General features: G+C 50.1%; 2 protein-coding genes and 2 pseudogenes across 8 annotated transcripts; 2 read left to right on the top strand and 2 right to left on the bottom strand.

Annotated features, from left to right (window-relative positions):
- Positions 1-4,858: 4,858 nt before the first annotated feature.
- Positions 4,859-5,104, bottom strand: LOC307097583 (mitochondrial import inner membrane translocase subunit Tim9-like; annotated as a pseudogene). The gene has a single exon. The product of its transcript is annotated as a mitochondrial import inner membrane translocase subunit Tim9-like (transcript).
- A 39,139-nt stretch (positions 5,105-44,243) lies between these two features.
- UBL7 (ubiquitin like 7) lies at positions 44,244-61,267 on the top strand. Of its 4 annotated transcripts, none has more exons than XM_079768865.1 (11): positions 44,244-44,353; positions 45,658-45,870; positions 47,162-47,281; positions 53,187-53,269; positions 54,280-54,364; positions 54,900-54,957; positions 55,694-55,827; positions 56,085-56,134; positions 56,348-56,515; positions 57,057-57,179; positions 61,025-61,267. In XM_079768865.1, the coding sequence occupies exons 2-11, from the start codon at positions 45,687-45,689 to the stop codon at positions 61,160-61,162; spliced, it is 1,143 nt and encodes a 380-aa protein (XP_079624991.1). In that variant the 5' UTR covers positions 44,244-44,353; positions 45,658-45,686; the 3' UTR covers positions 61,163-61,267. The 4 variants fall into 4 exon arrangements, with proteins under 4 accessions (XP_079624991.1, XP_079624992.1, XP_079624993.1 ...); XM_079768866.1 differs by having other exon boundaries at positions 44,341-44,479; XM_079768867.1 differs by lacking the exon at positions 44,244-44,353 and adding an exon at positions 44,360-44,491.
- Positions 61,268-67,362: 6,095 nt separating this feature from the next.
- Positions 67,363-94,783, top strand: SEMA7A (semaphorin 7A (JohnMiltonHagen blood group)). Of its 2 annotated transcripts, XM_079767663.1 has the most exons (15): positions 67,363-70,954; positions 71,055-71,248; positions 85,219-85,370; positions 85,873-85,914; positions 86,268-86,360; positions 86,559-86,643; positions 86,753-86,863; positions 87,500-87,639; positions 88,219-88,403; positions 89,268-89,376; positions 89,460-89,658; positions 92,810-92,937; positions 93,130-93,284; positions 93,468-93,529; positions 93,797-94,783. In XM_079767663.1, the coding sequence occupies exons 2-15, from the start codon at positions 71,077-71,079 to the stop codon at positions 94,156-94,158; spliced, it is 1,995 nt and encodes a 664-aa protein (XP_079623789.1). In that variant the 5' UTR covers positions 67,363-70,954; positions 71,055-71,076; the 3' UTR covers positions 94,159-94,783. The 2 variants fall into 2 exon arrangements, with proteins under 2 accessions (XP_079623789.1, XP_079623788.1); XM_079767662.1 differs by lacking the exon at positions 67,363-70,954 and having other exon boundaries at positions 71,019-71,248.
- Positions 94,367-127,346, bottom strand: LOC307097582 (large ribosomal subunit protein uL22-like; annotated as a pseudogene). Its single transcript has 2 exons — positions 126,821-127,346; positions 94,367-94,474 (listed from the first exon to the last, which is right to left on the bottom strand). The product of its transcript is annotated as a large ribosomal subunit protein uL22-like (transcript).
- Between the last annotated feature and the right edge of the window lie 13,201 nt (positions 127,347-140,547).

Here is a 140,547-nt window from a genome sequence, read left to right as displayed (position 1 = left end):
AAGATATGGTAGATTAAACAGAATAGCCACAGTACAGCAAGTCCTTGAATAACATTTCATTATAATGTTGTTGAGGTGCTGTGGGAACTTAACTCTTGTTTATATCAATTAGCTTATGGTAAAATTAGTTTAGTTATATATTGTTTTGCTTAAAGTCACAGAACCTATTAACAACATTAAGTGTGGACTTACTATATTTTTCAGTTTTTCCATCAAGAGGTTGAGTCTATTTCTCCATTCTCTGAATCTAGGCTTGGCCATGTTACTTGGCTTGTTCTATGGGACATTAGCAAATCTGATATGAGGAAAGTCTTAAAAAGTGCTTGCTCTCTTTATGACTTGCTCTCTCATGCTGGGAACTCTTACACCACCTTGTGAAAAACTTCTGCTAACCTGATGGATGATGAGACACATGTGGTCATCGTCCCATCTGACTAACCAACCGCCAGATGAGTGTGGCCCCTTTGATCAACTAGCCTGCCAACCACCAGGTATGTGAACCAGGCCACTGTAGATCATCTAGGCTCAGCTAGGCTGGCCCAGAACAATAGAAACCCCCCAGAGAACCCACAAAACAGTGAAAATAATGTTTATTGTTTTAAAGTTAAACCAATAAGTTTTGAGATGATTTGTTTTGAAATCAAAGATAACTAATACTCAAGACATTTCTTTGCATCTATTGGGCTGGTTTTCTTTGGGTGTACTTCTTGGAGCCACTGAGTACCTAAAGAAGAGAACTGCAATGCATCATCATCATCATATAATTGGCATATGTTACCTTAAGTTCCCCCATCAGATTTATCATACATAGTTTTTCTTATTTATAACAAGGATAATCATACACATTGTGTCTGTTGAAATGAAACACATTTCAACTTGTTCAGTAAAAGTAATATTTGCAGGTCTTAAAAATGGCAGTGGAGTAAGTAGAAGCTACACTGACATACTCCCAGGACCAAACTGGAATTACAACTAAAATATAAAAAAAAAAAAAAAAAACCTGAAAAAATCAACTGAAGACTAGCTGGAGAGAACATTGAAAACCAAGGATGGAAAGTTGAGACTGCATAGAGACTGGTAGGAAGTCTTAGCTGTGGGGCGTTCCCGCTGAGAACCCTGGGGTCTAAATCCCAAGCTGGGCTCCCCAGCCCACAGAACTGAAACTGAGAAAGGTGGCCACAGAACACATGGCTGTAAAAAGCAGCACTGTTGCTATCTGCCAGCTAGAGATGGCTGGAAATGCAGGCACTATCTTAAAGGGCCAACATGCAAAATTTTGTGTGCAGCCATTCACCTTGGGCTCTGGCAGAGGGAGGGCAGAGTGGACTGGTGCTGTGTGAGGAGAGTCTAGGGCTGGGGCTCTGGGGTTGGAGCTTGGAGGGCAAGCACCTCAGAGTCCTGTGCTAAGTCATTCCCTCACACTGTGGAGGACATCTTTCTCCACAGACCTTTGCTATTCAGGCACTTTTTGCTTGGGGAGAAGGCAGTTGCACCACCCTGTTGGAAGACCTCTTGCCCCATCCTGTGATCAATAGTCTGAGGCTAATCAAGCCTGGATAAAATCAGACTGAATGCAGAGGTGGATCTCTGGAGGCTTTGAGTCTTTGCCTGATCTCCTTACAGGCCTGGGGCTAGGAAAAGCAGATCCTAGTGCACATCTTGGTTCTTCCCAAAGACACTCAGCCCCAGCAGAGGGAGTCACAAGCTGTGGATTGCTGATAGCTTCAAACAGGGTACTCGGGGCCAATCAGAAAAAGAATCTGACATTGTCTTACAGTAGAGATGGGGAGTCATAGCAGATCTACCAAATACATAGACACAAACCCAAACAGGCAACCAAAATGGGGAGACAAAAAAAGAAAAAGAAAGAAAGAAGAGATTTCTCTAGAAGAAGAGATAAACAAAATGGAGATAAGAAATTTATCTGGTACAGAGTTCAGAATAATGATGGTAAAGATGTTCAACAGCATGAGAAAAGATATAGTAACTATGAAATAAAGAATGACATAGAACTAATAAAGAACACAATGGGGGTGGGGGAGAAGACATTGGAAGGAGTACACAACAGATTAGGGGAAGCCAAAGATCAGATCAGTGAATTAGAAGACAGGGTAGAAAAAAAAATTAATCAGAGAACCAAAAAGAAAAAAACAATTACAAAACAGGAGGACAGTTTAAGGGAGCTGTGGGACAACATGAAATATAACAATATTCACATAATAAGAGTGCCAGAAGGAGAAAAAAGTGAGTAAAGAATAGAGAACTGTTTGAAGAAAAAATGGCAGAAAACTCCCCTAACCTGGTGAAGGAAAAAGTCACACAAGTCCAGGAGGCACAGAGAGTCGCAACATAAGAACCAAAACAGACCCATGCCCAGACACATCATACTTAAAATGCCAAAAATTAAAGACAGAGAGAGAATCTTAAAGGCAGCAAGAGAAAAGCAATTTGTTACCTACAATGGAGCTCTCATAAGACTGTCAGCTGATTTCACATTAGAAACTCTATAGGCCAGAAGAAATGGCATGAAGTATTCAAGGGAATAAAAAGCAAGGATCTGAAACCAAGATTACTATATCCAGCAAGGCTATCATTCAAAATAGATGGTGAAATAAAGAGCTTTCCAGACAAACAAAAAAACTAAAGGGATTTATCAGCACCAAACCAGCATTGCAAGAAATGCTAAAGGGACTGCTGTAATGAGAAGAAGAAATGAAGAGTGAAATGGAGGCATACAGAATAAAAATGGCAATAATTTTAAATGTAAATGGATTAAATGCATCAATCAAAAGACATATAGGGTAGCTGAATGGATAAGAAATCATGACCCATATATATGCTGTCTACAAGAGACCTGCCTCAGGACAAAAGACTCACACAGGATGAGAGTGAAGAGATTGAAAAAAAGTTTCCATGAAAATGGAAACAAAATTAAAAAGCTGGGGTAGCAATATTGATATCTGACAAAATGGACTTCAAAATGAAGGCCATCACAAGAGACCATCAAGGTCACTATATGCCCTAGATGGTTTGGCTCAGTGGATAGAGCATTGGCCTGTGGACTAAAGGGTCCCAGGTTCAATTCTGGTCAAGGGCACATGCCTTTGGGGGTGGCGGGCTCAATCCCCAGTGTGGGGCATGCAGGAGGCAGCCAATCAATGATTCTCTCTCATCATTGATGTTTCTAGCTCTCTCTCTCCCTTCCTCTCTGAAGTAAATAAAAATATATTTTTAAAAAAGGTCACTATATAACACTAAAGGGATCAATCCATCAAGAGGATATAACCCTGTAAACATATTTGCACCCAATATAGGAGCACCTAAATATATTTTAAAAATTCTAGAGGACATTAAGGGAGAGATCGACAACAATACAGTCATAGTAGGAGACTTTAACAACCCTCTGACTTCACTGCATTGATCTTCCAGACAAAAAATTGATAAGGAAAAGTGACCCTAAAGGACACACTGGGTCAGATGGATTTAATTGGCATTTATAGAACATTTCACACCAAAGATGCAGAATACACATTCTTCTCTGATGCACATGGGTCGTGCATAAAGATAGACCACATGTTAGGACACAAAACAAGTCCCTACAAGTTCAAGAAGATTGAAATCATATCAAGAACTTTCTCAGATCACAGTGGAATGAAATTAGAAATCAACTACAGTAAAAACATCCAAACACATGGAGGCTAAATAGCATGTTATTAAACAATGAATACATTACCAATGAGATCAACAAAGAAATCAGAAAATTCCTGGAAACAAATGACACAAAAAACCCAAATCTCTGGGACACAGCAAAAGCAGTCCTGAGAGGGGAGTTCATAGCACTATAGACCTACCTCAAAAAAAAAAGAAAGAAAGAAAGAAAGAAAGAAAGAAAGAAAGAAAGAAAGAAAGAAAGAGAAAAAGAAAAAAAATAAAAATAAAAATTAATAATAAACTATTTAACCCTACAACTTAAAGAATTAGAAAGAGAACAACAAAGAAAGCCCAGAGTAAGTTGAAGGAAGGAAATAATAAAGATTAGAGCAGAAATAAATGAAATAGAGACTAAAAAAAAAAAAAATCAATGAAACCAAGAGCTGGTTCTTTGAAAAGGTAAACAACATTGATGAACCTTAAGCCAGACTCCTCAAGAAACAGAGAGAGGACACAAATAAATAGAATCAGAAATGAAAACGGTAATGTAACATCTGACACCACAGAAATACAAAGGATTGTAGAAAAAAAATACTATGAAAAACTATATGCCAACAAGCTGGACGATATGAATGAAATGGACAAATTCCTAAAAAAATACACTCTACCAAAACTGAATCAGGAAGGATCAGAAAACCTGAATAGGCAAATAATAACTGATGAAATAGAAGCAGAAATTAAAAAACAAAACAAAACTCCCAGCAAACAAAAACCCTGATCCAGATGGCTTCATAGGGGAATTTTTCCTTGTTTGTTTGCTTGCACAGTGATATTTCCATTTATTTAACTTTTAGAAATAAAATTTTTCTAGGTCATTCATGATTGAACACATATTATGCTTTAAAATTAACAGTCACAATTGAAGAAACAATGGTTTATTTTTCTAATTAAGTGACTAAGCTCCTGAATCATAATGCCTCAACAAATGTTGCATCTTACTATTTTCATTGGACAATAAGACCTTCTATTTTGATTATCCCTGGTAAATAGCAATTTTGTTTCTCCAGTGGTTTCCATTTGCCAAACAGTCATGACAGATGGTAAACATGGTGGCTACTGCTTTCAGGGGATTCTATCAGATGAATCCTCACTTCCAGTGCAAAGCCATTGGCAACCTTTCAGGGAAAGTCCACCCATCAGGATGTCTCTATTGTGGCTGGCCAAGGAGTCCTGCTTTGGCTGCCAGGGCTTCATTCTGTTGAATATGATTTTCCTTTGCATCATTTTTAAATATTTCTGTTAGCAATGTTCTAAACAGGCGGTCTCTTCAGGTTTTACTTCTTTTGTTGTGAAGTCTTTAACACAGTCCAAAAAGCAGGTTTCTGTAAGTTTATTGTAGACTCCAAGAAATTCTTTAAACTGTTTTATCAGATTCTGGAATTTGTGCAGCCATATTCTTTTGGTACCTTTATTAGTTACCTTTTCTGATGGATGAGTTTCCTTTCTGTTCTGGAAAAGTAGTCCAACTTTTGCTTGAATGTCTCCAGTGAGGCCTTATTTCTCATTTAAGCACAGGTTCCCACTTCCGACAACAGTAAGAAGCTGGGGGGACTGCGCTGCCAGTCTTGTCTGGGTGCGAAGGGTCAGGGTCTTGGCGGGTGCCCCCGCTGCTGGATCTTCATAGGAGAGTTTACCAAACATTCAAAGAGGAACTAACACTGATACTCCTCAAGCTATTCCAAAAATTCCAAGAGGAAAGAAACTTCCAAGTGCTTTTTATGAGGCCAGCATTATTCTAATTCCAAAACCAGAAAAAGACACCACAATGAAAGAGAATTACAGGCCAATATCCCTGATGAACATAGATGCCAAAATCCTCAACAAAATATTAGCAAATTATATCCAACAATATACTAAAAAGATCATACACCATGACCAAGTGGGATTTATTCCAGGGATGCAAGGCTGGTACAATATTCGCGAATCAATAAACATGATACATCACATAAACAAACTGAAAGACAAAACTCACATGATCATATCAACAGATGCAGAAAAAGCATTCAACAAAATCCAACACCCATTTTTGATAAAAATTCTCAACAAAGTGGGTATAAAAGGATCATACCTCAACATAATAAAGGTCATATATGCCAAACCTTCAGCAAACATCATGCTCAATAGGCAAAAACTAAAATCATTTCCCCTAAGAACATGAGCAAGACAGGGTTGTCTGCTTTCACCACTCTTATTCAACATAGCACTGGAAGTCCTAGCCACAGCTATCAGACAAGAAGAAGAAATTACAGCCATCCAAATTGGAAAAGAGGAAGTAAAACTCTCATTATGCACAGATGACATGATATTGTACATAGAAAACCCTAAGGACTCCACCAAAAAACTACTAGATTTAATAAATGAATTCGGCAGCGTATCAGGATACAAAATCAACACCCAAATATCTATGGCTTTTTATACACCAGTAATGAATTCTCAGAAAGAGAAACTAAACACACAGTCCCATTTACCATTGCAACAAAAAAAATTAAGATACATAGGAATAAACTAAGCAAGGAGGTAAAACACTTGTACTCAGAAAACTACAGGACATTGAAAAAGGAGATAGAAGAAGATATAAACAAGTGAAAGCATATACCATGTTCATGGATTGGTAGAATTGACATCATTAAAATGTGCATACTACCCTATGTGATCTATAGATTCAATGCAATCTCTATTAAAATACCAACAACATTTTTCACAGATCTAGAACAAATACTCCAAAAATTTATATGGAACCAAAAAAGACCCTGAATAGCTGCAGCAATCTTGAGAAAGAACAAAGTTGGAGGGTTCACAATATTAGATATCAAATTATACTACAAAGCCACTGTACTCAAAACAGCCTGGTACTGGCACAAGAACAGGCATATAGATCAATGGAACAGAACAGAGACCCCAGAAATTGACTCAAGCCATTACACTCAATTAATATTTGACAAAGGAGGCAAGAACATTCAATGGAGTCAAGACAGTCTCTTCAATAAATGGTGTTGAGAAAATTGGAGAAATACATGCAAAAAAATAAAACTAGGCCACCAACTTACACCATACCCAAGATTAAACTCAAAATGGATAAAAGACTTAAATGTAAGTCATGAAACTATAAGAATCCTAGAAGAAACCATAGACAGAAAAATCTCAGACACCTCTTATATCAATATGTTTACGGATACATCTCCTAGGACCTAGGGCGAAGGAAACTAAGGAGAAAATAAACAAATGGGACTACATTAAAATAAAAAGCTTCTAGATTGCCAAAGAAACCATCAACAAAACGAAAAGGCAGCCCACTGTATGGGAGAACATATTTGGGAATAATACATGTGATAAAGGGTTAATATCCAAAAAAAATATAAGGAACTCATGCAACTCAACAAAAGGAAGACAAACAGTCCAATTAAAAAATGGGCAGCCCTGAGAGAAACCAAGATGGCGGCATAGGTAAGCACCTAAACTGCTGCCTTGCACAACAATTTCAAAACTACAAATAAGACAGAACGGACATCATCCAGAACCACAAGAAAGCTGGCTGAGTGGAAATTCTACAACTAGAAGGAAAGAGAGAAGCTCATGGAGAATCAGAGGAGCTGCAAAGGGCTGAGGTACGGAGACACACACTCAGAGAGGAAGGGCGGCTGAGTGCCTGGCTGGCTTTCTCTGGCAGGAGGGAGAAGGAAGCTCCCGACTGCACTGAACCGCAGTTCCAACTTCACTGAACCCCAGTTCTGACTGCACTGAACCCCAGTTCCGGGCAAAACCCTGTGGACCCAGGCTCATACGGGGGTAGTCTGGACTATCAGGTAAAGAGAAAGGCACGCAGAGACTCAGAGACTCGGGGGAGCTGCAGCCGGCAGGGGTGTAGAGGTGCGCCTGCGCGCGCACGCAAGTGCACAAAGAGAAGACGGACTGCTGAGGTTGCCACTGGCTTTCCGTAGTGGGAGGGAGTCGGAAGCTCCCTACTGCACTGAACCCCAGTTACGACTGCACTGAACCCCTGTTCCGGGCAAGCCCCTGGGGACCCACGCTCTTACAGGGGAATCTGGACTGTCAGGTGGAAACTCAGGGGAGCCGCGAAAGGCAGAGGTCTGGAGGCATGCACGCAAGGGCAGGGCTGACGGGAAGCCAAGACTATCTGCTCAACCCTGAGACTCCACCCCATCCAAGCTAAGCACAGAGGCTTTTGCAATTTTGCAAGTCTGGTCCCAAAAGGCTGTCTCCAGCACAGAAGTTCAGCCAATTGGCCTGGAGATCAATTCCTCCCAGTGATACCAACAACAATCAAGACTTACTACAATAAGGCTGTACACACAGTCCACAAAGGGATGCACCAAGAGTGTCCACCTCAGGTAACTGGGAAGGCCAACCCACTGGGCCATATAGGACACCTAGCACACAAAGCCACTCTATCAACTCAGGGAAGCAGTCAAAATGCGGAGACAAAGAAACAGATCACAAACGAAAGCAGTGGAGGAAAACAAATGACTGGATATAGAGTTCAAAACCACGGTTATAAGGTTTTTCAAGAATTTCCTAGAAAAGGCCAATAAATTTAGCGAGACCCTCGAGGATATGAAAAAGGACCAACTAGAAATTAAACATACACTGACTGAAATAAAAAATATTATACAGAGACCCAACAGCAGACTAGAGGAACGCAAGAATCAAGTCAAAGATTTGAAAGACAAAGAAGCAAAAAACACTCAACTGGAAAAGCAAAAAGAAAAAAAGAATACAAAAATTTGAAGATAGTGTAAGAAGCCTCTGGGACAACTTCAAGTGTACCAGCATCAGAATTATGGGGGTGCCAGAAGAAAAGAGAGAGCAAGATACTGAAAACCTATTTGAAGAAATAATGACTGAAAACTTCTCCCACCTGGTGAAAGAAATAGACTTACAAGTCCAGGAAGCACACAGAACCCCAAACAAAAGGAATCCAAAGAGGACCACACCAAGACACATCATAATTAAAATGCCAAGAGCAAACGACAAAGAGAGAATATTAAAAGCAGCAAGAGAAAAAACAGTTAATTACCTACAAGGGAGCATGTCGGAGACCTGCTCAGACAGAGAACAGGGTAATCCTGAAAGTAGGAGACGGTGACGAAGAAAAAGAAAGAAGCAAAAGCGGGGATCAGGAGGAAGCAAAAGCGGGGATCAGGAGGTCCAACAGCAGGGCTGCTGCTGAAGGCAAGTTTATTCACAGAGAGCAGTACATTTATATCCCAAATTTTGGCTCCCCTCCCGAACTCCTGGGTGTCGTGCCATAAGTCTGGGTAGCGAGCCACACGCACCTCCTTGTGGAGACAAAGCAATCCTTGAGTCATGGACTCTCAATCCAATCTTCCTTGAGCAAAGTCTACTCCAAGAACACTTAACCTCTATATCTGTTACTATTACAGATTGCTTATATAACATTCATGTGACCCCTTTCCAAGGACAGGCAATCACGCAGCTGCCTTGGAATAAGAACACCAGTTAGAGACAGACCCTTTTCAAGGCCCGTCTATCCAGTGCCCTTATAGGGAGGCCCCATGAATTTTCCCACAGGAGCACCCATACGATTGTCAGCTGATTTCTCAACAGAAACTATGCAGGCCAGACGGGAGTGGCAAGAAATATTCAAAGTCATGAATAGCAAGAACCTACAACCAAGATTACTCTACCCAGCAAAGTTATCATTCAGAATTGAAGGTCAGATAAAGAGTTTCACAGATAAGAAAAAGCTAAAGGTGTTCATCACCGCTAAACCAGTATTATATGAAATGTTGAAAGGTATTCTTTAAGAAGAGGAAGAAGAACGAAAAGGTAAAGATAAAAACTATGAACAACAAATACATATCTATCAACAAGTGAACCTAAAAATCAAGTGAATTAAAAATCTGATGAACAGAATATACTAGTGAATATAATAGAATCAGGGGCATAGAAAGGGTGTGGGCTGATAATTCTCAGGGGGAAAGGGGTATGGGGGTGTGCAGGAAGAGACTGGACAAAAATCATACACCTATGGATGAGGACAGTGTGGGGGGGGGAGGTAAGGGCAGAGGTGGGGTGGGAACCGGGTGGAGGGGAGCTATGGGGGGGGGGGGAAGAGAAACAATTGTAATAATCTGAACAATAAAGATTTATTAAATTTTAAAAAATGGGCAGACCTAGCAGGTTTTGCTCAGTGGATAGAGCACCAACCTTGTGGACTGAAGGGTCCCAGGTTTGATTCCGGTCAAGGGCACATGCCCGGGCTGTGGCTCAATCCCCAGTGTGTTTCTATCTCTCTCTTCCTTTCCTTTCCTCTCTGAAATCAATTAAAAAATAGTTTTTAAAAATGTGCAGAGGACATAGACATTTTCCCAAAGCGGATATACAGAAGGACAAGAGACATATGAAAAAATGCTGAAAGTCACTGATCATCAGAGAGATGCAAATTAAAATGACCATGAGGTATCATCTCACACCTGTCACAATGGCTACCACCAACAAATCAGCAAATGACAAGTGTTGGAGAGGATGTGGAGAAAAGGGAACCCTCAGTACACTGCTGGTGGGAATGCAGACAGGTGCACCCATTATGGAAAACAGTATGAAGTTTCCTTAAATAATTAAAACTGAAATTGCCATTTGACCCAGTGATCCCATTCTAGGAATATATCCTAAGAAACCTGGAGCACCAATCAGAAAGAATGTATGCATTCCCTATCTTCATAGCAACACAATTTACAATAGCTAAGATCTGGAAACAGCCCAAGTGCCCATCAGTAGACGATTGGATAAAAATGTTGTGGTACACACCCCGGGGTCTGGGTGAGGCCACGCGCCCCTAGGTCCGGGTGAAGCTGGATCCCGGGTCCGGGTGAGGCCGTGCACCCCTGGATCCGGGTGAGGCTGGGTCCTGGGTCCGGGTGAGGCCGCGCACACCTGGGTCCGGGTGAGGCCACGTGCCCCGGGGCCCGGGGGATGCTGGGTCCCGGGTGATGCTGGGTCCCAGGTCCGGGTGAAGCCGCGCACCCCTGAGTCCGGGTGAAGCCGCGCCCCTGCGTCCAGGCGTGACCAAACCAGAGGGAGTCAGACCTGCATTACCACCATTTGTCCACCATCCAGAGCTGAAAAGTCAGTGCCGACATATACACATAAGGAACTGGTGGACATTGAAATTGCATCTCAAAAGAACTGTTGGTCCAGAAAGAAACTCACTACAGACTGATTCATTTGCCTGTCAGCATAACTATTATTGCTCGTCTCACATTCGGTTCTTATAAGTATATTTCTAGTAACACATGATCTCACTCATCTAGGGGAAATGATGAACAACATAGACTGATAAACAAGAACAGACCCAGAAACAAGGAGGCATCGATCGGACTGTTGGGCCTCAGAGGAAGGGTAGGGGAGGGTGGGGGTAGGGGGGAGAGATAAACCAAAGGACTTGTGTGCATGCATAGAAGCCTAACCAATGGTTAAGGACAACAGGGGGGTGGGGGCATCCGTGGGGAGGGGTGGGGGATGGGAATGGGAGGATGAGGACAAATATGTGACACCTTAATCAATAAAGAAATTTAAAAAATGTTGTGGTACATTTATACCATGGAATACTATGCATCAATAATAAAGAATAATCTCTTACCCTTTCAGACAGCATGGAGGGACCTGGAGACTATTATGCTAAGTGAAATAAGCCTGCCAGAGAAAGACAAGTATCACATGATCTCACTCATATGTGGAATCTAATGAACAAAATAAACTGATGAATGGAGTGGATCCAGATACATAGAACCAAGGAACAGACTATGGAATCTCAGAGGGACGGCAGGGGAGGGTGGGTGTGTGGGAAGAGATCAACCAAGAACTTGTATGCATATATGCAAAGTCTATGGACATAGACAATGGGGTGGTGAAGGCCTGGGGTGGGGGATTCTAGAAGGGGTCAATGGGGGGAAAAGGGACATATGTAATAGTTTCAACAATAAATAACTAAACAAATAATATGTGCTTGGTTTTCATTGATTTTATTTTTAAAATATATTTTTATTAATTTCAGAGAAGAAGGGAGAGGGAGGGAGAGATAATCTGTGAATGAAGAAAGAGAATCATTGATTGGCTGCCTCCTGCATTCCCCTACTGGGGGTCAAGCCCCCAACCCGGGTATGTGCATTTCACTGGAATTGAACCCAGGACCCTTGAGTCCACAGGCCGATGCTCTATCCACAGAGCCAAACCAGCTAGGGAATTGGATTTTTTTAAAAAAATAAATGTTGAATTATATAAATATTGGGTATCATTTGTATGTGTATTCTTATAAATTTAGTCTTTAATGTGTACATAAAAACTAAGAAACAACATGTAAATGGCCATATTATCCTATATAATAAAAGGCCAGAGGCATCACGACCAAAATGACCAGAGACCAGACCACCACAACCCCTCATGGGCTGGCCCCGCCACCAAGCAAGCGGTTAGGGGGAATCAGGCAGGAAGGCAGAGTGGTTAGGGGTGATCATGTAGGCAGACCAGTGGTTAGGGGTGATCAGTAGGCAGGCAAATGGTTAGGGACAATCAGGTAGGCAGGCCAGCGGTTAGGGGAGATCAGGTAGGCAGACGGCCCCTCTTGCAGGGCTGCCCCTCCCCCCAGCAAAGAAAGAGGGAGGCCCAGGCCAGCCAAGCCATCGCACCCCAGTCTGTCGCCTGCAGAGGGAAGCCACCAGTGGCAGGGGTGGGGGGCAGCGCTGCACAGATGGCAAGCAGTGGCAGTGGCGGGGGTGGGGCCAGCTGCCTGCAGCCCGGGGAAGGAAAGCCCCGATAGGCCCTAATCTCAGGCCAGGCCTAGGGACCCTACCCGAGGGTGCAGGCTGGGCTGAGGGACCGCCCCCCCCCTGCTGCGTCCGCCCCCGAGTGCCCAAATTTTCATGCACCGGGCCTCTGGTTGAATAATAATATTAGTCATAACTAGTGAAGGGAAAATGCCCTTAGTTTGTGTTTATGATAGCCAATGTTAATTATTGATGTAATTGTGCCCATCTTAATCATATTTAGTGTTTTAGCATGAAAGGGTATCAATTTTGGAACTCAGGGAACATATAAAATGTTTTTCAGTTGAAATGAACGATGATTACATTTTCAACTTGCATTGGCCCCACAAGATCTTTTTTAGAATTGATTACCCTGAGTACTGTCCTAGAGTTACTTATGTTTTACTGTCATGGAAAATTAAAATGTAGCCTGATAAGTAAGGTTTCTTCTTGTCCATAGATTAATGTATAGCCTCAGGGAGCCTCAATTAGCTTGTGTAACTGTGCTGACCAAATGGTATTAGCAGGGTAAAGAGAAAATATGACAAACCAAAGGGGAGCCTGAAAGGGGGTGTACCAAGTCCACACATTCCTGAGAGGACCTCTTTCAGTGTCCCAGGTGTTTTCCTAGAGGGTGGGGAAAGTGTGAGAAATGCTCACCTGTCGGAATTCAAATAATGGACTCGGAGACAGAAGAATGGCAAAAATGGGACTTTTAATACATTCTCTGGAGTGGGTGTCTGTCCAATTGTACCGGCACACCTGGGGTAGCGAACACAGCCGATTTATTCAGTCCCTCCTCCGGTTCCTCATTGGTTGAGTACTATAGGGTAATCTGTTTCCCCATACTTCACCTAGGTCTTACTGTTTCCCATTGGGCCATTTAAAAAATTGGGCTGAGGGCTTTTCTAGTTGAATCCACCTCCCCTGTCTAGTTGACGCAGGTGCTTGCGGGGGGAGGGGTTGGTTTCCACCCTGATGCTGGCCCATGTCCACAGTTCCTTGCTCTTACCTCCTCTTCCTTCCTCCCTACATTCTGTTTGCTCTGGGGGAATTCAGCAACAGTTTCCATCAAAAGCGGATCACAGAGGCCCACTTCCTACAGGGAGGAGGGGAGATACGCCCATAAGACTAACTCCTGGGTCCTTTCTTTCATATTTTGAATCAGGCAATTGGTATTTGTTGTCTGATGTCTTGAGTTACATGATGTGTCAGCCTCCACAAGCCCGTCAATCCTGGGGCCTCCTGGCAGTAGGCAGCCAACATTCCCCTGCAGGTAGCTGCTCTCACTGCAAAGGTCCTTTCCAATTCCATGACTCTGAGATTTGCTAACATTCTGAGAACTACCATGACTATATTACTCTTTCCCTTACCTGGGAATATAAGAGGTCAGACCTCTAAGGCAAGTAAAAAGGCCAATCCCGCCAAAACCGGTTTGGCTCGGTGGATAGAGCTTCGGCCTGCGGACTGAAAGGTCCCAGGTTCGATTCCGGTCAAGGGCATGTACCTTGGTTGTGGGCACATCCCCAGTGGGGGGTGTGCAGGAGGCGGCTGATCGATGTTTCTCTCTCATCGATGTTTCTAACTCTCTAGCTCTCTCCCTTCCTCTCTGTAAAAAATCAATAAAAATATATTTTTTTAAAAAAAGGCCAATCCCAAAGTGGCTCATCTTTGAAAACATTGGATCATTCCACTGTCCTTGATATTTAATTGAAAGCTGTCTTTGCAAAGCTCCACCCAGATTTCTATGGTGGACCCAGGACTCAGCTCTCCTACAGACCGCCAGGACAAAAGGCAGCAGGAGGCAGTGGAAGCCTTTTGTCCCAGAGCAAGACATCTGCACAGGTCTGTGCTCTAGTTGGGGCTCTTTGGGAGCCATCTGGCCCATCTGACAGAGCTGTTATAAACCAGACTTATAACAAGTGCTGGTGAGACTAAGGAGAGGGTGCCTGAGCAGTAAGCTTGGTAGCTGGAAGAATCATGGGGACACATTGCTACAAATGTTTCCACAAACACCTCACATGCCCAGGGGCTTCTCATCCCTCAAAAACTGTTACTTCCAAAACACCAATCAGAAAAGGACATATGCACCCCTATATTCATAGCACAATTTATAATAGCTAAGATTTGGAAACAGCCTAAGTGCCCATCAGCAGATGAGTGGATCAAAAAACTGTGGTACATCTACACAATGGAATACTATGCTGCTATAAGAAAAAAGGAACTTTTACCATTTACAGGACTGGATGGACCTGGAGAGCATTATGCTAAGTGAAATAAGCCAGTAGGAGAAAGATAAATATCACATGATCTCACTCATTTGTGGAAGATAATGAGCATCATAAACTGATGAACAAAAAATAGATCCAGGGATGGAGAAACACCAAATAGGGAAGGCAGGAGAGGGCAAGGTGGTGTGTAAGAGAGCAACCAAAGGACTTGTATGATAGCATAACCAATGGTCAGGACACTGGGGCTGTGGGGGCTTGTCCTGGGGGGTGGGAGTGGCTGGGGAGGGGTCAATGGGGGAAAAAGGAGACATATGTAATACTTTAAACAATAATTAACAACAAAAACAAAAAACCTGTTACTTTCACGCACCAACTCTGAATGTTGAGTTAACAAGGACAGTAATATGCAAAAACTTTGTCTTCTCTGAGTTAAAAAAACACACAACCACACACGCAAAACAACAAAACACAAAACAACGTCAATTTTAAGAGAAAAGCATAGAGAAGTTATGGAGATACCAGGCAAGTATTTGAAAATATGAGCTCAGGGGATGCAAGGTGTCCTGGGAGAACTTAAGTGGGAAAAAATTTCTTAAATACAGGGTGGGAGCACTTGCTTCTGTTAGGTTTGAGGCGGTTCGGTCCCTGGCTCATAGTGTCTTTATTGCCCCCACATAGCACATGCCACACAGCTATGTTCCTATTGAAGCTTAATGCTATTTTATCCCTGATTCTTAACTAAAGGAAACTGAATATGTATATCCTATCTAATAAAAGAGTAATATGCAAATTAACCATCACTCTGCTACACAAGCCACGCCCACCAGTCAAACCCACCAGCCAATCAGAACAAGTATGCAAATTAACTCCAACCAAGATGGCTGTGGTCACAGAGAACAGGAGGGAAGCTTGGGTTTCCCTGGCAATGGAGGAAGCCAAGCTTTCCACACACCCTGGCGGGCCCAGGCCTCCACTCAAGGCTACAAAGTTTCAATTATAGAAGGTAAATAAATTCCAACAGAAATGGCTGCCGCCACTGAGCGAGAAGGCTTGCCTCCGCTCCAGGCTACAAAGTTTCAATTGTAGACGATAAAAAAAATTCCAGATACCAGGGCCTCCACTTTGGTCGCCGGGGGGCATGGCTGGCCTGCAAACCACCACAGGCCCCTCGCTCAGGGCGTCCCACGCCCCAAGGGAACCCCCACCCTGATCCGGGACACCCTTCAGGGCAAACCAGCTGGCCCCCACCCATGCACCAGGCCTTTATCCAATCTAATAAAAGAGTAATATGCAGATTGACCATCACCCCAACACACAAGATGGCTGCCCCCATGTGGTCAAAGATCCTGCCCTCATGTGAACACAAGATGGCCACCACAAGATGGCCAGCAGGGGAAGGCAGTTGGGAGGGGCCAGGCCTGCAAGGGAGGGCAGTTGGGGGCGATCAACCCTGCAGGGGAGGGCAGTTAGGGGTGACCAGGCCAGCAGAAGAGGGACGTTGGGGGCAAACAGACTGGCAGGGGAGCAGTTAGACATCAGTCATGCTGGCATGGAGTGGTTAGGGGCAATCAGGAAGGCAGGCAGGCGAGCAGTTTGGAGGCAGCAGTCCTGGAGTCCTGGATTGTGAGAGGGATCCCAGATTGGAGAGGGTGCAGGCTGGGCTGAGGGACACCCCCCCCCATGCACGAATTTTGTGCACCGGGCCTCTAATATATATATATATATATATATATATATATATATATATATATATATATATATATATATATATAATGGGAGTTCCTGATATTTTATTAAGGTGAAATATATTCAATGCCAGAGAGGTTGAAAAGGTTGTTTATACCCCAGGCCCTCATTTACTACTTTATAGCAAGGGCACATGTTGAATGCTTTGATTGATTCAAACCAATCTTAACACATGTTTTTAACCCTGCTGCAATTTCAGGAATTAATATATAACCTCATTTGGGAATCTGAGTCAGAAATGTCATTGTTAAAACTAAGATGGGTGTTTTCAGTCTCTCCAATTAAGGTGAAAATTTGATTTTAGAGTGCTTATAACTGCCCTGAGATTATGTTGGAAGAGAATAGAGTGAATATAAAACTAACTGATCTATAATAATATCTTCCTGACAAATTCCCTTCCATGCTTCTCCTTACCCCCATCCCCATCCATTGCCCAGCCCACTGTTGGGGGTGGGGAGGAGGGCAAAATACTTAGTTTAACACTGTGGTCATCAAAAAATCAGTTATTTCCTAATATGGACAGTTCAGCCCTCCAGTTTCACTTCTGGAATTCAAGTGTTAGGAGAATGGCATTTACATTTGTGTGTTTTCTACAACCTCTTCCCTCCTACTCTCTAAGGCCAATGAAGCCTCTGTGTTTGCTTTAACATTGATTATGGCATGTGCAATGAGTGAATTTCCTGCATCTACAATATAGGATCAGCCCTGACCCGATACTAACCCCAATAGTTTGATACAAAATTAAAATGGTCCTAGCCGGTTTGACTCAGTGGATAGAGTGTCAGCCTGTGGACCAAAGGGTTCTGGATTTGATTCTGGTTAAGGGCACATACCTTGGTTGTAGAAGGCAACCAATAGATGTGTTTCTCTCACACTGATGTTTCGCTCTGTCTTTCCCTCTTCCACTCTACCAAAAAAAAAAAAAAAAAAAGGAAAAATATACTCTGGTGAAGATTAACAACAACAACAACAAAAAAAACAACAACAAGGAAACAAAAAAATTAAAATAAATTATCACAAAATTTGAGGGCTCTCTTTTTAAATAAATGAAAAAAAAAGGAATGATTTAATCTTTTGAAAAACATTTTCCCATCTTGACAATAAAGATAGTTATAATACATATCCTAAACATAGACTCAAATTTAATTTTTGCTTTATTTGATAACTAGAAAAAGATATATAGTAAAGAAAAATCTAGGAGGAGAAACCAAGATGGCGGCATAGGTAAACACCTAAACTGCTGCCTTGCACAACAATTTCAAAACTACAACTAAAAGATAAAACGGACATCATCCAGAACCACAGGAAGGCTGGCTGAGTGGAAATTCTACAACTAGAAGGAAAGAGAAAAGCACACTGAGACTCAGAGAAACTGCGGAAGGCAGAGGTACAGAGGCGCACACGCGGGTACATGGCTGGCTTTCTCAATCAGGAGGGAGACAAAAGCTCCCGACTGCTCTGAACTCCAGTTCTGGACGAGATTCTGGGGACCCAGACTCATTCGGGGAGAAACTGGACTGTCAGGAAAGAGAAAAGCACGCCGAGACTCAGAGGAACTGCAGGAGGCAGAGGTACCGAGGCGCACACGGAGAGAGCTGGCAACTGAGTACGCGGCTGGCTTTCTCATTCAGGAGGGAGACAAAAGCTCCCGACTGCTCTGAAATCCAGTTCTGGGCAAGACTCTGGGGACCCAGACTCATTAGGGGAGAAAATGGACTGTCTGGGAGCGGGTGAAACTCGAGGGTGGCTTTCCCTCAGAGGTGCTTGCAGCGATTACCACGGGACACTGAGACCCAGGGTCCTCTTAGGGCAGGGCTGATGGGAAGCCATTCCTGTCTGTTCTACCCTGAGACTCCGCCCCATCCAAGCTGAGCACAGAGGCTTTTGCAAGTCTTGTCTCATAAGGGTATCTCCAGCAGAGAAGTTGTCCCAGCATAGACACCGCTGAGCCTCACAGCCAATTGGCCTGGAGGTCAATTCCTCCCAGTGATACCAACAACAATCAAGGCTTAACTACAACAAGACTGTGCACACAGCCCACAAAGGGGTGCACCAAGAGTGTCCACCTCAGGTAACTGGGGAGGCTGAGCCACTGGGCCCTATAGGACATGTAGCACACAAAGCCACTCTATCAACTCAGGGAAGCAGCCAAAATGCGGAGACAAAGAAACAGGTCACAAATGAAAGAAATGGAGGAAAGCAAATGACTGGATATAGCGTTCAAAACCACGGTTATAAGGTTTTTCAAGAATTTTCTAGAAAAGGCCGATAAATTTAGTGAGACCCTAGAGGATATGAAAAAGGACCATCTAGAAATTAAGCATACACTGACTGAAATAAAGAATAATATACAGAGATCCAAAAGCAGACTAGAGGATCGCAAGAATCAAGTCAAAGATTTGAAATACAAAGAAGCAAAAAACACCCAATTGGAAAAGAAAAAAGAAAAAAGAATCCAAAAATATGAAGATATTGTAAGAAGCCTCTGGGACATCTTCAAGCGTACCAACATCAGAATTATGGGGGTGCCAGAAGAAGAGAGAGAGCAAGATACTGAAAACCTATTTGAAGAAATAATGACTGAAAACTTCTCCCACCTGGTGAAAGAAATAGACTTACAAGTCCAGGAAGCGCACAGAACCCCAAACCAAAGGAATCCAAAGAGGACCACACCAAGACACATCATAATTAAAATGCCAAGAGCAAAAGACAAAGAGAGAATATTAAAAGCAGCAGGAGAAAAACAGTTAGTTACCTACAAGGGAGCACCCATACGATTGTCAGCTGATTTCTCAACAGAAACTATGCAGGCCAGACAAGAGTGGCAAGAAACATTCAAAGTGATGAATAGCAAGAACCTACAACCAAGATTACTCTACCCAGCAAAGCTATCATTCAGAATTGAAGGTCAGATCAAGAGCTTCACAGATAAGAAAAAGCTAAAGGAGCTCATCACTGCCAAACCAGTATTATATGAAATGCTGAAAGGTATTCTTTAAGAAGAGGAAGAAGAACGAAAAGGTAAAGATAAAAACTATGAACAACAAATACATGTCTATCAACAAGTGAATCTAAAAATCAAGTGAATAAAAAATCTGATTAACAGAATAAACTGGTGAATATAATAGAATCAGGGGCATAGAAAGGGAGTGGACTGACAATTCTCGGGGGGAAAGGGTGTTGGAGGTGCAGGAAGAGACTGGACAAAAATCGTACACCTATAGATGAGGACAGTGGGGGTCGGGGGTAAAGGCAGAGGGTGGGGTGGGAACCGGGTGGAGGGAAGCTATGGGGAGGAAAAAAAGAACAATTGTAATAATCTGAACAATAAAGATTTATAAAAAAAACAAAAGAAAGAAAAATCTAGGGGATTGGGATTGGCCAGGGAGAGGTCAATGGGGGGAAATGGAGACATAGTAATACTTTAAATAATAAAGAATTTAAATTAAAAAAATCTATAGTACTTATTAGCTGGTAGTTATCATGCACTAAGCACTTCACTTAAATTTTTATTATTTAATCATCACAACATCCCCATTTTACAGGTGAGAAAACTAATACAGGAGTTAAGTAATTTGCCCAAGATTAAGTTATATGTTATAGGTAGCAGAGTTGAGATTTCAACCCAGGGCTATCTGACTGCAATTCATGCTTTTAACCACCATGTTATATTTCTCCTATCAATGTAAATATTTTAATTGTAACCATTTGAGTTTATTTTTCAATATACACTTTACAATAGTGGGCCACAGAGAATGGATATGGTTGCATATTAGCTTTGTGGCTGAAAGAAGCTATATGAAGTCCTACACTGAGTGGCCAGATTTTTATGATCTCTGAACACATAATAATCTGCCCACTCAATGTATATCCTCTATAATAAAAGGCTAATATGCAAATTTCCCCCTTGACCAGCAGTTCGACCAGCAGTTTGACCAGGCAGGCCGGCCAACCGCCCATGTCCCCTCCCCTTGGCCAGGCTCTCCAGACCCCACCCATGCACGAATTCATGCACCAGGCCTCTAATACACACACACACACTGAGTGGCCAGATTATTATGCGTTCAGAGATCTTAATAATCTGGCCACTCAGTGTAAATTAGAGAGTAAAACCAGATCATGCTGGACATAAAGCTGACCTGTACCTTGCATTTGCAGAGTACCAACTGAAAGAACTGGAACACAGGACACTAGCAAAAAATTAGGAACATCCGGATTATTCCCATCGAGGGCATGCTTCCCACTTCATTATAGCCAAGGAGAACAATGGCTGAGAAAGGACCTGCCCGAGGGCAGAGCCAAGGAATAAAGAGAACAATGACAAGATAATTTTTCCTAAAGAGCAAAATTGGATTTAATCTAGGAACTTTCCAGGAAAGGAAGTCTTCATAATGTACATCTACCAGGATTCCATAATTGCTCTGGACATGACTTGTCGTGTTTCCCATTCTCCCCTCTCCATTTCTTTCTCTTTTTTAATGTTTTTTTTAAAATTGATTTTAGGGAGAGAGGAAGGGAGAGGGAAAGAGAGAGAAACATCAATCAGCTGCCTCCTGCACGTCCCCTACTTGGAACTGAGCCCACAACCCGCAACCAGGGCATGTGCCCTGACTAGGAATCTACCTGGCGACGTCTCAGTGCACAGGAGGACACTCAACCAACTGAGTTACACAGGCCAGGGCTTTCATTTATTTCTTTATTTCTTTACTCCATGCCTGCCTCTCTCTTTCAACTTGGTGGAAGTGACAGTGAAGCCACATGAAAGCCTTTAAACTGCTCTTTGCAATAGTGCGGGATTCCTCTGTTTAACGGAAATATCTTAGTGTATCTTTGTTTCTCAAAGCCTTCTCAGTCTTTTTTCCTGCTGTGGTGGTTCTGTGTCTTCTCCAGTCTTTCAAGGCCCCACTTCTGGACTCCTATTCCTTTTCATTTCTGCTTGCAAACCAGTATGTTCTTGCCTGAGCGTATCTCTGACAGTATCTTGTTAAACACAGTAAGGAACAACCCACACACTCTAACATTCTGACTCGTAGTCCATAATTTCAGAATATCATGGAAAGAAAGAGCTGTGTGTGTTTTTAACCTTCTCAAGTATCCCTATTAAAAATGGACACCAAATAAATGAGTTTCCTGATATCGTGGAAATTGCTGTCATTAAGTAGAGGTTCATATTAAAAAGAATTAGAGGAAACACTGTAGCAGAATATTATGCTAACAAGCTGCTGTCTGAAATCTTTAAACAGTGACTTCTTTTATTTGTTTGAAAATTTTTTAAAAAGAAGTTTAAGCCAGGCTGCCGGTGTGTCTCAGTGGTTGAGCGTTGACCCATAACAAGCCCTGGTTTCAGGCTCAATTCCCAGTAGAGGGTGTGCAGGAGGCAGCCAATTGATTGATGATGTTTCTCTCTCAATGTTTCTATCTCTCTATCCCTCTCCCTTCCTTTCTTTCTAAAAAATCAATTTAAAAAAAGGTAAAAATAAAAGATGTTTTCTTATATAACCACAATGCAAATACATCAAAATCAGGAAATTGACCTTGATAACACACTGTTATTCAGCCAACAGACTACTCAGATTTCACCCATTGTCCTACTTGTCCTCTGCAATAAATATTGTTCAGGTCCAGGATCCAATCCAGGGCCACCTGTTGCATTTCAGCTGTCATGTCTCCTTAGCCTTCTTTCATCTGCATCAGTCTAGTCTTTTTTTGTCCTCTCAACTTGGACATTTTGAAGTGTTGGGGCCAGATATTTTGTAGAATGTCCCTCAATTTGGGTTTGTCTGATACTTCATTAGCTTCAGGTTATGCATGGGTGGCAGGAATACCCCAGAAGACACTGTGTTCTCATGGATCCTATTGGCAGGATATTGTGGCTTGTTCCCATATTAGTGATGTTAACTTTGATCACCAAGTCCTAGACATGTCCTCTAAGTTTCTCTACTGTAAAGTTACTATTTTCCCCTTTGTAATAAGTAACTAACCTGTGGAGAGATTATTTGATATTTTTTTAATATCCTGTTCCTTACAGTACTTTGATGGCTCTTGCTAGAATCAAATTACCATATGATTGCCAGATAAGGATTTTTAAACTCTATCATCCCTTCTGCATTTATTACTTAATATTTACTATAGGGTCTTTTCTTCTCCCTCATAGTGACTGGTCTACCGGTCATTTCAGTCATTCTGGTCGAGGTTTTTATATATATAGATGCTCCTGTATTGGGTTTATATGTATCAGAGTTATAGCCTCTTGTTGTATTGATCCCTGTAGTATTATGAAGTGGCCTTCCTTATCTTTTGTTATGACTTTCATTTTGAGGTCTATTTTGTTAGATATAAGTATTGCTACCCCAGCTTTTTTTTTTTCATTTCCATTTGCCTAAAAAAATTTTTTTCCATCCCTTCACTTTCAGTATGTGTAGGTCATTTGTTCTAAGGTGGGTCTCTTGTAGACATCATATATATGGGTCATGTTTTCTTATCCATTCAGCTACCCTATGACTTTTCATTGGAGCATTTAATCCATTTACATTTAAGCTTATTATTGACTAGAGGCCTGGTGCATGAAAATTCATGCACTGGAGGGGGGGGTCCCTCAGCCCAGCCTGCACCCTCTCACAGTCCAGGAGCCCTCAGGGGTGGGAGGCGACCCGTTGATCAGGGGAAGGCGACGCCCCATCACACTTCTGCTGCTGCCACTGCTGGCAGGGCAAGCCTCGGATGGCCCTGGTTACCTGAGCCACAGGTGGCCCTGGGCGGCTGGGCAGCTGCCATCCAAGGCTTGCCAGCTGGGGTTGAGGGGACTGGGCGCCGCCATCTTGTGGCTGTGGGCACCACCATCTTTGAGGGTGTGACAGTCAATTTGCATATCCCCTCCTTATTGGCTGTGAGCACCGCCATCTTTCAGGGCTGGACAGTCAATTAGTATATTCCCTCCTTATTGGCTGTGGGCACCACCATCTTTGAGATGGTGTGAGGGTCAATTAACATATTCCCTCTTTATTGGATAGGATAGGTACTTATTTGTTGCCATTTTTATTCTTTTTTTTTTTTGCTTTTAACAAATTTATTTTTGTACATTTTCATGATATATAAAAATATTTTCTAATTATAAAAATAAGCATCTCGCCGAGACCGGTTTGGCTCAGTGGATAGAGCGTCGGTCTGCGGACTGAAGGGTCCCGGGTTCGATTCCGGTCAAGGGCATGTACATGGGTTGCGGGCACAGCCCCGGTGGGGGCTGTGCAGGAGGCAGCGGGTCGATGTTTCTCTCTCATCGATGTTTCTAGCTCTCTGTCCCTCTCTCTTCCTCTCTGTAAAAAATCAATAAAATATATTTAAAAAAAAATAAGCATCTCTATGGTACAGGTATATATCATGTGTTATCTTTAACTTTAAAAAATTAATCAAGCACTATGACTTAATATGCTAAACAAAACTATTTGCCCATCCATTAGTCCCCTTTCATAGCCCCATTGAGGAGTTTTAGAATACAGTTTTGTACACATCTCCATAACTACAAAGAATAAGTTGTTGTATCAAAGATGTCCAGTGTTATATAGTAGAGAATTAGTGGGCTTAATCATTGACATGTGATATAAACCACCAGAGAGAGAGAGAGTGAAAAGCAACATAAGATACAGGACAAGTAAAATAGAACATTGTCAATAAAGTCAAATAATATGAAAATAATCACACCATTTAAATTTGATGCATTAAAAACAAAGTAACTTCTTTAAAATTATTATATTTAGAATTAAGAATTATTACTTACAAAGCTCCAAAAGTAATAGTACAGAGCTTACAAAGCTCCAAAAGTAATAGTACAGAACCATAATTGTGGTAAGGCACTTTAAAGACAACAATCAAAGACCTAACAAAATGGAATGCAAGAAATATCTGTAGAAGCAGTTAATCTTAGAAATAATATGGGGGGAAATATTTTTTCTATACATGCTTTCATTTTCTGAAGTAAAAGCTTTTTTAAAAAGCATCCTAGAGGAAGGAGAAACCAAGATGGCAGCATAGGTAAAACCCTAAACTGCTGCCTCGCACAACAATTTCAAAACTACAACTAAAAGGCCGAAACTGGTTTGGCTCAGTGGATAGAGCGTCGGCCTGCGGACTCAAGGGTCCCAGGTTCGATTCCGGTCAAGGGCATGTACCTTGGTTGCGGGCACATCCCCAGTAGGGGGTGTGCAAGAGGCAGCTGATCGATGTTTCTCTCTCATCGATGTTTCTAACTCTCTATCCCTCTCTCTTCCTCTCTGTAAAAAATCAATAAAATATATTTTTTTAAAAAAGAGAGAGAACTTAAAAAAAAAAGTAAGATATAGTGAGAAAACAATGTTAGTTTCTTAAGTAAAAGATAAAAAATAAAAAAGTGAAGTAGTGAAGGTTGTTCACTTCAGCGGAGCTTCACTGACCCATGGGGGCTGGTTTAAGACCCCTCTCTACTGTTCTGCCTGGCACATCTGTTTCCTGTCAGGTAGTCAGCACAGTGTTGAAGTTCTCTGCGATCCACCGCTCCTGTGTGTCATAAGCCACAACCTTGTTTCCAAGCAGCGGGATCTCTCTGCTCACTTTGTTTCTCTGCCTTCAGTTGTATTTACACAAGCGTCCATTTCTGACACAACCCCTTGGTGGCAGTGTTTCTGTATTAGTTTCCGGGACCAAATGGCCCCTCAACCCAGTGTTTAGACTCTTCTTTCCCTGCCGCACTTAATACTGGGTTGGAGGGATGGACTGACCCAGAGCTGGTTTCCTGCTCATCTCTCCTTATTCTGATGCCCAGTTTCTACAAAAAAACTTTCCCCTGCAGTCTCTGTGTGTGTTTTTAATTGGAAGATCCTATGTACTGGGCTTAGCAAGCAAAAGCAGGGAAGTAAAAAAATCAAAGGAACTGTGCCGACTCACATCTTTCTCCCCCCACCCCCGGCACTGTGTGGCTGGTATAGAACTTCAGGCACAGTCTCCCATGGCTGTGGGCTTAGAGCTAGAGTCCCCCACTGCCAGCAGCCCTGTGGGCCCCCTTCCACATTCTAGGGCTACACTGACCCCAAGGGCCGTGGATTTGGTGGGGTGCAGTCTCCTTCTTCTGAGACTCTAGTCCCCGCTGCACGCATTTCTCCCTCCACCCTGGATCCCAGATCTCACCTCTCTCTAGGCGATCTCTGACCTTTCTGTCCATGGACTGCCTCACCAGCCGTGTTTAATTCACCAATTCCGGGTGAATGTTATTCGATTCAGCTATTTCTCCTATCTACTCTGTGAGAAGGTGCAAGACCTGTCCGCATATTCAGCCGCCACCTTGTCTCCCCCTGGACAAACTTTTTAGGCGCCTGCAGCTGGGGAAGCTGGAGTCTCAGTGTTCGTGTGTTCACAGCTGAGGCAGCTGGTCCCTGGGCGTTGTGGTTGTAGGGTCCCAGGAGGTATCTGAGGTCTCCTCAGTTGAACGTAAGGGTGGGCTTCCAATCACAGCTGCTCTCCCCTCCAAGATGGCGCGGTCTCTGCGGCAGAGTCCGCTGCTCCAGGAGAGATTTCAGCAGCAGTAGAGGCTGCCCGGCCAAAGGAGCCTGGTCCGGCAGTCCCCAATAGTCCTGTGGAATATAGCTGTCCCTTACTCACAAATACAGACACTCCCCACACGTCCACACACTCTCCTTTCACTCTCTCACTCACACACTATCTTGCAGCCTGCCATCCTGTTGGCTGCCCTCCAGGAGAAATCTCCATAAGTTTCAAACATTTTTTTAATTTATTGAAGAGAGAGAGAAACATTGATTTGTTGTTCCCACCAATTTATTCATTCATTGGTTGATTCTTATATGTGCCGTGACCTGGGTTCGAACCCCCTGACCTTGGTGTATTGGGATGAAATCTAACCAACTGAGCTACCCTAGCCAGGGCTGTCCTTTCATTTTTATTTATTTTTTAATCTTCACCTGAGGACATACTTAGAGAGGGGGAGGGAGGGAGATGGCATCACTATGAGAAACATCAATTGGTTGACTTCTATATGTGCCCCAACCAGGAATTGAACCAGCAACCTTTTGGTGCACTGGACAATGTTCCAACCAACGGAGCCACTCCCGCTGGGCTGTCCTTTCATTTTTAAAAAAATATATTTTTATTGATTTCAGAGAGGAAAGGAGAGGGAGAGAGAGCGATAGAAACATCAATGATGAGAGAGAATCATTGATTGGTTGCCTCCTGCACACTTCCCACCAGGGATGGAGCCCACAACCCTGCAACCCGGGCATGTACCCTGAGAGGGAATCTAAGTGACCTCCTGGTTCATAGGTCGACGTCCAACCCCTGAGTCACACCTGCCAGGCTGTCCTGTCATTTTTTAATACTGAGAGACTTGCTCCCATTATCTAGTTATCCTCAAAATACTGTGCTTACTTCATCAGTTCTTTGTATCATCTGTGCCACCACTATCCTGCCCCTTTATGAACTCTCTTCTCTCCTCACCTAGCTTGGACTCTGACATTCCCAGCTGGGCAGCTGCTACCACGTCTCCATTCCCCTGATGTGGTGACATTCCCTTGTGCTTGGGCTCCCACACCTCAGTCTTAAGCACCACCAAGCCCCCTCTTCCCACACTGACTCCCTCCTCAGTTTGCTTGGTCCCAACCATGAAATGACATTTTTTAAAGGAAAGGGATTATGAATATGCACTATAAATTCTTACTGTGAGAAATCAGTCATATGTCTTTAGAGAGGCATGAGGACAAAACTAACGATATTTGAACTTATGTTAGGGTTCTAAAAGTACCAACTATATTCTGGCATTTAGTTTATGTGGCACTTATTTTTGTAAATAGTATAGAATGGGGGTCCAATTTTTTTCCTGGTAAATAATACCAGCATCATTTATATATTAAAGTTTCACCTTTCATATGTTATATTCTTATAAAGAGATATATATTCCTGGATTTTTCTAATCTGTTACACCAATTCATTTGTCTATTCCTATGCCAATGTCATATAGATTTTATTATGGTAACTTATAGTGTCTTCCATTATCTGGTGAGCTGTGTGAAGTAAACCCTTAGTGTATTCTTCCTACATTTGTTGGCTATTCACAGGTATTTTATTCTATCCAAATGAATCTTAAAATAATTTAATACAATTAAAAATAAATCTGTAGAGATTATGATTAGAATTTTATTAATTTTATATAAATTTATAGAGTTCATCATTTTGTGATACCAATTTCTGATATTCAAGAATGAAACAATGGATTGAGAGAAGCCAAGATGGCGGCGGAGGTGAACGGCTGATCTGCTGCCTCGCATGGCAGTTTTGGAAAAACAACTAAAAGATGGACTGGTGAGCGCGGCGACTCCTGCTCGCGTCTCCCCAGACCGGGCTGCGGCTCCTCTCAGCCAGCACCGCAGCCGGGGCCATGAGCTCGTGGGCACCGCGGCAGCTGCTGTGGCGGCGGCCGCGGACTCGACGCAGCGGCTCTCGGTGAAGGAAGAGACCATCTTTCTGCGAGACGGGCCCACCCGCGTCACCGACCTGGCCCAGCTCCCCACTGAGATCCTCGGGGCCCCGGAGACCGCCAACACCGACTTAGAGGATTCTTAAGACTTCCTGTCTTACACTCAAGTCCTCTAGCCATTTTGAGAGAGGAGGACCAAGAAGGCAGCAAAGTCAAACAAAGGAACTTCGCGCACAGCAATTTCAAAGTTAAACAAAGGAACTTCGCCGCGCACAGAGCGTCTGCCACCCAGAACCACAGGAGAGCTGGCTGAATGGTGGATTTACAGCTAAGAGAGAAGAGGAAAGAGCGAACTCTGGAGAAGCTGAGGTGCGGAGGCGCGTGGGTCGGGGGAAGGGACTTGTGGCTTTTGTTCCAACCCTAGGGGAGATTAGCTCCCCAGACGCCTGCGGGAAGAGGCTGGACTCTCGGCCTTCCTGTCGGAGAGTGGGAGTGACTTCCTTGTGGAGGTGCGCCCAGCAATCAGTGTTTGCTGCGCTGGAGTGCGGAATGAGGGGGCTTGGAAACGTGGAAAACAGAAAAAGCAGACTTGCAGCCAGTGCGGTTCGCCTCGCCATGGCCTGGTGGCGCCCTGAGGCCCCGCCCCGCCCTGAGACCCGCCCCGCCCTGGGACCCGCCCCGCTCCTTTTGCAGGTCCGCCCCGCACGTCTTGCAGGCACACCTGGGCTCCAAGCAACGGCTTTTGCATGTGGGTGGCCTGCCCTATGGCAGCTTGACCAGATAAACTGCGGTTCTAGTCGGACTGCTCTAGGGACGCTCAGACAGGAGGAGGAAACTGCAGTTTTTGCCGTAAGTCCTGCTGAGTGGTCTCAGGTAGTAGCTGACCTACACACCATTGGAGACCCAGAAACGAGGGCATCTAGTGGTCGGTGTGAGATGACACCAGATTTCAACCACTCGCATAAAGGACACATTCCAGAGGCAGAATCAATGAGCGCCAAAGCCTTGCTGCACCAAGACCCGGCCCATAAATCTGTCTCCTACACAGCAACTCTTCCTTTATAGACACAGAGGATCTGCACGGCCAATTGGCCTGGAGGACAATTCCTCCCAGCGACACCAACAACAATCAAGACTTAACTATACAAAGGAAGACCAAGATGGAGGCATAGGGCGGAAGCCTGATTGCTGCCTACCACAACAATTTTGAGTCTACGACGGGAGAGCAGAGCAGACACCATCCAGAACCACCGGAGGGCTGACTGAGCAGATGCTCTACAACTAGAATAAAAGAGAGGGGTACTCGGGATGATGCTGATGCCGGCGACCCAAAGATCACACTTAAAGAACTACGGCTCAGACGACACAGTGGCGGCCTGGAACGTGCTCGGCGCAGTTCCCCCGGCGGTCTCCGGCTGAGGGGAAGGCCCCACTCGCTGCCGAGCACGGACAGACGAGCCCCTGGGAGACATGGGGTGGGAGACTCCGCGCTTGCTGACCTCCGAGTCCTTCAAGAATCTCAACGCCCCGGAAGCGGCCAGGTGCGCACGCTCGGTGACTGGCCACCGCTGCAGACCCAAGGGCCGACGCAGCCACCCCGGACCAGCCCGCTGCCGCGCACCGGGCACACCGGAGCTTCGCCGAGCCCGCCGCCCAACGAGTTCTGCGGCGGCTGCCCTGGAGCTCTGAGAAAATGGCCGAAGGAATTACTGAGATGGAATTGACCAACAGGAACTGGGATCAAGAAGACGAAACCCCGCTGGGTCCCGGATCCGGGTGAAGCTGCGCGCCCCTGGGTCCGGGTGAGGTTGGGAACTGGGTCAGGGTGAGCCTGGGCCCCGGGTCCGGGCGAGGCCGCGGGCCCCTGGATCCGGGGGAGCCTGGGCCCCGGGTCCGGGCGAGGCCGCGGGCCCCTGGATCCGGGGGAGCCTGGGCCCCGGGTCCGGGCGAGGCCGCGGGCCCCTGGATCCGGGGGAGCCTGGGCCCCGGGTACGGGCGAGGCCGCGGGCCCCTGGATCCGGGTGAGCCTGGGTCCCGGGTCCGGGTGAAGCCGTGCCCCCCCTGGGTCCGGCCGAGACCAAACCAGAGGGAGTCGGACCTGCATTATCACCATTTGTCCACCATCCAGAGCTGAGGGGTCAGTGCCGACATGTACTCATAAGGAACTGGTGGACATTGATATTGGGTCTCAAAAGAACTGTTGGTCCAGAAAGAAACTACAGACTGATTTTTTGCCTGTCAGCATAACTATTATTGCCCGTCGCACATTCAATTCTTATAAGTACATCTCTAGTGACACATGATTTCGCTCATCTAGGGGAAATGATGAACAACATGGACTGATGAACAAGAACAGAACCAGAAACAAGGAGGCACCGATCGGACTATCGGGCCTCAGAGGGAGGATAGGGGAGGGTGGGGGGAGAAGGGAGAGATCAACCAAAGGTCTTGTGTGCATGCATAAGAGCCTAACCAATGGCTAAGTTCAACAGGGGGTTGGGGCATCCATGGGGAGGGGTGTGGGATGGGAATGGGGGGATGAGGACAAATATGTGACACCTTAATCAATAAAGACATTTAAAAAAAAAAAGAATGAAACAATGAAGATTATATAATGTCTGTTCATTGATCAGATTTTACTTCATTTATTTATTCAACAAATATTGTTTAGTACACTACATACTAAGCACTCCTAAAGATGCTGGGGATACAACTGTGAACAAAACAGACCAGGGTCTTGCTGTTTTGAAGTATTCATTCTAGTGAGGGGACACAGGCAATAAATCCTATATTATAAAAGCCTAATATGCTCAGTGTCTGGTTGTCTAGTAGTCTGTTCAACCAATCAAAGCGTAATATACTAATGATGTGCTAAGGCTGCTCAACTGCTTACTACGACATGCACTGACCACCAGGGGACAGACAGTTGACTGGTAGGTTAGCTTGCTATTGGGGTCTGGCCAATTGGGACTGAGTGAGACAGGCCGGACATGCCTTGGAGCCCTCCCGTGGTCCCTCCTCAGCCCCGATCGTGCACTGGTGGGGACACTCAGCCTGGCCTGCACCCTCTTGCAATCCAGGACCCCTTGGGGGATGTCGGAGAGCCAGTTTCAGCCCAATCCCACTCAATGCATGAGATGCCCCCTGGTGGTCAGTGCACTTCCACAGGAGGAGCGCCACTCAGCCAGAAGCCGGGCTCATGGCTGGCGAGCAAAGCGGTGGTGGCGGGAGCCTCTCACGCCTCTGAGCAGTGCTAAGGATGTCCGACTGCCGGCTTAGACCTGCTCCCCCCAGGGAGCAGGCCTAAGCCATCAGTTGAACATCCCCCAAGGGCTCGCAGACTGCAAGAGGTCACAGGCTGGGCTGAGGGACCACCCCCGCCCCCGAGTGCACAAATTTTGTGCACCAGGCCTCTAGTATATAATAATGTAACAAATAAATAGGCAATATGCCAGATGATATTAACTGCTATGACAAAAAAAAAGTATTCAGTTGAGGAAGATATAGAATTGTGTGAGGAGAGCTGTTTTTGTTTGTTTTTAAATTTAGGCTGACAAGGGGATGTGGTGACATTTGAGCATAGCCACGAAGGAGTAACCTAGGTAGTCTAGGTAGAAGATATAGCAAATGCAAAATGGGAGCATGCTTATGTTATTCTGTCAGGGGAAGAGCAAGCAACCCAGTGGGGCTACAGTGGAATGAGGTAGGGGTGAACAAGTGGGAGTATGGGGGTAATGAGGGCTTTGGCTTTAGCTCTGAGTGAGAAGGAAGGTTACTCCTAAGGTTTTGTGTTTTTTTAAAATATATATTTTTGTTGATTTCAGAGAGGAAGGTTGAAGGAGAGAGAGATAGAAACATCAGTGATGAGAGAGAACCACTGACCAGCTGCCTCCTGCATCCCCCTACTGGGGACTGAGCCCGCAACCCAGGCATGTGTCCTTGACCAGAGTCGAACCCAGGACCCTTTAGTCCGCAGGCTGATGCTGTATCCACTGAGCCAAACTGGCTAGGGCTACTCCTGTGTTTTGAGCAGAGGAGTAACATGATCTGATGAAGGTTTTAAAAGATCATTCTTGTGGACAGAAGTGGAAGGAGGAAGACCAATTAGGAATCTCTTAGGATAATTCTTGCCTGAAATGATGGTGGCTTGCTTGGACCCAGGCGGTAGAGGTGGGAGGAAGTGGAGGATTCTGATGAGCCTGGCTGAAGTGCCACAATAGTCCACTAGAGGGCGGAGCTATGACAGACTACCCTTTTTTCACCCTCCCATAATGGCAGGTTGTGGAACAGCCACCACCCGCTCTGTCATTAGAAGTTAGATTTCATTTGGGATTGTGGTGTGCCCAGCCTCCAAGGATGAATCATGATGGTGTAGGCAACATCTCCATCTCCGTGATGGTGGTCACCTACTGTCTTAGATAAACTTCCTTTCCTTCTGAGACCCTTCAGTTTCTCCATCAAACTCTCCTATACAGTATATGTGCTTGCATCAACTAGTGTAGTAAAGTAGTCTTGGAAAACAGGTTTGCTGAGTATAACTAGGAACTCCTTTCTTTGCCATTATTTCTTGCCTTTTTAAAGCCATAGTGTTGAATGAAAACAAAGTTTTTAAAATTCAATTAAAAATTTTGAGACAAAAGAGTTTACAGCAGCACTGTACAATAAAACTATAGTAAGAGCCACATATGTAACTCTAAGTTACAAATTTTTAAAAAGTAACAAGAAACAAGTTGAAATTAAGGCTACTGATATATTATTATTTAATGCACTATATCAATAATATTATTTATTTTTTAAAAAATATATTTTATTGATTTTTTACAGAGAGGAAGGGAGAGGGATAGAGAATTAGAAACATCGATGAGAGAGAAACATCAATCAGCTGCCTCCTGCACACCCCCTACTGGGGATGTGCCCGCAACCAAGGTACATGCCCTTGACCAGAATCGAACCTGGGGCCCTTGAGTCCGTAGGCCGACACTCTATCCACTGAGCCAAACCGGTTAGGGCAACAATATTATTTTAAAACTAGAGGCCCAATGCATGAAATACATGCAAGAGTAGGCCTTCCTTCCCCTGGCTGCCAGCACCGGCTTCTCTCTGGCACCCGAGACCCGGGCTTCCCTCGCAGCCCGGGCTTCATCCAGAAGGTCATACAGAAGGATGTCTGGTCTAATTAGCATATTATACTTTTATTATTATAGATGTAAAAAATACCAAATATACTTAATGACATATTTTACATTCCTTTTTTTACACTAGGTTTTCAAAATCTAGTGGGTATTTTATACTTTCAGGTCATCTCATTTTGGATGGGCCACATTTTAAGTGCTCAACACTTACATGTGGCTATTGTCCACAGTATTGTGTAGGTTTACAGAATGAGGAAGGATATCTTGTCATTTTCCAAGTACTCATTCTTCTCTTTCTTTCATTATAGACTCCCAAAATTAATGCACACAAATTGCCAGTTGGAGACACCATTTCCAAACTTCCCTAAGAGTTATGCATGGCTATGTGGATTCATTTTCTATTGAAGTGTAATAAGCTACCACAAACTTGGGAGTTTAAAACACCACCACTTGCTACCTCAGAATTCTGTAGGTCAGAAGTCTGGGCTTGGCTGGGTTTTCTGCTCAGGGTCTCACAGGGTTGAAGTCAATGTGTCCACTGGGCTGGGCTTTCTTCTGGAAGCTCTGGGGAAGAACCTGCTTCTAAACTCACTCAGGTTGTTGGCAGAATCCAGTTCCTTGTGGCAATGGGTCTGAGGTCCTGTTTCCTTGCTGTAAGCTGAGGACTGCTCTGTTCCTAGAAGCTGCCTGGACTCCTTCTTATGCCCCTATATCGTTAAAGCAGCAACAGGAGAGGAATGGTGGCGTGAGAGATCCCCTTGGCCTCTCCAACTGAAACTTTAACAAGTTGATCAACAAAGGATAACTCAACAAGGATTCCTTGCTTAATATAGAAGCACACCTGAGAGACCTGTGCACTGAAGCACCTAAAGGTGGACAGACAACCAGGAATAAAAGGGTAGGTGAGAAGGGAGGCGAGACCACGGACACAGCCCTGCAGCTGGGAGCTGGCAACCAGCTTGGCCGAAGAGCGGAGGAAGCCAGTGGTAGAAGACGCTTCCTTCGGCCAGGAGGAACAAAGTTCCCGTGGTTTTCCAGCAGGATGAGTGATGAGAACAGTGGCTGAGCCAGCAGCGACTCCTGGGCAAGAACACAGCATAGGGGTTCTGCCGAGGCTGTCCACTTTCAGATGGTGGTGTTTCAGACAAATAAACTGGGCCACAGAACCCTGCTCTTCCTTGGACTCCCAAAACTCACCTCCAGTTGCCATTGGTGTGGGGTCAAGTAGCATGTTATCTGCAACCCGAGAGCTATTGCGGTAGAATCGCTATTTCCCTCTGTGATTGATCCCTAGGTGGGGGGCCCCATGGAGGTCCAGTGTTGCCATTATGGTGAGAGCAAAACAAACCCCACCCCCAAGCAGCGCTGCGGTACTGTCTGAGGAAAGAGGTGGAGGTCAGCTCTGGGAGGTAAAAATCTTGTGATTCAGCACCACCTACTGGAAAGTAGTAGCAAAACCTCTTCAGAGAAAGCTGCTAGAGAAAGGTCAAGAATATACAATAGATGCCTAGGTAGAGGAGACCAGCAAATACCATGAATAGCCACAGTAATGAGGGGACTCAGAAAGAAATGAAAAATCTCCAGAAAGCAAGCTGGAACACATGGAAATGTGTGATATAAATGACAGTTCTGAAAATACTCAACTAGATGTGAGAAAACACAGACAATTCAATGCACTCAAGTGTTTTACCAAAGCGAGTACTCTACCAAAGAGATTGAAACTTTAAAAAAGAGCCAATCAGAAATCCTGGAAATGAAGCATGCAATTAAAGAGATTAGAAGTGAACTACTGAGTATAGAAAACAGAGCTGACTATATGGAGGAAAGGATTAGTGACATCAAAGACAGAAATCTAGAAATGATGCAGAGAGAAGAAGAGAGAGACCTGAACATAAAAAAAAGAAAGAGCTCTACAAGAACTATCTGTGGGGCTGCAAAGGGCGAGTGCCTCCAAGACTCTAGATTCGGCAACAAGGTTGTTAATCTTTCCATGATAATGGGCAATTCTCAGATAAGGAGAATGGATCACATTCCAGGTTAACTCCCTTGCCCCCAGGTGCACAACTCTCAGCCAGGTTAGAATATGCTTTCTCTAATCAATACAGAACAATCATGGTTAATAGAGCATGGTTAATATTTCTGCCCCTAACACTCCCAGTGCCAGACTGGACATAAAAATAAATTGGTGAACATTCACCCGGAATTACCATCTGAGGTCCAGCTGAGGAATAGAGTTATATCAAGGAAGGACAGAAAACACCTGGAGAATGATAGGAGGGGCAAGAATGAGGAGGGATCTTTTGGCTACAGGAGCGTTGTTTCCCTGAGGAGATCAAGGTCCAGAACGCAGGCTTGGCTCCACATCCAGGACCACCAGAGCCAAGACCAGTGGCCCATGTAACATCCAGCCATGAAAGGCATCAGAGTGTCTGGCTGCCCAGAAGATTGGAGCCTGTAGACTGGAGTTGGTCAGAGAGTCATGGGTTCGATTTTAGGTCATGAACACGTATCTCAGTTATAGACTCAATCCCAGCCCTTGCCTTGGTAGAGACAAGTGTGGGAGGCAGCCAATCCATGCATCTCTTTCACATAGGTGTTTCTCTCCCCCACCCCACTCCCTCTCCTCCACTCTCTCTAAAAAAAAAAGAAAATGGGGGAAAAAATCCTAGCCCTAGCCGGTTTGGCTCAGCGGATAGAGCATCAGCCTGCGAACTGAAAGTTCCCAGGTTCAATTCCAGTCAAGAGCACATACCTGGGTTTTGAGCTCAATCCCCACTGGGGACTTGCAGGAGGCAACCAATCCATGATTCTCTCTCATCATGGATGTTTCTATCTCTCTCTCCCTCTTCCTTCCTCTCTGAAATCAATAAAAATATATTTTTTAAAAAAGAAAGCATAAATTATCTTTTAAAAATCCTAGAGTGAGGACTTAAAAAACCTCACAAAACCAAGAAAAATGTCTAATTAACTATCTAACCCAACAACTTAAAGAATCAGAAAGAGAACAACAAGAAAAGTCCTGAGTAAGTAGAAGGAAGGAAAGAATAAAAATCAGAATAGGAAATAAATGACACAGAGACTTAAAAAAATACAAAAGATTAATGAAATTAAGAGCTGGTTCTTTGAAAAGGTAAATGACAATGATGAACCTTTAGCCAGACTCCTGAAGAAACAGAGAAAGGACCCAAATAAATAGAATCAGAAATGAAAGAAGTGAAGTGAAGTAACAACTGACACCACAGAAATATAAAGGATTATAAGAAAACTAGAGGCCTGGTGCATGAAATTCGTATGGGGGAGGGGGGTGTCCCTCAGCCCAGCCTGCACCCTCTCCAATCTGGGACCCCTCGAGGGATGCCCAACTGCCTGTTTAGGGATTGGGCTTAAACGAGCACATGGACATCCCTCTCACAATCCAGGACTGCTGGCTCCCAACCGCTCACCTGCCTGCCTGCCTGATTGCCCCTAACCGCTTCTGCCTGCCAGCCTGATCAGCCCCTAACCACTCCCCTGCCAGCCTGATCGACACCTAACTGCACCCCTGCCAGCCCAATTGCCCCTAACTGCCCTCCCCTGCAGGCCTGGCCACCCCCAACTGCCCTCCCCTGCAGGCCTGGTCCCCCCTAACTGTCCTCTCCTGTAGGCCCGATTCCCTGTAGGGAGAGGCTATAGGGTTAAGCCTCGGATTGACCTGTTGGCAAAGCCACAAACAAATCCCAGCTTAGAGGGCACAAACTTCTTAGCATAATTAAGCTTGATCTTGTGATGCTCCCTAGATCTTTCTTAGGTAGCTAATGGGCTGTGGGAGATGTAGCAAGTGCTGCCAAAACAAGTGAAACTTACAAGAACATTGTAAATTACCTTGTTTACCTCTGACTATAAAATGAAGGCTCAGCTTGCAGTCTGGATCTTTTCTGTGGTCTCAGCCAGGCACAGAAGATCCACCTAGATCCAGCTTATTCTCGTTGTCTGTCTTTTCTTCATCCTTCACGGGCCCCTCTCAGGCTTGCCAAACCCTTGGCTGTGCTGGCATGGCACAGTTCCCCCCAACTGCCCTTTCTTGCAGGCCTGGTCTCCCCCAACTGCCCTACTCTGCCGGCCTGGTCACCCCTAACTGCCCTCCCTTGCAGGCCTGATCGCCCCCAACTGCCCTCCCTTGCAGTCCTGGTCCCTCCCAACTGCCCTCCCCTGCTGGGCTGATCACCCACAACTGCCCTCCCCTGCCGGCCATCTTGTGTCCACGTGGGGCGGCCATCTTGTGTGCTGGGGTGATGGTCAATTTCCATATTACCTCTTTATTATATAGGATACTATGAACACTATGCCAACAAGCTGGGATGAAATGGACAAATTCTTAGAAAAATAGAACCTTCCAAAACTGAATCAAGAAGAAAACCTGAGCCGAAACCGGTTTGGCTCAGTGGATAGAGTGTCGGTCTGTGGACTGAGAGGTCCCAGGTTCGATTCCGGTCAAGGGCATGTACATTGGTTGCGGGCACATCCCCGGTGGGGGGTGTGCAGGAGGCAGCTGGTCGATCTTTCTCTCTCATTGATGTTTCTAGCTCTCTATCCCTCTCCCTTCCTCTCTGTAAAAAATCAATATAATATATTTTTAAAAAAAAAAAAAGAAGAAAACCTGAATAGGCTGATAACAACTGGTGGAATTGAAGCAGTAATAAAAAACTCTCAGCAAACAAAAGCCCTGGACTGGATGGATTCACAGGGGAATTTTACCAAATAGTCAAAGAAATAACAACTATCCTTTTCAAACTATTTCAAAAAATTAAAGAAGAAGGGACACTTCTAAGCTCTTTCCAAGAGGCCAGCATTATCCTAATTCTAAAACCAGATAAAGATACTACAAAGAAAGAGAATTACAGGCCAATAGATGCTAAAATCCTCAACAAAACATTAGCAAATCAGAACCAGCAATATATTAAAAAGATCATATACATGATCAAGTGGGATTTACTAGGTATACCAGTTAATAATGCGGATTTTTTTCAATAGATGGAGTTACACATATGTTGATATATATGTGATTTGATATGTATGCTATTTTGTTGTATTAACAACAAGCTTCAAAACTTCATATGTCAAATTTTCTGAAGGTGTTAACATCATAGATATTTTTACGCTTAAAAATGTTGAATTTTGTCCCCCAAAAAAGAGCATTTGCAGGAAGTTTTCAAAAAATTTTTTATTGATTTTTTACAAGAGAGGAAGGGATAGGGGAGAGAGAGTTAGAAACATTGATGAGAGAAAAACATCAATCAGATGCCTCTTGCACACCCCCTACTGGGGATATGCCTGCAACCAAGGTACATGCCCTTGACCGGAATCAAACCTGGGACCCTTGAGTCCACAGGCCGACGCTCTATCCACTGAGCCAAACTGGTTAGGGCAGCGGGAAGTTTTAATTCATTATATTATTATGAAGAAAAGTGCTGCTGAAAGTTATCATATACTTCGGGAAGCTAATGGTGAACATGCTCCATCTCAAGATACTTGTGAAGGCTGGTTTAAAAGCTTTATAAGTGATGATTTTGATGTGAAAGACAAAGAACGTCCAGGTCAACCGAAAAAGTTTGAAGACCAACAATTACAAGCATTATTGGATGAAGATGCGTGTCAAACTCAAAAACAACTTGCAGAAAGATTAAACGTTGCTCAGCAAACAATTTTCGATCGCTTACAAGCAATGGGAAAGATTTTAAAGGAAGGAAAATGGGTGCCACATCAACTGAACGAAAGACAAATGGAAAACCAAAAAGTCATCAGTAAAATGTTGCTTCAACGGCACGAAAGAAAGTCTTTTTTTGCATCGAATTGTGACTGGCGATGAAAAGAGGATTTATTTTGAGAATCCCAAATGCACAAAATCATGGGTTGATCCAGGTCAACCATCAACATCGACTGCAAGGCCAAATCGCTTTAGAAAGAAGACAATGCTCTGCGTTTGGTGGGATCAGGAAGGTGTGGTGTATTATGGGCTTCTAAAACCAGGTGAAACCGTTAATACTGATCACTACCAACAACAAATAATCAATTTGAACCACGCTTTGATCGTGAAATGACCAGAATGTTCCAGGAGACGCGGCAAAGTAATTTTGCTTCATGATGACGCACCATCACACACTTCAAAACCAGTTAAAGATACGTTAAAAGATCTTGCCTGGGAAGTATTAACCCACTTGCCCTATTCACCAGACCTTGCTCCTTCAGATTACCACTTGTTCCAATGGATGGCACACACACTTTCTGAGCAGCACTTCAAAACATAAGAAGTGGAAAATTGGGCCTCTGAATGGTTTGCCTCAAAACAAGAAAAGTTCTATTGGGATAGTACGCACAAATTACCTGAAATATGGGGGAAAGGTGTAGCTAGCGTTGGACATTACTTTGAATAAAGCACTTCTGATGTTTCTCTTGAAATTGTCGTGTTTTCTTTGATTAAAAAATCCGTCATTATTAACCGGTACACCTAGTATTCCACCGATGCAAAGGTGGTTAATATTTGCAAATCAATAAATGTGATACACCACATAAACAAATTGAAAGACACAAATCACATGATCATATCAACAGAACCAGAAAAAGCATTCGACAAAATCCGACACTTATTTTTTATAAAAATTCTAAGTAAAGTGGGAATAAAGGGATCATACCTCAACATAATAAAGGCCATATGTGCCAAACCTGCAGCGAATATCATACTCGATGGTCAAAAACTAAAACCATTTTCCATAAGAACAGGAGCAAGACAGGGTTGTCCACTTTCACCACTCTTATTCAACATAGTACTAGAAGTCCTAGCCACAGCGATCAGACAAGGAGGCAGCTGATCAATGTTTCTCTCTCATTGATGTTTCTAACTCTCTATCCTTGATGAACAAAACAGATCCAGAGCCCGGCTGGTCTGGCTCAGTGGTTGAATGTCAACCTATGAACCAGGAGGTCTTGGTTCAATTCCTGGTCAGGGCTACATGCTGGCATTGCAGGCTCAATCCCCAGTGGGGGGCATGCAGGAGACAGCCAATCAATGATTCTCTCTTATCTTTGTTTCTATCTCTCTCTCCCTCTCTGAAATCAATAGAAATATATTTAAAAAAAACAAAACAACAGATCCAGAGACATTGAAGCATGCAACAGATTGACGTATTTCAGAGAGAAGTAGAGGAGGGGAAGAGATTAACCAAAGAACTTATATGCATACTAGAGGCCCGGTGCACAAAATTCGTGCACGGGTGGGAGGGAGGTCCCTCAGCCTGACTTGCATCCTCTCCAATCCGGGGGCCCACAGGAGGTGTCCTACTGACGGCTTAGGTCCGCTCCCCGTGGTTCTCTGCTCTCTGCGGGGCCTGCCTGCTCCCGGGTCGCTGCGGTGACAGCCAAGCAGGCCCTGCTAGGAGCTGCCTCCTCCCTGCTGTCAGTCTCCACGGAGGCGATGAGGTTAATTTGCATACTCACTTCTGATTGGCTGGTTGGCATCACGAAGTGATGGTCAATTTGCATATTTCTCCTTTATTAGTGTAGATATGCCTAGCTCATGGACAGATAATAGTGCAGGGAAGGCCTGTAGAGGGTTAGGGAGCAGGATGGAGGGGGTCTATGGAGGTCAAAGTATTACAAAAGGGTCATCTGTAATACTTTCAACAATAAAGATAAATTTAAAAAAACACACAAAATAAGCCAAAAATAAGATTTACCCTAAATGTAAATGGACCAAATTCACCAATAAAGTGGCACAGAGTTACAGATTGGATCAAAAAACAAAATCTAGCCCAGCCATTTTTGCTCAGCAGTTGAACTTTGACCCCTGCCAGGGGCGTGTAGAAGGCAGCTGATGTTTCTATCTCTGTCACTCTCTTCCTCTCTCTCTCAAATCAATAAACACATATTAAAAAATAAAACAAATAAACCCAACCATATGCTGCCTTCAAGAGACACATCTAAGCTGCAAAGACAAAGGTATTTTTGAAATGAAAGGGTGGAAAATGATTCTCCAAGCAAATAACATCCACAGAAAAGCACGTGTAGCATACTTATATCTGACAAAATAGATTTCAAGATAACAAGAGACAAAGATGGACATTTTATAATGCTAAAGGGAACACTACATCAAGAAAACAGAACACTTCTTAACATATGTGAACCCAACCAGGGAGCACTGAAATATATAAAGCAAGTACACACAGAACCTAAGGGAGAAACAGATCAATACACAATCATAGTTGGGTGCCGAGGTGTTTCTCAGCATCTAGAAGGGTTCAGGAATCTGAAGAAGGGCTGCGAGTAAATTAATTTGGAAGGCATTTTGGGGAGCCAGAGGAGACCTAGCTTCAGTAACCAAGTTCTCTACATTTCTGGACCCCCTGGCTTTTTATTTACCCAAATTTCCCTAAAGCAAAGCAGATGTACATATCAATGGTCAAGTTTTGGTAAACAGTAGAATTATCAGGTTGGGAGAACTGCCCTCAGCTGTCTGGCAGCAGGCAATCACTTGTATCTTCCGGTTTGGGGAAATGCTTTCAGCTGTTCCAGCAGCAGGTAATGTGATTCAGCCCTGCTGAAGCCTCAAGGTTCACCAACCTTTTGATGAACTTCTTGCATTTAAGACCTGCTGGAATTAGCCCCCAGCAGTTGGGGACCTTAATACTCCATTGACAGCTGTAGATACGTCATCCAAACAGAAAATCAATAAAGGAATATTGGCCTTAAATGACACACTAGACCAAATGGGCATAATTGACATTTATAGAGCCTTTCATTCCAGTACATCAGGCTATACATTCTTCTCCAGTGCACATGAAACATACTCAAGGATAGACTATACATTAGATCACAAAACTAGCCTCAAAAAATTCAAGAAGCTTAAGCTTATACCAAGCATATTCTCTCACCAGGATGCCTAGAAATTATAAATCAACTGCAAAAAGGAAGTAAAGAAACTCACAAATATGTGGAGTTAAACAACATACTACTAAAAAATGACTGCATCAAAGAAGAAATAAAAGGTGAGATCAAAAGATATATAGAAATAAATGAGAATGACAATATGACATATCAAAACTTCTGGGATGCAGCAAAAGAAGTAATAAGAGGGAAGTTTATATCATTACAAGCCTATCTCAAGAAGCAAGAGAAATCACAAGTAAACAACCTAACATTACATCTTAAAGTACTAGAAAAAGAACAAAAGCAACCCAAAGTCAGCAGAAGAAAGGAAATAAAACTGCAAATGTGCATTCGTATAATTTGTTTTCCGTTAGTTACTGATTGGCCTGAGGGTTTAATGAATAGTTGTCCACCACTGTCTCACAGATGGTTAATGTATCAGTCTCCAAATGTGGACTGGCTGAAGGACAGGGTCCGGACACTTCTTACCTCTTCTCTGGTCATTCATCTTTGTTTGGTGTCCAGGTTTCTAATTTTCTCTAGAATCTGTCCTTTGATTCTTAGCTCAAGTCCTATTGGGTAAATTGGCTCTCAAAGAACCTATTTGGCATAGGCTTATTCCTTTATTCATTTAGTAATTTATCATTACAATGTTTCTGAACATTGTAATGATTCAAAATTTAGGTTTACCTCCTCTCCTGGAAGCAAAAAGCTCTAGCAAGACAGCCACATTTGGTAGATAGCTTCAGTCTGAATTATTCATTCAACACGTATTTATTGCTCACCTCCTATGTGCTAGGCCAAGGTCAACTACTGAAGATAAAGTGGAGTACAAGATAGTCATTGTCCATTCCCCTATGGAGATTATAATGAAATCAATAAAAACAAGACATTAATGAGCACCTAGTATCTCAGATCCACTTCGAGGAAGACAAAATGAAGACAGGGTCCCTGCTTTCTTCTGCAGATAGTTAAGGCACAACACCGAATAAAATTTAACACCAAAATTACGTGGCTCAGGTGCAAGTGCCTTAGTAGAAACAGAGGAAGGCAGGCCAGATAGTTAGGAATTCTGAAAGGGAAAATATATCTAAAGGTGAGTAGGATAGGGAAGGGAGTACTTTGAGGACAGCCACGAGGAACCTGGACTTGAGTCTGAAGATGGAGACAGACATCTCCACTAGCCTGCTCAGTGGCTGCCCTAGTCCCAGGCTCTACTCTGGGATGTCCCAAAATTGTACTTTTACATGAGGGCACTGGGCCCTGGGCCGCGTGGGCCCGACTTATGTTGACAAGTTAGCTGGTCCCATGAGAGCGGTGGGGTCGTAGCCAAAGAGAATCAGCCTTTAGCTGCTATGACCTACCTCATTATTTTCTTATATTCACCTTTTTTCTTCTTCTTTTTTTAAAATATATTTTATTGATTTTTTACAGAGAGGAAGAGAGAGGGATAGAGTTAGAAACATCGATCAGCTGCCTCCTGCACGCCCCCTACTGGGGATGTGCCCGCAACCAAGGTACGTGCCCTTGACCGGAATCGAACCTGGGACCTTTCAGTCCGCAGGCCGACGCTCTATCCACTGAGCCACACCGGTTTCGGCTCACCTTTTTTCTTTACTTGATTAGAGTTCAATTAGAAGTAGCCCTCCTCTTCAGCATTTTATCTAATCCTATCTTCTGTGCAAACCTAATCCAATTCTAACTGGGGAGCTAAAATACAGTTCACCGTGAGGGTTCTGTGGAAATTGCTCTCCCCAGATGGTTATGTGCATGACCATTGTATAACCCCAGCACGGCCCGTCGGGCGGACCTGAAACCCTTTAGGAACCCACCTTCCCGGTCGGCCGGGATGGGTAGGTTTGCCGCGAGGAGTTGTGGCAAGGAACACACAGACTCCGACTTCTCCGAGGGCACCGATTTCAAAGTGCGGATCGCAAAGAACCGCTGTGGGGTGTCCGAGGAAGCCGCTGGGGAGAAGGTCCTCATGGGCCGAGGGCAGGGGCGTGAGGGGGTCGGGGTCCGCCGTCCGGGCTGGGGCCCCGCAGCCCGCGGCCCCTTCGGCAGCGCGGTAACCGCCCGGCGCCGCCCGACTCCGCACGCTCCCGGCCGGCCAGGGCCGCCGGCTGTGCTCGCCGCCCTGGAACACCGACAGGGAATAGGCAGCAGCGGCGAAACCACCCGGAAACCCTGGCGCGGAGGACTTCCCGTCACCCAGAAGCCACGCCCTCCCGGAACCGGACGTTTGCAACCAGCACCACTTGCTGGTCTATTAATAGGGGCGGGGTATCAGAGGAAACTGCAACTCCCAGCATGCAGCGCGGAGCGTCCGGCTTCCGGCGAGAGACCCGGAGCGAGCGTTTACCCCGGCGGCTGTGCGGCCGGGTTCTTTCCGCGGGACGGGTGAGGGCGCTGGGCCCCGGGCCGCGCGGGCCCGGCTGGTGTTGGCCAGTTAGCCGGTCCCACGGGGGCGGTGGGGTCGTAGCCAGAGTGTCTTCCCCGCTGCCAGCCGCTTGTGACCTTGTGCCGGTGAATGTCGGGGTCTGTAATAGGTGGACGAGAATGCCTGCCTCGGGGAACGATTGTGAGGGTTAAATGAGCTACTAGGGTGTGTGAAAAACCCGTTTCCTCCCTGTCAGGACTCTGGGGATGGGAGGTGCCTTGAGGATGGCTTGGGGCCTGTTGAGCAGCCTGCCAACCTCACAACCTTTTCTTTCCTCGTCCCTACTAGAGCCTTTTGAAGCAATAGTGATTATAACAAGGGCTTTTCTTGCCCTACAAGGTTATTCCACCCTCAGAATTTCTGATACATTTTTTAGTACCTATATGTGCCAGGCACTGGGACAGGAATGGCAAAAAAAATCTAATCTTTGCTTTCAAGGGCCTCCAAGAATGAGTTGGGGTGGTGTGAGGTTGGAAAGTAAATAGATATTTATAACTCTTTGCCCTGAAAGAATGTGGGGACAGCAGAGGAAAGGGAGCGAGGATAGAAGAGGTGGTGTTTGTGTTGGTCTTGGTAGGAGTTTGCTGTTTTGCTAAGGGGACAAAGAATAGGAATTACAAGCAGAGTTAACAGATGAGTGGGAGTGTAAAGTGGGGGAGTTTTGTTTTGAATGGAGACTTAGTGGGAGTCGGACCAGGTTCTGTTGGCCGGAAGGCTGGCAGAGGGAATAGATATGAATGTTTTTGTATTGTAAGCCAGGCTGTGGGGTTTAGACTTATTCATAAAGGTGATTTAGAGTCACTGGAGGATTTCTAAGCAGAGGAGTAACTTGATCAGATCTTTAAATGTGTTGGGTGGCAGCATGGATGTTTGCTAGCAAGAGGCAAGAGCCAGAGAACTTGTTATAAAGCTCTTGTAATAGGTCAAGCAAGAGATGTGAGGAAAATCCGAAATGAGGAGTGCACATAAGGGAGAGGGTTGGATGATCTCATTTGAACCTCACAATATTCCTATTAGGTGGGCTGGTGTTTTTATGTCTACTTTAAAGATGGAGAAACTGAGGCCTAGAGAGCTCAAGTTCCTTGCTGTCCATCATAGAAGGAGTAAAGAGCGGGACCCCAGATCCTAGTTCTGGTTTGATGCTGCATCCTGTGCTTTTCCAGCAGTGTCACTGAATTCTCTCTCATCCAGCCTTTAGGTGGGGTGCGGGTGGAGTAGGGTGGTGATCTGTCCTTTAACCACTAAGGGCTCCTTTTCTTTACAGGGAGAAAGAGAGAGCGTGAAAGAGAGAGGATGTCTCTCTCAGATTGGCACCTGGCGGTGAAACTGGCTGACCAACCACTTGCCCCAAAGTCTATTCTTCGTTTGCCAGAGACAGAGCTGGGAGAATACTCACTGGGGGGCTATAGTATTTCATTTCTGAAGCAGCTTATTGCTGGCAAGCTGCAGGAGTCCGTGCCAGACCCTGAGCTGATTGGTGAGTCTCAGTGAACTAGGGATGGGCTGCTCTTTGATCTCTTTTTTGGGGAGGATACTTCTGGAATTACAAGGGTAAATTAAGAATTTGGGATTTGTTGCCTCATGATGTTAATACTTCAGAGAAGTGAATTTTGGGTGAAAAGAAGCACAAATCAAATAATAAAACTAGCCCTGGCCAGTTTTGCTCAGTGGTTAGAATGTCGGCCTGGGGACTAAAGGGTCACAGGTTTGATTCCTGGTCAAAGGCACGTGCCTCAGTTGCAGGTTCAACCCCCAGCCCTGGTTGGGGCAAGGTGGGAGGCAACCAATTGATTTGACTCTCTCATGTGGATGTTTCTCTCTTTCTCTCTCACCCTCCTGCTTCCCTTCCACTCTGTCTAAAAATCAATGGGAAAAGTACTCGGGTAAGGATTTAAAAATAAAACTATTGGTTGCCATTTTAGTTGTGTTATTATACTGAACTACTTTATCACAAAGTTTTTAACCATGATGTTGAATTCTTTCTCTGAAAGAGCAAGAATTTGGGGTGGGATAGGGAAGGAGAAGATGGTCAGGGAAAGCCCTCTAGCATATGACATTTTGAGTTTGGTCCTAAGGAATTATGAAAAAGATTTTTGGTTGGTTGGTTAGTTAGAGGGAAAGCAGTGAAAAAGGAAAGGAAGATGGCAAGGCCATTCTAGGTGGAGGAAGAAGGCATTAAATATAACAACTAAATATAAAAATTTATAATAGCTAAGGGATCCAATGGGCAAAAAGTGTGTTTTTAGTCATAAAAACACTGGGTTCAGCCCAGCCAGTGTCGCTCAGTGGTTGAGGGTTGATCCATGAACCAAGAGGTCACAGTTCGCTTCCTGGTCAGGGCACAGGCTTGGGTTGCAGCCAGGCTCAATCCCCAATAGGGGGCGTGCAGGAGGCAGGCAATCCATGATTCTGCTCATTGATGTTTCTATCTCCCTCTCCTTTCCTCTCTGAAATTAATAAAAAAAATCTAAAAAGCAAAATACTGGGTTTATCCTTTTTTGTTGTTGCATTTTCCCATTTACTAGTATTTAAGTTGAGCAGTCTCCACAATGTTAAGCTCTAGAGCTTTCTTGTACATAGATAGTGTATTTTATGAGTTTGTATTTGCTAACAATTGTTATTAAAATGTATTTATTAAGACTACTTTGTAAGCATTTATCATTCTCCAGCTATCTGTCTAATCAAAATAAGGTTCTTAGGGGACAGAAGACACCTAAATTGTTTTGAGGGGCAAAGTATAAATGGACAGTTCTTTTTTTTTTTTTTAGATCTAATCTACTGTGGCCGGAAGCTAAAAGATGACCAGACCCTTGACTTCTATGGCATTCAACCCGGGTCCACAGTCCATGTTCTTCGCAAGTCTTGGCCAGAGCCTGATCAGAAACCAGGTGACTGGCCGTTGGCGCTTAGACAGGCAGAGCTTCAGTAGTATCAAGGGAAGGGTCTAGGTTTTTGAGGCACAGGTCTGGGTGGATGGAACAAAGGAGTGATTTACTGAAATGGTAATAGAGGATACCTTTATTACCTATTGGGTTGGACGGCATTGATAAAACAAAATGCAGTTTTGAGCTTGCGGCCAACACCACTAACAGATGGGAATTTTGTTTCTCTACTTTTTAAGTTCATTGTCCACTGTTTTAATGGGGTGGGAAGTGTGTGCATATTTAAACTCCTTTAGGTTAATAGTTTATTTCTCGGTGAACTTTGTATCTTTTTGTTATTGTTCTTACTAGAAAAAAGCTGGGGCCCTGGTCAAGGTTTCGGGTTTGATCCCGGGTCAGGGGACATACAAGAATCAATTAAGGAATACATAAATAAGTGGGACAAATTGATGTTTCTCTCTCCCTCTCCCTCTTCCTCTCCCTCTCTCTCTCTCTCAAATCAATAAATAAAAAAGAGAAAAAGGAAAAAGCTGGGAAATCCTGGCATTCCTCTAATGCAGCAATTTTCAACCAATGTGCCACAAGAATTTTTAAAACATGCAATACCTGACTGACTTCTTTTCTCTTAGATTGTCAAATAAAAAAATGACAATAGCCAACACAATAGCCATCCAGTTGAATGGATCAGTTGCACAGGAGTGGGCAAAAGTGGGTTTACAGTTGTTCATGGGGAAAAAAAAATATAAAAATATATAACACAACTGCAAATCTACTTTTGTCCATCCCCATACCTTTTTTTTTTTTTTTTGTCAGATTAGCAAAAAACACATTTTTTGGTGTGCCGCAGAGTTTTAGTTTGTGTGCCATCAGATGACACAGGTTGAAAATCGCTGCTCCAATGCCATAGTTCTCTTGTTGGCAAATTTACCAGCAAACTGCCTCAGGCAGTGACTTGTTTAGTCAGCTCATTTCCACCTGCTATAGTGGGAATGTATTTTTCTGAAACTTGAAAATATTCTAACAGTATTAAAGTAGCTCTTAGAGAAAACATACAAAACCTCTCATGTATTTTGGATTTATTAATAAAAGGTGCTGCTTGGAATTTATAATTTAAATTTTGCATCTGTGTTTTAAAAGCCTCCCCAACAATAAAGCTAGGTTATATAAACTGTTAAACTGTCAGTTTGATATTTTTATAATGTTCATGATTGCTATGACTAGTTCTCAGCTGGAAATTTACCCTCTTTTCAATTCTAAACATAAAGGAGAAAGATCTTTTGCAAACTGATGGGAAGTGAGAAAGAGAAAGGTAGTCTTTGATATCCAGAGGTTGGCCTGATCCTCAGTGAGGCCTTGGAACATTAACCATTTCAGATCACCAATATCTACAAGGCCACTCAGGGACCATAGTGGATCAAGACAAAAACAAGAGCCCTCTCATTTACCTGGACATTGTCCAGATCACAAAATTACAAAGTATCCCTGTATCCTGGCCATTATGAGTGATTACTGCTGCTTTCCAATTACACTTTTTGCCTTGCTCTAGTTTTCCTTCTAGGTAAGAATTATTAAGATATCCATCATAAAATCACCCCACTTCCTGACAGCATCCACTTTAAAGCAAAACCCCACTTCCTTAATCTTCCCCCAGGGAATCCGAGAGCTTCTCCTCTGTAAGGAGCAGTAAGTTCAATTTGTGCAATTGCAAGTGAGCCCCTTGGTCTTTGGCTAGAAGGCACTGACAGAAGGAAAGGAACATTTGTTGCTTCTTCCAGCCAGATTGTGTCTCTTTGCTTTTTCATTTCCTAATTACAGTGGCCCTGCAGGATAGGTAACAAAATTAGCATTTTATAGATGAGCAAAAAGGGGATTAAAAGGGCATTTATTCAAGGTCACCTACTTAGAAAATGAATGCAAGAGCTGGGATGTTAATGCAGGTTTTCCTGGCTCAAGAGGCCGTGTTCTTTTTACCAGGCTGGCTGCCTCCCACTTCCAAAAAGTGAGATTAGCTCAGAGATGTCATAGAAACAAACCATGACTCTTAACTGTGGGAACCCCTTTCACGTCCCGTGTGATTCAGGGTTCCGGTTCAGGGTTCGGTTGCTGGAGAAGGGCCGCACGCAAATTAGAAGAGACTAGAAGAAATTTAATTTGGCAATATGGGGGGCCAGGCGGGAGCCCACCTCTAGTGGGAGGATTGCCGCTAGGCTCTGGCCTTGCTATGCCTTTTATTGAGACTACTAGAGGCCTGTTGCACGAAGATTCGTGCAATAGGCCTTCCTTCCCCTGGCTGCTGGCACCAGTTTTCCTCTGGCACTCGGGACCCGGGCTACAGCGGAGCCTTCAGTCTTCAGTCTTCACTCAGGCAGAGCCTTCAGTTTTCACTCCGTGCATGTGTATGCAAATTAACCCGCCGTTTTGTTGGGTTAGTTTGCATGCTCACTCCCGATTGGGTGGTGGACGTCGCAGATGTATGGTCTATTTGCATCTTTCTCTTTTATTAGTATAGATGGGTTACACCCAACACCCTTAAGCAGGTTTGGGATACACCCATAGCCCTTAGGCAGGTAATAATCGGATTATCTTATCAGTAAGGATTTACAGATTACAAGATGGGGAAGTTGCCTGTTACCATTATCTCAATTAGATAGGGAGTGGTTGGCTCTGGCCTTTCAGAGCTTCAGGGTTGACCAGCCTTTTACATCTTTTCTATTAGTGAGACAATGGTCGGTTTCCAGCACTTAACCAATTATTGGTTTAAGATATTAAGTCCTTTTCCTCTCCCCTCTGCCTGGAGATTTATTTTGGAAACAAGTGGACTTTTTATTAGGAAGTTAAAATAAACTTTTAGACCTGGAAAAGAAACTGTTTTGCCACAGCATTTATCCTTGAGTGCTTTTCCAAAAGGAAGCACATTTTGTTTCCCTGCCAGATTAGCACCTGTAGGAGAAGAATCTGTCAGACCTTCTTTTCCCACCTGGATCCCTGGAAGGTCACAGATCTCTTCAGGATCTCCATTAGCCTCCTATTTGAGCAGGGATGTGTATCCCAAGCTCCAGTCACAGCAAAAGACTTTCTGTTTCTTCAGAGCACCTCATATTATTTCTCCATGCCTTCACACATGTTCTTGCTTAAACGTGGACTACCTTCTCTCCCTAACAAACATCAGCTCTACCTTAAATACCCTCTCAAATGGTCTCTCCTGGGAAACATCTCTGTGTCCTAGCTGTCCCTCTCAGTAATGGCTACCTGCCTCCTGTTCCTAGTGCTGGGGTCCGCATCTCTGCTGAGGTCCTCAGCATGGTATTTTGTAATAGTGTGGTTTTTGTTTGATCTAGTCTTTCTCCTGCTGTCCTAAGAGTCCCTGATGTCAAGGACTCTTATTTTTTTATTTATTTTTTAAAATATATTTTATTGCTGAAACCGGTTTGGCTCAGTGGATAGAGCATAGGCCTGCGGACTCAAGGGTCCCAGGTTCGATTCTGGTCAAGGGCATGTACCTTGGTTGCGGGCACATCCCCAGTAGGGTGTGTGCAGGAGGCAGCTGATCTATGTTTCTCTCCCATCGATGTTTCTAGCTCTCTATCCCTCTCTCTTCCTCTCTGTAAAAAATCAATAAAATATATTTTTTAAAAAAGACACTTAAAAAAAATATATATTTTATTGATTTTTTACAGAGAGGAAGGGAGAGGGACAGAGAGCTAGAAACAATGATGAGAGAGAAACTTTGACCAGCTGCCTCCTACACACATCCTACCGGGGATGTGCCCGCAACCAAGGCACATGCCCTTGACTGGAATCAAACCTGGGACCTTTCAGTCCGCAGGCCTACGCTCTATCCACTGAGCCAAACCGGTTTCGGCTAGGACTCTTATTTTTTACATTCTTGTGCCTTGCCCAAAACCAAGCATGGAGTAAATGCTTAGTATATGTTTGTTGAACATATACTTAAGTAAATTAGGTAATTAAGATAAATATTTTCAGGAGAAATAATCGTCACAATTAGAACTATAGGTAAAGATGTGGTTCTACATGGTGATGCCCCTGGCGTGTGACAGTATACAGTCTACACAATCACTAGTATCTATCCTAGGTGAGGGTAACCACACTTTTAAAAGTATGACCCTGAGTGAACTTTTTACACACTCCCCCGTTTTACCTACATTTCTACGCTTATGAAATGGGCTGATGTCCTAGGTAGTAAAGCAACCAACTAAAACTAAGACAACTGCTAAACTTTCCCTTACATATGATTCATAGTGTCCAGAAATAAAAAGAAGAATTTTGAGTCTCAGTGAAACATGTGATATCAAGCATGTGATGAAAGTTTGTTAAGAATCCTAGAAGGGCCCTGACCGGTTTGGCTCAGTGGATAGAGCGTCGGCCTTTGGACTGGAGGGTCCCATGTTCGATTCCAGTCAAGGGCATGTACTTTGGTTGCGGGCACATCCCCAGTAGGGGGTGTGCAAGAGGCAGCTGATCGATGTTTCTAACTCTCTATCCCTCTCCCTTCCTCTCTGTAAAAAATCAATAAAATATATATATATATAAAAAAAAAAGAATCCTAGAAGGCCGAAACCGGTTTGGCTAAGTGGATAGAGCGTCGGCCTGCGGACTCAAGGGTCCCGGGTTCAATTCCGGTCAAGGGCATGTGCCTTGGTTGAGGGCACATCCCCAGTAGGGGGTGTGTAAGAGGCAGCTGATCGATGTTTCTCTCTCATCGATGTTTCTAACTCTCTATCCCTCTCTCTTCCTCTCTGTAAAAAATCAATAAAATATATTTAAAAAAAGAAGAATCCTAGAAGTACAGTGTATATTCTTGGTCCCTCTTGTATTTTTTTAAAAATTCAAAATATTAAGGAAGCCTGAAAGAAAATATCAAAGAGAAAACAATATATTTTTTTAACGTATTGTGTCAGTGTAGCTCAAGCATGTCAAACTCGCAGTCCGCGGGCCGCATGCAACCCACAATGAATATTTTTGCGGCCAAGCCAATATAACGGTATGTAAGAAATGTTTTAATAAAAATTTCGTGACTTAATTTTTACAATATCCTGTTACACATAATTATTAATAACGAACTACAATGTTCGATAATGACTGATGACTATAATTGTGTTGCATTCATTTCCCTTACATGCCTTTACGTGCAGGCGCACCATTTCTCTCCACTAATTCTAGCAGCGAATATTTTAGCAGCCGATGGCCACGCCATTAGTCTTGGACTGACTTGTTTGGTGTGCGCAACAGGAAATTTCGCTTTCGGAGAACAAGAAAAATAGGTTTATTTGCATTACGCTTATTAATTTGTGCAGTTACTCCGTGTCTGGTAAGTTAATGTTCAAGAAAAAATACTAATTTTTATTAAAATGTTCTATTATTATATGTTAACGATGACTCATTTATTTCAGCCCTTTGTATTCAGCATGTCTCTATCGAAATAAACCTATGTTTCTATGAAAATTGAAGGTTTTGGGGTTTTTTTGCGACCCACATAAACTTAAACCTTGTTTATTTGGCCCGTGTTAGCCTTTGAGTTTGACATGCTTGGTGTAGCTCTATATTATTCAAATGGCTTGCAGCACTTAGTTTTAAAGCATTGTGTAAACTACTGAGTTGGTTATACCTGTGTAAGAAGTCTAGAATTCCTGCAGTGGGGTGTTGATCAGAACAGTTTCTTTCATGTGATAAGATTCCCCTCTCTTGGAACTTGGACTAATTCTCTCTGAAGATGCTTAAAAGGGCAGTTTTTACATCTGTATCATAAATGGGTTTTCTTGAATGGGCATTCACATTCTTAGTGGGATGAGGAGGGAGGGAACCTGCAGACCAAGCTGTACCCGGACCCATGTTGTGTGCCTGCAGCACTGGCAGGGCCTGGGCTGGAGGGTAACTGTGTGTCTTTCCACAGAGCCTGTGGACAAAGTGGCTGCCCTGCGGGAGTTCCGGGTGCTGCACACTGCCTTGCACAGCAGCTCTTCCTACAGGGAGGCGGTGAGTTTGTGCTACAGCCCCCTGCCTGAGACTCTTGCCAGGCCTGCAAGAGAGAGTGTGAATGCTGGAGAGTGGTGTAGAGTGGGAGCTGGGAGCCCGTTGCCATGGCTACGAAGAGTTCCTTGAGGAGTTTTTGCCACGTCTGTGGGTCTCAGTAGAGTCCCCCCAACCCCCATCTTTCCCCAAAGAGGCTGTAGCAGCTAGGTATTGTTGATTGCCATCTAATGAAAATGATACAACCTCTCCTGATACTGGCCTCACAGAATGAATACGATTACAGCCAAAGAATCCGCATATGGTTTCTGCTGGGCCTCATTCTTGGAAATAGTCTGAACTGCCTGCCCACTGCTCCTTACCTGGATTTCCTTACTGGGAAATACACTGATGTCTTTCTATAGGAGAGTTGATAAGCAAAAAAGTAATACAGCTGAAACTTCCCAGTATATGAATATGAAATGATAATTCTGCAGTGATTAAAAAGAACTTGGGCCCTAGCTGGTTTGGCTCAGTGGATAGAGCATCGGCCTGCGGACTGAAGGATCCTGGGTTTGATTCTGGTCAAGGGCATGCACTTTGGTTGCAGGCCTGACCTGGGAGGCAACCAATCGATGTGTCTCTCTCACATCCATGTTTCTCTCTCTGTCTCTCCCCTTCCTTTACACTCTCTAAAAATGAATGGAAAAATATCCTGGGTGAGGATTAACCAAAAAGAAAAAAAAATAACTTGGGACCAAAGGAAGCTTTGTTATTGGCTTGTAACGAGAGCTTTTAATTTTGGAAGCTTTAGAAGTATAGATGGGGGAAGGACTAGAGATGGAAGGTTTACTGTGATAGTGCCCCTCCAGTAAGCCGAAATCTCCGAGAAGAGGCTCACCTGTTTCCTGGGACCGTTGTTTTGCTGTGGTGGTGCATGTGCCGCACTTAGAAGCGGGGAGCACTTCAGCGGGGGCGGGAATGTGCTCAGTGGATCAAGCTGGCAGAGTACTCGGTCCTCCCCATTTCCCCGGCAGGTCTTCAAGATGCTCAGCAACAAGGAATCTCTGGACCAGATCATCGTGGCCACCCCCGGCCTCAGCAGTGACCCCATTGCTCTTGGTAAGTACAGAACTGAACTTGGGGCAATAGGAGTTGTTGGAGAAACCGAAACCAGAAGGCGGCAATTGCCCTAAAGAGACTCTGACCACCTTTTGAGGAATCGCTGGTCTTGCTGGGGGAGGGGAGAACCAAGATGTGATACACACACCTAGCCTTCCCAGAGCTGTCAGCCCCTCAGAGATCATGGCCTGACTAACATCATAAATCAGACTAAGGATGAAGATGAGGGCAGCAGTTAGCCCAAACCACAGTAATCAGGGAAGGCTTCCTGCACATACGCCTTGATGGCTAAGGAAGAACCCAGAGATATGGGGAGAAGAAGCCGGCGTGTCAGCACACAGTATGTGACTTAAGTGCAGGGAGGGTGGCGGGCGGGAACAAGATGGAGAGCACTCAGTCGTGCTGCTCGGTGTTTTGTTTCTCCCCCTTCTTACCTGGGTGCTCTGTGTCTCCGTGGAGCCAGTTGCTCTGAGGCTCTTCTCCCTCCTGGGTCTGGCTAAGTTTCAGTCTCTGAGGTGAATCCTGTTCTCCTTAGGGGTTCTCCAGGACAAGGACCTTTTCTCTGTCTTTGCTGATCCCAACATGCTTGATACGTAAGTATACCCATCTTACTAAAGAGTTCCCTATTTCTCCTCACATGGTTGCGCCAGAGCCTGATTATTGCCCTGGATTCTGCTCATGGAGCCCAGTCCCTGTCTACCCCAAGTCTACCTTCTCAATATGTCAGGAGGTGAGAAAGAGCAGGAATGTTATGTGGGAACAAGGAGACCAAGGCAGGAACACCTATTGTGGAGGTGAAGCAGGGTCTGAGGGAGGTGGCCTTGTGGGCTAGGCTCAGATTAGCTCTCATTCAGTAGCTAGGAAAGATTCTTTCAAGGACAGGAAGCTGGGGAAGGAAGCAGGTGCATCAATCCTTATTGTTTTAGAGCTGGAAGGGCCGGCAGAGGTTATGTCTCTATTTTGCAAGTGAAGAAAACAGCTCTCCCTCTCCTACTCCCCAAGAGAAGAGAAGGGACCTGTCAAAGATGGCCCAGGGAAGTAGTGCTAGAGTCGAGACCAGAAACTGACCACTGAGCCTCTCAGGCTGTCCTGTCCTGTCATGCCCAAGGGAAGGTGAGGCATCTACAGTGGATCCCAGGACTGAAGGCCTTGCCACTGTTGCTAGGGACAGAGCAGAAGAGGATAAAGCGAACTGAAAGGAGGTGCTGAAGACTGAGGAATTTAAGGGCAGCACAGGCGGCGTGATAGTTCTGAGGGCCACCCAGACTTTTGTCATGGCGAGGGTGCCCTCCTTAATCACCCTTGGGTTTCTTCCTGCTCCTGTTCCAGGTTGGTACCTGCTCACCCAGCCCTAGTCAATGCCATTGTCCTGGTTCTGCACTCGGTGGCAGGTAGCACGCCGCTACCGGGGGCGGACTCCTCTTCCCGGAGCACGCCCTCCAGCTCTTACCGGGACATGCCAGGTGAGTCCCAGGGGAGTGCTGTGCAGGCCCCCTCAGGAGCCGGCGGCAGCTCAGGAAAATGCTTTACTCAGCAGCTATGTATAGCACTGGCAGAGGGTGTTCCTTGGGGATTCTTGGTTTGAGTCCGGGAGTGCATCTGTCCTGTCATTTTCCAAGGAGAGAGATGAAAATACGGATTTGGAGAGTATCTGAGCTGAGATTCTGGAGCTACGCCCGTGCCTTTCTGTTCTTCCTGAAATCTGTTCTCCCTCCTCCAGGTGGTTTCCTGTTTGAGGGGCTCTCTGATGATGAGGACGACTTTCACCCAGTAAGTGGCCTGGCTGCCTGCCCTTTGGGGAACGTGGTGCCAGGGATGCTCTCCTCCCTGGGACCCGGAGCCCAAGCTGTGAGGTCGTCGTAGGCCCTTTAGTGGCCAAGTCTCTGTCATACTCTTGCTTCTGAACTTGGCAGCAGGGGTTGAGAGGGTATCTGAGATTGTCACAGGGCCAGTTTCCTGATTCTGTGTGCCTCTCTTCTCCAGAGAACCAGGTCCATGCCCTCTAGCAGCACACCCAGCTCCCGCCCAGCGTCCTTGGGGTACAGTGGAGCTGCCGGACCCCGGCCCATCACCCAGAGCGAGCTGGCCACTGCCCTGGCCCTGGCCAGCACTCCAGAGAGCAGCTCTCACACGCCGACTCCTGGCACCCAGGTATGGAGAGAGGGTCGGAAGATGGAGGCTGGGCCCCAGGAGAGAAGCTCCCCAGTGGCAGAATGGATTTGCCCTTGCTGAACCTGGTGCTAGATTTGGTTTGAGCTGAACTCTGCCTGGACCCTCATTTCTCACTGTGAGACCTTTTTCTCACTTGCCTTTAGGGCTCAAATGGGGTGTAGCATTCCTCCTCTTAGTAGTTCAGGAGACCCTTTCTCACATAAAGTGCGCTTTCCCATCCCTGACAGGGACCAGCCCTCAATGGCCTAAGCGTTCCTAGTGATAGTTACTACAGCTTCCAGCGCTAGGCCCTAGGCTGGGTTGGGGGCTCAGTTTCATTCCCTGGAGCGGAAAGAATGGAGGCCTTCCTGCCCACCTAACGACCTTCAGGTACCTCCGTGTGCTTGTCTCATGCAGGCCCCTGTTGGGAGGCAATGGTTGGGCACCCCAGGAGCACTGTGAGGAGATGTGACAGCACTGGGTATGTGCTGGGAGATTGAGATGGTTCTGAGGGTGGCCTTGACCACTGGTTTGTTTCTAGGGCCATTCCTCAGGGACCTCACCAATGTCCTCTGGTGTCCAGTCAGGGACGCCCATCACCAATGATCTCTTCAGCCAAGCCCTACAGCATGCCCTGCAGGCCTCTGGGCAGCCCAACCTTCAGGTCAGTCTTCCCACTCCTGGTGTCCATGCGGCTTTCCTGGTTACTTTGGATACCAGGTTTTTTTCTGCTCCCTGGGGGGCCTTCCCACTTGGCATGTTTCACTCCCGGTACAGCCCGGGCATGTAGCATAACGGGAGGATACTCCAAGCAGGGGCCGTTGTCCCTGTGACTTCCACTCCTGTACCAGTGACCATGGCCTGACTCCACTGAGCACCTGGCTTGGATACTTATGGTAGTTGTGGTCAGTTCCGTCATTCCGTGAGTGTTGCCTGAGCACTGAGCACGTAAATGCTGAGCCTGGGCCTGGGCCCCGTTCCCAGGTAGGGATGAGCTGTCCTCATTCCTGCCACAGAGGGGCATCAGATAGTTAGGTACTGAGCTTGGGGAGCAACAGAGCAACAGGGTGAGAAGCCTGCCCCAGGCTTGAGGTGATAGCCTAGGTCAGACAAAACTTGTCTGAAGAAGGGGTGTTTAAGCTGATTGTCAAAGAACTAGTTAGAGTTTAGCCAGGCAGGGAAGGGGGTGTTTGGGGTGGAGGGATGGTGTCCAGGCATGTGTGGAACAGGGACATGTGACAAACTCAGAACTACAAGGCCCTAGGCAGTGTCCTCGTGGAGAAGATTCTGAGATACAGAGCTAGAGAAAAGGAGAGCAGGCGCCTGCCTGAGCGTGAGATCCAGAGTGCCTGGTAAGGTAACTAGGCTCGATCCAGTCATCACTCGGGAGCCGTGGGGGGTTTTAAGCCGAGTGACACCGTCTGCTGTGCTTCATGGCACGGCCACCTTGTGCTTCATGGCACCGTCACCTGTGCTTCATGGCACGGCCACCTTGTGCTTCATGGCACGGCCACCTTGTGCTTCATGGCACAGTCACCTTGTGCTTCATGGCACGGTCACCTTGTGCTTCATGGCACGGTCACCTTGTGCTTCATGGCACGGTCACCTTGTGCTTCATGGCACGGTCACCTTAGCAACTAACTGGAAGATCGGGTTTTATTGCATGTTTTCATGCACAGCTGTCTGCTTCACTGTTTTCTTTGCTGCTCACAGTAAGTGTCGGGATGAGCATCATTTCTGGAACGTGTCAGGGTCAATAAGCCAGGAAGTGGTAGAGACTAGGTTCAAACCGTGTGGTTTTGTCTATCCCATGCGGCCCAGGTGGATGGTGAGGGCAATGGGAGCAGGACCCATGGACAGCTTGTCTTTTCCATTTATTATTATTTTAAAATACATTTTTATTGATTTCAGAGAGGAAGGGAGAGGGAGAGAGAGGGCGAAACATCAATGATAATAGAGAATCATCGATTGACTGCCTCCTGCAGGCCTGTTACTGGGGATTAAGCCCACACAACTCGGGCATGTGCCCTGACCGGGAATCAAACGGTGACCTCTTTGGTTCATAGGTCAACGTTCAACCACTGAGCCACAGAATTGAACTGTGACCTCCTGGTTCATAGGTCATCGCTCAGCCTCTGAGCCACGCCGGCTGGGCTCTTTTCCATGTCTTCATCTTCCCCAGCTGGAAGCCTGTTCACCTTGCTCTCCAGCTCAGGAGCTTTCAGGGTTCCATCAGGCCTGTAAACTGAGTCAGAATTGGTTTGTGTGGGTTTTAAAAGCCCTCCACATCTTCCGCCTTCCTGCCTGCATGGATTTACATTTCTTTCCCACTGCCTTTTCCTTCCCACAGTATGAACACACAATTTTTCCTAAGTTGTGCACTTACCTCCTTCATGAGATAGAATAAAGCTTTGAGAGTACAGAAAAAAAATGTGGGTTAAATTTCTTTCAACTCTTACATTTGAGAAGGCTTTTCATAACTGAAAGTCAAAATCCAGGAGTTTATAAAAGTGAAAATTTATGCATAGCAATACAAACAAACAAACAAAAATAGGCAAAGTCTGGCCCTAACTGGTTTGGCTTGGTGGATAGAGTGTTGGCCTGCGGACTGAAGGGTCCCAGGTTTGAGTCCAGTCAAGGGCATGTACCTTGGTTGTGGGCACATCCCCAGTAGGAGGTGTGCAGGAAGCAGCTGATTGATGTTTCTAACTCTCTATTGCTCTCCCTTCTCTCTGTTAAAAAAAAAAAAAATCAATAAAATATATTTAAAAAAAATAGGCCAAGTCTGATTGCTAACAACAAATTGGGGGGAAATCTGTCATACAGTGGGGGGAACCCTGATACATAGAGGGCCCAGTAAATGAGGACCAACAACTACATATTGACTATTCCTGGAAGTGCAGTGCAGACGGCATCCTCAGGATATGCTTAAGGCTGGAGCAAGGCTGCCACCCAGTCTACACAGAAAAAGGGGGAGAGGCCATGAACAGACTATTCATGGAAGCGCAGTACAGATGGCCCCTAAGCCATGCAATTCCTCGCAGTCTCACTTCTCAGAATTTATCTGGAGATGTATATACATGAAGAAGACATTTGTACAGAGTCAGCCACTGCCATTGTCCTTTCAATGGCAAAGGGTTGGAAATAGCCCACTTACGGTACATTTCATGACATCCATGGGTTGGAGTATTATATGGTTACTAGAGACCCGGTGCATGAGTTCGTGCATGGGTGGGGTCCCTTGGGGTGGCCTGCGGGGATTGGGCCCCATCTTGCACCCCCAGCCTTGCAGCCCCGCAGCCCTGCCTGGCACCCCACAGTGGCCTGATGCCGCCCTCTCACCTGCTCCACCATCCCACCTGCAGAGCGATCAATTGGGGCCGGGTCCCCTGCCCGGCTCCCTCAGTGCCTGGGAGCCGGGTGGCGGCCCCACACCCCGCTGCTGCTGCTGCTGCTGCTGCTGCTGCTGCTGCTGGTCGCCATTGGCGGGGTGATCGGGCTCCTGCTCGCACCCACCTTGGCCTGGTGCCGCCCACTCACCTGCTCGACCATCCTGCCATGGTCCCGCTCTCGTTGGGGCCCATCCGGGCCAGCAGCACCTCCACTGTCACCCGCTGCCAGTGCCGCGTGGCTGAAGCTTGCCATGTTCTGCACCGCCCTCTGGTGGTCAGCACACGTCATAGCAAACAGTTGAACTCCAGGTTGAACAATTTGCATATTGGGCTTTTATCATATAGGATTAAAAAGTTCTTTATGTCCTTGGCTGGGTGGCTTGGTTGGTTGGAGTGTTGTCCCATGCACCAAAGCGTTGCGGTGCTATTCCCAGTCAGGGCACATACCTATTGTGGGTTTTTCCCGGTCAGGGTGCATATTTGGTAGGCAACTGATCAAAGTTTCTCTCTCTCTACCCGCTCCCTTCCTTCCTTCTCTCTTCCTCTCGCCTTCCCTCTCCCCTTCCTTTCTCTAAAAAAAGGAAAGAAAAAAAATTCTTTATTTTCTGGCATAAAGAGATGTCCAGGATACATTGAGAATGTTAAAAAGAGGGGTATAGATATAGAAGAGGAATATAAGAAAAGTATTAATACAGGAATATATATTTGTCTTCTCAAAATATAATTGGTTATCAGTTATGAGGATGGGAGTAGATGAGAGTAAGACTTTTCACTATTTATTATGCTAGAAAACAATTTTAAAATGTATCCTCCTCCTCCTCATGCATGTGCGCGTTTATGTCTGTTTATACATATAGTAGGAGAAAGAAAGTAATCTTTTGAACTTCAAACACTGAGTAATTTATGCTTTTGATCCTTGTGTTAAAATTTTCCTTTTTTTATTGGATAAACTTTTAATTTGTTCTCTGAACCCACAACCTCTCTTGTAGTCTTATTAGAAACCCTATGTTCTGTGGAACTTCAAACCAGTGAATTTCCTCTCCCCTCAAAGGACAGACCTAAGTGAATCTCCGTAGGATCCCAACTAACAGTTTTCCCTCTTCCTGTCTTTCTGCAGAGCCAGTGGCAGCCCCAGCTGCAGCAGCTGCGCGACATGGGCATTCAGGATGATGAGCTGAGCCTGCGGGCCCTACAGGCCACTGGGGGGGACATCCAAGCGGCTCTGGAGCTCATCTTTGCCGGAGGAGCCCCATGAACTCCTCCTTAACCCCCAACAAACTACTAAGGTGGCTGCCCATGGGAGGCCTTCCTGGAGGTGCCCCATCTCTCCTCTCCTTAATACACCTGATGGTTGACCTTTGCTTTGTCCAATGCTTGGCCTTTCTGGCTGATCCATGTTGGTGGAAACCGTGGGGCAAGCATGATGTGTGGGTCTTGGTGTTGCAATATCAGGGAGCAGAGGGTGGAGATTTTCAGTTCCATGTCATGGGATTCTGTGTGATGCCCACATTCTCTTTCGGGAGAAGTTTCTGGTGATAGTCCCCAAACCCTTTGGTACTCTGGGCTGTGGCATCCTCAGGATGTGCCTAAGGCTGGAGCAAGGCTGCTGTCCAGTTTCCAGAGTGTCTGCTGTGTTCCTGCTGTGGCCAGAAGAGGTTTGTGTTTCTGAGATGACTACAGTCTAGGCAGAGGCCAGGTGCACTTTCAGAGAAGCAGGTAGGGGCAGCTTACCCTCCACAGCAATTCCTCTCCGAGGCTTCTAAAAAATTCCTTGTCTCTCTACCATCCTAGTTTTACCAGGCACTCTTTTTTTTTAAAGGCTTTTTCTTTCTCTTTTTGTTTTTGTTTGTTAATCCTGACCAGGGGATATTTTTCCATTGATTTTTAGAAAGAGTGGAAGGGAGAGAGAGAGACAGAAACATCAATTTGAGAGAGACATCGATTGGTTGCCTTCGCACATCTCCAACTAGGTACATGCCCTTGACCGGAATTGAACCCAGGACCCGTCAGTCCACAGGATGACACTCTCCACTGAGCCAAACCGGCTAGGGCTCACCGGGCATTCTTTGATGTCTGTTCTATAATGATGCCAGACTACAGGCTTCAGAACTGCCAGGAGGCAGGTCACTCTTCTCTGTCCTGAAGGCGTAAATACAAGAGCACTTACATAACAATGCTAAACAACAATACAACAGGCATAGGTCTTAGCTTTTATATCGCAGAGAGGGCACCAACCCAAGCTGCTGTCCCATCTGCCCGAGCTCTCGTTCCCCTTGGCACTGCATTCCTTGCCGCACTGCAAATATGTCCCAGTTGAATGAGTGGGTTTCATGTGCTTTGACTACTTTTTCAGAAGAAAAATCCTTCCCTTCAGATTGTGTTTCCGTAGGAAACTGCTCAGAGGACTGCTCCTGCCTGGTGCCTTGGCAGGCGGTCGTTCCATTCACAGAATCACAACCATGGTCATTTGGCTTCTGCTTGTCACCTGGGACAAAGGTTTGCCACTTACAGACTGCCTACTGTGAACTTTGTTCCCAGTCTGTACCCTCAGCCCCCTTCGGCTCCCTCTGCTTCACTAGCATGGCTTCCATCAAGGAGACTAGTGCAGTTCACTTGCTCCTTGACTCCAGCGTGTCAGTGATATTCCTAAAGGGAGATACTCAGGACGATGCACTATTCCAGAAATAGCCCAAATGGCACCGTGTTCTTTCCTTCCTCCAGAAAACGTGAAGTCTCTCCACATTTCCCTCTCAATCCTAGAATTAATGTTGAGAGGCGTTTGCATTGGCTGAGAAGACAGAATAAACCCACCAGGGCAGACCCGTTTGTGCCTCAGTGGGTTGCCTAGAGCCCAACTGCCTCTTGTGGTTGGGACAGAGACCAGGAAGACCTGTCTTTGAGTCCAGTGTCTCCGGCTGGTTTGTGGGAGAAACAGGGCCAGCTCCATCTTCATGGCCTGCCTTGGTGAAATGGGGCTGACTCAGCCCACTTGTCTCCATGGTACAGCTGACCTAGAGCGGTTTCCTTTCTGTGGCATCTCATCCCCTGCCCCCAAGGGACTGCCTTCAAAGACACCAGGGCTCCTTAAGTCCCTGCCCTGTTATGCTGTGGAACATTTGGGTAACCCTGTCCTGTCCCTGAAACCGACCCCTAAATATCAGTTATACTGTTTCCCAGAACTGAGCATCCCCACTACTTCCTTTTCCCTTCTTTGCCAGCTCTTTCCTCCAGGGTCTTGGCAAGTTGGCATTGCTTCCTGTGGCCATGTTTTAAATCTGTTGAGTTTGATAAGTGCCCCTACTGAGCCTGCGCTTTCCATGGGCGAAGGACTTCTTCCTCACTATTGTCCCCTTCACCCTATCAATAAACATTCAGCCTCTATTTTGTGCCAAGTGAGAAAGATGGGATCTTTGCTCTACCAGAAACAGGTCAATGGTTAAACAGAAAGTTTATGCTAATATCTGGTGAGAACCAAGCCAGGCTGGTCCAGTGGGCATGGGACTCATGATAGGGGAGCTAACTTGGGTTAGGGTTAGGGGCTCTGTGTGTGAGGGATAGTTTCTTGGAGAAAGTGACATCTAAGCTGAGACCTGGAACTAGGCGCCGTTGCTTAGTTGGTTAAAGCGCCTGTCTGGTAAGCTGAGACCTGGAGGGTGAGGAGGAATTGGGCAGGAAGGTGTACACGCTGTCTGGGCTGGTGGTGCAGGAGTAGGCGGTGGTGCAGAGTCTGATCAGGCTGAGAAGCTTGAGCTTAGTCTTGAGGGCAAAGCGCACCCTGTGGATGGCTTTAGGAAGGGCAGTGGGAGACCGGATGTGTGTATGAGATAATCTGACAGTTGTGTGGATGCTGAATTTTTGGGAAATGAGGCTGGGATTGGGAGACCAACTAGGAGATTCCCTGCCTCCAGATGAAACATGGTAGGTCCTAGACTAGAGCTGTAGCAGGGGAGCTGGGAGGAGAGGAGGATGAGAGATGTGAAAAAATTAGATGCAGGGAGAGGGGAAGGGGGAGAGAGGAGGCAGGCAGGATGTGAGTGTAGGTGGTAGTGCAACAAGAACAAGTGGTTGGGGTTGGAATTTGGAATGCAAGTCCAGTTTTGGACAAGTTAAGCTTGAGGTGCCATGGGACAGCCATGTGGGGATGTCTTGTAGACAGTTGAGTGTTTCTAGGATGTATATAGTGATCAGGAAGTTTTAAGTTGAAGACTGGGCCTGTGTCATGTGAGAAGAGGATTCAACTTTTTAGGCAAAGGGAGTAGGCATACCCACTTTATAGTAAATGGTGAATAATGGACATGGAACATGGAAGGGGCCGGGATCTGCTGCTTTTTTATTTAAAATATATTTTATTGATTTTTTACAGAGAGGAAGAGAGAGGGATAGAGAGTTAGAGACATCGATGAGAGAGAAACATCGATCAGCTGCCTCTTGCACACCCCCTACTGGGGATATGCCTGCAACCAAGGTACATGCCCTTGACCGGAATCGAACCTGGGACCCTTGAGTCCGCAGGCCGACGCTCTATCCACTGAGCCAAACCGGTTTTGGCATCTGCTGCTTTTGAAAAGGTGAGAGCAGGAGTCATTTAAGCTGATGGAGTGGAAGGACTGGACCGAGAAGTCTTGGCCAGTGGTGTGAGATGCCACAGAGAAACCTAGTAACAAAAGGGCTAACCTTGGACTTGCTGACTTGAGCCATGGTGACCTTGGGGAGATGCCACAGTGGAACTGGAGTCCAGTTGCAGGAGTTGAGGCCTGAATTGGGCGGGGTGGGGGGGCAGTGGAAGCTGAGAGGGCTGAGAACTCTAGTTGGTAGTTGGAGGGGAGAGGGGACTGAGTGAGCTTTTGCGGTTCAGCAGAGGTGAAATTGGAATTGATCACAAAAACTTTTCTAGGAAGCAAAGGGGTGGGGGGTAAGAGACCCCGAAATAGAATATGCAAATATCTAGATGGGTGAATTTCTGAACAGATCCCTTCTCCTGATATAACTCAAATTTGGGCTGGCACAGCTTGTTGGGCACATGGGCCCTGGTTCTGCTCCTCTTCTCAGCCCCATCTGGCCTGGGCCCCAGATCAAGCTTTCAGAGCCCTACCCTGAGGTGGCCACATTGCCTCTGCCACAGGCCTTGGCAGTAAATGTTTGGTGAGGATGAGTCGTGGGGGTTATTTAGGCCTTCCTCTATCTGCTTACTCAGCCTGTCCAAGCCCTCTGGCTCTGGGCTGGGGTTAGGTCACTTTGGCTGTGCCCCTCATTTCCCTGGACCTGTCTCTATTTGGCTCCTGTAGGCTCTGCAGTAACAGGATTCAGCTTCCTCCATACTTGAGACCCAGTCACTGCCCTACTCTACCTTGGCAAAAATGGCTAACAGCAATGCGGTACAATAGTGCTCATTTATCAAGTACCCTCTCTGTGCCAGCCATTGAGCTAAGCACTCACATATGCCATCTCAGTTGATCTTGAGAAGTAGATATTATTTCCATTTACAGATAAGTGCTTCCTGTTAATGGGATGTGACTGTGCTGGGAAACTGGCCTTTCCAGAGCTTGGGTGGGATTGTATCAGCGCAGTCCCATCAATGTACCCACCTGGGGCCTTGTGCCTGGCAGTGCTGGTAGCCACTCAAAGGGGTGAAGGGTCTGCTCACCACTCATCCATCCTGGAAGTGCAGCTTGAATTTTGGAGGGGAATCAGGCTTCTGAGTCAGACCCACTGAGGTTATGATCTCTTCCACAGATACCCTAACCTCTTGGAGCATCAGTTGTGCCCTGTTTTACAATTTCCTCAATTTATATGAGTGAATATTGACCATTTTTATATCAGTGATGCCAGGACAATCAGCTGGCCAGGTGAATAGATGACTAACAGAGTCAGGATCCTAACAACAAGGCAATCCTAACAAGAGGGACAAGAACAAGAACAGTCTAGGGTCCTGTGATGGGGACTAGAAAACCAATGGCTCTCATGGAGGATGGGGTCTCATTTATTTTCCTGGGCTCAGATTCAAACTCAATCTTTTTCACCATGTCCAGAAAGCTACTACTGTATTGGAATTGGCCCAAGGATGACCCTGGGCTAAGATCAACAGGATTTAACAGCCTGGTGTCTCATCTCAATAAGGCAATGCCTTTGTAATCAGAAGGGACGAGGTCAGTCTTTCCAGCCCTCTTATTGCTCAGTCTCCTCTAGCTATGGCATTCTGGTCCAACGATAGATCATTGAAGGAGGTGAACACAACTGGGCTGCCTAGCACCTAGGAGGGTCTCAGTAGAAGTTTTTGTTAAATGACTGACTGATGTCTTAGGAAACATGCAGGATTAGAGAGACCAAGCAAAGCCCCATGAAGGACATAGTTGGAACTGGGATTATTTACCCTGAAAAAAGTAGATTTAGAAGGATATGGCTTCTGTGTTGAAATCCCAAAGGGCTCTATTCCAGGAAGACAGATTAGACATGGTCTGTGTGCTTGGAGGGCAGATTTAGGACCACTGAGAAAAGGAGATATCTTCCTCTGGGGAGAAGGCTTTGTGTCGGAGCTAAACAATATGGGCCAGGCTGCCGTGGGGATAAGCTCATCGTCACTGGATGTATGAAAGTAGTGGCTGCATGACCATAAAGGCTGTTGTAAGGCACTCCCAGGTTGGACTGAATGATAGCTGAGAATTCTAATCTCAAGAATTTGGCTTCTTAGATCACCATCCTAATATATAAAAAGCCAGGGCCGCCACGACCGAAACGACCAGATGGACAACCGAACAGCAGGCTGTGTGGTGCGACCAGGCTGGCAGAGGGAGCAGTTGGGGGTGACCAGATTGGCAGGGGGGCAGTTGGGGCGACCAGGCTGCTGGCGGGGGGGGGGCAGTAAGGGGTGATCAGGCCAGCGGGGGGGGGGGTCGGGGGCAGTTAGGGGCGACCAAGTCGGTGTGGGGGGGTATTTGGGGGTGACCAGGCTGGCGGCGGGGGGGGGGGGGTGGGGTAGGTGTGGTGGTGGTGTGGTAGTAGTGGGTGGGGTGGGGCAGTTAGGGGTGATCAGGCCGGCAGGCAGAGGCAGTTAGGGGCGATCAGCCTGGCAGGGGGTCAGTTAGGGGCGATCAGGCAGGCAGGCAGGTGAGCAGTTAGGAGCCAGTGGTCCCTGGATTGTGAGAAGGATATCCGATTGCCAGTTTAGGCCAGGGATTGGGCCTAAACTGCAGTCAGACATCCCCGAGGGATCCCAGAGATTGGAGAGGGTGCAGGCTGGGCTGAGGGGACCCACCCCCTCCGTGCATGAATTTTTGTGCACCGGGCCTCTAGTATTTATGAAAGAAAGTGAACTGTTTGTGGGAGGTCACGTGTCTGCATGCATTTCTTTTCCTCACTCAGTGGCCCAGGCAGGCCCAAGTATCACATCAGAGCTGCCGGGGCGGGGGGGGGGGGGGGGGGGGGGCGGGGGGGCGGGGGGGGGGTTGGGATACCTTCTATCCTGCAGGGTTAGTTTAAAAAGCATATTTATTTCAACCTACAAACCAGAAGGCAGTGTAGATGATAGAATAAAGAAAGCTTTATCTATCTCTGGCCTAGATAAGAGATAGCCTGGAGGAAGAACTGCTATTTTAGCTCCTCTTTCTCAGTTTGTAAACAAAGAAAGAGCCCTGGGCTAGGGCAGGACCTTGCTTAACTTGGGTCAGTGGCCAAGCTAGGACTTTGTTTTTGGCCTCCCAGCCATATCTAAGTGTCAGGAGACTATATGGCTTCCACATGGTTCCCACGAGATCCTGCTCTGCCTCAGGTCTTGGGCACTGAGAATGGAGGCTCAGAGATGGATTGTGGGGTGGAGGGAGGAGTTTGTCTCCAGAAAGAAGTGGCAATATACACAAGGTATGTCTATCTACACTCTGTTAAATTGCCGCTCTATATGGAGTGGCCACCAGATGGCGCGCCTGTCACAAGCTCAATTCCATTTGGGCTGGAACTGAGTAGCAACTGCCCTGTAGACAGGAGGGCATGTGCCCTCTCAGAGGTTCCCAGCCCCACCTGACCTGCTTCACTATTTTCAGGATCTCCCTGGTCTCTTCCCCCTGCAATGAGTGGGGCTGGGGGCAGTCAGAATTGCTGTTGATAGTAGTAGCCCGAAGGCGTAGGTGGACACCAAGCTCTCAGGTCCATAGCAGGGATGGATCTAGCAGGAAGGGGTCTGTGGGCTTGAGTTCCTTCTATCTCCTCTTTAACTTCCCACAGGCCTCTTGTTAGGGGTGGGTTTGCTCCTTTGAAACCACGTGTAGCCCATGGGATCCGGGATGAGGAGGGGTCAGAGGAAGCCTGGAGAGCGGAGGAATACTCTGAATAGGGCTGAGGAAGGCTCCCAGGGCTTCTGCTGCTTCAGGCCTGTGAACCTCAGGGCTGTGTGCCCATTTCTCTGGTTCCCCCAGGAGCCTTCTTGGATTTGACTGTGTCTTAACTGCCATCCGGGAAGACCCTGTCAAGGTTTGTGTTTTTTCCTAGATAGGAACCCCACATCATTTCTTTCTCTTGGTTTCCTTTCTGCAATCCCTCATATTTGGAGTCATGGGGAAGAGGAGGACAGGAATGACCTCTGCCTCAGACCTGTCAGCATCCACATCTGTTGCTTCCTTTGCTGATCCATCATTGTCTGGGAGTGCGGGCTGTGCCCCTGTCCCCACCTGCTCCATTCTTATTTTATTTCCCTATGCTGCCTCAGGCAGGGAGGCCACACACAAACACTGGTCCTGTGCTCTCCCCACCCCATAGAGGGGTACCCGCTCTCCTCTATGTCCATAGTCTAGCTGCCCTCTCCTTCTGTTGGCCTGGTTCTCACCTCCCCTGGCTGTCTGTAGCCAAGTAGGAGTGGTTTGCCATCTGGCCCTGGCCCTTTGCCCCTAGATTGGCTGGCTCAGGGATACCCACTGGTGGTAAAGCAGGTGCTGAGCTGGCCATGGAGGAACCCAGCCAGAGGCCCACCCTGAGACATGAGGTGGGATGATCTTTAGCACTACCCCCCTCACCCCTACCCCAGCCTGGGAAAAAAAAAATCCCTGGCATCTGCCCCAGTTTCCATCTGCTGCCTTGTTGCTTGGAAGGCTGAGCCTAGACCCTAGCCTACCCTCCTGCCCAGCACCTGGTAACCTGGGACCTGTCCGGGTTTTTCGAAGGATCATTCAGATCCAGAATCCAGCCTAACACACGAGGCAGCAGCAAAAGGGTGCGTTGCATTAAGAGCTTTATGATGTAGAAGAGTGTCGGCCCAGAGAGACTGTCTGAGGCATTAATCTCGGCCCTTCTCTAACTGACCTTTGGGGATATCACATTCTCTCTTTTCCTTGGTTTACTTGCTTGCAAAAGGAGCCAAATACTAGCACCCATCTCATAAGATTGTGAAGATGAAATAAGTTAAAATGAGGCTAAGAAACACGCAAAGAACATAGTAACCTCAGTGTTAGCTATTACCATTGGAGTCAGAAAACCCAGGTTCCCATCTTGGCTCCACTAGCTGACCTTGAGCAGGTCCCTTTCCCTCTCTGTGCCTCAGTTTCCTTCTCTAACATGGAATTATGCTCTCTCACTGAGGGGAGAATATAGGATTGCAGGGAGGGTGTAGGTGGAAGTGGGTTGTGTGTTGTGAGTTGTGCACATGAGTAGTGTTATCATTCTGAATTTGCTTACCTTTGCAGAGGGCAGACACTGGGCCATACAGCTCAGCAGATGAGGCCCTGGGCTGGAAACAGAGTGTCATTCTTGAAGGCTAGCCTGGGCCAGGACATGCTGCTGGCTTCCGGGCCTGGGAGGGGCTCTTGAACCATCCTCTCTCTAGGGCAGTGTGCGACCCCACCCAGTCTACCAGGAATCTAGTCCTGCATTATCTCTGGAGGCATCTTGATTTACCCTTTTGACCTGTTGGGTTATCTTGGGGCTCCTGAGGAAGATGGAGGTGATAGCTGGAAACAAAATTTAGAATGGTAAAGCAAAACTTACTGGTAACAATACTTTCCTGGCTATAGATCAGAGCAGAGGGCTGGAGCTGAGCTTGGGACGAGGATCTCTTGCTCCGTCTTAGCTGGTGTCTGCAGTGTGTGAACCAAGTCCAGATAGGTGTGTGGGTCCTGAAGCTCACATGCATCTCTGCTGTCCTCCTCACCCTGCGTCCTCTCCGTGCAGTCCACCTGGGGAGAGACGTCTCGTAAGCTCTGGGTCAGTGCATTTCCCATCCGTGGCGCCTTCGGGCACAAGCCAAGGTAAAGGGTCTGGTCCTCTTTGGGCAGAACTGATGGGAGAACTGCCTGGGCTGCTCAGGTGGCTGCAGAGGGACGGGGCCTAGACCCTGCAGGGGGTCACCAGGTTGTCTTCAGTAGCTCAGCCCTGTAGCTTGTCTGACTTTCCTCCTCACAGTGAGTCCTAAGAATGCAGGATGTTCCCTCTCTTTCTGCTTGGGTAAGGGGCCTTGTTGATTATATCCCCCCGCACACACATGGAAATGAGTTTGGATTTTCTGAGCACACACCAGCTGGCTGGGGGGAGGCAGCCCAGAAGGCTGCTGGTTAGGGAATGGGGAGAAGAGGGAAGGGAGGAGAGGGAGCCAGGCCAAGATGAAAATTCCACCTTCTCACAGCAGAGCAATGATGGGGTGCTGAGTGCTCCCCACAGTTCATCAACCCTACCCCCCCCCCCCCCCCCCACACACACACACACACTCACCTTCCTTCGGTGCTTAGAGGCTCAGAAGGAGCCATGTCCACTCAGGCCAGCCTGTCCTCTGAGAAACACAGTCTTCAGGGTGTAAAACACGGAGCTGGCCATTAGCGAGGTTGCCTGGTGGTAGACTTGTCTGTACCCTCAGAGGGGTCCTCCCCCTCTTCTAGGCCAACCCTTTCATTGGCTGGGGGGGCGGGGGGCGTAGATCTAAGGCCCTAAGAGGGAACCAAAACTACCTCGGATCACAGAAGACCCAAGTCTGTCTTGTCCCGGTCCACTCAGATTCTCCTGTGGGACTGCCCGGGAGGGAATGACTGAGGTTCCCCTGGCGGTGGGTACTGCGCCCCACTTGGGTAGCCCGGAGGTAAGAAAGGCTGCGAGGGGCGGGGGAGGGGTGGGGTGGGGTCAGGCATTTGACTCCGCCTCTTCATGCTGGTCTCGGTCTGTGCCGGGTGCCGGCTCAGTCTCCGCAGCCCGGTCCACGAGATGACACCGCCTCCGCCCAGACGCACCTCCCCCGGGGTCCCGCGCTGCCGCATTCCCGGCCCACGGGCTCGGTCCGGACTCGCGCTGCAGTTGCTACTGCTGCTGCTCTGGGCGGCCGCCGACACCCAAGGCCACCCGAAGAGTGGACCCCGCATCTCCGTTGTCTGGAAAGGTAGGTGGCGGCGGGGGGGGGAGGGAGCGCGGGATACGATGCCTCGCGGGTGGGTGCCGAGTGTGCGGCCCGGAGCGGGTGCGTGTGCGAGGCTCTGGGTCCCGGGTGCTACTCTCGGGGAGAGCATGGGTCTGCATGAGTGTGAGTGTGAGTGTGCGCGCCGGCACACTGCGGCCGCTGGAACACGGAGGGGAGCGGGGTGGTGCGGCGGAACCCAGGCTAAGTCGCTCCAAGTCCTCCCGCAGCTGGGAGCCGCAGCGCTGGGCACCGGGGAGGGAGCGGCCCCTCTCCGCCCAGAGGCGCTCGGTCCTCCGGCGCAGGGCCTCTGTGCGGGACTCTCGGGCTGGGACCTCCACCCAAGTCCTTCCTGAGCTGCGGGCGCCGCTGTCGCAAGGAGCCCCGGCTGGGCCGGAGCCGGGGGCGCGGACTCCTCGCGGCCGCTGCTGCGCTCTGGCTGCGGGAACAAAGACCCGCTGCCTGCCCTCGCCCGGGCCCGGGACCCAGGCCGGTGAAGGGGTGGCCCCCGTGGCGTGCTGGGACTTGGTGTGGTGCCGTGGAGGCTTGGGGCACCTGGGCGCTCCCTCTGCAATGCCGGCACCTGCACCGGCCGATCCCCCACCCTACCCGGTCCGCACGTGGCAGTTGTTACCAGGAATAGGTGCCAGCGTTGTGGGCACAGCGTAGGGTGGGGTGCGGCCGTTGGGACCCCACGCAGCGGATCTGGGGCGGGGGTGTAGCTTTTAGGCTGCGGTGGATTCGCGAGTCTGAAGGACAGGAGTCTCCCTCAGAGGTGCCTTAGTTAAACAATGGGTCCGAAAGCCGCTTAGGTGGGGTTTGAGGTTTATGCCGTGAGGGATTGAGCTCCCCTCCTCTGCATTGCACGCAAATGCTTCCCACCCCCAGGACAACTGGGTCCTGTCCCCAAATTTGGTGGTGCTTTGGCCCCCTGAGGTGGAGGTGGACTCAGGGTGGGCGTTGGAGAAGCTGCCTGCTCTGGCCCTGACAGGCCCTTTGATGACTGAGGCGGTTTGCAGGGATTGCCAGAGCCTGAACATTATCTGGGGCAGGTATTCTTAGCAGGGAGGAGAAAACCCCACACCAAACCAATGGCATGAGCTGCAGCTGCAGCAGAGAATGACTCGCCCAAGGTCACCGGACAAAGTGCAGACCGGGCTCTGATCTGGCACAGGAGCAGTGCTAGCGCTGGGTCAGGGAGCCGGGAAGGATCTAGGCAACTGCTTGGCCACACGGCGGGACTGTGGGCCAGCTCCGCAGCCCAGCCCGAGATTCTCTGGTGGGAGTGCAGCAGAGTGGGCGGACCTCTGGCGGTTACTCATGATGACACCTCCAGCCCAGGCTCCTCTGCCTTCCCAGCATCTCGGCCTTGGGCCAGACCCCGTGCTGTCCTGGACAGCCCCGCATTTGGGCCCTCTCAAGGGGATAAATGGCCATGTCTCAGTGTTCTAGCATCCCCCCTGCGCCAGCCCCCTTGCATTTGGCTCTGCTTGCCTCCACTCCCCAAGACTTCTGAAGACCCTTCCCCCCACATATTTAATGCACACCCATTTCTTAGTACTTACTATGCACCTCCCCATCTCAGGCACTTCATCTTTCCACCCTGAGGCGATGTGAAGCCGCTTCAGTTCTTTTGCCCACTTTTCAAAGCTCCCAAAGCACCTCTTTCCCCTCCATGCAGTTCACTGTAATAGCCACTCCGGCTGTGCCCTCTGCTTGGTAATACACTAATGTCCCCCGCTGGGATCTGCCAACCCTCACTTGTCTCATTCTAGGGCAGCCTGTAGTCTCCTTCATCAGTGCCAGGCACCCCACTGGCCAGACAGACCCTACCATTTGCCTGTCCCTCAAGACCACCAGCTGGTGATGGTATGCCTGGCTGACAGCTGCCTTCCATTTCCTGTGGGGTGACACATGGACAGAAGTGGGCTTGAGCAGGGCCACCCCAGAAGTGGGGTGAGAGGAGGATCCCCTTGGCTTTGCTGTAGTATAGGCCTAGGTTCCTGTCTACCAGCGGGTGGGGTAGGTGGGGGTAGCCTCCAGGAACAACCAGATGTGGGATAATGGTGGTTCTGGAGCCACTTCTCTATGAGGCATAGGTTGGCGTTAAGTTTTAAGCCAAGACAGGTGTGGGACTGGGTATGGAGCTCCGGCTCTTCTTTGTAATTTATTTTTTGCTTCATGGACCCCTACCCCCTAGGGAAAGATTAGATTAGGGAGTTCTGGGAGGGTCCCAGCCTGCACTTGCCAGAGGTTGAGAACTCTCCAAAATACTGAGTCCCGGTCCACAGGTCTGGGCAGAGAGGGATGTGGTAGCACCAACCTGCTGGGTGCCCTTGAGCTCCACACTGCCTCTGACCCTCAGAGCTCACCAGAGCAGGAAGGGCTCCGACATTGTCCCCTGAAGGCTGGCACCGACACATGGGTCTGTCAGAGAGAGGGCTGTTTGGGCCTGCCCTTCCTGCAAGCGGGGGCTGGAGAGGAGTGGGTGGTAGGTGAGTGCAGGGGATTGGCATGCCTGTGGAAGCTCGGCACCCCTCTCATTTCATCCCCAGTTAGAGGAGATGGAGAAGCTCAGGAAGGTCCTGACCCCCAAGGTCAGAGATGAGCCAGCCTGCCCAGCCGGTTCTGCCTCTCCCTTGTCCAATTAAACAACAGGATGTTGTTGTTGACTTGAGGCTGCTGGGGAGCCATTACGGAGCTGCTCCCCAGGGCAGGGGTTGTTGTTACCCCTTCGGGGATGAGGTCACAGCTGGGGCTCCCGAAGCATCAGCATTTTCAGTGGAAATCCTTGCCCCCTTGGGGACTTCGATGTGCTCCTCACCTTCAGGGTGACCCCTGCAGAACGGAGGGGGCAATTCCCAGGCGGAGATGGGGTGGGCCTAGGCTCGGGGAGGTGCTCTGTGACGCCCCTCGGAGCTTCCTGCCAAGGCCGGTGGCCCCTGTCCTGAACAGTGAAGGCTCTGAGAGCCGGCTGGAGTGAGTGCGGGCACGGGCTCAGATGGCCATGGTGTCGGGGGACAGATCCCGGCTCTGGCCTGATTTTCTGTGTTTGCTTTTTGTCTGAGCCTCAGTTTCCTCAAATGTCCAAAGTGAGTGGTGGGAGGAGTTATACTTATCAGAGCACTAATTTCCTGCGATCCCGACCTCTCTGGGATGAGCAGAGTCTGCGGTGGCCCATTCAGATCGGAGCTGTGAGGAGAAATTGAAACCTGGGAAATCAGGGGAAATCCTTGAGTTTCGTGTTCTTTTCTTTTTCTCTCATGAGCTGAGGACCAGCTGGAGGAAGTGGCATATTGGTTTGTGGCCTGAAAGGTAGGCAGTATTGCAGCATTTTTGACATTGACATTTGCTGGGGCCAACCTGTGATGGTCCTGGGGCTGTGCTTGGGGAGCCAGGGAAGAGAAACCAGACAAGTCTGTAGACTTCTCAGTGTCGGCGGAGAAAGAGGAGGTCAACTTGCAGTTACAATGAAATGTGGCAGAGGGCAGCTGTGGGGGTGAGGAGCTACATAACCCAGTATCCCCAATCAGGAGAGACTTCCTGAAGAGTGGTCTGCCATGATGGCAGGAGGAGAGGAGACAGCTGGGGCATGACAAGATTTCTGACCCTAAAACTTACAACAGGGACCAGGGAGAGGCGGAGGCAGTGGTGGGAGACACTGAGTCAGCCCTGGCCTCCGGGTGTGGGGAGGTTTCCTGCAGGAGGTGACCTGTGAGCTCAGCCACCTGACTTCCACATCCAGCCCTGTGTGGGGAGGAAGGACCGTGTCGGAAGTCCTCCCCAGAGTCACAGCCTGCTGATGGGAAGCTGGGGCTGGGTCCTGGGAGACCAGATTTCCCCCCACCCCCGCCCTCCTGATTGTGGGGGACAGTTGAGGCCTAAGGCCCACCCCTCGCAGAGACTTTCCATGGAAGGGAGGGAGCTCCCCCAGCACCAGCCAGGCCCTGCGGGGGGAGGAGGGGGAGGCAGATGCCCTTCCTCTGACCTTCCCGGAACTTTCACCTTCTTAAGAGGGGTCAGGGGAGGGGGATGTAGGTCACTCCCTGGGGTGGGAGACAGGGAGAGCTGGACACTCTTCTATGAGGAGGGCCAGGCTCAGCCCAGGGAATAGGGTCCAGTTGCCTGCAGGGGGCAGTGGTGGGAGTGGGTGGCCCTTGTGGTGATAGCTGGGGCCCCATCTGATAGCCTGTCCTCCGCCCCTGGCCCCATGTCACTCGTTTCAGCCACCACAGGGCCTGTGTCACAGGAGACTGGCCACACTTCCCCTGCTTTGGCTGGCAGTTCTGGGGCTAGAAACTTCCTCTTCTCTTGGTTTCCTTTTTTGGCAACGTCTGGCTGCCCGGAACCCCCTCTCTCAGGGCAGGGGAGGAGGGTCCTCCTACAGCACGGAGGACTCGTTGGTCCCGGCAAAATGGGCTCCACCTTCTCTACCAGATCCTCCCCTCCCTGCCCCTGTGGTGTGAGGAAGGGGCGTGTTCCTCCCCCTCCAAGCCCTTTACTCCCAGCCTGGGCCTGGGCCCGCTGTGTCTCCAGGACCGCGCCCTGGCCTCTGTGAGCCCCTCCTCCCTCTGGGCCATTGTGTTGAGTTTCTCCTGGGACACACAGCGACAGCTGCCACTTCCCCAGGCCTACCTGGTAGCCTGGCCCCATTCCCACCTTATCTTCCGCAGTCTTCCCTCACCACCTCCAGTTCCCCACCTTTTCTTGCCTCAGGGCTGTTGCCCTGCACCCCATTCGCTCTCTTCTTCCTTTCTGCCAGTGCTACCTCACTTCCTCCAAGGAGCCTTCTTGGAAGACTGCAGCCCACACAACCTGACTGGACAGAGTTAGGACGTCAGGAAAAAGTCCGATCTGCTGAGCTAACCACGAGTTCCACAGAGGGGAATAGGACAGTGATGCCAGGGACTTGCCCAAGGTCACCTAGTGAGACCGGCATGGCTGGACCAGGGCTGTGTCTTCTGCTCCTGGCCTCAGTTCTTGGCTTCCCTCCGTTGGCCTGTCTGCCTTCCTGCTCTGTCCCAGGCTTAGGGTCCCTGAGCCCCTTTCCTCCTCGGCTGGCTCAGCTTGAGCCCAGCTCTTACTGCCCCAGCACTGTCTGCTGACATGAGCCCTACTGTCATGACCTTCCTCCATTCGGGATGTTAGATTTGGGCCGGCTCAATGCACCTCTTCTGCTTTTTCCTCAGGGCAGCTGGCCTCGGAGGGTCTCTGCCAGGGCAGGTTGAACTGTGTCATGACTTGGGCTAATCTGGGTTTAACCTTCACAGCATCCTGGGATTAGGCTGATCTTGAGTATCTCCTGCACACCCTGCTTCCAATCAGGGCTCTGTGCCAGCAGCCCCGAGCAGCCCTTATCGTGGAGGGCAGCTGCCCCCTGCCCCGTGCCTAGGTCTGTGTTCCGCCCATCTGGGGAGAGAGGAGGAGAAGCTCTGGGCAGCACCCAGGTGCCCGGAGAGCAAGGCCTGCTGCCAGTGACTAGGGAGGGCACCTGGAGATAGCAGGAAGGACCAGTAGATACAGCCAAGGACTGTGATAGCAAGAAAGGTCACTGTGGAGTGTTGCAACTGGGGAAGACTTCCTGGGGAAGGGGGAAGGACCAAGCGAGGGCCAGGGACAGGGTGTGGGGTGGGGGCAGAGAGCTGCTCACGTTGTTTGCCTTCTGGGCCTGAGGGAGAAAGGAAGGTCGCCATGATAAGCTCAGCACCCTGTCAGTGGCCTGGGACCTATTTTAAGATGTTTCCTCGTCTGACATGGGGTTTAACCTACCCCAGCCCTGGCTCTCCCTACTCTCTCATCTGCCCCACTTGCCCATCCCTAGCCTTGGCTTGGCCTGGGGATGACAGGGACTTGCCCAAGGCTACTCGGTGAGACAGGCATGGCTGGGACCATGCCTACCCCTGGCCTCAGCTCTTGGCCTCCCTCCACTTGTCTGTCTGGCCCTGCCTATAGGACTCCACAGCGGACAGTGTGATCTGAAAGAAGATGGTGTGTGCCAGCATAAGGTCAGAGGGAAGACGGAGCAGTGAGGGCTGGAGCAGTCGGAACACTTCCTGGAGCCACGGGGGTTGAGACTAGATCTTCAAGGACAGATAAGACCATGTACACAGAGAAGGGAGAGAACGGTCAGAGGTGGGAAGAGCACCAGCAGAGGCGTGGTGATGAGAAGGAGCCGGGGCAGAAATGGGTAGGCCTTGTCCGCCAGCCAGAGGAATTGGGCCCTGCTGGGATGGGCAGCGGGGAGACGTGGTGGGTTCTTGAACTGAGAAGCCAGGGGTAGAGTATTTTTATAATTTAATTTAAAAATATTTTTCAATTACAGTTGTCACTCAATATTATATTAGTTTCAGGTGTACAACATAGTGATTAGACATTTATATATTTTATGAAGTGATCACCTAAGTCTAGTACCCACCTGGCACCATACATAGTCATTACAATATTATTGACTATATTCCCTATGTCAGTGGTCGGCAAACTCATTAGTTAACAGAGCCAAATATCAACAGTACAACGATTGAAATTTCTTTTGAGAGCCAAATTTTTTAAACTTAAACTTCTTCTAACGCCACTTCTTCAAAATAGACTCGCCCAGGCCGTGATATTTTGTGGAAGAGCCACACTCAAGGGGCCAAAGAGCCGCATGTGGCTCGCGAGCCACAGTTTGCCAACCACAGCCCTATGTTGTACTTCATAGCCCTCGACTGTTTTGTAACTACCAATTCGTTCTTCTTAATCCCTTCACCTTTTTCACCCAGACCCCCAACCCTCCTCTCCTCGTAACCATCAGTTTGTTCTCTATACTTATGAATTTGTTTCTGTTTTGTTTGTTCATTTATTTTTTTCTTTTAGTTTATACATATAAGCGAAATAATATGGTATTTGTCTGACTTATTTCACCTAGTATGATACTCTCTAGATCCATCCATGTTGTGGCATATGTTAAGATTTCTTTCTTTTTTATGGCCGAGTAATAGTCCAGTGTGTATGTGTACCACATCCTCTTTATTTAATGGTCCACTGATGGGCACTTAGGTTGCTTCCATATTTTGGCTAATGTAAATAATGCTGCAGTGAACATAGAGGTGCATATATCTTTTTGAAATAGTGATTTGTGTTTCTTTGGATAAATACCCAGAGGTGGAATTGCTGGGTCATATGGTAGTTATATTTTTAAGTTTTTGAGGAACCTCCATACTGTTTTCCATGGTGGCCGCACCAATCTGCATTCCCACCAACAATGCATGAGGGTTCCCTTTCTCTGTACCCAAGAGGGGCGTGTTTTTGGCCAGTGCTGGCTGGTGGGAACCTTGCTGGGCATGTGTTAAAGAAGGGCTTGTGAGTATACCCTGCACTTCGCTGTAGTCTGCCCAAGACCACAGAATATGTTCTATTTCTGGGCAGAGATCTCAGAAAACTTATCTTCTCAGTTAGCCATGCTGGTCATCACTCAGTGCTGTGCTGCAGCCCTAGATCCACCCACACCACCGCATCGGGCCTGCATACCCACGCTCACTTAAACACACTCTCCTTAGGGCGTCGTGATGGAGGTCAGGGCCTCATTGGCCAAGGGGCATCGGAGCAGGCTGTACCCTCTCTGGGCCTTAGTCTCCTCATCTGTGTGGAAGAGGCTGGCCTGGAAACTCCCAGGCCCATTTATGAAGCACAGATTCCAGTCAGTCTGCCTGAGGTGTAAACCTTCTCTCCACCTAACAGCTGTGTGGTCCTGGGCAGGTTACTCAGCTTTTTTGTGTCTCGGTGCCCTCATCTGTAAAATGGGGATAGTAAAAGAACCCACCTCATAAGAGTTCAGTGATTATTAAATGAATTAATATACCCCAAATCACTAGAATAGTGCCCGCACATGGTGAATGCTATGGGGTGGTTAGGTGTTAGGTAGGGGTGTCACTATCGTCATTGTCTTACTTTTCCTCCCGTGGTTTCTGATGAAATAAGGCTCTGGCAGCCCAGCCCCCACCAGCTCTCCCTGACTGGCTGCCCTTCTACTGCTCCCCACCCACCCATTGCTGGCCCAGGCTATGCTGACCTGGGAACCTTCCTTTTCTCAACAGTCTTCCCCTCCTGCCTACCTGCCTCCACTAACCGTCTTCTGCCCCCCCTTGCCCTGGCTCTGGGCCCAAGGGCAGGCCCTGCAGCTCTATTCATTGTTTCCTTTGAAGGAGCCACCAGCTGACCTTGGCCTCACTTTGGGGCTTTTAGAACCTGCTGGGCTGAAGAACAAGTGAAGTGCCCTAGCCGGTTTGGCTCAGTGGATAGAGCGTCGGCCTGCAAACTGAAAGGTCCTAGGTTCGATTCCGGTCAAGGGCACGTGCCCAGGTTGTGGGCTTGATGCCCAGTGGGGTTTTGCGGTAGGCAGCTGATCCATGATTCTCTCTCATCATGGATGTTTCTATCTCTCTCTCCCTCTTCCTTCCTCTCTGAAATCAATAAAAATATATTAAAAAAAAAAAAAAAAAAGAACAGGTGAAGGTAGATGGGACATGGTGTTCCTCCTGGGCTGCCTGCCTTCCCTGGGTGTGCTGCTTCCTCTCTGCTCCAGTTGGCTCTCAGTGCCAACCTTCCCTCCCTGAGCCCCTGAATCTGGCTCAGCTTACCTCTCGCACAGCTTGCTTTTCAACTTCCCCATTCCCTCCAAACCTTTGCCCCAGCTGGTCTCCTCACCAGCCAAGCCTCCTGTCCTTTGAGCACAGTGGCTCAGAGCGGCTTGGAAGAGCCTTAGTTTTTCTGTCTATAAGATGGGCATGCACCCCTTGTCCTGCCTTTTCTGCAGGGTGGTTGGGGCATTTGGTGGGCTAGTCAGTGGAGGCAGATGAGGATGTGGCTTCTGCTGCCTCTTCCTCCAGAAAGTTGTCTCTCACTTTGCCAAAAGTGACCCATGAACCTAACCCTGATTGTTTCGTGATTTTTCCAAGATTGATGGTGGGTCATAAAACCTAGACCTTAGCAAGTACTAGCTAGCTGTTCCAGTCCATAGAGGAGAAAGTAAAGTCAGGAAGGCCCAGCCCCTGGTCATGGTCATACCCAACCAGCCGCCCGGCTGCCAAAGGGAGAACATGGCTTCTTGGGATCAGGGCTGAGTCTACCTGATACATGCGCCCCTCCCACCCACAGCTGACCTTGGTGGGCAGAGGACGCGCCCCTTAGCCCAGCCCGGTTCCCTGGCTGATAAAGAGCGGCAGATCTCTCACTTCCCATGACCAAGAACCATATCAAGAGCCTGCTACCCTGTCTAGTGCATGGCTTTGCCCCTGCCAGGCAGCTGGCTGGAACCTTGTCCTGCCAGATGTCGAATGTCACCAGCACCCCAGTAACAACCACAGCTCCTCCTTAGCATGAGTCCGTGCCACCCTGGAAACGGGGCTTCTGGGTATGAAGAGTAGCTTCTCACACCCTCATCCCGGGCCAGATCAGGAGAGACAAAATCAATGCAACATTTGCCCCTTTGACTCCATTCATCCCAGTAGAAAGGTTCCCCTCCACTGCTCTGACGCAGTGCTACATTCCACCTTCAGTGCTACATTCCACTTTTCGTCACTTCTTGGAGTTTAAGGCTTTGGTTGCTAAAAGTCACTGGGGATCAGGACCCCACCTGGAAGGTAGGTGTGTGGGTGATTCCTGTCAGTTATCAGGTTAGTGCCTTCTCAACGAATAGGGCGGGGAGGGTGGAGAGCAGGAGATGACTCAGGGAAGTGGAGAGAAGATGATATACAGCTTTTTGCAAATCCTGAGGCTCTCAAGAAAGTCCAGGATGTGGTTCCAGAGGGCTAAGCTGAGTGCTGGGTACCAGACACCCTGGGCTGCGTCCTTGCCCTGCCCCTGTTTCCTTTGCTGTGTGCCTTGGGCCATTGACACAGCTCTCTGGTCTCTATGCCCCCTCAGCCCAATGACTGTTCAGATTTCCTCCCTTCCACCTTGACCCATAGGGTGTGGGTGGAGGGGCTGCCGGCTAATTCCTGGGCTCCACGTGGGCCTTTCCTCTTCTCTCTGACAGCTGTGTGGTAGGCAAGGTGTGGCGTGGGTGGGGGTGGGGCGTAGCTCCTGCCACCTGTGGCTGGGGTCCCAATTGGAGGTTGGCCTGGCTTCTGCTGGGTGTCTGAATTCCTACCATTCTCAGAGCCAACCTCAATACCCACTTTCAAAGGACTCCCTGAGGTTAGCATTCAAGGCCTGTTGGGTCAGTGGGTCAGGTTGAAAGGCCGTCCCTGCCAGACCAGACGGTGGGGCCTGTCCCTTGTTGCTCCCCTCAGGGACAACAATGCCCCTCCCCATTCCAGCTCTTACTTTGCCCTCCCCCTGGGCTATCCTCTCTCACAAGCAAAGAGGACATGGGGACAGCACCCGGAGAATGTGAGAGGAGGAATGGTGTTCTACCCCGCAGGCCTGCTTTACGGAAGTCCAGACTTACCCCGGCCAACTGGCTGCTGGGACAGTGGTGGGAAGGTGGCGAGCATGAGAGGAATCAGCTCTGACTGGTTTCAACAGGATCAGGCTTTAGGGACAACCCAACTCGGGGGCTATGGCTGAGGGAGATTGCCTCCCACACCCAGCCATCTTCTTGACCCTTGTTTCGGTCTGGGCCTTGCCTGTCCTGACACTGTGAGGAGGTGGGGTCTCAGGGAGGGCCATGGAGCCCTGCTGGGTGTGGGGCAGCCTGAGTGTGCTCTTCCCTGATCCAGAAGAAGTAAGGGTTGGAGTCACATAGGGTAGGAGGAGGGGGTCTTGTACCAGGCTGCCTCTGGGGCTATGCCCACCCTGTGTTCCCCTAGCCCCCTCCCCTGCCTGAACTCCTGGTTATTCTGGGAGCTTTTAGCTACCACTTAGTCAGCCACTAATGCATCAGGCTGGAGAGTGAGGGGGGAGACACGGTGGTGCCAGACGGTGCTCCTTTTAGATATCCAGGATGGGAAGCAGAGGGGGCTGGGCAGGCAGGGAGCACAGAGGTGGGGTGCTAGAGGAGGGGTGGCTTTCGGGACACTGACCCTGCTCCTAGGGAGGAGGGGAGGCACCAAGACTGCTGGGCAGTGGGTTGGTGTGTCCTTGGGCCGCACCTTCTCTCCCCACCACACAGGTGCTCAGCCCGCCTTCCTGTCTTCTCGGGTTCTCTGCACTCACCGTGCAGTCAGCTTCCCTGCTTGGCTCGGCCCGTTTCCCCCGCCGAAGTCACTTCTCTGTCTGCCTGCTCCTGATCCATCTAGCTTGAATCTGCCTTCCTCCTCTCTTCGATTTCATAAGGAAGCAAAAAGACGTGTTTAAGGGTGTGACAGTTGTTCCCTTGGCTGGGCCTTTTTAGGGGCAGTCCCGGCCTTGCTCTGCATGGGCAGCGCATTGGAGGCTGACCCCTCCCTGGCCCATGTTGGTGCCATGGGCTATGGATCCTGGCCCCAAAGGCCTGGTGTGCCTTCACTTCCAGGCAGCCCTCCTGCCCCGAGCCCCCAGCCCCCGCTCCTGCCGACCTGAACAAAGCGTCCTTTCATGTATTCATCGAGCTCAGACACTTCCCAGGCACAATGAGGCCCTTTGAGGGCTTTGGGCTGTGCAGGAGCAGGAGCAGGGGTGGGGCTGGGGTGGAGAATGGGCCAAGTCCAGGTCCTGGTGCCGGACTGGTGCCATCCCCTCCAACATATCACCCGGCGCAGAGCAGTGAGGGGCGGGAGCCTGGGGGTCAATGGAGGCAATGCTCCTGGGCTCCTGTTTGTTCTTCTGCAAAATGGGGCCAGTAGTCCCTGCCTCCCCTGCACCCCAGGGCCTGCAGCCAGGTTTGCGAGGAATAGGGCTCAGGCTTGCAATTCTCTGCAGGACTGCCCTGGCCCTGATGCTGCAGTCCCCTCACAGGAGCTGCAGCAGCTCCCACCCGCCCTCTGTGTCCACAGAAGTTCTTTGTGAGCAGCACCTGGACAGTTCTGCTTGAGCATGGTGGAGGCTTGCTTTGATGTGGTGACTCCCCAACTGAATTCCAGGGTAGGGTCAGTTTCCCTGCAGACCTTGCTCTTCAGGACCAGGCTACTGCCTTTCTCATCAGACTCGACTTCCCCGGGCAGGACTTCAGATGCCCAGACAAGGGTTCCTTCAGGGCCCCCTCTGGTGCTTCTTTCCAGGGGCGAGAGCTGTGCCTTGATTGTGGCCTTGTTGCTGGTGCAAGCTGAGGTGATTGGTAGAGATGGCCAGCATGGCCGAAGGGTTAGGGCTCCTCCCATTTAGCCTTGGGGTGAGGGGTTCAGTGCTTCTGCCCCCGTCCAACATCTCTAGATGCAGACACATAGCTCCTCCTGGCCCCTGGCCGGATGGGGATGTGGGAGGGGAGCTGGGGCTGCTGACTGTCTGGATCCCAGGCTGGGCTCTGGGCTCTGGGCTGTGGGATGGTGGCTGCTGCTCAGGCTGCAGGTGCAAGGGGAGCTGTGGGAGCTGAGTCAGGAAGGCCTTGCGTCTTCTGGCTGCTGACCCCAGCACCCTAATTTTATCTGAGCTGGAAAGGAGGCCCCGCACAGCTGGGCCTGCTGGGGAGTGGGCCTCCGTGCAGGGAAGCTGTGGGCTGTTTGCGGAGTGCCCAGGGAAAGCCAGGCGAACCAGAGGCCGTGAGCTCAGCACTTCTCTGTGGCTCACGGGGCTGCACTTCCTAAACGCTCGAGAACCAATACTCAGCATGGACTAGGCAGTCTGTCCTGCCGCCCGGTGTGACATGGGGCTGGCGTGTCCCCAAGGAGCCCTCAGTTTCCATCTCTGCAGTGAGCCGGGCTACAGCTGAGGTGGAGTGTGTTACCCCACCTCCAGGGTGACTTGGCCACACAGGGTGTATCTTAGGGGAAGGGAGTGAGGTGCGTTGAAAGCAGAATCGGTCGGAATGGCTCACGTGGCAGCAAGAAGGAAAGGGCAGTTCTTCTCTGGGCTGGAGTGCGTCTTCCTTGGGGATCACTGCTAAGCTGGCTCCCCCGGAGTTTGCTGCAGCTGAATGAACAGTGGTCAGGCCAGTTCCTGCTTGAGGCCTCAGGATGGTCGGAGGTGGGAAGATGTGAGCTGTCCAATCCCTGGAATTTAGTTCTGCAACCAGGACCATCTCAGCAATGTCACTGGAGATGAGACATCTCCCCAGAGGCAGTATCTGCAGAGAGTTTCCTTTTTGGGCAAAATTGCCCAGATCAGCCCTCCTGTTAAAGGCCCAGGCTGTGCTCTGTGAAGGACATCCTGTCCCAGAGTTGCTGGGGAGGGAGGGTGGAACTTGCCCCCTGGGGTGAGCTGGCACCTCCATGAAACCAGGCCAGAGTGGGCCAGGCCAGCGTCTAGCTGTGGGCAGGAGCTTGGCTCTCGTTAAGGGACTGTTACTGACTTTACAGCCGTGTGCTATACCTGCTCTGGGCCTCTGTTTTCCATTTGTGAAATGGGAGGGAATGGCCATGTAGATTCCTTCCCATCTCTGATCTGAGCTGACCTAGCCACTGAAGGCCGAGCTGGGCCAGGAGGAGTGGCGAAGGCTTCTTGAAGGAGGGGATAGGGTGCTGACCAAAGTGATTCCAGGGAACCTGGACTCTAAGTGGGGTGCTTGGAGCCCTGCTACCTGCAGGGGGTGGAGATGGCTGCTTGCTGTGCTGTGGGTTGCAGAGAGCCTCAAACAGCACCGCGGAGGTCCTGGTCCCTCTTGCCTAAGTCCAGCCTCTTGGAAATAGCCAAGTGTGTGGGAGGGGGAGGGTGGGGGAGGAAGCCTGCTCTCCCAGGGGTCCCTACTCTGAGGTCACATATTATAGGGTAGGGGCCATGGCTTTGGGGCGAGGACCCTACCAGGGTACCCCTCACTTCTTCCTCTTGTGGCTCCGAGTCCTGGTGCTGCCCCAGCCCGGACCCAAGCACTAGTTGCCAGGCAGGTGCCGGGTGCCTGAGAGGGAGGATAGGGTCTCCCTGCCCATGGCCCAGCCTCAAGTTTTTGCCAATTGCCTCCTCCTCAGGCCGCGCAGGGAAGGACCGGGTGGATTTTGGCTCTGCAGAGCCACACACCGTGCTTTTCCATGAGCCAGGCAGCGATTCTGTGTGGGTGGGTGGACGTGGCAAGGTCTACCTCTTCAACTTCCCCGAGGGCAAGAACGCCTCTGTGCACACGGTGAGCCTGGGGCCCTTACTGCCTCTTACCCCCAATTCTCCCCTTATTTCCCTTCTGGCCTTGGTGAGGGGGCTCAGGGGATTAGGGGATGGGAGCTGGCATCTCCTCCTAAACTGGTCCACCTCCCGTTTTATCCCATAAACGGTCCCTGGGGGAGGCTCCCTAAAGGTAGTCCAGATGGGCGTGGTGTTGGTCAGTGTGGAGAAAAGCCCGAGCTTACCCACTGGCCAGGTGGGCTGCACTGAGGGGGCGGCCTGGGCTGGAAGCTGAGCTCCAGAACCCCATCGCCCCTGGCTTCCGAGATCTCTGCACTGGCGCTCTGGGCTTGGCTCTGGGCATCGGGCGGAGCAGTCTGTGCGACCTTGGTGAGTCATTCACCTTCTCAGAGCCCTAGCTGCTCACCTGTGCTGTAAAACGAACTTGTCCTGAGGGCACACGGACAGTGCTTGCAGGGCATCTGACCCCTGCAGGGTAGCCTGATGCTTCCTCACCTCTCCCCCAGGTGAACATTGGCTCCACCAAGGGATCCTGCCTGGGCAAGCAGGTGAGTGGAGGAGAGGGAGTGTAGAGGGGAGGCTGGCGCCTTGGAAAAGGGATGGGAGTCCCTGGGAGTCTGAGGAAGGAGGCATGGCCCTGCCTTGGGAGCCCCAGTCTGGGAGGAAAGAGGCAGCCCTGTCTTCGGGTTCCCAGTCTGAATGGGAGACATAGTCCTTCCCCAAGCCCCTGTGTTCTTCCTCTGCTCTGAGGGGAGTTGGGATCAGCTGCATCCCCTCCAGGCTCTCCTTGGAGACTGCCTCCATGCGCAGCCTTCTGATTCTGTCTTCCCCAAGACTAAGGGTTCTGGTTCGAGTCCTGTCAGGGCCTCTGACCGACCTCTCTTCTTCCCCTTCTGGGCAGGACTGTGAGAACTACATAACACTCCTGGAGAGACAGGGCGAGGGGTTGCTGGCCTGCGGAACCAATGCCCGGCACCCCAGCTGCTGGAGCCTGGTGAGAAGGCCCTTACCCATATGCCTCGTCAGCTTACCCTTGCATGGGTGGGCTTCTGCCTCCCAAGGTGGGAAGGAGGTGGGAGACTCGGAGACTGGTTCACCTAGTATAGAATGCTTGGGAGGAGGGGACGCTGGCACCCATGGGAAGCAGTAGTCATGGGATTATGTGTCTGTCTAACCCCCTTTGGCTCCCCAGGTGAATGGCACTGTGGAGTCACTTGGTGAGAGGAGAGGTTATGCCCCCTTCAGCCCGGATGAGAACTCCCTGGTTCTGTTTGACGGTAGGGGCCGCTCTTGCCTGGGGGAGGGTGATCAAATCAGTGCCCAGGCCCAGGGGAGGGACTTGTAGGAGCTGTCTGCCCTTACCCACATCCCTTCCACCGTGACCAGGGGATGAGGTGTACTCTACAATCCGGAAGCAGGAATACAACGGGAAGATCCCTCGGTTCCGCCGCATCCAGGGCGAGATTGAGCTGTACACCAGTGACACCGTCATGCAGAGTGAGTCAGGCTCCAGCTGGGCTGGGGTGGGCCGGGGTGTGAGTGCCCACGGCGGCTCATGGGATCCTCATGTCCCTTGGGAGGGCCCCCCAAGGGCGACTGGGGCCACAGGCCAGTCAGGAAAGTGGGGGTTTGGGACAGGCCTGAACAGCCAGAGCTGAGGACGTTGGCCTGGCAGGGAGCAGGGGAACAGCAGAGGCAAAGGTACGGAGGCAGATGGGCCCTACACACTGTGGTAACAAAACAAAGGAGCCCCAGATCCAGAGTGGGGTCCCTGGGAGCCATAGTGTATCCCTCTGCTGAGCTCATGTGGGGGCAACTCTCCTTCCCTCCTCATTAGGGCTCTGCCAATTAGGCAGAAATGACATAAAGGCTCAGGGACCTTCCTAGTCCCCAGGCATGAAGTCATTGCTCCTGGGCTGATGACATCTTCGTAGGGGGAGAGCAAAACAGATGTGGGATGGGGGTGCTGAGTCTCAGACCCTTGGGGTGTTGGGCCTGATGTTCTGAGTTTTATTCCAGGTCTGATTTGCTCCAGGTTTGTTTGTGCAGAGTTGGGGGGCGGGTGGTGCAGGGTTGGAATGGGTTTCCCGAGCAGGCTCCCCCTCAACACCAATTCACCTGTATCACTGGTAGATCCACAGTTCATTAAAGCCACCATCGTGCACCAAGACCAGGCCTATGATGACAAAATCTACTACTTCTTCCGGGAGGACAACCCTGACAAGAATCCCGAGGCTCCTCTCAATGTGTCCCGCGTGGCCCAGCTGTGCAGGGTGAGTGGGTGGCTCAATGGGCAAGAGTGTGTGTCTATGCGTGAATAGGTGTGAGTGTGTGAGTGCCTGTTTGTCTGAAGGAGTGTGTGAAATGTATATGTCTGTGTGTGGGATGTATATGCACAAGTGTGTCTGTGCATCTGTGAGTGGGTAAAGATGGTTGAGCTTGTGTGCATGTGTGGCAGTGTGCAAGTGTGTGTAGTCATCTAAGAGTGTGTGGGAGTGGGAGTGGGAGTATGGAAGTGTGTTTACATGTGTGTTTCGATATTCGAGTGTGTCACCTGTGTGTGAGTGTGCATGTGTGAGAATGGACAAATGTGTGTCTGAGTCCATCTGCTCTGTAGGGACAGACCTAGCACCCTCACCCTGCAGGCCCCCACTGCTGGCCCTGTGCCCTCAGTCAGCCAGGCCTTCTAGCTGGAACCTGGCCTGAGTCATGGGGCACCTCTGCCTGGTCCCCTGGCAGGTCCCTGCCCCTTTCAGAGCCTACCTTCCTCCTCTGAAGTCTGGGTGCTGACATTCCTGGCAGCAGGTGCCCAGAGGGTACTGAGGGGCCTCCTTTTCCCTCCACCCTTTCAGGGGGACCAGGGTGGTGAGAGTTCGCTGTCGGTCTCCAAATGGAATACCTTCCTGAAGGCCATGCTGGTGTGCAGCGACCCCCTCACCAACAAGAACTTCAACAGGCTACAGGATGTCTTCCTACTCCCTGACCCTAATGGCCAGTGGAGGGACACTAGGGTCTATGGTGTTTTCTCCAACCCCTGGTGAGTGACCCTTGTCCTGGGGCTGAGCCTGGCATCAGTTACGTGTCTAGTAGGGATTAGAGGGCTTGGGCCCTGCTGAGGGGATAGCTGATGATGAGCAGGGACGCCAGGGGGCAGGGTTGTTGCTGGGCCTGGGGTGGACACAGTCAGTGCTTGGGGAGATTTTTGTGCTGGTATGTTTCTGAGTTTGTACAACTAGTGTACATGCATGTACTGTATACATGTTCATGGTAGTGCCTGTGTGTCTCCCAGCTGTGTGCTCAGAGTGGGTGGTGGGCCCTGGAAAAGGCTGCTGAGGCCTCATAGGGTGCTCTCACACCCATTCAGACACTGCCTGCACCTGATAATTCACATCTCTTAATCACTCCCATTGATTGAAAATAAGGCAGGCAAAAGTGTTGGGTGTGGGGGGAGGTGGGACAGGGTAGGGAAGCCAACACCCTGCTCTCTGGCTCCCATGTGGGTGGATCCAGCTGGCTGGGGAGGGCATGGGGTCTGGCATGGGCATCAACATCCTGCAGCTGTGTCCAGAGAGGTGGGAGAATTGCCCAACGGGATGCACATGGGGATCCTTCTGCCCTGGAGCTGGCCTCTGAGCCCTGCGATCCTATCAGGTTGTGGTTCTAGATTGCAGCAGAAAGAAATTAGGTGGAATTTCTCTTTCTCCCTCCTGCCTTCAATGGTGACTGATGACTCTTAGGCACTGGTCTTGGCCCCTAGGATAGTCCCTGTCTTCATGGAGCTCGTAGGCTGGGGAGCTTGGTTAGAATGCTCTAGTGCCCTGTATGGTGCTGAGCTGGCCTGGATGAATGGAGGTGGGTGAGTACTGGGCCCCTCACTGAGGTAGTCTCTGTGTCCCCCCAGGAACTACTCAGCTGTCTGTGTATATTCCCTTGGTGACATTGACAAGGTCTTCCGTACTTCCTCACTCAAGGGCTACCACACAGGCCTTCCCACCCCTCGGCCTGGCAAGGTGAGCACTGACATCTGCCATGACCCAGGCCCCTACCCCACTTCCCAGCCACCCACTGACCTGGGCCTACTCTTCTTGTCCAGTGCCTCCCAGGCCGGAAGCCGATACCCACGGAGACCTTCCAGGTGGCCGACAGTCACCCTGAGGTAGCACAGAGAGTGGAGCCCATGGGGCCTCTGAAGACACCACTGTTTCACTCTAAGTACCACTACCAGAAAGTAGTTGTCCACCGCATGCACGCCAGCCATGGGGAGACCTTTCACGTGCTTTACCTAACTACAGGTGAGGGACTACCCCATGACCCCTAGTCTGCCTTGTGAAAATGGGTATGAAAGGTATAAATAATAATGTAATTAACATGTGGTTAGATCGTTATATCTGGAAGGAAGAATTGAATGACTAAGAGCTGTCAGGAGTTAGTATGTGTGGCTGTGGAAGAATCAGGCAGAAAGGGCTTCCTAGAGGAGGTGGGGCAGAGGCGAAGAGGGGAAGGCATCCTTGGGTGGGAGGAGAGTAGGTTCCAGGATTCCAAGGCAGAAAGTCTGAGCAAAGCCAGGTGCAGGTTTGGTTCTGATATCTGATTCATGATGCTGGGAGGAAGAGATGTGGAAAGCCAGGAGGAAGGATCTGGTCACTGGGTATCCTGTGGGCACCTGCTAGACAGAATAAGGAAACGAACCCCGTCCCCTGTCGTTGGGATTATGCAGGTGAGAGGAAACATTTGATGTGGGATGCACAGTATTTAGTGAGACACGAGGAAGGGCGTCCAGGTAGCAGAGCCTTTGCAGTCTTGCAGAGGCACCTCCTCTTCCCAGGGAGAGCAGGGTCTGGCTGACCCCTGGAGCTGGGTGGAATGCCCTGGGAGATGCCCCTGCATCCCAAGAAGCCACTGGCCATGGAAGAGCCAGCCCTGAGCAGGTTTATGGCAGCTTCCTGGTCCCAGTTGTGGGCAAAGGGGACTCCTGAGAGTGAACACGGAGATCACTGTAGGCAGGCTACAGCATTTCTTTGAGACCTGGTGGGCAGTGATGTCTTCAGAAAGGGCAGTGTTTCCCCCAGGTGCTAGCACCTGGGGCTCCAGGGCTCAGCCCCCCCCCTCCTGTGTGATTTCTGCTGTTGCTTCATCTTGGGATCTTCTCAGGGCCACAGTGGCCACATCAGTTCCCATGGAGCAGGGTCTGGTTTCCAGGTCCTGACATCACACCTCTTTGCTCCTCCATTCATCTTGGCTGTACCAATGGGCTCTCGTCCTTGCTCTGCTCCAGCAGTGGCTGGCCTAGCTGTTGCAGTCAGACAAGGGACGGCAGGCACTGGGTACAGCAGAGGAGAGGTCACACAATGGGGGACTAGGAGCAGGAGCCAAGGACAGAAGGGTGGGGCCTGGGCCAAGGGAACTGTGGACTCTTTTCCTGCAGACTTGGAAGGTGAGCACACTTGAATGATGAGGGGACTTATCTTGGTTCTCCCTGAGGGCCGTCGGAGAGATGCCATTTGGAACCGGCAGCAGGAGGAATTGGAGCCAGATAAGAAATAGAGCTTTCTGAGCCCTCTGCAGGGCACCAGACGCTCTCACAGCTGGGAGGAGCTATGGGAGGCTCTCACTGGGCTGTTGTGGAAGGAGGTGAAGGGCTGTGAGTGGGCTGGGAGCTTGTCAGGCCAAAGAAGCATTGGGCCACATTCCAGATCCTACAAGAGGCATGACAGAACTAAAAGACATGTCCTAGGCAAGCAACCATCTTTTCATCTGACTGTTGTTTTGGAACAAGCAATGCCCTGGGGAATTGAGAGGGAGAGAGGCTATTCTAGAAACTGGGACAGAAAGTGATGTGGGATTGGGAGGACCCAGGGGGTCAGGATGCCCATTAGACCCCCAACAGGTGTGAATGGATAGAGAGCACTGGCCTCAGAGGCAGGCAGCCGTTATGTGACCTTGGGAATCCCTGTCCAGAATCTAAGGTTCTTTTTAGATTTTATAAAAATTTAAAAATTCCCTAAGACTAAATGCAATGTGGAGTCCTGGATTGGATCCTGAAACAAAACAAAACAAAACAAAAACATGAAATCCCAGTAAAGTCTGTAGTTGAGTTAATAATACTATACTGCTCAGTTGTGATGAATGTGCCATCTATATATATAAAAGTCCAGTGATTGGAACGGCGGAATGACCAGTGGCTATGACGCACACTGCGGCAGCCAACCAGCCTGATTCGGGCCACGATTGGGCTCCAAACCCTGATCAGGGGCAGGGCCGGCCAGCCAACCGCCCATGGCCCCTCCCCCCCGCCGGCCCGGCCCAATGGGCCCCCATCAGGGTGGGCCAGCCGGACCCCACCTGTGTATGGATTCATGCACCAGGCCTCTAGTCTATACTAATAAAATGGTAATGTGCTAATTAGGCTGGATGTCCTTTCAGACAAAGCCATGGTGGCAGGAGCCAAGGCAGAGGCTGTTAGGGGCGATCAGGCCTGCAGGGGAGGGCAGTTAGGGGTGACCAGGCCGGCAGGGGAGGGCAGTTAGGGGCGATCGGGCCAGCAGGGGAGGGCAGTTAGGGGCGATCGGGCCAGCAGGGGAGGGCAGTTAGAGGCAACCAGGCCAGCAGGGGAGGGCAGTTAGGGGTGACCAGGCCGGCAGGGGAGCAGTTAGAGGCATCAGGCCGGCAGGCAGAGGCAGTTAGGGGTAATCAGATAGGCAGGTGAGTGGTTAGGAGCCAGTGGTCCCGGATTGGGAGAGGGATTTCAGATTGGAGAGGGTGTAGGTGGGGCTGAGGGACAGGCCCTCCCCCTCACTCTCCCCCCTCCCATGCACGAATTCTGTGCACCAGGCCTCTAGTAGTTATGTAAGATGGTAGCATTAGGGGAAATTGGGTGAATGGTATACAGCAAATCTCTGTGCTATCTTTGCATTTTTTATTAAATCTGAAATTACTCCAAAATAAAAGGTGTATTTAAAGAAAACACATCCTTAAGTTGTCCGGGAGGCAGGGCAGTTATAGAAGAAGCTGAGGGGTGAGATTCTGACATCTCTGTGTTGCAGTCACCAGCTGTGTGATCTTAAATGAGTTGCTTAGACTTTCTAAGCCTCATTGCCTTATCCGGGAAGTGGGGAAGATAATACCCACAAGCAGGGATGTGGAGGAAAGAAGTAATGAAGGGTCAGCATAGTAATTGGGTGTGCATGACTGCAGGTTCTGTTCTTCATGCTCCAGCTGGCCCAGGGCCTCACGGAGCTCTGGGCCAGCCTTGGAAACTTCCTGGGCTGCCCTCTGACTCCCGCGTCCCTCACACTCGCCTTACCTAGTCTAGTGACCCTTGCCTGAGCCATGACTTCCCAGGCCTCCCCACCCGTGTCTCCCCTGGTTGGTCCTATGTAGAGGGAGGCTGCTTGTCTCTGAGGTGGGATGCCCGTCAGCTGACCCTCTGCCCACCACCCACAGACAGGGGCACCATCCACAAGGTGGTGAAGTCAGAGGAGTGGGAACGCAGCCTCGTCTTCAACATCCTGGAGATCCAGCCCTTCCGCCGTGCAGCAGCCATCCAGGCCATGTCACTGGACCCTGACCGGGTGAGCCTCCACACCCCCAGCCCTGCCCTGCGAGGCTACCTGTGATGGCCAGCTAAGGACAGAGCTCTTTTGCATGCAATTCACATGTCCTTTTCAGAGCTTCTGGGCCGTGGGGCAGCCGGCCATGGCCTGGGAGTTTAAAACTCAGTGTTGGAGATGGGGGCCCTGGTCTGACCTAGTCTCTCATTCCAGCGGAAACTGTATGTAAGCTCCCAATGGGAGGTGAGCCAGGTGCCCCTGGACCTGTGTGACATCTATGGTGGGGGCTGCCATGGCTGCCTCATGGCCCGAGACCCATACTGTGGCTGGGACCAGGGCCACTGTGTCTCCATCTTTAGCTCCCAAAGGTATGTTGGCTGGGATCCCTTCTCCCTGGGAGAAGGTGGACACAGGGGTGGGGGTGGTGAAAACAGGCTGCAGGAGGCGTCAGTGCTGGGTACCAAGCTGTGGCGGATACTGGGTGGGGGACGAGGACAGGGAAGGGCCAGGTGTCTGGCCTGTCTGTTTAGCCTCTCTCTTCCCAACTCCAGGTCAGTGCTGCAGTCTATTAATCCAGATGAGCCACACAAAGAGTGCCCCAACCCAAAGCCAGGTACCTGATTTAGCCCTGCCCAGGACCCCAGTCCAATGAGGGTGGTTCAGCCTTGCCTCGATTGCTCTCTCTGAGGGAAAGCTGGCCTATTCCTGGGGGCCCCAGATAGTCCTTGGTGTGGGGGTGGTATAAGAAGGGTGGGGTGAGGGAGGCCGGGGAGAATAAGGAGACTGGGTGCTTAGATTCTTGGCCTTAGAGGCCCGGGGGAGGACACACCCTGCCCTGGGAGCTCTCAGCCCCTCACAGCTGCGTACCCATCCCTCCCAGATGAGGCCCCGCCGCAGAAGGTCTCCTTAGCCCGGAACTCGCGCTACTACCTGAGCTGCCCCATGGAGTCCCGCCATGCCACCTACTGGTGGCGCCACGGAGAGAAGGTGGAGCAGAGCTGCGAGCCTGGCCACCAGAGTCCCAACTGCATCCTGTTCATCGAGAACCTCACGGATGGTCACTATGGCCACTACTACTGCGAGGCCCAGGAGGGCTCCTACGTCCGCAAGGCCCAGCACTGGCAGCTGCTGTCTGAGGACGAGGCCAAGGCCCAGCACCTGCTGGGCTGTGCCCATGCCCTTTGGGCCTCCCTCTGGCTGGGGGTCCTGCCAACACTCACTCTTGGCCTCCTGGTTCATTAGGGCCCCCTGGGGCTGGGCGTGTTGTGGGCGTCTGCAGTCCCAGGGCACTAGGAAAGTCTCACCCCAGAGCCACCGCTGGGAGCTCCTTGCCCACCATAGGTTCCAGGGGACTGCATAGCTTGACAGGGGACACCAGGCCTGGAGATGGCCAGCCACAGGCAGCTGCTGGGTGGGCAGGGTAGTGGGGGCCGGAGAATGAAGGCACGGGCTATGAAGCTGGGGCATTGATGGCCCAAGACTTTATCTTCTGGAGACTATTTTTCAAAAAATCTTCCTCAAACTTGCCCATGTTCAGTGATGCTCCTGGCCCAAGAGCCTGTGGGCCAGAGAGGGGTTGGGAAAGGGGAGCTGGGATCCCGCTTCTGGACCTTCAAGCTCTCTATACTCAAACTGCCCCCTCATCCTCCCTCCTGCCACCGCAGGCGCTGGTTGGTGATCCTGCAGGCCCAGGCTGCCCTCTGTGGCCTCACCAGCCCTGGGTCCCACTAAGGCGGCCTCCTTGCATGTTTATTGAAGGATGTTTGCTTTCCGGACGTGAGGACGGAAAGGGCTCTATTTTTATCTTAGGCTTATTTCATGTACTGCTACTTCCGACTGCATCTGTATGAAAATACCAAAACTACATGCTGGGGGTGGGTGGGAAAGGGAGGGGCTGGAAAGGGATGGGGTGGGGGGTGGGGGGTCCCAGCCTGAGGCTCTTGGGCATGGGATAAGAGTCCAGGGACATGGTGGCATGGGTTCAAGGAGATGGCATGAGCTGGCTCTGCCCTGGAAGCCCAGGCTGAGGGGTACATTGTCCAAGTCCCCCTGTTGGTTATGGGAGGGGGTGGGGGAGGGAGACGGGAAAATGAAGGAGAAAACTGAGCCCTAGGTTCACACGTTCATATAGGAGTCAGGTCCTCAGGGGGAGGTTCCAGGACTCTGCCCTTGGCATTGGGGATTGGGGGGCGGGCCCCTCCCCTTAGTCCCCTTCCGCAGGGGCTGTGCTTCCATGCTCCTAGCCTCCCACCTTCAGCTCAGGACATGCTATAACTAAGGCTAAACTGTGAATTCCAGTGGGGACAGCCTGGGCCAAGCTCTCCAGGTGGGTGGCTCTGCCCCAACCCTGTCCCTGGATTTCAGCAGAGAGCTGGGCCTTCTCTGGTGTGTCTGGCCAGCTCCGGGCAGGGCCTGGGGCTGGCGACCTTCCAGCTTTGGTCCCTGCGTCTCTTTTCAATGCACTTTAATGATGTAACATATTACTAATAAACCAGCTATTTATTTACCTGTGCCTGCTCCTTCAAAGCCATTCTGGTGTGTGTGTGTGGGTGGGGGGGCGGTGAGGGATCTTGTTTGTAACTCCACCCCCTGCCTGTGTGAGCATCACCCCCCACCCACCACTGGCACTCTCCGTAGAGCCTTGGAGGGGAGGACACCCTCAGCAGGCTAGCTAGTGAGAGGCAGGAGCAGGATCTGAACCCAATGCTCCTGAGCAGTGCACTGCCTGCCAAGCCATTGACCCTGGAGCCCAGACAACTGCACTCCACCTCCTCTCCTCGCCTTTCCCCCTTCCCAGCCTCCATCTCCCATACTTGTCAGGGAGGCCTGCCTTTCCTGGCCATGCTCGAAACAGCCTCCGGCCTCCCTGCCTTCCAGGTTCCCACTCTAGAGAGTAAGCTAGTCAAAGAGCCCATGGAATAAAGCTGTGATGATAGAAGGAGGCTAGAGGGCAGCTGTAGGGTGTCACGTGGAGTGAGGTACTCCAGGCTCAGCCCACCAGGCAGGGTAGGTGTTGGTCTGCATGCAGAGGGGACAGAGGGGTAGTAGACAGGGTTTGTGTGCCAGCCTGGAGCTTGACCTTTCAACCCCAAGGCAGTGACAGGGCTGGGGTGGGATTTGAAACAGATGCTCTTGAATTCTCTCAAAGGTAAAGCGAATAGATTTTAGGACCCAGAAGGATGTGTGAGAAATGGCCCCTGAAGCTGGGGTGAGCGGTGGGGAAGCTGTCCAGGGGTATGAGTGGGCAGGTCCAGGGATGAGGGGTAGGGTTAGTGGGGGATTCGAAGAGAAACCCGGATGTCCTTCAGGGGCCTCCCTCCATTTTTATCTCCTCCCCTTCGTTCCCTTCTCACCTACCCCTTGTGGCAGGACCTGTGCCTTTTGGGGTTTGCTGGGAGGTTTTCCTGAGCAAACTGTTGGAGGGGGGTGTGGAACTTGAGACAGCTCTCTCTCTATGAGCCTGAGCCCAGCTTCTGGGCGGCTCTGGCAGACCCCACAGGGCCGGAATCGCCCCCACCTACCGCACTGCCCTGTGATCTGGGCCAGCCTGGTTCTTTCCTCTCCACACCCAAGAGGGCAGCAGGTGCTGGAGCCAGGAGTTTGAGGGACCAGGATGAGCACTGGGCTGGGGGCAGGCACCCTGGGCTGCTGTCACCTTTCGTGATCCCAGGCAGACCTCGCCTTTCCTAAGCCTCGTTCTCCTTATGTGAGAGGTAAGGGCAGGACCAGGGCTTCTGGGGGCCCCTCTGACACACTGTTCTGGGTTATAAGACTAATTTACTTGGTCTGGGAAGGAGTTCGGAGTCTATCTTGGCCCCTTCTCTCTGTTTTCCCAGCTCAGAGCCACGCAACAGCAGCACAGGGGCTTCCTGGGCTCTCCCCACCCCCAAGCGAGTCCCTCTAAAGCAGTGGTTCTCAGCCTTTCTAACGCCGAACCCTTTAATACAGCTCCTCATGTTGTGGTGACCCCCAACCATAAAATTATTTTCGTTGCTACTTCATAACTGTAATTTTGCTACTGTTATGAATCGTAATGTAAATATCTGTGTTTTCTGATGGTCTTAGGCTCTACAGCAGCGGTTCTCAACCTGTGGGTCATGACCCACAGGTTGAGAACCGCTAGCAGGGTCGCGGAAGGGTGGGCAGGCAGCCGAGTGCATGAAGGCATGAAGTGAGTCCTTGTAAATCCATGTGAATGAGCCAGCGAAATGGCCAAGCACAAACCTCCCTCCCTCTGGCTTTCGCATGACACACGAGCACCCCAGTGACCTGGGGCAGAGTGGGTGCCAGGCCATTAGGCTGGGATGGGGGGCATGGAGAGCCACACAATATGGCACCAATATTGGGTTCTTGGGGGCCAGGCTAGGACTAGGACACAGGCCCAGCCTTCTGCACTCTGTCTTGTGTATCCTCGGCATGGACCCCGCCCCCCAACCAGGAAGAAGAGGGGGTGCAAAAGAGGGAACAAGACTGAAAAACCAAAGCGCAGCTTTCCTGAGCAAGCCAGAGGGAATGGGAAACTATGTCCCCTTGCTTCATATATCTCAAGGGCCACGAAGGTTTGCCTCGAGTAGGTCCATGTCTTGCCAACCTCTCTCTCTTGGGGGAAGGCTAGTGCCTTCTCTTCCTGCCGTTGAAACCTGTTAACACCCCCTTCCGTGTGCAGACCGGATGTCCTGACCCAGTGCTCATAGTCCTGTGCACCCGTGTCTCCTCGTCCGGTCTCCCCTCAGTCCTCCACCTGCCTCTGCTGGAAGCACTCTGTGCCATTGCTCCTGTGAGGCTTTCCCGGGGGTGCCAGGAGTAGGATGATCCCAGGCAGAGGCTCCAGAATGACCTTGAATTCTTCAGAGGCGTCCTGGACCCCCACCCCCTCCCCCCGTGCCTCCCCTGCTCAGTCCTGAGTTGGGGTTAGGGAATGGAGCCTTGTGGCCGGTGCATCTAGAATCAGGCCCTGGGGTACAGCGCCTCCCCCCCTCAAGACCCTCACAGCCTGGTAGGGGAGGCAGATATATATGTGGAGCTGGATGGTGATCATCTGTGTGATGACCCTAGGTGGTACCCAACCCATGGGCAGATCAGGGAGAGGTGTGCGTTGGAGGCTGAGCCCCCAGGTGGAGAAGTCACTGAGGAATAGAAGAGGGAGCAGCCTTGCCGAGGCCTGGGCGTGTGCAAGGGCTGGGAGCGGATGGGCGTGGCTGGAGCAATGTGAGCTCCAAGCAGGCAGAGAGACTCCTCGGTTTTGGTCACCGCTGCAACCCTATCACTGAGAACAGTGCCCATATAACCCACCCCTCCATTCCTTTCATATTGTTTCTGTAAAAAATGTTTGTAAAAGGTGAGTTGTTAACTAATATGTAACCCATAAATAAACAGCATATTTGTGTAAGAGTTCAAAGGAAGCTGACTCCAGTATCTGGATGTTCTGGCTCTAGGAGACTTGTTGATGGTCAATCATAAAAACCGGACCAATTTCGAGTAATCATCAGAATGGACTGTGCTGACTTACACATAAAAAATGTCCAACTCCCTTCTCCCCTGATTTTTTTGTTCTGCTTTCCCTATCCCTCCTAATAAAAAACCTCACCTGCACTGAGATGTGAAGATGGTCTTTTTTGTTGTTAATCCTCACCCAGGGATATTTTTTCCTTTATTTTTGTTTTTTTAAGAGAGAGTTGAAGGGAGGGAGGGAGGAAGGAAGAGAGGAAGAGAGAGAGAGAGAGAGACATCAATGTGAGAGAGAGACATCAATTGGTTGCCTCATGCATGCTCCTTGACCCAGTATGTGCCTTTGACCAGAAATCAAACCACAGACCCTTTGGTGTGTGGGTGGGTGCTCTAACCATTGAGCACACCTACCAGGGCTGAAGATCTTTAGGACAGGAGTCTGCCATCTTCTCAGGCTGCCAGCATTTGAATAAACTATCTTTCCTTACATCAGCACCGGTGTCTCAAGTATTGGCTTTTAAAGCAGCAGGTAGTTGAACCTGAGTTTGGTATCATCTGGAATACATTCTTATGGAATGAATGAATAGGATGAAAGAGGGAAGAGTATCTGGAAGTGAGATTGAATAAGTTTGTTCCAGCTCTTGAGCGCTAAGGCCCTGGATCTTTATCCTGCCGGTTATAGGGAGCAATTAAAGAGTTTTGAGCAGGGGCTGGGTGGGTGATGATGACCATGCTAATATGGATGACGGGGGCCTGAGATCCAATTTTTCTCACACCTCATCCCTGCCCGCCTCACTGCAAGCTCCCCCCTCCCCCATTCCCAGGCCTTTCCGGCTGCCTACACAGTCCAATTTTAGCCTCATTGTCTGGAAAAGCAAATGCAGAATCTGGGTTGGGCCATTCCAGTAAGGGTTCTGGCCAGGAGGTCTGCAGATGTGGGTTGGTGAAATGGGTCTGGAACGGCTAACTTAGGCTCAGGAAACACTTTTATGTTTGTATTGGTTAGCATTGGGAAAGAAGGCCTTGGGGAACAAACAAAAACAAAACGAAACCCACATTCCCAGAGTGAAGGAAGGAACATGGGACCACACCCAGGAGGCACTTGCCCTCTTAGTGTGGTGGTGACTTTGTGGAGGATGGGCTCATGCCAGAACTGATCCAAGTCCCAGGAGTCAGACTGGCAGTTTGTTTCACGTTGGACAAAATGAATGGGCTCAGAAGGGCTCTAGAGACTCTCCTGATACCCAGGAGAGGGTAGCTGGAGGAAGAAAACGCATGCTTGGGGTCAGGCCTGTAACACAGGGGCAAACACATGGCCTGCAACTTTATCTAGCTCCCAGACATGTCCATGCTCGTAGCAGACATCACTAATCAATCGTCCTTTCTCCAGTGAGTGATGTCCTCTGAAACTGCATTCTCCAAGGGCTACTGATTGAGATTTGAAGACGTAATATGAAAAAAAGAGTTTATCTTATTAATAAATGGTTATATTGATTACACAGACATTAAAATGTTTTAGATATATTGGGTTAAGTAAACTATTGTAATTGTTAATCTTATTTGTTTCTTTTCATTCCTTTTCTTTTTTTAAATCTTTATTGTTCAGATTATTACAGTTGTTCCTCTTTCCCCCCCCCCCCCCCCATAGCTTCTCTCCACCCGGTTCCCACCCTACCCCCTGCCCTTACCCCAACCCCACTGTCCTCATACATAGGTGTACGATTTTTGTCCAGTCTCTTCCTGCACCCCCCACACCCCCATCCCCCCAAGAATTGTCAGTCCACTCCCTTTCTATGCCCCTGATTCTATTATATTCACCAGTTTATTCTGTTCGTCAGATTTTTTATTCACTTGATTTTTAGATTCACTTGTTGATAGATATGTATTTGTTGTCACTTTGTTGTTCATAATTTTTATCTTTACCTTTTTCTTCTTCCTCTTCTTAAAGAATACCCTTCAGCATTTCATATAATACTGGTTTGGTGGTGATGAACTCCTTTAGCTTTTTCTTATCTGTGAAGCTCTTTATCTCACCTTCAATTCTAAATGATAGCTTTGCTGGGTAGAGTAATCTTGGTTGTAGGTTCTTGTTATTCATCACTTTGAATATTTCTTGCCACTCCCGTCTGGCCTGCATAGTTTCTGTTGAGAAATCAGCTGACTGTCCTATGGGCACTCCCTTGTAGGTAACTAACTGTTTTTCTCTTGCTGCTTTTAATATTCTCTCTTTGTCTTTTGCCCTTGGCATTTCAATTATGATGTGTCTTGGTGTGGTCCTCTTTGGGTTCCTTTTGTTTGGGGTTCTCTGCGCTTTCTGGACTTGTAGGTCTATTTCTTTCACCAGGCGGGGGAAGTTTTCTGTCATCATTTCTTCAAATAGGTTTTCAATATCTTGCTGTCTCTCTTCTTCTGGCATCCCCATAATTCGGATGTTGGTATGCTTGAAGTTGTCCCAGAAGCTCCTTGCACTATCTTCATATTTTTGGATTCTTTTTGCTTTTTGCTTTTATGGTTGGGTGTTTTTTGTTTCTTCATATTTCAAATCTTTGACTTTATTCTTGGGATCCTCTAGTCTGCTGTTGGATCTCTGTATATTATTCTTTATTTCAGTCAGTGTATGCTTAATTTCTAATTTGTCCTTTTTCATATCCTTGAGGGTCTCACTATATTTCTCAAAGGTTTCTAGAAGATTCTTGAGTAACCTTATAACCGTGGTTTTAAACTCTATATCCAGTAGTTTGCTTTCCTCTGTTTCTTTCATTTGTGACATGTTTCTTTTCTTTTTTTTTTTTTAAGGCCACCAAAAATTTTGGTTGCCTCCCAAAAAATAAATTGGGAGAGAGGGAGATGACATGTTTCTTTGTCTCTGCATTTTGGTTGCTTCCCTGTGTTGATGGAGTGGCTTTGTGTGCTAGGTGTCCTATAGGGCCCAGTGGCTCAGCCTCCCCAATTACCTGAGGTGGACACTCTTGATGCACCCCTTTGTTGGCTGTGTGCACAATCTTGTTGTAGTTAAGCCTTGATTGCTGTTGGTATCACTGGGAGGAATTGACCTCCAGGCCAATTGGCTGTGAGGATCAGCTGTGTCTGTGATGGGAGAACTTCTGTGCTGGAGACACCCTTATGGGGCAGGACTTACTTCAGTGGGGCTTTGGTGCTCACTGAGTCTGCCCCCTAATCTGGATGGTCCTACTCTGACCCCTGGGTACACTGGCTCTTGGATCTCCAAGGAGGTGCAAAGTCAGCCACTGCCTGAGGCCACCCAGCAGAAGCTACAGAAAGATCTGTAGATTCCTCTTCTTTGTTTGGGTTTGGAGGTGCCCAGATGAGGCCCAGCTGTGAAGCAATGCAAGCTGCTGTGGAGCCTTGGGCCTTCTTTTGGAAGTTCTGGGGCTCTCTGACCCAGCTGCAGTTTGTTAGGTAATTTTAGACTGCAAAGGGCCAGGCCATTCATATGCAAAAGCCTCTGCACACAGCTTGGGTGGGGTGGGGTCTCAGGGAATCACCAGGGCGGAGCAAACATCAATGGCTGCCCATCAGCCCTGCCCTGAAGAGGTCCCACATCTCTGTGTCATGTGGCACTGTGTAGGAACAATGATTGCTACAAGCACCTCTGAGAGAAAGCTGCCCTCGCATTCTGGCCCGATGCCAGACAGTCCAGTTTCTCTCAGTATGAGTCTGGGTCCCCAGAATCTCGCCTGGAACTGGACTTCAGAGCAGTCGGGAACTTGTATCTCCCTCCTGATTGAAAAAGACAGGGCCAGCCCCTTTCATGTGCGCCTCCGTACCTCTACACTTCCACCTCTCAGCACCTGCTCTGAGTCTCAGTGTGCTTTTCTCTTTCCTTCTAGTTGTAGAATTTCCACTCAGCCAGCCTTCCCGTGGTTCTGGATATTCGTTTTGTCTTTTAGTTGTAGTTTTGATATGGTTGTGCTCGGCAGCAAGTTCAGGTGTTTACCTATGCCGCCATCTTGGTTGTCTGTTTCTTTTCACTTCTATTTCATGTGGCTGCTAGAACATTTAAAAGTATCTGTGTGACCCACATATCTTTCTTTTGGCCAGCACTGCTGTTGAAATATGTCCCACCGGGGCAGAAAATGTTGTCCTTTTTTGTTCACAGCTAAATCTTCAGCATCTAAATAGTGTCTGGAACATAGTAGATGCTCAGTAATTATTTGTGTAATGAATGAATGAACCCTCATAAACATTGCTTTTCAGGGATCCCCCAGATGGACTGTATTTGCTACTCTGAGCCTATGTAGTAGTTCCAGCATCATGCAAAAATCCCCTGTGTGTGCTTTCTGATTTTAGAGCTGGTATCACCCTCTGGGGACTCTCCTGATACCCAGGAGAGGGTAGCTGGAGATGGACTCTGCTGAATACACTGCTCCCCAGAGGGTCCTCTGAAAGGGGACTTTCTGTTCCTTCTCATGAGGAAGCAGGGCAGCGTGGAAATGATATGGAAATCACCTCTCATGTGCATTTGCATGCCTGGGGGTTGCTGGGGATGCTTCCTGTTCACATCCTGACCCTAACCCTTAACCCTAGGGACAAAACAGGAAGCTCTGGAGGCCTTAAGCTCCTGAGAAAAGCAAGACCACCTTAAGTCTTTCCCCAGTGAGCAAGGGCTGTAGCCCACAGCATCCTTGTCTCACCCATCCAGCAGGAGCCTAAAAATACTCTGCAGTTCCAGCCTCCCCCACAGCTGCCCTCCCTGAGCTGGGCCCTGTGCCTGCCAGCTCCTCCAAAGCCCAGACTGTCTGCATAGTCCTGTCTCAACCACCAACCCCGACTCCTCGCCCTCTGTCCCATCCTGGCCCCTGGGGACCCTGAACTCAGTGCTCCCACTGTAAGGCCGGCTGAGGGTCTGCCTATTGCCTGCCCTCCTCAGCAGACTGGGCTCTGATCCCTGGACCTCCTAATCCCAGGCTCTGTCCACTACCCTGTTCTTAAGGGGATATTAGCCAGATGCAGAGGTGGGGTGAGGGAGTTCCAGGCAGTGGAACTCAGGCCAGTAAGTCAGGGCAAGCAAAATAGGGAAACTGAGACAGGTAGCTGAACTAATTGGCTGAGCAATTTACAGCAGATACAGAAGTCCACCTCCCTAGAGATAACATCTAGGCCTCAGTTGTATTTCAGCTCCAGGCCCAGAAAAGCAGCAAAACCAGGTGAGTGAAGACAGAACCTGCTGCAATGACTAATGACTCCCTGCCCTGGAATTGACCCTCAAAGGAGCCACCTGGGAAGCTATTGAGATCCTCCCCTGGGACCTCCCCTAAGATCTCAACCCTTAAAAGCTTTTAGGCTCTGGCTGGTGTGGCTCAGTTTTACACCAAAAGGTGGCAGGTTAGATTCCTGGTCAGGGCACATACCCAGGTTGTGGGTTCAATCCCCAGTTGGAGCTTGTGTGGAAGGTAACTGATAGATGTTTCTCTCCTATATCAGTGTTTCTCTCTAAAAGTCAATAAAACTTAAAAAAAAAAAAAAGAAAAAGGCTTTTAGGATGGAAGACCCAGCGTGCTCTCCCTCTGTGGAGCACTCTTGCTCCATTCCCTTCCCCTTCTTCTTCCCCCACTTCTCCCGCCACAGGCCTACATCTCCTAAATTCTAAGGGTCCCCATGAGATTTGCAACCAGAGCAGCAAGCTTGTCCCAGGGCCAAACCCCAGAACCTATCCCCAAGGCCCCCTTTTCTCTGACTTCCTGAGCTAAGTAGGGCAGCCCAGCCTAGGCTCTCCTGTTGCTTCTTCTATGCTAAGCCCTTCCTTGTTTTACTGTCCCCAGCTTTAATAAATGTACCCTCATAGTCACCTGGACTTGTGTTGTGAAAGCTTTCCTACTCGAAGTCAAGAGTCTACATACTACTGGCCGGACCTAGACACATCTGCTCAGAGCCAGGTCCCTTGTCCGGTCACAGAACCAGCATATGCAAAACCAAGTGGACAGACCGTGCAGTTGGCTGGTCCTTTGGAAGGGCTTGTTGAACAGGATGGAGTGGTGGGACCAGGCCCAGGCTGGAAGGCACTAGGGCAGGTCTGCTGGCACACGCATGGGTCTTCCAGACATCTTCGTTGTGCTTCACGGGAAGGGACCTGCCATTCTCAGATCTGGCATTCCCCTCCCCTCCCCTCCAAGGTCAAGCTATTGCTGTTCTGTCCATACCACCTATAGAACCAACGGGGACTCTCAGTGCCAGGGCTCCTCAGTTTGGACCTTCCACACCTCTGATTTGTGGGCAGCCCTGGTGCCTTCCAGATCTGAGCTTTGGGACTTCCCGTCTGCTCATCAGGGCTGTGGGTGGGCAAGCAGGGCTACGCACTGGACCCTTAGAAAGAAGGTCCTCAAGGCAACATGGAGCATCTGGCAGAGCTGGGGCCAGAGCCTCCAAATCCTACCCAGCTGGGACCCAGCTCCTCATCCTGAGGTCGGCCATCACTGTTAGAGGCACATCCTGGTCTGAGTGAAGCATGGAGTTGGGGCCACTCTATGGAGTGCTTCGTGGTGGCAAGCATGAATGTACAGGTGACACCGTTAACCCACGACAATTTCCCCACTCCGAACTGATCAGGGTCCCAGCTGCAGGAAGTAAGGGCTTCGGAAATCATACTTTCCTCTTCTGGGTGGTGACTTTGGAGGAAACACTGAGTTCATAGGGTGGGTGTTTCCACAGCTGGTGCTGGGGATTCTATTACCAAAGCCCCTTCTAGCCCCAGCACCTCCTGGCAGGCCGGCCATAGCCCTTGGTGGCAGAGTGCCACTGTGAGCAATGTTGTTCCCATTGTTCCGAGTAGACAGATGGGGGATGAGGCCAGAGGAAGGGAGCTTCTTGCCCAGAGCTACCCGGCCCATCAGAGTCTGGCCTAGAACCCAGGACTCTTGCCTCTTCCTGTCCCCACACAGCACCCTCCCCCAAGGAAGTAGGAGTGGGTGTGAACTAGATGCTTCTTGGCTGAAATGTAGGTGTTTGGGAGGTTTTCAGACTCTTGAGGTTTTCTCACCCACTAGACCCCTCATTTCTCAGCACATAGGAGCCCTCCTCAGAGTGCACATTGGCCACTGTGGAGAGTTAGACAATCTTAGGACGTTTGGTTCTGGCTCTGGGGCCTGTCAGAGGTGGCTCCCCTCCCCCAGCCTCCTCACAGCTCAGAGACACCTGGAGCTCCTCTGTACCCTGGAGAGCATCCTTGGCACCTTAGAGCCATTTCTCGGCACGAGGAAACTACAGCCCTTGGAGGAAGCCCGGACTGGCTGTGTGAGTGGGGAGGTGTGGCTTGGGACTTCCTGGGCTTGATACAGCCCTTTCTGCTGCCTGATCACCTCCTCTGAGCCCACCGCAATCATGGATAGACACAGGTGTGATAGGAGGAGGGCCTGTACCCGGGAAGATGGAATTGTGAGGTTCTCTATCTCTACCTATACTTTTCTTGTGTCTCAGTCTTATTTCTTCTCTGTTGGCCTCTCTGTCTCTTCATGTCCCTCCTGATTCTCTCTGTGACTTGTTCTCGTGTGTTCACTCACATGGAACTATGGTAGGCAGTTAGATAGACATGAGCAAAGCCAGGACGATAGACCAGGTACGGAAGGTCACCAGGGTGGAAAGCCCCAGATGCCTAGCAAAGGACAATTGTAGGGTGAGACTTCACCCCCAGGGTGACCTTTCCTTCCCTAGCAGATCACTGGTCATGGGGTTTGGACCCCCTGGCCTTTCCTCCCTAGAGATAACATCGAGGCCTCAGTTGTATGTCAGCTCCCGGCCCAGAAAAGCAGCAAAACCAGACAAGTGGCCCCATGGCTGACCTCAGGGCATCAGATAATGACCCCCTGCCCTGACCACCAATCAATCTGGGGAGACCTAGACCCTGAAAGGACACCTGGAAAGCTGCTGAATATTCTATTGAGATTTTCCCCTGGGACCTCCCTAAACTCTCCACCCTTCAAACCCTTAGGACAGAGGACCCAGCACCCTCTCCCTCCCAGGAGAACACCTGTGCTTTCCCCCTCCCCCTTCCCTCAGGCCTGCATCACCTTTACCTCCCTCACTCCTAAGCCCTGGGGCCCTTCCTTTACCTCTATAACTTGTTTCCTCAGCCCATTTCATCTACAAATTACTTTTACCTCTTTGATTTTCCAAATAACTGTTCTCTTATAGCTTGAGTCTTGACTCTGAGTTCTTTCCTAGCCAGAACTCAAGTACTGAGGTTACTGACCCAGGTCCAGTCTGACCCCACCTAACACCTGGTGCCGTTCCCGCCCCCCACAACAGAACAAGCATGTATACACATAACACAGGGGACCACACACGTGACCTGCTCACACATACACACATGCAGGCACGCACATCTGTGCACATGTGCACTCCCCACAGAGTTCTCACTCCTCAGGTCCTGTCCACATACTCAGAGAAGGGAGGCTAGGAAGCTTTCTGTGTCCACAAGCTCAAGGCAAACCCACAGCTGATGTCCAGGCTGTCCCTGCCTCCCTGGCACTGGCAGCTGAGAACTTGAAGACCTGGCTGAAACCCCCTCTGGTATCTGAGGAATCTAGTGGGGTCACTGGGCCAACAGGAACTGCAGAGAGGGGGGCGGGGAGGGGGGGGAGAGAGAGAGAGAGAGAGAGAGAGAGAGAGAGAGAGAGAGAGATCGCTCTTCAGGTGAGCACAGAGAATGGAACATGAAGATGTGATGTAGATTTCGTGATGAACTAGCCCAGGTCTCCAGCCCCTGCTCCATTTGACGCCCCTTCCCTGTGGTCCTGCTGAGATGCCTACGACCCGCCTGGGAGCTGGGGACAGGGGATGACTAGACCACGGGAAGTTCTAGGGGAGGTGGCTGTAGGGAGGAAGCGAGACTGTGTTCCTAGGGGAGGTCATGGTCATAGTGGCAAGGTCTTTGTTCCTTTCCTTTCCTTTCAGGACAATGGGCCGGATAAGGCCCTGCCAAGTACTTAGATTTCCTGGGCATGTAGGGGCTTTCCTGGAATGCCCAACTTTCCTGGTCTCCCCATGTCAAAATCATATAACACACATAACAGGGGTGCAGGGAAAGAGGTTGTGCAGGCAGGAAGCCCTAGCATCTGGGCTGAAGCCTGCCTCCATCCATCACCCTCAACGCATGGGCCTGTCTCTGTTCACACCAGCCTACTTCTGAGCACCTACCTCTGAAGTGCAGGTTCTGAGTGTAGGAGGCTTGCACTCAGGAGGAGTCATGGCTGGGCACTTGGAAAAGGGTACCTCTCACTGCTGCGGCAGAAGTCAAAGCCCCTCCAGGGACCGAGGCTAACCCAGCAGGAGCCCAGGGGTCTTTCTGAAAGGTGTCACTATCTCCACACTCTTTGTCAGAGACTCACATTGGCTTCAATGGGCAAGACCATAAAGACAATATCACAAATAGCGATAGTGGTGATGTACAGCATATATCCTGTGAGTGTCAGCACTGTTCTAGAAGTTTTACATGAATTATTTTAGTTAATTTTCTCACCATCCCTGTGAGGTTGATACCATTATCGTTTCCATTTTATACTTAATGGAATTGAGGTGCAGAGAGTGTAACCAGTTGACCAACATTTCACAGAAAAACGATTCTTCTAATCTTTGTCCTCAAGAAACTGGGGTTTGAGATCACTTTATCTGATCACATTCACTCATCTTACAGGTGTTTAAGCTCCTCTTCTTTGCTGGCTCACGGTTGACACAGGGGATGTACGGGGCAGAGGTAAGCAGACAGTGGGGTCACTCTGATGCTCGGACCTCTGAGAAAGGTCATGGAAGCACCAGTTCCAGGAGGCTCAGACAGGAGAGGGCCACTTGCCAACTTGTCTGTCCTCTTAGTGATCAGAGGCAGGCTGGGTGGTGGCCCAGCCCCTCTGCTCTGGCTGGGGTGTGCCACCAGGGGCGGGGGGGGGGGGGGGGGTAAGGGGTGGGTAGGAGGCTGGGGAGGGGACAGCCTTCTCCTTTCACTGGTTCCCACCAGAATCATTCAGGGAGCAACTGCTTTGGGGGCCTGAGGGAGCTCACTATGAAGTGAGCATCCAAGGACAGGGACCCCAACAGGGGCTGAATCGAGCTGACGCAGTGGAAACCTCTTCCCACTGCTGTCTCCAAGCCAGACACCGCAGTTAGACCAAAGGATGAACTTTCCAATTGCTGTTCCATGCACTGCTGGGATGTTTGCAAATGAGAGGCCTTTGGGAGGGTACCAGTGCCCAGGCCCTGTCACACTCCTCCTGGCCCGTGAGGCACACTGCTGATGGGGACACGGAGGGAGGGGCAGGCCCTGTGCCAGAGCCCACACCAGAGCCACGTCTTGGTTTTACTTGAGGGAGCACCTGCTCTGAAGCTGAGGGTACGGAGAGGGTTTCATCCCATTACAAGGCCCAAGGGTTTCCTTGGGGCTCTTCCCCTCCCGCTGCTCCGCAGAGGCTACTCTGGAGCCAGGATTGGGGTGGGAGGTGGGATCTCCCCAGGACAAAGAATGGCTCCTGGGGGATGGTGTTTTCAGAGAGACAGAAATAGACAAGCAAACCAACAAGACAGACAAGTTTGGCCTTCTAGCTCTTCCCTAGAGAGAGGTAGTTTGCCTTTATTTATTTTATTTTATTGAGATTTTTTAAAAATCACCATTTTAAAATGTACAATCCAGCCCTGGCCAGTATGGTTAAGTGGTTAGAATGTTGGCCCGTGAATCAAAGGGTCTTGGGTTCGATTTCTGGTCAAGGGCATGTATCTGGGTTGCAGGTTTGATCCCCAGCCCAGTCAGGGTGCCTTGGGAGGCAACCAATTAATGCGTCTTTCTCACATTGAGGACGTGTGTGTGTGTGTGTGTGTGTGTGTGTGTGTGTGTGTGTGTATGTCTCTCTCTCCCTCCCTTCCTCCCTCTCTGCCTCCATTCCATTCTCTCTAATAATTGATGGGGAAAAAATTCTTGGGTGAAGATTAACAAAACAAAACAAAACAAAACCTAAAATGTACAATCCAGTGGTTTCCAGTTTATGCACATTCACCACTATCTACTTACAGAGCAATTCATCACCCAAAAGAAACTTTATACCTGTTGTCCGTTCCTCCCTCTTCCCTCTGCCCCCACTAATTTACTCTGTCTCTGGATTTGGCCATTCTAGACATTTAATATGAGTGGGAATATACAGTATGTGTTCTTTGTGTCTGGTTTTCTTTTACTTACCATAATGTTTTCAAGGTTCATCCATGTTGTAGCATCATGTATCAGTACTTCCCGTCTTTTTATTGCTGAACAATATTCTTTTTTTTTTTTAAATTTCTTTATTGATTAAGGTGTCACATATTTGTCCTCATCCCCCCATTCCCATTCCACACCCCTCCCCACGGATGCCCCAACCCCCTGTTGAACTTAACCATTGGTTAGGCTCATATGCATGCACACAAGTCCTTTGGTTGATCTCTCCCCCCTCCCCCCACCCTCCCCTATCCTCCCTCTGAGGCCCGATAGTCCGATCGATGCCTCCTTGTTTCTGGTTCTGTTCTTTTTCATCAGTCTATGTTGTTCATCATTTCCCCTAGATGAGCGAGATCATGTGTCACTAGAGATATACTTATATGAACTGAATGTGAGATGAGCAATAATAGTTATGCTGACAGGCAAATGAATCAGTCTGTAGTGAGTTTCTTTCTGGACCAACAGTTCTTTTGAGACCCAATATCAATGTCCACCAGGTCCTTATGTGTACATGTCGGCACTGACCCCTCAGCTCTGGATGGTGGACAAATGGTGGTAATGCAGGTCCGACTCCCTCTGGTTGGGTCTCGGCCGGACCCAGGGGCACGTGGCCTCTCCCAGACCCAGGGGCGCGTGGCCTCACCCAGATCCAGGGGCACATGGCCTCACCTGGACCCGGGATCTAGCTTCACCCGAACCCAGGGGCGCGTGGCCTCACCCGGACCCAGGGCACGTGGCCTCTCCCAGACCCAGGGGCGCGTGGCCTCACCCGGACCTAGGTGTGTGCGGCCTCACCCGGACCCGGGACCCAGCCTCACCCGGATCCAGGGGCATACGGCCTCACCCGGACCCAGGATCCAGCTTCACCCGGACCCAGGGGCGTGTGGCCTTACCCGGACCCAGGGGCGCGTGGCCTCACCCGGGCCCAGGACCCAGCCTCACCCGGATCCAGGGGCACACGGCCTCACCCGGACCCGGGATCTAGCTTCCCCCGGACCCAGGGGCGCGTGGCCTCTCCCAGACCCAGGGTCGCGTGGCCTCACCCGGATCCAGGGGCGCACGGCCTCACCCGGACCCGGGACCCAGCCTCACCCGGATCCAGGGGCACACAGCCTCACCCGGACCAGGGATCCAGCTTCACCCGGACCCAGGGGCGTGTGGCCTTACCCAGACCCAGGGGCGCGTGGCCTCACCCGGGCCCGGGACCCAGCCTCACCCGGATCCAGGGGCACACGGCCTCACCCGGACCCAGGATTGAACAATATTCTATTGTGTGGATATCAGTCGCTGTTCATGGACCCTGGGGTTGTTTATACCGTTTGGCTGTTATGAATGATGCTGTATGAACATTGGTGTCTGTGTTTTTGTGTGGACATATTTTTTTTATTCTTTTGGGTCTATCTACCTAGGAGTGAAATATATACTAATAAAAGGGTAATATGCTAATTAGACTGGGAGACCTTCCAGACAAAGCCATGGTGGCGGGGCCGAGGCTGAGGCGGTTAGGGGCAATCAGGCCGGTGGTAGGGGGTAGGGGGGCAGTTGGGAGTGATCAGGCTGGCAAGGGGGGGCAGTTAGGGGGTGATCAGGCCTGAAGGGGGGGCAGTTGGGGGTGATAAGGCCGGCAGGCAGGTGAGGGGTTAGGAGCCAGTGGTCCTGGATTGCGAGAGGGATGTCTGACTGCCGGTTTAGGAGGGTTTGGGCCTAAACCGGCAGTCAGACATCCCCCGAGGGGTCCCAGATTGGAGAGGGTGCAGGCCGGGCTGAGGGACCTTCCCCCCCCACCATGCACGAATTTCATGCACTGGGCCACTAGTTGTGGAATAATATGATAATTTTATGTTTAACTCTTGGGGAACTGCTTTCCACAGTGGTCATACTGTGGTTTCAATTTCTCCACTTCCTCACCAACACTTATTTTCTGTGCCTTTATTCTTTTAACACACATTTTGTAGAGAACCTACTTGGTGTGAAGCCTATGCTTGGGATAGGGAATGCAGAGGCGCTGGGATTCAGGCTCTCTGGAAGGGTCGGGGACATAGACAGGAACAGTGGCTGCTGGTTATGAGTGAAGTGAAGGCTGGGGAATGGGCGCCTTATCCACGAGGGGTGTAAGGCAGACTTCCAAGGAGTCCGTGTTTAGCTGTGCTCCCTGGTCCCGGCCATTGCTCCCTTCCCAGCACTCATGGCCCTGGGAGGGCTGGTGGCCAAGGTGCCAAGTATTGCCATCTGAAAAGTCCCATCCTTTCCTGAAAGCCACCCATAGAGCCTGTTTCTTGTGTTGAAAAGATCATATGCCAGCAACACAAACCAGATGAGGAAACTGAGGCTCAGAGGGGATGATCTGCCAAAGGTCACTTTAGAAGACCAGAGCTCTGATCTCCAGAACCCAGCCTGGGGTCCTTTGAACTCTGATGGGATGAACCACAGGTGGCTAGAATGAGGCTGGCTGTAGAAAAGGGGAGGCAGCAGGAGGCTTAAAGGAAGGGGGAGGGGAGGCCCAGGTAGGAGGAAGCCAAGCTTCAAAGACTTTCCCAGGCTTGCAGGAAGGGGTTCTGGGCAGGGTGTGTGGGGAGAAGGGGTAAGCAATAGAGGCTCCTGGGGCCTGTTCTGACCTATTTCTCTTCTGTCCAGTTTCAGTTCTACCTCACTTGCCCCCTGAGGCCCCAGGGTTGGGGTAGGTTTGGTGTATGGGGGATGGTTCTTAGTCAAACCCATCTTGGTCCCTAGGGGGTGGGAATGGAGGGATGAGTCCAACACTAGTCATCAAGCCACATCCCTCAGCCTGCCTTGTCTCTGACAGGTCTGAGGGAGGAGGCTGGAGGCCTGGCTGGGTTCCATCCTCACTGGGTTGGGGTGAGTGAGGGCTGGGTCTGGCTGGTTGACAATGTCAATGGCCTCTCCTGTTTTGAAGCTTGAAGCATCCAGTGGGTGGTGACTGGCTCCAAAAGTAGACTTGGGCAATGTTTGTTCAATTAACTAATCCTATCTAATAATAGAGTAACATGTAAATTACCATTACTCCGCTACGCCCACGATTGGGCGGTGGGAGGCTGAGGGGCGGGACTCGGGGTGGCCTATCCGGCCATTGAGAGGCACGGATCCGCTGCTACTGAGGGGGGCTACCCTGCTGTTGAGAGGCGCAGGGGGCGGGACTCCCGCCCCCTGTGCCTCTCAACGGCCAGATCCGCGGCCGCTGAGGGGGCCTGCCGCGGACACCCAGCTGCGCCTCTCAATGGCAGGGTAGCCAGGTGTCCATGGCAGCCCCCCTCAGCGGCCGTTGAGAGGCGCAGGGGGCGGGAGTCCCGCCCCCTGCGCCTCTCAACAGTAGGGTAGCCCCCCTCAGCATGCACTGGGCCTCTAGTACTTATTATATATAATTGATTTCAGAGAGGATGGGAGAGGGAGAGAGAGATAGAAACATCAATGATGAGAGAGAATCATCAATCGACTGCCTCCTGCACCCCCAACACTGGGGATCGAACCCGAAACCAGGGCATGTGCCCTGACCGGGAATTGAACCATGACCTCCTGGTTCATAGGTTGATGCTCAACCATTGAGCCATGCCAGTGGGCAATGAATTAATACTTCATAGGACTAAGTTGAAATTTATTCACTCACTTACTCTTAGTGACTCACAGGTCCTCAGGGTACATCCCTGGCCACAGCAGTTGCTGTGGGTATGTGGGGAAGGGGTGGGACGCAGCCCCTGCCCTCCTGGACAGCAGAAGAGGTCCTGATCCTCCTGTGACCAGAGTGCTCAGTGGCAATCGCTCTGATGGGGCTGCAGTAGGAGGGACGGGCCTCGCCTGGTGCTCAGGGGGTGGGCTGGCAGCCCCAGGCCCTGCCTGAGCCTGGAGGAAGACTTCTATTCCACCATGGAGTGTGAGCTCCGAGATCGTGCACCAGATTTACCAAGTATGGTGCCAATTCAAGGTCTTGTACCACCTTTGGGTTTGGCAGGGGTCTTTGGGGCCCTGTGAGGGAGGCGTCTGTGGCTACTTTCATGTCTTTGGTTCACTTGAGTCTCCAGGGTTGGGGTACACCCTTCAGGGGCTCTGGGCACCGACAGAGAGAGCTTAGGCCTTCCTCCTCTGGGGCTCAGCTCACTCAGGCTGACTTTATTTTTTGATCTTGTTCCCTGGCAGCCCCCAGGCCTGTCCCAGCAGCTGCTGTGAAGAAATGTGAGTAAAACTGGAGTCATGGGGGAAGTCCAGATGATGATGTCCTTGAAGTGCCTCTTGCCACTCTGGCCTCCTGAAGGCCTCACTTCCCCATCATGTGGGGCTTTGAGGACACTTTTTAGATCTTTAGCAAAAGGCCTCTGAGGGACTGGCTTTTCCTTGGGGCTGCCCTGGTGTGTGGCACTGTGGGGTGGGGTATTTTGGTAACTCCAGGGCTCAGTGTGGCTGAAACTCCCGGGGAAGGCTTAGCTGCCCAAGTATAAGCCTCCATGCTGTACCAGCCAAGCCTGTACCACTGTGAGGACAGACATCAGGACATCATTCATGCCTTTGGGCCAAACCCAGGGAGAGGACATTAAAACCAACTAGGTACTGTTAGTACAGTCAGTGATTCTTGCACTCTGTCTGTGTAAAAGCAGGACTTAGCTGGGCAAAGAAAGCGCTGAGGGAAACTGCCTGGTCAGAGACACAGAGGTAGGGAGTGTTTCCATATGACTGGAGAGGAGTGGATATAGGGGGATAGGAGGGCAGGCAGCTCAGAAAGGACTGAGGGCTCAGGCAAGGAGCAGGAACCTTCCCTGAGGCCAGCCGTGGAGTGAAGAGCTGGAAGGCCTCCCGCACGAAGCTGGCATGGACAGCTCCACCCTGTGGCTGATGGCAGCCGCCTCAGCTCTGTCCCTGTGAGGCCAGGGGCTGGTGGCCACAGGAGCAGTGGGGTAGCCTGGGCTGCCTCTGCCCCTCCATGGCTCGGGCCCTGCTTCTGAGGGACGCAGGTTGGTCCAGAGGGGAGGGAATGAATTTGGAGTTACCCAGCCCTGGGTCCAGATCCGGACTCCGCTGGGTTACACACCAGGTCGGTAAGGCTGTGGGAAAGAGGCACCTCACACCTTGCTATCCCACTTCTGGAGTCTGTCCTGCAGCAACACCTGCATGCATATGGAGTGGGCAAAAGAATGTTTACAGTTGTTTGTATTGAAAAGGCACATGAGTTATGATTAATACAATAGCTTTGCTAACTCAGAAGAATGTCACTCACAACTGTAACCCTACTTGTACCCCTGTATGCACAAGATGATTCACAAGATTGGAAACGCCCTCTATACCCATCCATATGGAACTGGTTTAGACTGTGGTATGTTCACGTGATGGAATACTACACAGCAGTAAACAATATAGATGCTTTCTATGTATGAACATCCACAAAACCCTGGGATTTTTGTCAAGTTAAAAAGCAAGTGTGAGCCCTAGCTGGTTTGGCTCAGTGGATAAAGTATCGGCCTGTGGACTGAAGCATCCCTGGTTCGATTCCAGCCAAAGGGCACATGCCTGGTTGTGGGCTCGATCCCCAGTAGAAGTTGAACAGCCAATCAACGATTCTCTCTCATCATTGATGTTTCTCTCACTCTCCTTTCCTCTCTGAAATCAATAAAAATATATTATAAAATAAAATACTTTCTCCTTTTTGTGAGATGCCTTTCACTTAAAAAAAAAAAAAGCAAGTGTGAGTTTGTGAAGGGCAGAGAGCAGCTCATGCCCTCCTGGCCAGGTTGGAAGCTCAGGAGACTGGGGAGTTCAGTGATTAGAAAGAAGGAAAGGTGCCAGGGTAGTGAGATGGAGACCAGCTTTGGGGGGCCCCTGGGCTCAGAGAAGAAACTGAAAACTACCAGGACCCAAACAACAGTGTTCAGCAGGTGCTGATCGGCTTTACCTGGCCCAAGATCTGGCATCAGTAAAGCAATAACCACATGTGAACTGTGCTTTATGTGCATTGTCTCATTAAACTTCGCAACGACTCCAAACCCCATGAGGGAGTGCTTTCCTTATCCTGCTGGGCGGAGGCTGGAGGTGGGGTGGGGGGCTCTGAGAAGGTTCCTGAAGGCTGCGAGGACATGAAAAAGGGTTTGATGCTAAGAGGCAGCAACAGAAGGTCGAGGAGGTTGGGACATGTGAGACAGGATGAATGTCATGTTCTCTGGGGCCTTTCAGGAACAAGGCTGAGGTGACTTCCTCTTGCTCCACTCTGGCTCCTGAGTTCTGAGTCCTGAGAAGAGGAGACTGTGGGAGGGGAATGTGTCAGAGCCAAAGGAGGGACAAAGGCCCAAAGGCAGAAGTGTCAACATCTCTTACAGATAACCTGATGTTTGTTTCCACTGTGGTGAGAAGACCATAGAGGAAACCCATTTAAGCCGGGGAATCTTTTGAAATACTTTACTGAAGTGAGGGTGTAAATCCCTTTCCCAGCCTGGCCCTACCTTCAGGCCTAAACCTGGCTGCTCTCAGAGGACCCCCAAACAGAAGGGCTTTCGAATGGGACAACCGTGCAGACACAGAGGTGGGAGGAGAGTGGGCAGGGCCAGAGGCAGTCTGGGTAAAGACAAGGAGGCAGGGAAGCCATGTGGTATCTGGGAGAGAGACTGAGACTGTGGAGACCAGCTGACCAAGTAGGGGCCGGTGGGTGCTGCTCGGCAGGCGTGGGTGCTGAGGAGCAGAGTCTTTGCCGAGTGTGACCTGACCAGCGATGCCTGCTGGTGCTCAGCACCCTCTCCAGGTCCTGGGCCAAAGGTCCCGGGAGAGAATGGATGCCTGGAGGCGGGGCTGGGGCCAACTGGACTTTAGCAGACAGGTGCTGGGTTTGCTAGCTTGTGTCTGGTCACCTGTTCCTTCCTGGGCCTACCTGGACCACCTACTGAATCATCAGAGCTAGACCCTTGCCTGGGGGTGGATCTTCCCCGCCGGCTTATCATTTCTCAGGAATCCACCTACTTCCTCTTTTCTGAAAACGGGAACTGACTTTGTTACCTTCAGAAACAGGAATTAATCTTGGTCGGTAGCTCTCCCCACACTTGCCCCTCCCCCCACACATGCACTAACACATGGTGTGTGCGCAGGTACCAGGCCTGAGCTGGTGCCCACCTGGTGTTATCCTCATAAAGCCTCACGGAGAGGACACTGTTGTCCCCAGGTGGGGAAGCTGAGGTCATGCATAGGAGGTGCAGAGACACCCGAGGCTGCACTGTGTGCGAGTCTAGGAGGCCAGTGGTGTGAGTTGAGTACGGAGAGGCCTGGCCATGGCATTACCTGTCCCCTGCACATGCCCGGCCCGGCACCCCATGTGGCCGGGTAAATTCCTATTCTTCCCTCCTATCTTGAGTGCTCATTTCATGGATGCCTGGGGCTTCTGTGGCTCTCATGGAGGAGCGTTCCTCCATCTCTGGTGACAGGCACTCTGGGTCTGAGAGAGGCTAGAAGGGGGGACTTGTTCCACGACCGGCTTCACAAACACCCCTCAATTTACTGAGGGGGCTGGCGGCCAGAGCATGGGGTCCACGCATAGTGGCTGGACCTGGCTCCCCAGTGGTGACCCACAGATCCTGCTCTCTGCTTCTACCCAGCTCCCCACAAATGCCCCACACTTCTCTCTGACTGCTCAAGTGCAAAGAACACAGGTTCTGGGCTCAGAGACGGGGCTTCAAAGCCACCTGTGTGACCTTGGGCAAGTCCTGTGGACCTACAAATTGGACCTCCCCAGCGGGTTACTGGGGCTGCGGAGCCTGTTGGAGCCTGGTGTGCAGTAAGTACTACTTTCTTTCCCTCAGGTGCCCAGCCTCCTGGGACCACCCTGATTGTCAGCCCCTTGTGCCTAGGCAGCCAGCTCCGAAAAGAACTGGGGACTGGAGCTTTAGGACTGCCTCCAGTTGCTGATGATTCAGCTGGGAGTTTTGGCATTTACATTCCTCCCAGGGCCTCACAGAAGGAGGCCACGAACTTCAGAGCAGAATGAGGAAGCACTTGTGAAGGCGGGCGTCGGGCCGTGCCATCGGGTGCCTCTGAGAGGCTCACCCAAGGCCTTTGTGGGCCTCAGGGCAGAAGTACAAATGGAGGCTCACATAACGTATGTGTAGATATTTAGGGCTATAAATCAAGCAAGTAAAAGGCTAAATAGAGTATGTTCTAGCCCGGCTGGGGTGGCTCAGTGGTTCAGCATCAACCTGTGAACCTGGTTCAATTCCCAGTCAGGGCATATGCCCGGTGTGCAGGCTCGATCCTGGGTGTCCAGGAGGCAACAGATAGATAATTTTCTCTCATCATTGATGTTTCTATGTCTCTCCCTTCCTCTCTCTGAAATCAATAACAATATATTAAAAAAAATAGAATATGTTCTAGCCTCCTACATTGACACATCTACTTTCACAACAACCTGGAAGGCGGGTTGCATTTAGAACTCTTGGCCTCCTGGATTGGGCGCTGCAATGTGGCAGCACAGAGAGCCATCGCAGCCCCTCCCCCAGTTCCAGCCTGGGGAAGCGCATGGCCGCCGCAGGCCATTTGTCCGTGGTCCGTTCACACAGCTGGCAGCAGCTGCCCTCGGTTACACCGTAGCCTGGGTGTGCACACAGCCACAGGCCCGGGGGAAGGCCCAGGCAGACAGAGGAACTGGGCTCTGGACCTTGTGGCAGGGAATTCTGGGGTCCTGCATTGGGTAGGCATGTCTCCTTGGCTCAGTCTTTTTGCACCCCGTCTCTTCTGCCCGTGAGGGAGGCTGAAGCCAGAGGAGGGCCAGAGTGGGATCCAGGACAAGGACACTCCTTGCCTGGGTCTAAGTTCTGTGCCCTGGGGGTGCTGCCAGGACCTGGTTCCAGAGTGAATGCCTCCCCCCCCCCCCCCCCCAACACACACACCGCTTACACCCCAGCCCTTGAGCCCCGCTGGACCACGGTGACTCGGGCCACATTCCTTGCTGAGCTCACCGTCTAGGGAGCTTCCCCTCCCTTCCCTGGACAGCAGGGCTTCTCCCAGCACCAGCCATCCTCTTCCTAACCAGGATGACTCACTTCTATCGTGGAGGAGGGGGAGGGGGAGCCACCGCCACCTGCCGCCCACCTCCCTGGAACCCTGTTCCTGCCCTGTCTAGTCCGGCTCTGTGGACTGCTCAGTGCTGGCCCTACAGCCAGGGGCAGCTCTTCCTAGCTCCTGCCCGGAAAGTGGGGCACCGACTCCACTTTAGCCAACGTTTCTTGCTCACTCAGCTGAAAGCCGCAGCTTTCTAACCCCAGGCTCCCAGCCCTCCCTGGGAGCTGGCTGCTTCTCCCCTGACGCTGTGTGACAGTCTCCGGTCAGGGCTCCTGTGGCGGTCCCGCTGCTGGGTGCCTGCCGCACGGGCAGTCTGCCACCGGCTGCCGGTGCCCACACCCTCTCCCACTGGTGCTGGAGGCTCCTCCCTTGTCACCACCTGAGGGAGTGTGGGGTGGAGAGGGCAAGGGGAGGTAGGGGTAGTGAGCAGACTCTGCTGTCAGGGTCGAGAGGAATTCAGAGACCTCTTCCATTGGGAGAGAAAGGCCCGGGCCCTGGGCGGGGGGCGGGGGTGGGGAGGGTTTGACAGGGTTTCCCCAGGAAGGCTGAAGCGTGCCCCAAACTTCAGCTATGAAGGGCCTGTACCACTCTGTGATCAGGAACACACTGGACTGAACACCCGGGGAGAGTCTATTTTGTACATCCTTCCAGTGTAGCCACTGTCCTGTGGCCAACACAGCTCCCATGGGTGGGGGCTCCCTGTTGGTGGGGACCAGGTCTGGGACCTGGTGAGGAGGTGCCAACCTCATCCTGCCAGGTAAAGGAGGAGAGCACCTGTCACCCGCTGGGCAGCAGGGCCACCCTGGATGGTCTCTTCTCCTTTTTCATCGGATATCCCTCGTCTCCCTCCTGGCAAGCCGCCCCCTCCCCAGCTGGCCTGACAGGGACCAGTAGCCCAACCTGTCAGTTAGTGAAAAGACTTCAGGATGCGGGGCAGTGCCCAGGACAGTTAACACAGTGAGGGGAAGGGGCATTCAGGCCAAACCTGTGGCGGACCATGTGCCCAAATTCTTCCCCCGCGGGCCAGCCTACCTGGGCCAGGGCACTCTGATCTGAGTGGGAGCCACTGAGCCCTCCTTTCCTCCACCCCTTTACACCTGCGGTGTCCCGGTCTCCATGCCACCCCCCTGCCTCACTGCCCTTGAGGACCCCCAGCCCCCTTTCTGAGCAAACCTCCCGACTGCAGAGCTCCTAGCTGAGGTCCAGGTGAGGACCAGCACAGGCCTTTGTTCTGTGAGCTGAGACTCGGGGAGCTGGTCCAGGTACCCTCCTCAGCAGGTGCTGGGTCCCAGGGCTCAGCGCAGGCGAGGAAGGGGTCCGTGGCGCTCCAGCATTCAGGGGTGAGTCTCAGTGTGTCACACACTGATTCACCTCGTTTCCCTGACAGGATAGCCCAGCTGCATCCGATGGGAAGCACCTCCCTGCTCTGGGAAGCGCTCAGGAAGCAATCCAGGATCTGACCTTATGTTTGTGTCTGTCCAGCCCTGTCGGTGCCACAGGATATCCCAGGGGCTTCTGTGGGGGGAGGAAGCTAGGGAGCAGGAGACGGGGCTGCAGGATTAGGGACTGGACATGACCCAGGCCGCTCCTGGGAAGAAGTTGTCCTCCATTCTAACTGGGGTTCCAAGTTGAGGGACGGCTCAAACTAGGCCACCATGCCTCCTTGCCTTAACTATCCTGGCACATCCTGGAGACCTTCAAGGAAAACCACCAGCAGATACCAGGCCTCAGGGTTGCCGGAGGCTCAGGAGCTGCCAGGGGCAGGGAGGGGCCGGAGGCTGACTTTAGGTGGGTGGGTGGGCTAGGGGACCCTCTGGGGAGAGCAGACAACCTGAGTGAGAGGCTCTAAGCCAGGCCCCGGGGAGGGGAGCTTCTGGGACACTGCGTTCCTCTGGAGCATCACTGAGTCCCGCTGGTGGGCTGGGCTGGAGGACTAGTCACCTCCTTTTTGTGGACCACACCTTTTGAATGAGATCACCTCCTGCTTCACTACGGGACTACCTGGCTATTGCAGGATCAAATAAGGTAATGAAAGGCTAAAAAGCAGAAAGGTGGTATTATTAGCAGGAGTCATATTTGACTTGCTAATTAGTTTCCTAAAAATAGCCACATTTATTATAGTGCCGGGAGAACCGTAAACGAGCCAGCGCCGGATTCTTGATGTGGTGCTGGGGCAGCCTTGCTGTGTGAATTTGGGTTGGACCCTGACCCTCCCTGGGCATCTGGTTCCAGATGGAGACTGGACAGTCTCTGAGGGCCATAGGCCTGCTCTACAACCGTAGCCAGAGGCAAACTCAGGGAGGAGGTCTCCTCCCATCTGGGGCTGGGCTCTGGAGGACTGGCTTCCTCTGAGTCACGAGGTCAGAGCAATTGGTGTCGCCCGAGGCTGGCTATCCCTGGCACCTGTTCGGGAATCTAAAGGGGTCCTGAGTCTGGCATTGATCTTGGAGTCTGGGGGCAGGCTACCCACTTTCCATTACAGAGCCCAACCATTAGCAGGGACTGCCGACAAGAGGGCTCACAGAGAGGAATGGGGCCTGGGGGGGGGGGGGGCAGGGTTAAGGGTAAGAGGAGGGGGCTGCAGACTCAGAGGGACATCTAGCTGACTGGATTGCTTCCTGAGCGCTTCCCAGAGGAGGGAGGTGCTTCCCATCGGATGCAGCTGGGCTATCCTGTCAGGGAAACGAGGTGAATCAGTGTGTGACACACTGAGACTCACCCCTGAATGCTGGAGCGCCACGAACCACTCCCTCGCCTGCGCTGAGCCCTGGGACCCAGCACCTGCTGAGGAGGGTACCTGGACCAGCTCCCCGGAGTCTCAGCTCACAGAACAAAGGCCTGTGCTGGGTCCTCACCTGGACCTCAGCTAGGAGCTCTGCAGTCGGGAGGTTTCCTCAGAAAGGGGGCTGGGGGTCCTCAAGGGCAGTGGGACATCCAGCTGGCTGGGAAGTCCATTCACTCAGTGCATGTTTATTGAGCACCTACTATGTGCCAGGTACTGTGCCACATGTTTCAGAGATAATATAGGGCACATTAGATCCAGTTTCAATCTAGTGGGGGAAGCAGGCACTCATTACTAAGCACCCAACTAAACCTCACAAAATACATGCAACTCTGACAAAGGCTACAAAGAGTCATGTATGGTGCCAGGGGCATGTGTAATGGGGAATTTGACTTAGTTGAAAGGTCAGGGAAGGCTTTCTGGAGGCGGTGACATGGGTTGAAACCTAAAGGATGAGTAGGCCCTCTCTAAGCAATGCAAGAAGTGGGAGGGGAATTCTGAGCAGAGGGTGCAGAGGAGCAAAGATGGTGGTGAGCAGGTGCATACAAGGGGCTGAAGAAGAGCTGGGGTGGTTGGAGTGGAGATGGGGGTGCCAGAAGGCCTGCTTTACCTTTAGTGTGATGAAAGCCCCTGCGGGGGCGGGGGGGGGGCGGGGAGAGATTTCAATTTGAAGAAGCCTTACTGTGGTCCAGGCCAGAGGTGGTGGTGGCTATGGGACAGGGAGGGTATCCAGGCGGTAAGATCAAGAGCACTAGGACATGGCCAGACTCAGATGTCAGTATAGGACAGCAGGAGGATGTCACATTGACTCATCAAAATGCTGACCTATAAGTACACCTGGGAAGACGAAGGCTGTGGGATAGATGTTCCTCCCTTTCATGCTTCCCTGTGTGATTTCTTAAAAAACAAAACAACAAAAAAAAACCATTCTTTTTAATTTTTAATATATTTTATTGATTTTTTTTACAGAGAGGAAGGGAGAGGGCAGAGAGTTAGAAACATCGATGAGAGAGAAACATCGACCAGCTGCCTCCTGCACACTCCCCACTGGGCATGTGCCCGCAACCAAGACACTCTATCCAGTGAGCCAAACCAGTTAGGGCAAAAAACCCCGTTCTTATTGATTTCAGAGGAAGGAGAGGAAGAGAGAGATAGAAACATCAATGATAAAAGAGAATCATTGATCGGCTGCCTCCTACATGCCCCCCACTGGGGATTGAGCCTACAACCCAGGCATGTGCCCTTGACCAGAATTGAACCCCAGACCCTTCAGGCTGACGTTCTATCCACTGAGCCAAACTGGTTAGGGTCCCTGTCTGATTTCGCTGCTGAGAGGAAATGTCCCCTTTGTCATTTCCTGTGAATCACCAGCCCCTCTGGCAATATAAGCTGGATCCTGCCAAGATGCTGCACCCTCCCCTCAGCTATGTGTTTCCATCTCCATTTACCTTGCCCCTGTGTCCAGGGAACCTGATGTGACTCCCCAGCCCCTTGCCCCTTGGTGTCTGCTCTCTAGGGGGAGGAATTTGTGAGAACTGAAAGGCTATGGGGACAAGTGGCCCTTACAGGGGTCAGTCCTACAGACAGTGCCTGGACTTCATTATACACTGACATCAATGGGAACCTGAGGAGGGTGATGAAAGAGGCTCCTGGGAGACCATCTGGTTTGACCTCTTGGGGCACAGCCAGATTGAGTGCTGAGGACCAGGGAGGGTATGACTTACTGCAGCAGAGCACAACACACCTGCATGAGAACCTCCAGCCTCCTGGGCATTTTATTTATTTATTTATTATTTATTAAAATTTTATTGTTCAGATTATTACAATTCTGTCTCTTTTTTTTCCCCCCATAACTCCCCTCCACCCGGTTCCCACCCCACCATCTGCCCTTACCGCCCCCCCCCCCCCGCACTGTCCTCATCCATAGGTGTACGATTTTTGTCCAGTCTCTTCCTGCACCCTCCACACCCCCTTCCCCCCGAGAATTGTCAGTCCACTCCCTTTCTATACCCCTGATTCTATTATATTCACCAGTTTATTCTGTTCATCAGATTTTTTATTCACTTGATTTTTAGATTCACTTGTTGATAGGTATGTATTTGTTGTTCATAATTTTTATCTTTACCTTCTTCCTCTTCTTCCTCTTCTTAAAGAATACCCTTCAGCATTTCATATAATACTGGTTTGGCAGTGATGAACTCCTTTAGCTTTTTCTTATCTGTGAAGCTCTTTATCTCACCTTCAATTCTGAATGATAGCTTTGCTGGGTAGAGTAATCTTGGTTGTAGGTTCTTGCTATTCATCACTTTGAATATTCCTTGCCACTCCCATCTGGCCTGCATAGTTTCTGTTGAGAAATCAGCTGACAATCGTATGGGTGCTCCCTTGTAGGTAACTCTTTTTCTCTTGCTGCTTTTAATATTCTCTCTTTGTCTTTTGCCCTTGGCATTTTAATTATGATGTGTCTTGGTGTGGTCCTCTTTGGATTCCTTTTGTTTGGGGTTCTCTGTGCTTCCTGAACTTGTAGGTCTATTTCTTTCACCAGGCGGGGGAAGTTTTCAGTCATTATTTCTTCAAATAGGTTTTCAGTATCTTGTGCTCTCTCTTCTTCTGGCACCCCCATAATTCGGATGTTAGTACACTTGAAGTTGTCCCAGAGGCTCCTTGCACTATCTTCATATTTTTAGATTATTTTTTTCTTTTTTCTTTTCCAGTTGGGTGTTTTTTGCTTCTTCATATTTCAAATCTTTGACTTGATTCTTGCGATCCTGTAGTCTGCTGTTGGATCTCTGTATATTATTTTTTATTTCAGTCAGTGTATGTTTAATTTCTAGTTGGTTCTTTTTCATATCCTCGAAGGTCTCGCTAAATTTATTGGCCTTTTCTAGAAAATTCTTAAAAAACCGTATAACCGTAGTTTTGAACTCTATATCCAGTCATTTGCTTTCCTCCATTTCTTTCATTTGTGACCTGTTTCTTTGTCTCTGCATTTTGGCTGCTTCCCTGAGTTGATAAGAGTGGCTTTGTGTGCTAGGTGTCCTATAGGGCCCAGTGGCTCAGCCTCCCCAGTTACCTGAGGTGGACACTCTTGGTGCACCCCTTTGTGGGCTGTGTGCACAGTCTTGTAGTTAAGCCTTGATTGTTGTTGGTATCACTGGGAGGAATTGACCACCAGGCCAATTGGCTGTGAGGATCAGCTGTGTCTATGCTGGGAGAACTTCTGTGCTGGAGACACCCTTATGGGGCAGGACTTGCTTCAGTGGGGCTTTGGTGCTCACTGAGTCTGCCCCCTGAGTGTGTTGCTTATGGATCTGAGGAGTTGTAATCTGGATGGTCCCACTCTGACCACTGGGTACACTGGCTCTTGGATCTCCAAGGAGGTGCTAATTTAGCCTCTGCCTGAGGCCACCCAGCAGGAGCTACGGAGAGATCTGCAGATTCCTCCTCTTTGTTTGGGGTTTTGGAGGTGCCCAGATGAGGCCCAGCTGTGAAGCAATGCAAGCTGCTGTGGGGCCTTGGGCCTTCTTTTGGAAGTTCTGGGGCTCTCTGACCCAGCTGCAGTTTGTTAGGTAATTTTAGATTTCAAAGGACCAGGCCATTCATATGCAAAAGCCTCTGTGCTCAGCTTGGATGGGGCGGAGTCTCAGGGTGGAGCAACCAGCAATGGCTTTGTGGTGCGGGGTCTCAGGGCGGAGCAACCAGCAATGGCTTCCCATCAGCCCTGCCCTAAGAGGCTCCCCGGGTCTCAGTGTCCCATGGTACTCGCTGCAAGCACCTCTGAGAGAAAGCCACCCTTGAGTTTCGCCCGCTGCCAGACAGTCCAGTTTCTCCCCATATGAGTCTGGGTCCCCAGAGTCTCGCCCCGAACCGGAGTTCAGAGCAGTTGGGAGCTTTTGTCTCCCTCCCGATTGAGAAAGCCAGCCACATACTGAGTTGCCAGCCCTTTCCGCGCACGTGCCTCCGTACCTCTGCCTTTACTTCCGCACCTCCTCTGAGTCTCAGTGTGCTTTTCTCTTCCCTTCTAGTTGTAGAGTTTCCACTCAGCCAGCCTTCCTGTGGTTCTGGATGATGTCCATTTTGTCTTTTAGTTGAAGTTTTGAAATTGTTGTATGAGGTAGCAGTTTAGGTGTTTATCTATGCCGCCATCTTGGTTTCCCCTCCTGTGCCTTGCCTTCTTGAACCCTCCTGGGCATTTTAAATCTGGGGCAGGCAGGGCTGTGGGTTCTCTCTGGGCTGAGGACCCCCAATATCCTCAAGTCCCGGTCTTGCATTGCCTCCTGCTCTGGAACTCCTGCCCCTAGAAGTTGGACCTCTGAGACATTGAAGGGAGGCTCGGAAAATAGTGAGCTCCCAGGCACAGCAGGGATTCTTGCTGCAATCAGATTCTAAAAGACTAGTTATGGGAAACCTCACCAGTGGGAAGGGATGTAGGGCTGCTGGGAGTGACATGAAGACCCCTCACCTGGGGAGGCCAATTGCCCTGTACCGGGATCTCTCCTGGGCCCTGGGCTAGCTCATCCCCACCCTCCTCTCTCACCTAGGGGAGGTCTGAGACAGCTGCAGAGACACCCAGCCCCACGCAGCTTGACCACCCTCCTTACCTCCTAGGGTAGGATTTTGGTTAAAGAACAGTCCTGGAATCCACCAGGGACACTCAGTGTGGAGACCTCACAAAGTTCCTCCTTAGATCTAGCCTCTCTTCAAGACAACTTTCTGTGTAGGCCTGTGGCATGCTCTTTTCCAGAGAGCAGAGGTTGGGTGGAGCTGGGTGCATTCCAAAATGTTCTTTAAGCTGGTGGGCATGTAAGGGGGGGAGGGGTAAGACTTTATTTTCCTCCAATGCTCAGGTGATGGAGTCCTGATGTTCAGCCCTGTGTGCCCCCCCCCAGTCCCCCTCCCACTGGAAATCACTTCTGCCTTTCCCCCACTTGGGTATCCCGACCCTCACACCTGCCCTGAGGCCTTGGGTAGGACCTAGGGAGTCTTACTGGTGAGAGCTCTCCCTCCTGGGACAGCACTGCCCCATGTGCCCACCCAGAGAAGCTCGGGGAATAGAGGTCTCATCCTGTGCCCAACATCAGTCAGTCCGTTGTGAGCCGCTGGGGCCCCCACAGGGGCTGGGTCCTTGTTTCTCCCCAAGGCCAGGCTGGGGGCACCCTGGGACCCAGCTTCTGCTTGGCCCTCCTCCCCATCAGGCCCCTGTCAGGTTCAGGACACAATGAGAGTGGAGGTCAAGCTGCTGGGAGAGGGGCTGGATCTCTCCTCTGCTGTCTCAGACCTCCCTTAGGGGAGGTCCCAGCTTGGCCTCTGGCAGACTGGGTGATCTTGGGAAAATTTCTGTTCCTGCCCGGGCCTCAGTTTCCCCATCTGTACAATAAACAGGGTGACTCAGGGAGACTTCCTCCAGACCTCAGATTTTTTCTCCCACTTTTACTTTTATTAGTATTTACTTCATGCTGGGCCATAAATTTTTCTTTCTTCAGTTTCTTCTGGGATATCTTTTTCTTCTGTGCAACCTCCTGCTCTGGTTTAGGAACAGTCTGCTCCTTTGCAGTGAGGATCATCTCAATGTGGCCGGGAGAGCTCGTGTATGGGTTCATCTGCCCATGAGCTCCGTAAGTTCTGCGCTGCATCCTGGGAGCTCTGTTCACCTGGATGTGCTCGATGACCAGAGAATCTACATCTAAGCCCTGAAGTTCAGCATCACTCTCTGCATTTCTAAGCGTGTGCAGCAGAAATCCAGCACTCTACTTGGGCCACTCACCCTGTGTCCGGCCCCATGTTTGGCCTGGGCACTCCTACCAACTGCACCACGGTAACAACGAAATGGCACATACTGCTTCTGTAAAGTGACATCGTTCAGGTACTTGGGGGCTTTTTGATATGCATACCCTTGGTGGCCTGGGCAGTTCCATGAGTGTTCTTAAAGTGAACACGAAGACTTGAATTTCTCTTTCTCTCTCTCTCTTTTTTCATTTGTTTGTTAATACTCACCCAAGGATACTTTTAGAAAGAGTGGAAGGGAGAGAAGGGTGGGTGAGAGGGAGAGAAACATTGATATGAGAGAGACACATTGATTGGTTGCCTCCTGCACCCAACTGAGGTTGGGGATCGAACCTGCAACTCAAATATGTGCCCTTGATCAGAAATTGACCTGTGACCCTTCAGTTCATTGAGCCACACTGGCCAGGGCTCACTTTGTGAGGTTTGCATGATTTTGCGAGGTTTTCTGGGTTATGTGAATATTGAACCTTTTTCAGAGGTCACCTCTGGCTGCTTTTGAAAGAACAGATCTCAGCTTTAAAGCCCTCTCTCAACCTATCTCTCATCCTATCCCTGTTCTCCTGACCCTGCCCAACCTCTCTCCCCTCAGTGTCTGGTGGGCCCCACTCTTGGAGCTCTCACTAAAGGCACACCCATGGCTCCCCCGTCCCCCCACCTCTCTGTGACCCCTCTCCTGCCCACAGGCCCTCAACACTTGGCCTCTATTCTGTTCTGGGCCTGGCTGGCCCTGCTGGTTCTGAGCAGACTCCTGATGGGCACCTAATGGGACCATAAAATTCAGTTTGCCCACAGTAAAATGAATAATGACACCCAACTCCCAGAGCTGTTATGAGGATTAAACAAGCTAATAATATGTTTGTGAAAGCGCTTGTAGGTGGTGGGCCTGTGTCAGAAGGGCAGTCATTCTGGAAGGCTGCCGTGCCCGGTCCCTGAGGCCACTCTTTCCCGGCCACTGCATGCAGGGCCATGCCAGCACCAGTGGCACTCACTGGCTGGGTTGAAATTCAGGTCAGACCCTTGTTGTCCAGTCCTGGCCCCCTGCAGTGAGCGAGGACTGTAGTCCGGTGAGAGGAGAGGACAGCTCCTTTACCTACTGGTACAAAAGTACACATGATGGTTGGTGGGGGCTGAAGCCATACCTCCAGCACCCAGGGGGCAGGGCAGGCTCTCAGCTTCTGCAGAAGAGAAGGTAGGACATGCCCTGGGCACCATTTAAGATATAAAATTGATCAGAGCAAGGTCACAAGCCTTAATTGAACACTGAAGGTCTCAGGGACCTGGCCCCCGTGCCTCTTTCTGCCTCATTTTATCCCCTTTCCCTCATCTACTATTGGCCATTCTGAATTTCTCAGTAACCATACTGTTCACACGCAACCCTAGGAGTGGGAAGACCAGCTAGGGGCCAGTGTAGGGGTCTAGGTGACAGAAGATAGTGGCCTGAGTTGGGCAGGGCTGAGGGCCTTGGGAAAGAGAGATGGGGTTTAAATACACTTGGGAGAAGGACAAGGAGGTGCTGGAGTTTGAGGCTTTGTAGTGGTTCTCAACCTTTCTAATGCCGCGACCCTTTAATTCAGTTCCTCATGTTGTGGTGACCCCCAACCATAAAATTATTTTCGTTGCTACTTCATAACTGTAATTTTGCTACTGTTATGAATCGTAATGTAAATATCTGTGTTTTCCGATGGTCTTAGGCAACCCTGCTAGCGGTTCTCAACCTGTAAGTTGCGACCCACAGGTTGAGAACCGCTGCTGTAGAGCAGAAAATATCGGAAAACACAGATATTTACATTACAATTCATAACAGTAGCAAAATTACAGTTATGAAGTAGCAACAAAAACAATTTTATGGTTGGGGGTCACCACAACATGAGGAACTGTATTAAAGGGTCGCGGCATTAGGAAGGCTGAGAACCGCTGCTCTAGAACATCAACAGGCTTGGAGACTCAGTTTGACAAGGGAGAAACCTTGAGAAAGACAGAGTGCCTCGAGTGACAGCAGAATCTGCACTGGAATCCAACCTTTCCCGCAGCCAGACTGAATCCCTTATTTTTTATTTGGTCTCTGCTAAGTGCTTTCTCTTCTCCTGGTCTTTCCTCAGTCTGGCACATTCAGCCTGGCACATTCCCCACCTACTATCTGGGACACTCGCATTCTTCCCTTGGTCTCTGTGTGACACCACCTCCTCCAGGAAGCCTTCCCTGACTCTCAGGTTCTCCATCCCTCTGTCCCCCACCAATGACCTCACAATGAATAGGCCTGTCTTCCTTAGAGAGTGTAATCTTGAGGTCATGGACCACATTCAGTTACCAGTGGGGAGCTGAAGTTGGCTTGTACTGGCATGTGAGAGCTGATGATTAAATTTGCAGGAATTTTGTGAACTGGTTGTTAAACGCAGTCATTGTTAACAATTAAATTACATAAATTTACAATTAAATACTTTTTGTTAAAAATGGCAATGGACACTAAAAACACATCACTTCCTAATTATTTTGTTATCTATGTTCATAAGGTTATTTATGTCTATCAGATCTGGTGGTAACAGATGTACTATATAATGGTGCAAACCAACTCAGTCTTTTATATATATATACTAGAGGCCCGGTGCATGAAATTTGTGCATGGGCAGTGTGTGTCCCTCAGCCCAGCCTGCACCCTCTGCAATCTGGGACCCCTCGTGGGATGTCCGACTGCCCGTTTAGGCCCGACCCTACTGGGATCGGGCCTAAATGGGTAGTCGGACATCCCTCTCACAATCCAGGACTGCTGGCTCCCAACTGCTCACCTGCCTGCCTTCCTGATTGCCCCTAACTGCTTCTGCCTGCCAACCTGACCACCCCCTAACTGCCCTCCCCTGCAGGCCTGGTCACCCCTAACTGCCCTACCCTGCAGGCCTGGTCCCCCCCAACTGCTCTTCCCTGCAGGCCTGGGTCCCCCCCCCCAACTGCCCTTCCCTGCAGGCCCGGTCACCCCCAACTTCCCTCCTCTGCTGGCCTGGTTACCTCTATCTGCCCTCCCCTGCAGGCTTGATCGCCCCCAACTGCCCTCCCTTGCAGGCCTGGTCCCTCCCAACTGCCCTCCCCTGCTGGCCTGATCACCCACAACTGCCCTCCCTTGCAGGCCTGGTCCCTCCCAACTGTCCTCCCCTGCTGGCCATCTTTGTGGCCGCCATCTTGTGTCCACATGGGGGCAGCCATCTTGTGTGTTGGAGTGATGGTCAATTTGCATATTACTCTTTTATTAGATAGGACTAGTGGCCCGGTGCATGGGGGGGTGGGGTGGGCGGGGAGGTGTCCCTCAGCCCGGCCTGCACCCTCTCCAATCTGGGACCCATCAGGGGATAACCGGCAGTTGGACATCCCTCTCACAATCCAGAACTGCTGGCTCCTAGCGCACCTGCCTGCCTGATTGTCCCTAACTGCTTCTGCCTGCCAGCCTGATTGTCCCTAACTGCTCCTCTGCTGGCTTGCTTGCCCCTAACCACCTCTGCCTTGGCCCTGCACCCAGGACCCAGGATTCCCTCCACCAGTCGACCACAGGCACCTGGGATCCGGGCTTCCCTCCTTCTGGTCAGCCATAGGCACCCAGGCTGGCTGTAGCCTCAGGGGATGGTGGGCAGGTGGCTTCGCCTGGGCTGCAGCCTCAAGTGCTGGTGCCCAGGACCGCGGGGTGGGCGGTTTCTCTGTCTCCCGGGCCACAGCCAGCCACAGGTACTGGTGCCCAGGACTGGGGGGTGGGCGGCTTCTCCATCTACCAGGCTGTAGCCAGCCGCAGGTGCTGGTGCCTGGACCGCAGGTGGGCGGCTTCTCCGTCTTCCCTGAGATGCAGTGTGGACGACTTTTCCAGCTGGCTGTGGCCTGGGATCATGGGGCAGGCGGCTTCTTTGTCTTCTGGGCTGTAGCCAGCCTCAGGCGCTGGGGCCCGGTTTCTCCGTCTCCCCCAGGACGTGGGTCAGGCGGACGTGGGGCAGGCGGACATGGGGCAGGTGGATGTGGGGCAGGCGGAGGTGGGGCAGGCGGACATGAGGCTTCTGCTGCTGTCTGCGGCCTGGGATCATGTGGCAGGTGGCTTCTTGGTCTCCCTGGCTGCAGCCAGCCTCAGGTGCTGGCGCCCGACTTCTCTGACTCCCACAGGCCAGGAGTGGCTGGGGGGTGGGGCTACCACCATCTTTTCAGGTTAATTTGCATACTCACTCTGATTGGCTGTTGGGTGTAGCGGAGTGACGGTAATTTGCATGTTTCTCTTTTATTAGTGTAGATACTAGAGGCCTGGTGCACAAAATTCGTGCACTTGGGGGGAGGGAGGGTCTCTCAGCCCAGATTGCGAGGGGGTGCAGGCCAGGCCAAGGGACCCCACCAGTGCATGATCGGAGCTGGGGAGGGACACAGAAGGTTGGCCAGGTGGGGAGGGACTGCAGGAGGGCTCCAGGGTGTGTCCAGCCCATCTCACTCAGTCCCGATTGGCCGGATCCCAGCAGCAAGCTAACCTACCGGTAGAAGTGTCTGCCCCCTGGTGGTCAGTGTACGTCATAGCGAGCAGTTGAGTAGCCTTAGCATATCATTAGCATATTATGCTTTGATTGGTTGAATGGTTGACCGGACGACCAGACACTTAGCATACTAGGCTTCTATTATATAGGATACTAGAGGCCCGGTACACAAAATTCGTGCATGGGGGTGTGTGTGTCCCTCAGCCCAGCCTGCACCCTCTCCAATCTGGGACCCCTCGAGAGATGTCTGACTGCCCGTTTACTGGGATCGGGCCTAAACGGGCAGTCGGACATCCCTCTCACAATCCAGGAATGCTGGCTTCCAACTGCTCGCCTGCCTGCCTTCCTGATTGCCCCTAACCGCTTCTGCCTGCCAGTCTGATCACCCCCTAACCACTCCCCTGCCAGCCTGATTGATGCCTAACTGCTCCCCTGCCAGCCTGTTTGCCCCTAACTGCCCTCCCCTGCTGGTCATCTTGTGGCGGCCATCTTGTGTCCACATGGAGGTAGCCATCTTTGACCACATGGGGGCAGCCATCTTGTGTGTTGGAGTGATGGTCAATTTGCATATTACTCTTTTATTAGGATAGAGGCCTGGTGCACGGGTGGGGGCCGGCTGGTTTGCCCTGAAGGGTGTCCCGGATCAGGGTGGGGGTTCCCTTGGGGCGTGGGGCTGCCTGGGTGAGGGGCCTGTGGTGGTTTGCAGGCTGGCCATGCCCCCCGGCAACCCAAGCGGAGGCCCTAGTATCTGGGATTTATTTATCTTCTATAATTGAAACTTTGTAGCCTTGAGTGGAGGCCTGGGCTGGCCAGGGTGAGCGGAAAGCTTGGCTTCCTCCGTTGCCGGGGAAACCCAAGCCTCCTGCTCTCTCCGTGGCTGCAGCCATCTTTGTTGGGTTAATTTGCATACTTGCTCCTGATTGACTGGTGGGCGTGGCTTGTGGGTGCACCAGAGTGATGGTTAATTTGCATATTACTCTTTTATTAGATAGGATTTTATTGATTTCAGAGAGGAAGAGAGAGAGATAGAGAGATAGAAAATCAATGATGAGAGAGAATCATTGATTGGCTGCCTCCTGCCAATCCTACTGTGGCGGATTGAGCCTGCAATCTGGGCATGTGCCCTTGGCCAGAATCAAACTTTCTACCCAGTGCTCTATCCACTGAGCCAAACCAGCTAGAGTCCAAGTCAGTCTTAAGAGACATCGCATTGGTGGCTTGATACTTGCCATGGTAGAAATACTGACGCCACAGCAGTGGGCAAGTGCCACAGATCAGAGCCCTTCACTGCATCCCAGAGTTGGTTGTTAAACATTTTTCAGTTCACTGCTAAATTCATTGCTGACCTTGACTCTTACAGCTGAGCTTGGCACACAGCAGTGCTCAGCAAAGGGCTGCTGGAGAGAAAGAACACAGGCATTGCCTCGAGAAAGGAGAGGGGGTCTGAGCACTTTCTACCCAATGCCTCATTTAGCAGTTAAACACACAAAGCCACTCACTCTCCCCCTTCACTTTACAGAGGGGCACACTGATGAACTTACTGTTCATCTAGCCCAGGTGTTCCTGCAGCTTTTACAATGGTTCTCAATGAAGGGAACATTTGGCAATATCTGGAGACATTTATTGCCTGGCATCTAGTGGGTAAAGGTCATGAATGTTTTTAAACATCTATAATGCACAATATAAGCCCCCACAAAAGACTGTCCAGGCTAAAACATCAATAGTGTTAAGGTTGAGAAATCTGACATAGAAACACACACACACATATGCACACACATTGACACATGAGCAATTTCAGTCTCCTTGCAACCTGTGCTATCAGCATAGTGCCTGCACAGGAGCAGCAGCTGCGTAAGTGGTTATTAAATTGGGAAGAAAAGCAAGACAAGGCTGGGCTCTGGCCTAAAACTCCTTTCAAGGTTTACCTGGACAGGATGCTCACCGGTGTCCTCTGAATCCTCATTGGACCCCAACCTCTCAGCAGCAATCGCCACTCCTGATTAGTCCCTTCTATTTTTTTCTTCATTGATTTTACAGAGAAAGAAAGTGTGTGTGTGTGTCGGGGGGAGATTGATTCTTGCATGTGCCCTGACTGGGGATTGAACCTGTAATCTTGGCATATCAGGATGACATAACCAACTGAGCTACCCAGCTAGGGCACGATGAACCCCTTTTGACTTCAGAGAGGAGGTCTGAGCCAGGCTAATGGTGGGGTAGGTGGGGCTGCCTACTGGACGAGGGAGAGGGAGGGTTGCAGCCTACTTCACACATCTGAGCCCGAGAGGCCGAAGCAGTTGGAAGGGCACAGCATGGTGGTGGGTACCTAAGGGCATTGGAGGGCTGGGTCCAGTTGCAGGTGCTGATGGGGTGGGCTGGTGCCACCTCCCCCTGGCCACATCTCTTCGAGGAATGCGGGGTATATGTTCAGGGAAGCTCAGATTTGGACCACTCAATAAATGTGAACTATTATTGGCATTTTTTTATTACGTTCCTCACACTCTCTGGGCGGATGGGAATTAACCAAGGTTCTTCTTGCATTTCCACTTCTCTGCTGCCCTCTAGTGGTCTTGGCTGCACTGTCCTGAGGGAACAGTTAACTTGATGTGCCCAGAGTATTTATTTATTTAAATCCTCACCCGAGGATATTTTTTCATTGATTTTCAGAGAGAGTGGAAAAGAGAGGGAAAGACAGAGAGAAATATCAATGTGAGAGAAATGCATCAATTGGTTGCCTCTTGCACTCGCCCGACCAGGGCCTGGGCTGGGGAGGAGCCTGCAATGGAGGTACGTGCCCTTGACTGGAACAGAACCTGGGACCCTTCAGTCCACAGGCTGAAGCTCTATCCACTGAGCCAAACTGGCTAGATTTCAAAGGAAGTTTGCCTTGTAAGGAAACCTTACGGTTGATTTTTGGATAGAGTCAAACAACTAATTTATTTCCCTTCTTCCCAAATGGATTGGCATTTGCATGTTGGTTTTCTTTCTTTTTCTAAAAATCCTCATCTGAGGATATGTTTCATTGATTTTTTTTTTTTTTTAATTTTAGAGAGAGGAAGGGAAAGAGAGAGAGGGATATAAACATCAGTGATGAGAAAGAATCATTGATTGGCTGCTTCCTGCATTATGCCTACTGGGGATTGAGACCACAACCCAGGCATGTGCCCTGACTGGGAATTGAACCATGACCTCCTGGTTCATGGGTTGACGCTCAACCACTGAGCCACAATGGCTGGGATGTTTTATTGATTTTTTGAGAGAGAGAGAGAGAGAGAGAGAGAGAGAGAGAGAGAGAGAGAGAGAAACATTGATGTAAGAGAAAAACATTGATTGGTTGCCTCCCATATAGGCCCCGACTGGAAATCGAACCCCTAACCTTGGTGTGTGCCCTGACGGGAATCAAACCTACCACCTTTTGGTGCATGGGATGACATTCCAGCCAACTGAGCCACCAGCCTGGGCTGCAAGTCGGTTTTCTTTTCTTTTTAAAAAATATATTTTAATTGATTTCAGCGAGGAAGTGAGAGGGAGAGAGAGATAGAAACCTCAACGATGAGAGAGAATCATTGATCGGCTGCCTCCTGCATGACCCCTACTGGGGATTGAGCCTGCAACCCAGGCATGTGCCCTTGACTGGAATCAAACCTGGGACCCCTCAGTTCACAGGCCACGTGTTGGTTTTCTTGAAGCAGCACCCTGTTATAGAGGAAAGACAAGGGGGCAAGTTTTCTTTTTGATATTCATGTTAATTGACCATTTTACCTTTAACCCTAACACATTTCTGCAAACCTCTTTACCCCCACTGTTTAAGCCAAAGGTTGCTCACTCACATCTCCAGCGTGGGAATAACATGTTAGTTGTCTCAAATTCTGTCTCTCTCTCCCTCCTTATCCTCCAGTTTGTTGTGAAAACCGGGTAACAGCAGTGACCATTTCTGTTTTGCTCCCAGTTATCTCTGGTACCCATCACAGTGTCTGGCACATGGCAGGTGCTGGTACATTTCTGGGGAATGCACACTGCACTCATGGCATATAGGCAGCCATGTGGCCCCTAGCCCGCCTCCCCTGCTCTCCAGACACGGTGAAAAGCTGGGGTCTTTGTGCTGAGCACTGGTTGTACAAAGGTAAGTGTGATGTAACATTGGACTCTGGAAGAGATTTTTAAAAAAAGGAAAGATGAAGGTAGAGGGTGTGAGAATAAACAAGTAATCTTTTCTGTCAAAGAAGGTTTAGGCACCGGTCATATTAAAACTGCAAAGGTCAACGCTTCCCTTTTTCCTTTAAATTAGCCAATTGTGCAAGAATGTGAGCCTAAACTCTGACCAATCAAGAGTGAGGAACAGGCCTAGCCAGTTTTGCTCAGTGGATAGAGCATCAGCCTGCGGACTGAAGAGTCCCAGGTTCAATTCCAGTCAAGGGCACATGCTCGTGTTGTGGGCCTGATACCCAGTGGGGCCATGCAGGAGGCCGCCAATCAATGATTCTGTCATCACTGATGTTTCTATCTCTCTCTCCCTCTCTGAAATCAATAAAAAAAAAAAAAATATATATATATATATATATATATATATATATATATATATATATATATATTTTAAAAAGTTAGAGACAGCATGCATCAGGGATAAAAACCCAAGCGGACTGCCCGCTTGGTGTGCGTGTGCTCCCAGACCCTGTGTTGGCTGCATACCCTTCTGCAGGAGTAAAGATATTTGCCTTGCTGTCTGGCTCCCGAGTATCCTTCGTGTTCTGCCAGGATCCCTGGTTTGGGGGCTCACCTTCTTTCTAACAAGGGGACAGGTTTTTGGTGAGAGGAGGTGTGGGGGCCCTGAGCAGAGCAGTCAGAGGTTCAAGGCCTACTCACCACACGCACAGGCGTGCAGGCGAGGACAGCAGTATTCCCGCTAAAAGCCCCTTGGCCCTAGGCGTGCTCGAGGGCAAGGACGCAGCAGTGGCACTGTACGTACTGCGCAAGCGCACCTTCCACACCCGGCGGTGCGGCTGTGGCACAGCGGCACTGTGGCGCGGGGCCGCTTTTGCTGGAGCGTGTACACAAGCGGCCACTGACCGGCAGTTTGGGGCTGCTTTGATTGTAATAAGGCATGTCCCGCCTACTGCGGTCACCCCTCTGTTCTTCCAACTTCTGCGCTCAGAGGGGCCAAGTCCCGCTGAGGAACTCACCCCCAAGAAGGGGTGGCAGAGTGGAGGAGGAGTGGACACTCGTCAATGGCTCCTCAGGGTGGGCAGGCCGAGTCCGGGATTCGGGCCTGGGAAAGCTGAGGGGCCCGGCGCTCCCTCTCCGGCAGCACACCGGTGCCCGCAGACCGCCGGCCCGGGGCTCCCTCTCCGGCAGCACACCGGTGCCCGCAGACCGCCGGCCCGGCGCTCCCTCTCCGGCAGCACACCGGTGCCCGCAGACCGCCGGCCCGGCGCTTCTCCCAGAGCCGGGAGCAGGTGGGAGCCGGATCTGCCCTAGCTCAGGCCCGGAAGCCAAGGGATGTACCTCCACTGCGCCGACTCCGTTCCTCGGGCCCTCGCGCTCTTTCCCGTCCTCAGGGCTCTCAGCCCCGCCCCTGGCCCCGCCCCCTCAGCCCCAGCCAATCCAAGAACTCCCTCAGGTCCACTGCGGAGCCGCTAGGCCCCGCCCCCGCCCCTTAGCCCTGAGTGCGGGCACCTTCTGACCGCGCCCCCCGCGCGGCTTCTCCCCAGTCCGCGCCCCGCGCCCCCGCGTCAGGCACTGGAGGGGACAGACCCGGCGCCGGGGGCCGGGCGTGTACCCGGCAGTGCCCGCTCCCAGGGGCGCCCGTTCTGGAAGCGGCACCTTCACTTGCGTCCCCCCCACGGGCACAGCCGGGGTCCCCTGAGTGGGCGGGCTCGGGCCTCCTCTTCACCCGCTCGCGGGGCTCAGGCTCCCCATCTGGTAAATGGGGTTTGCGGCCGCCGGGGTCCGCCCTGGGCCGGTAGCCTCGCTGCTGGGACAGACTTTGGGTTTAATCAGGCCATTCCGGGCTGGGGCTGGGGCTGGGCCGGCAGGCCGTCTCCGTCCACACTCCTCGGCAGGCCCGGACTCGGCCCCCTCCCCGGCCGCCGCCTGGGGAGCCCACCTTTTCCCACCCCGGCCCGGCGCCCTGACCCGGAGCTGCGGCTCCGCCTGTGGCGCGGGCGCCGGCGGAGGCTGTGGGGCGGGCCCGGCGGAGGCTGTGGGGCGGGCCCGGCGGGGGCGGTGGGGCGGGCCCGGCGGGGGCTGTGGGGCGGCCCGGCGGCCGGGTGCGGCGAAGGCCGGGTGCCCCGACATCCAGCGAGGGCCGAGCGGCGTCCTCTGCTCCGGCTCCGCGGGAGGCGGGAGCGGGAGAGAGCAGCCGCCGAGCACAGACGGCCCCAGACCCCTCTGCCTGCCTTCAGAGGGCGGGGTACCGAACCCCCCGCCAGTGCTCGCCACCCCATCCCGGGCGGCCCTGACCCCCGCCGCCCGGAGACCCCGTTTCCTCCCCAAGGACTGTCACAGCCAGCCTCCGGCCTCTCCGGCCCTCACTCCCGTTCCTCCCAGCCCCTGCTCCCACCCCCTCTTCTCTCCTGTTTGCCCCGCCTCTGCCTGCCTGCCTGCCTGCCTGTGTCAACATCCCACACCCTCCGGTCAGGCACCACCCTGACCCACAGAGGAGCCCTCAGCCCCCAGCCCCAGGGTCCGGCTGCTGGGGACCGGGGCCACAGTCCCCGCTAGGGCCAGGCCACTGCTCTGGCTGTGAAAACCAGGGACTGGGTCCCTCCGCACTCTCCCTGGCCTGCCAGCCTCCAGAGCTGGGTGGTCTCAGCCTCTGTGCCCTTAGCAGCTCCAGCCTCCGGAGTACGGAAGCCCCTTCCGACATGACATAACCTGGCTTCCATCCCTGCCTCTAGCTGGCCCCCCCGCTACAGGTACAGGATTCGTGTGCCCGGTGCTTCAAGGGAAAGGCCACTATGCAATGCATTAGAGTTTGGAGTAAGGAAAGGCTTCTTGAGAAGGCCCAGATGAAGATGATGGGGCGCCTTATAGCTCCCACAAATCCATCTTAAGAGTCTAGAATTCAGATGTCTTATTGTCAAGGGCAGGGAGGAGGGGAGAGGCAAGAGGTGGGTGAGGGCGGTAGTCATCTAGGCAGGTGTAGAAAGGGATCCAAGGGTGAGCTCAAAATTTCTAAATCCTCTTGTTCCTGGTCTGTTGACCCCCAACTGACCTGAGTACATTTTTGAAAAAAGTCATTACTTTGTGCATATTTCCCCACCTCTGACTAGGCGCTACTCAAGCCTGAAGCAGAATTCCTCTAGTTGATTAGCATATCTATAGCAGGAAATAACAGCCTTAAGGCCATCAGAAAAAGGAGCATTTTGTTCTATTACACACTGTCTTCCTCCTCTGGAGCTAGACTGTCTCCACAGTCCAGTCAAGGTGATGTTTTTCCTCAGTATGTCTTTATGTGCGAGTGTATATTTGTGTGTGTGTATGTGTGTACAGGGGTGTATATTTTGTGAGGAGGATAGGGAAGAGCTATGGGCTGTTAACATAAATTATTCAAACCTGTAAAGAATTTTTGTAGGTTTATTTAAGCCCAATTGTCGGGGAAGCAGAATCTCAAAGTATTGGGATAATGCTCTGGAGAATGGTGGTTTTTCACCTATTTTTATAAATTATCATCAAAGGAGGAGACGTAAGTGGGTTATATGAAATCCATTGGTGATAGATTAGGGAGGTAGGAGAAAGCAAAACTGGGGAAACCTCTGGGATTGGATAAAAAGTAAAATGATAGACACATGCTTCTTTTACATAGGTGGGTATAGGGAAGTTAACAGTCAACAATTAACACAATAACAATCACAATGAGTGAATTTGTGGTTTCTGCCGGGGTGCCATTTGTTGTGCCCTGAAGGGTTCGGAAAAGGGGAAGTTACAAGCTACCCTGACATTCCACAGGTCTGTTATCTTAGATGCAAAAAAACAATTGGCTCAGTAAAGATTGAAGTTGATCTTTGTCCTGGGAGATCCTGGCCTCGGACATGACTACTCACTATAAACTGCTCTTTAACTAAAAGGTTTTAATTTCAGACCATCCTTTGTGGTTACTTTAGGTCGATGAATTTGCAAGGCCGCCACGCAGGCCTTCCCTACATTAGCCATGTTAGCACATGGCCCCTTTTCGTCCACAGGCCCAGGTTACTTATGTGCTGCCCACTGGAGGAGTCCATGGCTTAGGGCCTCCACAGGGGCCCACTTGAAAATTTGACAACTGGAAAAATAAATTGCAGGCTCTAAAATAAAAACACTGCAAAATTGAAATAAATAGATTGTTAATCAAATGTCCAATTGTAACATATCAACTTCATTAATTGTTAAATTTACTATTCATAAAAATTTCATTACATTTAAAAAAATGTACGGGCTAGGTTTTTCTCATTTTACAAGAATTCCAGAATTAATTAGCCAAATGGTTTTGAGTTAGACAGACATGAGCAGAGGAAGGATGATGGGCCAGGTACAGAAGGTCACCGGGGTGGAAACCTAGGTGTTAGGTCGAGGCAGCGGGGAAAGACCACAGCCATGCGAGCATCCACAAGGTAGATGGTGACAAAGATAACTGGCGCCTTCCCAGACCCTTGCCAGCCTTCCCAGACCCCTGCCTGAGGCAGGAATTCCACACCTCTCATGCCCTCCACCCTCCCCTCACTAAACAGCTGTATAAAGGAAGTACCTAAGCCCCCGTTTTGGCGCGAACTGGCGAGTTTCGCCCGGGAGCGCAAGATTAAAACCTCCCCCCCTTTCCATCGCCTGGACTCTGTGTCTTGTTTCCTGCGTCGCAAACCTTTCACTAGACACCTAGCAATGGACAAAACTGGGAAAACAAGGACCTCAATCCCAGAGTTGATAGGCCCTCCCTT

Source organism: Cnephaeus nilssonii (assembly GCF_951640355.1).
Source record: "Cnephaeus nilssonii genome assembly, chromosome: 4".
Lineage (NCBI taxonomy): Eukaryota > Metazoa > Chordata > Mammalia > Chiroptera > Vespertilionidae > Cnephaeus > Cnephaeus nilssonii.
This window is presented reverse-complemented; position numbering and strand designations above follow the sequence as displayed.

Coding starts and splice junctions, on each gene's coding strand:
- UBL7 (XM_079768865.1), top strand. CDS start 45,687: ATGTCTCTCTCAGATTGGCACCTGGCGGTGAAACTGGCTGACCAACCA. Junction 55,828..56,084: donor CTCTTACCGGGACATGCCAG/GTGAGTCCCAGG, acceptor TCCCTCCTCCAG/GTGGTTTCCTGTTTGAGGGG. Junction 57,180..61,024: donor CTGGGCAGCCCAACCTTCAG/GTCAGTCTTCCC, acceptor GTCTTTCTGCAG/AGCCAGTGGCAGCCCCAGCT.
- SEMA7A (XM_079767662.1), top strand. CDS start 71,020: ATGCTGGTCTCGGTCTGTGCCGGGTGCCGGCTCAGTCTCCGCAGCCCG. Junction 86,361..86,558: donor ACCCCAGCTGCTGGAGCCTG/GTGAGAAGGCCC, acceptor TTGGCTCCCCAG/GTGAATGGCACTGTGGAGTC. Junction 93,530..93,796: donor GTGCCCCAACCCAAAGCCAG/GTACCTGATTTA, acceptor CATCCCTCCCAG/ATGAGGCCCCGCCGCAGAAG.